General features: G+C 42.9%; 1 protein-coding gene and 2 pseudogenes across 5 annotated transcripts; 2 read left to right on the top strand and 1 right to left on the bottom strand.

Annotated features, from left to right (window-relative positions):
• The first annotated feature begins 10471 nt into the window (after positions 1-10471).
• DNMBP (dynamin binding protein) lies at positions 10472-107174 on the top strand. 5 transcript variants are annotated; one of them, XM_023641046.2, is made up of 17 exons: positions 10472-10614; positions 39849-40003; positions 41777-41899; positions 48921-50912; positions 82221-82414; positions 83255-83354; positions 88424-88571; positions 89151-89168; positions 89519-89718; positions 91469-91599; positions 92840-92944; positions 97538-97666; positions 98821-99153; positions 99529-99708; positions 101251-101449; positions 103491-104038; positions 105557-107174. In XM_023641046.2, exons 2-17 carry the CDS (start codon positions 39859-39861, stop codon positions 105740-105742), a joined length of 4731 nt encoding a protein of 1576 aa, XP_023496814.2. In that variant the 5' UTR covers positions 10472-10614; positions 39849-39858; the 3' UTR covers positions 105743-107174. The 5 variants fall into 5 exon arrangements, with proteins under 5 accessions (XP_023496814.2, XP_070079089.1, XP_023496820.2 ...); XM_070222988.1 differs by lacking the exon at positions 10472-10614 and adding an exon at positions 10722-11031; XM_023641052.2 differs by lacking the exons at positions 10472-10614; positions 39849-40003; positions 41777-41899; positions 48921-50912 and adding an exon at positions 59750-65347.
• Positions 54984-55478, bottom strand: LOC138915743 (large ribosomal subunit protein uL23 pseudogene; annotated as a pseudogene).
• Positions 107175-109447: 2273 nt separating the features above from the next.
• Positions 109448-111358, top strand: LOC111769654 (calponin-3-like; annotated as a pseudogene).
• Positions 111359-111658: the final 300 nt, after the last annotated feature.

A 111658-nucleotide genomic window follows, 5' to 3' on the forward strand; every position in this document is an offset into this window, starting at 1 on the left:
TCATAGTTACTCACTTTGAGTTTGTGGGAATTAAAGGTGATACTGGTAAATCAGTAAGGAGGGGAAGGCAGCTCGAGCCCCACACCCTCCTCAGAGGATTATCACTGTCAGGCTGGCCCATCCTAAGCCAGTGAACTTAACAGGAACAGCAAGGACTGAAGGGTGCCCAGGGGAATTCAGAAGTGAGGCAGCTTCCTGATGGACTGCACCAAGCCCATCATGACTTTTTTTTTTTATTTAATTTCATGTGCCTTATTCTTCCTGGCACTTTTCCTTACAAATTGAAGATTTCGTGTCACAGGAAGTTCTCCTAGGAAAATTTCCAATTTTCAGACAACATGATACCTAATGACTTTTGGATGGAATACTGTTTCCTGCAAAGGTTTCTGTTCCTGAGTTTCTGCTCCGAGAAGCTGTGACCACCCTGTCTTTTCATTTTAGTACACCCAGCACTCAGAACAGCACCTGGCTTCTACAGACTCATCATACACACCTGCTGAGTGAATGACGTACAAGATTATCTTCACATTTTTCCTCCTTCTCTCCTCTTTCACCATTTTTCTTCTTTTGATCTCATTTAACCTTCACAACAACCCAGTAAGGTAGACATAAGTATCCCCATTTGTGGCTGAGGAAACTGAAACAGAGAAGGTAAGGAGCTTGCCCAGTGTCACACAGCGAGTAGGGGTGAGAGCCACCATTTGAACCTCCCTTGGGCTTCCAGGGCTGCCTTCTCAGCCACTGTGTTACAGGGCCTCAGCCTGAGCTGACAACCTGTGTTCATAACCCCTTTTATTAGCACAAGGATCAGGGTAAAGAGTTCTTTAGATCCTTTGCAAAGGCCTCTGAAATTTCCAGGTAGTCCCCTTGCCTCTCCTGGTCCCTCCACTGCCATCTCCTGCACGTTATCAACTACTTCTATTTGCAGAAGCAAGAAGCAAAGAGTAACTCTTCTGGGGCAGCCTGTTGCCTGGTCCCACTTTCCCAACCAACGCCTCCTCTGTCCCTTTTTCCTGGTTATACCCTGCTCCTCATCTGCCCTAAAATCAAATGGCTGTTAGGCAGCTGCACACATAAATCTTGCATATAGCCCAGTCTATTCAATGCCAAATTCAAACCACTGCCCACCCTCTTGAGTGACATACGCTGCTTCAAAGATTTTACCTCCTTTGTCATATGGGCTTCAAATAGATTAACATAACTCATCATTATGTCAAATATAACTCAGAGGGGAAAAAATCCACCTTTTAATACAATTCTCAGATACAGTAACAAGTAAGAATCCATTTATTGGTTACAGTAGTGTCTCTCTCTCTTCCCGTCCTAAAGCAGAGACCCATCCGGCTGGGGGAAGGATCCAGCCAGCCCGTGCCCAGATTCCTGACCAATAGAAACCACGAGATACACATTTGTGCCGTTTTAAGCCTCTCAATTTGTGCTGATCTGTTACACAGCAATAGAAAACTAATATAAACTATCTCAAAATTTTTTGTAAATTAGGATAAAAATAAATAAAACACAAAAAACCAATTGTGATCACTGTACTGAGTGGCAGAGCTGGCATGCTCCTACCCCAAGTGAATGTATGTAAAACAGCCCAGGAAAAAAACCAAAAACGTATCAACTCTGTACATAAGAGGCCTGGTGTAGCCAACTTTACTCAGTAGGCAACTGGGACAACATTTTTTTCTCTAAAGAGCACGTGTCTGACAGCAGAGACATCAGGCTTCAACTAACTGTAGTATCTTGCCTCAAATAGCGCCCATTATTTGTATCAAATTCCTTGTTCCTGGGTTGTGGACATGCACCATTGGCACAAATGCTAAAACCAGAGCAAATGTAAAGCGTATCCAGACTCTGTAGACATAATGGTTCTTCAAATGGGGGCTCCTCTGCCTTTCCCAAAGAAGCAAAATCAATGAACAAAGTGTAACATCCCGACCTCTTCTGTCCATCTTCAGGACAAAGTGAAGGAAAAGTGGGAGTCGAAGCTCTCTTCACTAGCCAAACGGAGTTTCCCACAGTTTGAAATTTTATTCTAAACAATAAGATCCCAATATAATGGTGTCAAGTTTTTATCTGTTAAAGATCCAAGATATAAATTCAGAGGAGTTAATTTATTGATTTGTTCATCTGACAAATAGTTATGTCCTGTTTATGAGTCAGACACTGTGCTTGGAGTGGGGGAGACAGGGGTAAACCAGAGACATGGTTCCTATCTTTTTGGAGTTGGAGGGTTTTGGAGGAAGAGACAAAGAATGAAACAAGCTAATAAACAAATACATAAAAAGAACTAGTATCTGAGAAGCGGTACTGACAGAGGAAATGCCAGGGGGTGGATTTGAGATAGGAGGGTTAGGAAAGACTTCTCTGAAGAGGAGACGTTTGGGCTGAGTCATATAGAATAAGAAAAAGGAAGGCTTACAAAGAATAGGAACAGAAGTTCCAGGCAGAAGGAATAGCCAGCCAAAGACCCTCTGGCAGGAAAGAGCCTGGCTGGTTCTAGCAGCTGCATCTCTTGGGTCTAAGGATGCATGTGTGTGCGTGTGTGCATGCTTAGTTTCCTGATCTAACACGCTAGAAGCCTAACCCAGCTTAGGTCCAAGACACAGCATAGCATCCAAACCACACTGAGTCTAGTCATAAGTGAGCCGATAAGATTCACTTTTTCCATGGACACAGAAAACACCCCTGACCCAACCAGCCATCTCAAAACAAGGATCAAGAAAGTGGGACAGCATGGCTTGGGACAAATCTGCCACCAGAACAGGAGAAGTCAAAGTTCACTTGTCCAGAGCGTCATCTTCACATATGTTGTACCATGACTTGTCTAATTACAGACATTTCCAACACAAGCTCTGCACCGACGCTCCCTCATGCCTACCTCCTGCCCGGAATATTACTTCATTTCTACTTCAACACTAGCTTCATTCTGGCTACTAAACCATGAGTAAACATTCCCCCTGGGCAAAAGCCTAAGAAAATACCAATTCTCTCCCTCCTCCCAAAAGTTAAATTCCACTATTTGTAAAGGCTTTTTTCCTCCCACTTTCTCTTAGTCCTCCCCTCACCACGTGATGTTCCTCTGCACATCCCTTCCCCTCATGGATCTTTCCTTCTCCTACCTTCATTCTCTTCTCTTCCCACACGCTCCCTGCATGCCTTCGCCCTCACCCCATCAAGGCCCTGCTGCACGAGGGAGGTGGCCTCGCTAGAAGCAGGGGACCCGCGGCTGTTACCAGATAGATGGCCAGCAGCTGAGAAGCCCTCGAGGGCAGTGCTTGTTTCTGCTGGCATACTGCTTCCTATTGCACAGTCCCACGGAGAAGGCAGAGCAAATCATTGATTGGATCCATGTCTACCCCACGGGAGAGGGGAGGAAAGGCCTCTTTGACTTCCTTTTAGACAGTCCCATGTGAGGCCTTTGGAATGAAGAGTCCATCCTGGGCATTAGATCAAAGGAGTGGAGTGAATTTCCTTAAATCCTTTCTGGAATCAGATGAAGTATAAATAAACTAAGAAATAAAAAGATCACAAATTTGCAGTATTTTACACACACTGTAATTTATAGCAGACTTATTTCACAGACTGTTAAGAAATTTTTTTTTTGAGGAAGATTAGCCCTGAGATAACTGCTGCCAATTCTCCTCTTTTTGCTGAGGAAGACTGGCCCTGAGCTAATATCTATGCCCATCTTCCTCTACTTTCTATGTGGGACGCCTACCACAGCATGGCTTGCCAAGCGGTGACATGTCCACACCCGGGATCCGAACAAGTGAACCCCGGGCCTCCAAAGCAGAACGTGCGCACGTAACTGCTGCACCACCTGGCCGGCCCCAGAAATTCTTTTATATAAAGAGTGATATGGACTGAATTCTTTTGTCCCCCCAAAATTCATATCTTGAAGCCCTAATGGGATGGTATTTAGAGGTGGAGGCTTTGGCAGGTAATTAGGTGATCAGTGGGGATCCCCCATGATGGCATTAGGGTCCTTATAAGAAGATGAAGAGAGCAGCCCTTTCTCTCTGCCATTCAAGGCTACAACCAGAAGACCACTATCGACAAGGCAGGGAGCAGGTCCTCACCAGAACCTGACCATGCTGGCATCCTGGCATCTCAGATCTCCCAGTCTCCAGAACTGTGAAAAATAAGTGTTTATTGTTTAAGCCGCCCAGTCTATGGTAATTTGTTACAGCAGCAGAAGCAGACTAAGACAGTAGGATAGATATAGGGCCCGCTAAGTTTCTATTTTGGATTAACTTCTAATTTCTTATTAGGGACAATTAGAAAAATACAATTGCTATCTACGATCACGATCAATTCATAAATCTTTAATGCCAAAAGTTAGGAAAGATATAATCTTAGAATAACGTCTTATAAGTTAAATTATTTTTCTCATTTTGTTAGCGAACAGTAAAGGTTTCATCTCAGATTGGCATTTGTGAGCCTGTAGTTTAAAGATGGGACCTTTAGTGGCTCAAAGAACGAAACATTTATGAGATGCGTTTTCAGACACAGCTGGATTCAGACACCCCAGTTACGTGGTCTGGAATCTCGCTCCACTTCTTGATTTCATCGTCTTCGGTGGTGACATCAGTCTCACACAGGCTCCCCCCATGAAGCGACTAGATGACCAACAGCAGCTTCAAGCCTGTATTCCACCAGCCTAGCAACAAACGACTGATTCTTGGGCCTGACTCTCAATGGCACACATTGGGTTATGCGCCTGTCCTAATACTATCATAGTGACTGACTGGTCAGTCTGGGCTCATCTGTCCACTCCTGGAAGGCAGAGGGCGGGTATGGGACACTGATAGTGTAGGAGAGTTGGTTCCCATTTTTTAAGAAAACAAACACTGTTACCAAATAAAGAAGAATGGTTGGTCATGGATAAAAACAACGAAAGAGACAACTTTATTGAATTCAAGCACCCTTTTCATTTTACTGTGACTCTTAAGTGAACTCAATCATTCAACAAACACTGATAGGCACCCCTATGTGCCAGGCGGTTTGCTAGGCAATAGGGACACAAAGATATATTTCCTAGTCCCCGGCTTCAATGAACTCACCATCTGGGAGGAGAGCAAGAGGTAGATAAGTTTCTATCATAGCGTGTGAAGTGACTGAGATCAGCCTGCCAAAGACCCAAGAATCCGAGTCATCGTTCAGCTCCCTACTTTGCTTGGCTAATGTAGATGTGAGTTAGCACAGTATGAAGTCAGACAACTCATTGCTCCGAAACACTGTACATTAATTTCAGACAGATAATTTTCATAGAGGGGATGGAGGAGGGACATGAACTTGACCACAGTTCAACAAAAGACGGCAATGCGGCCCAGCTGCTTAAACAGGTAATGCATTCCCAGTGTGTGCTAGAGAAACACGGCGTCACATCAAAGAGTACAGTCCCACCAGGCTCCACGGGAGTCAGGCTTCCTCTGGACTGTGATGGATGGTTCCTGGCACATTTTCTGGAAGGACATGGAAGGTTACGATATCACTAAACCTTGTGGACGCACCAGGATAAAATACTGCCAAGGGAAGACAAACATGGCCAATTCAGAGCAAAGTTTTGAAACTAGCCGAGTGGGGAGCCCACATTACATAACGGAAAGACTTCGAAGTTGGAAGATGATGGTTTGAATCCTTGTGTCGTCCTTTACAAGCTCTATTAACTTGGGCAAATCAGGTATTTCCCAAAATACGGGTGAAGAATCACAAGCAGTACCCACGGCGTTCTTCAGGACAATTCAGGCGGTGCAGAAGCCAACGCCGGCTGATGCTCCGCCCAGGCAATGCATTGCTGAGGGAAAAAGTTATTCTCCGATCAATTTCCTCAGATCCTTCTCAATACATCAGGGACAAAGTTTCTATTTGGTCCTAACTTTCTAACACTGGCTAGTTTCATATTTTAACAAATGGAGAGTAGGCTTCAAGCTCAGAATTAGAGTTTAATAACACTTTTATTTCCACTGTATTTATTTCAAAGATCACCTCCTGTGAATTGCAATCTATACTGGTTTTGCATTTATGGGAGGGGTACAAAATTTCCCTTAAAAACCAAAGTGAGTAAACTTAAATAAAAATATTAAACAAAAAAATAGAAAGGTGGTATGCCATTTAGTGAAGAAACATATTGGTTTTCTGAGAGTGCAAGATCAGGGCAAAAAGTGGTCCAGGAATGACTCAAGAGCGGAAAGTATGGGAAGCACTCGGCCCACTACTTAACCCTGCGGAGCCTCAGTTCTTCATTTATGGGCTAAGGAAAACAATGACTTGCCAGGTTGTTGTCATGATATGCGCTAAGAAAAAACAATCAGTATTATTTGGAGATGGAAAAGATGAGCTTGATTATCTTTTTCATTAATGCAGACAACCAGGAAAAGAGCATAAAAATGATCTAGAAATTATTTTTTTAAATTATTGATTCTGTTCAAATGGGGGAACCCTTGTTCTGTTTCTTGCGGCAATAAATATTTTTCTGACTAATAAAAAAAAAAAGATAATATATGGTAAGCTCTTAACCTAAGGCCAGGTCTCGACAAACATTTACTATAAAATTATCTCCAATATTTTAGCTTCCCCTTTCTTTCCTTCCCCTATCTCCTCCCAGATTCCCAAATACCTTCTCTCTTTCTTGTCTCCTCGTGGAAATAGGAAGAGGTCTGGTAGTCCTACTTAGATATATTTTGACAGATACACAAGAGAGTGAGTTTTTTCCAAAATATTACCTCAACTATGCATTTACATTATGAGGTAGATTTGTGTATTTAGTTTGCCTGTTTGATTTTTACTTCTAATTACGAAATAAGTTCCTGTTCCTCATTAAACCAATTTCAAGCTTCTGCAAGTAAATAGGGAGAGAAGGAGCCTATAGGAAACACTCTATCAATATATAAGAACAACCCTTAAGATAAACATGGATACAGCTCTTTTTTTTTTTTAGAACTCAGACAGCTTCGTTACAGGGTCCTTCCTCTTCTGGAAAGAACAAACAGGAATTGGCTTCTCTCTTGCCAACTGGAGCCTATTCCTAAATGGAACCAAATGGCCTCTGCTGTCTTCTTCTAGGAGTTGGCTTTGTCCCATCACAAGTCACACTAAGAGATGCCTCCCTCCCAAATCGTCCTGGAATGCTCCCTTCCCCAAGAGAGCACGAGATCCCCCCACCCTGCCCTCCTCCCTCCAGCTTGAATCCTCTCTGCCCCAGTATATTCTGGCACCATTTTGTTGAATTGTTAATAGTATTTCCAGGTGACGTCTCTTCCTACCCTGACATCTTAGAATGCAAACCTATGCCCTCTATATTCTACGGCTAAGTTGTTGCACTGCATCTTTAACGATAGAAATAAGAATATATTATTATTTTATCTGCGCTCCTCCCTTTTCTAGAGCTGGACCCCTAGCAGTCCCAGGATTCACAGCTAGGTGATTTGTACATGCGCAAAGCCAGTTTAGATTACTTTCAGCAGCTTGCTACTCTCCTCAGCTTGCCATTGCTAACGACAGCTTAGGGCTGTAACGTGATACATTCCAGAAGGAAGCCATGGGGAGCTGGCTTTGATTTGGGGCCAAGCCATGCCAAGGTGTTCTTGATGCAGTCCACCGTAACAGTGACCGGCACTGTAGATGCAGCACAGCCTGACAGGTTGGGTTTAGGTTGAGACGTGAGATCAAAGGATGACACACCCAAATAGTTTTGATCTATGAAATTAATCAAAATGCACAGGAATTGGACCATCCTGTGTTTTGTTTTATTGAGGATTATCCAGGACAAAAAAACCAATCAAACTTTTTGTTTTAATATTACACATGTGGATATTATCATTACTGCTAACAAAGTTCCACACACATGTATCTCTTTTGATCCTTTTCATTTCAGTCCCTTAAACTGAGGATATTTTATAATGTATCAATACATAGACTTAAAATGATATTCAAACTCCTTACCATGGCCCACTAGGCCCAGGATGATCTTCACCCCTGTTTGTTTTACAATTTCATCTCATAATGTTGCTTTCTTGCTCACACTGGCTTCTTTCCTGTTTCTGAAATTTAGCAAGTTGTTTTCTACTTTGGTGGCTTTGCACCTTCAGTTTCTCCTACCTGGAAGGCTCTTCCTCAGCTCTTTACACAGCTGGTTCTGTCTCATCAGTTAGGTCTCAAGTAAATGTTACATCCCCAGAGACTTCCCTGACCTTCACTATATCTAAAGATGGTTCCCACCCCTGACTTTGGCCCTTATCAGACCAGATCCTGTCTATACCACAGAACACAGAAAATGTTTTCAGCGATTACTGTCTGAATTCTCCCAAGGACTGTTTATAACTTGTACCATAGGAGAGAAGTTAATCCATTACATGCAAATAAATGCCTAGAGCATTAGAGTTTAATTCTCTACGATCTAATCTATCATAGCAACTGGCTTATTTCCTTTACAGCACTCACCACACTCTGTAATTATTTGGTTTATCATTTGCTTATTTATTTACTGTCTATCACCCCACTCTAGAATGTGCACTCCACGAGAGCAGGGAGCTTGTTGTCTGTCTTGGTCAGGCTGAGTCCCAGATGTCTAGCACAATGCCTGTTGCATTGTAAATGTATGGGAAATCTTTGTTGATGAGTGAAAGCACGTTATCTTGCCCTTGATGATTTAGAATCTTTGCAATGCCCTAGGGCAGCAGTTCTTAAATGTTAGTGTACTCACTGAAGAACCATTCTCCAAAGATTCAGATTCAGTATCAGATCATTCTACAATTGACTCTTTTAAGTAAAAGAAAAATGTTGAGGTTGGGTTGGGTGTATGTTAAGACATCCAAAGTTGTCTTCCTTTTAAAATGAAATGCTTGATTTTATTTCATCTTTATTTTATGTGGCATACTTGACTCTATCCAAAAAACATTAGATACTTACATCAGCAGAACACAATATTGTGGTTAACCGAATAGCGACAATATCTTCAAAAATAAAGACAATAGATTTGCAAGGTTAATTACTTGTTCTTGAGGGGAAAAAAAGTCATTGTTTTACAGGCCAATGAAGTATTTGCTAACAATTTTGCCAAAACCCAGAACACTTACATTTTACTAGAAAGTTTTCTGCCCACAATGTTCACATGAATCAAAAAGCAAAGGAGGAAAACAGTAAGGCAGTTCCTCAAAAAATGAAACATACAATTACCACGTGATCCAGCCATTCCATTTCTAGGCATATACACAAAAGAACTGAAAGCAGGGATTCAAACAGTTATTTGCACACCCATGTTCACAGCAGCATTATTCATAGGAGCCAAAAAGTGGAAGCAAATGTTGGATGGAAAAAATTCACTGACAGATGAATTGATAAACAAAATGCGGTATATACATACAACAGAATATTACTCCACCTTAAAAAGGAAGGAAATTCTCACACATGCTACAATATGGATGGACCTGGAGGAGATTATGCTAAATGAAATAAACCAGTCACAAAAGGACAAATACTGTTTGAGTCCACTTACATGAGGTACCCGGAGTAGTCAAATTCAGACAGAAAGTAGCATGGTGGTTGCTGGGCTAGCGGGAGAGAGGAACGAGGAGTCACCGTTTAACAACATGGTTTCAGTTTGGGAAGATGAAAAAGTTCTGGAGACGGATGGTGGTGATGATTGCACAACAATGTGGATGTACTTAATGCCACAGGACTGGACACTTGAAAATGGTTAAAATGAAAAATTTTATGTTACGTATATTTTACCACACACACACACACACGCAAAGGCAAAAGAAAGGAGAAACGATGTCTTGATGAAGATTTTGAAATAGAGGTTTCTCTCTGCTATGCATACATAGTGACGGACTTGTTGCATTCCTCAGAATCTCCTAGGTAGATCCCAGAAACTAAAGGCACAGAAATTCGCGCGACATACCAAGCAGTGTGACTTTGCGGCCGTGAACGCACAAAGGGAATCCTGCGAGGATTCACGAACGAGTTAAAAGCGTCCTCTCAGCCCTGCCCAGCTCTTGCATTCTGTTATTCTTCGCTTTTAAATTCTCAAAGACGTCCTGAGCAAGACACTCCTCAAGAAAAGAATGGGACAGACAGAAGCGATAGCTAAGTGCTGTGTGACTTGATAGAGGAAACTGCCTCAGGGCAGCAAAGAGGACGGCACCACCGACAGGAATCGAATTGGCCTCCTCTAAATGAAATTTTCACTTTCTTCTAGGTTGGAGGGCGGTGCGGGGGGGTGAGGGCGCAGCAAGGGACGAAAGGAATTTGCTGGTGGCCGGCTGTGCACGCAGGACCGAACGCCCCGCGAGCAGCGGAGGGTGCCTCAGTTTCCCCGGGAAGAGGTCCTCGGAGCGCCGCCCGCTCTGACGTCGCGGGGCGGGCCGCCAGGGGGCGCGAGCGCGGGGCCGGCCCGGGAGGGGCGCGCGGGACCGCGCGTGGCGCCCCCGGCCGCACGGGCCGCGCAGGCGGAAGCCCGGGCGGGAGGCGGGAGGCGGGGCGGCCGCGCTGAGTCACACCGGATCGACCCGCCCGCCGCTTCCAGGGGCGGAGGTGACAGCGGGCCCGGGCCGGGCGGCCGCCGCTGCCCGCCGCGCCGAGGGACCGCCGGGCGGCGGAGAGCAGGTCAGGGGCCGGCCGGGCGGGGCGGGCCGGGACGCTGCCCGGGGGCGGCGGGCGGAGGGGACCCGCGGCCGGAGGGACGCGCCGCGCGGCCGGGCCTGCGCCGCCCCTTCCCGCTGCCGGCCGGAGCCCCCGGGGGGCGGCGGGGCCCTCCTCGGAGTCCTCCGGTCCACGCCGCGGTCGGGCCCTGTGAGGTCCCGGGGACTCGGAGAGGCGGGTGGCCCGCCGTCCCAGGGATGCGGACGTGGGCTTTTTAAACGGTGTCAAGCCCGGGGCTCTTGCCCTGCGCCGCCCTGCCGCTCCGGCGAGGAGGCAGAACGTGAGGGCTGGAAAAGAATTCAGCGTGAGCCCAGCCCTCTTACTTTCCCGATGAAGAAATTCTCGCTTGCTCAAAGTCACATCCACTCGGTGTAGGAGTCCGTGAGTCTGGGTCAGGGAGGCACGGAGGGATGGTTTCCGAAGCAAGATAAGACCCGTTTGGCTAGAGATGCAGGTTTGGTCGTTTTGGAGTTTTGCGGTTACCCACGGATACCTGCATTCCTGCCGCCGGTGCTGATATCCGCCAGGCAACAGTTTCTCAAAGCGCTTAACCTTGGAAAGGGTGGCGATGCTGTTCGGTTGAGTAGAGGAATACTGGAGTTGAGCAAAGAGGCCAGGTCTGCTGCAGGTTAGGGGCTGTGGCGAACGCTTGGGCTATAGAGTTAAATTTTAAATGGAAAAAAAAAAAAAACCCCACCCACTTTAAATGCAATCTCATTATCCTTTATTGTTTGGTTCATTTATACGACAATCAAGGGTACCGAACATTATTCTGTAATATTGGTGCAGGTCACTGCCTTTAGTTATATTTTACAGTAATCCTTTTACAGTAATAGGAGCATCTTGTGTTGAAACACTTTCTTTTCATAATTCATGATGCTGTGGTATGTGGCAAGCCAGTTGTAGCATGAATATTAAGGGTTTGAGCATAGTTGAGCTCCACTTGTTTGCATAGCTGAGTTACAGGGGGTGAGGATGACTGATTAATCCCTAGTTGTATTTTGCAAGAGTGCCGCACCTGACAGCATACTGGCGTGGTTTCTCAGAATTAGTGCTGCATTTATTATTCTCACAGCATGAATAGATTCCAGGGTCGGTGAGCAAGTTAGTTTATCCCTCGGCACCCACTTTTCTCTAAATTATTAAAGGATGTCTAAGACCTTCTTCCGTCTCTCAAGTTCCCTGATTTTGCATGTTAATTTGAAACTATGTCCCTTACTGTGACGACAAAAAGTTTCAAGAAAACAAGGGTAAAAAAATTCTGCATGATGCATAGCAAATCTTCACATTTGTTATTTGCAACTGCTTGGTCACTTTTCAGTGTTGGGCTCGTGTAAGTGAAAAGTGATTTTTCAAGTTACAGATACTTCAGTGTCGAATTCACTTAAATTCAGAGACTGGAATGGAGTGCTTTGTGCGTGGTGGAGAATAGCTAAAATCGGACCTGGAAATGGGGTCTGTGTAGCGCGCAGATAACTTTTGCAATAAGCCGAGAACATTCTGCCTCAGAAAATGTGATAAGATGTCTTTTATACAGTGTTCATATTGTGTGTATTTTCAGCTGAGATAAATAATAATAATCTTTATAGACATTCTGTCCAAGTTACTTGTTTGGTCTTGCATCCCCAAAGCAGAGCCTTTCCCACCTGTCGTTTCTTCCTTCCTGGCTCCTTTCTCCTGAGCACCCCTCTTACCTGCAGACCCTTTCACATTCCTCTTTCGTCCGCATTGCAATTCAGAGCCTCCTTCAAGCATTGGTTGAACTTACTCTACTTTTCCTCCTCTTAAAGAATACGGTGAATCATCATTCTTGAGTCACCATTTAAGAGCTAAAAACTAAGGGTAGGCATCCATTTTTAGAGCATAACGCAAGATTCCACCAGGCTCTGGTTCTGAAAAAGGGTTGAGTGGACCGTGCTTAGATTTTTATCTTCTCTGTGCTTGCAGACTGCAGTCTAGGAAGCCTCCAGAGCCAGTCAGCTCATTTATCTCTGCCTCAGAAGGAAACCGTTTCTGCATGGTGAATCTTCACAGGCGTTGTCATTCTCAGCCTTCCCAGTCACTGTATCAGTGTTGGGCTGAAATAAGCAAGAAGTGATTTTTCAGATTTCAGATACTTCAGTGATTTTTCAAAGTACGGGTAGTTTTGAAATTGGGGGAATTTTAAAAAAATAATAAAAACAATTAGAATAGAATGCAAAATAGGCTTTCCTACCTATTCCCAAGTATAAGGCTTGAATTATTTTCCAGGCTCATTATTCTGTTTCTGGAGTCAATTTGTGTGTTACCGACAACATAGCATTGTTGCAAGATTGTGTGGTCTGAAATTCTCAAGTGTGCTTGGTCTTCAGCTAACACATCCTTAAAATTCATTCAGAATACTTATGAAAAGTTTCAAACATCAGTTTAATTAATGTTAGTTTCTTACTTTGCTCACCTTAGGAAAACATCTGCACGAACTAATTTTTGCGATTGGATAACTTAGTCTGTTGGTCAGGCGTTAATTATGAGATATTATAGCAGTTTCTTGCCTGGAAAGGAAGAAAGGTCTAAAGCAGCAGCCATAAAACCAGATCACAGAACAGCTCAGTAATCAAAGAGCCGTTAAACAAACCAAGGTGTTAACTTTTGGTTGGGCACTTTATCCTTGATGCTGTAAGAGTCAGCCATAGGAGGTAAAATAGACAGAGAGCAGCTAAAGTGTATTATTTCATTTTTAGATTTGTAGGGTGTTCTAATTTGAAGGATGTGACCACCAAGAAGTGAGGCAGCACAGTGGAGCAAATAGAGCGTGTGCTGGGAGTCTGAAGTCTAAAGACAGGAGTTTTGGTCCTGACTTGTTCATTCATTCACCAAGTATTCATTGACCACCTGTATGAACCAGACACTGCTCTGGGTGCTGAGGATACAGCTGTGAACAAAACAGGCAAAGCCCTTCCCTCATGCACTAGACGTTCTAGTGGGCTGGAGGCAGATAGTAAATGAATATGTGACTGATAGATGGTCATGTGATCATAAGTGCTGTGGACAACTTTATTTATTTTTTAAGATATTCTTTTTCTTTTTTTGGTGAGGAAGATTGGCCCTGAGCTATCATCTGTTGCCAATCTTCCTCTTTTTTTTTTTCCTCCCTAAAGCCCCAGTACGTAGTTGTATATCCTAGTTGTAAGTCATTCTAGTTCTGCTGTGTGGGATGCCACCACAGCATGGCTTGATGAGCGATGCTAGGTCTGTGCCCGGGATCTGAACCGGCAAACCCCAGGGCTGCCGAAGGGGAGCGCACGAACTTAACCACTCGGCCACTGGGCTGGCCCCTGTGAGAACTTTAAAGAGGTGTTGGCAGGAAAGAGTACATGTGTGCTGGGGGATTTACTTTAGACACAGTGGTCAGAGAAGGCCTCTACCAGGATCACTTTTGATCTAAGACTTGAAGGAATTGAGGGAGTGAGTGGGTAGCGGAGGGAAGAGCAAGTTCTAGGTCCTGTTGCAGGAGTGTGTTTGGCATGTGGCAGGGATGGCAGATCACCTGGCCAGGCAGTGCCAGTGTGGGCGAGGGGAAAGCGGCAGCAGACGAGAGGCGGTGGGCATGGGAGGGGCATGCCAGAGCAGACCCTTGTGAGGATTTGGGCCTTTTCTGAGTGAGGGGGAGGCAGCCGTGAGAGGATTTTGAACAGAGAAGCTCATGATGACTTATGTTTTAACAGGGTTGCTCTGGCTGCTGGGTGAGACAGAAGGGGGACAAAGGCAGAGTCAGAGAGGCCTTCCCTTTCATACTAGCTGTGTGACCCTAAGCCATAACCCTTCTCTGGGCCTTTGTTTCCTCATCTGTAGAATAACCAGGTCCCCTCTGCTTCTAGAACTTTAGGATTCTAAGTAGTGTGGAATATTTCAATTGGGAGGCCAGAGGATTGCACACAAAGGGATTCTAAAAGAAAGTAGCATCAAATGACCTGAAAAGTTGTCACTGACCCGCTGTTAGCTGAATCACTCAAATCAAGAGGTAATCAGGTCTTTTCAGTCAGGTTGTCAGGTCATGAGAACAGAAACCCTGCTTCGTGAATATTCTCTGCTGATCCCTTTAGTACTGTGCTGATCCCTGAATTTTCCCTTCCTGCTTGAAAAAGGATGAAAAGCTGTTACTCATCAACAGAGCTGGCAACCAAAGTAGTTTTTGTTGTTAGGAAATTTGGAAACTTTGGGGAAGGAAACAATTGTAATTTTATATTTATCATAGGTCATTTGAATTCTTCTTTCTTAACATGCAAGGAGTCCAAAAGATTTCTTTTGTTTTTGGTTCCCTTGTCCCCTTCCCATTTACCTTATGCCTCATAGGTACTCATTCTATGCATTTAATGTGTTTCCTTTTGTCTGTATGGGATCTTTGCAAAGTGGGAATGTTTGTTTTATATGTATGTATTTTAAGTTCTAGTGCTATATCTCATTTTGCTTCTTTTTTCTCTAAGTTCTGTTTTTAAGATCCACCCATGTTTCCATGTGTACATCTCATTCTTGGTTTCTGAATGCAGCATTATACTCCAAGCTGTGTCCGTGAGCCAGTTGTACTTATCTGCTCTCCATGTGATGGGTACTCAGGTTGTCCCTACTGCCTAACACCACAGAGTTGGCTGCAATGAGCATCCTTATAAAGCTGTATAATATATTTGTGGGATATATACTTAGATGAGAACTGCTGGAATACAGGCTTGCGTGTACTGAATTTGATTAAATGGTGCCAAATTCCTGTCCACAATGGCTGCACCAGCCCTCTCCTGCCAGAAGCGTTTGAGGGTTCCTATATCCTTGTGTCCTGCCAACGCTTGGCTTTATCCAGATCTCTACCTTTTCTAATCTCATAGGTGCAGAGTGATGTCTTGTCATTTTGATTTGTATTTCTTTGTGAATGATTTTGAGCATCTTTTATACTTATAGCTTCTTCTGTAAATTACTTATTCCTATCTTTTCCCATTTTCTATTAGAGTTGCTGTCTCCACTGCTGCTGTTGACTTGTGGAAGTCATTAGATAGTACAGATATTCGCTCATTGTCACCTTTAGACTTTGCAGATATCTTCTCATTTGGTCATCTGTTAATTTTGTTTTTGTTGTCCTTTGATCAAGAAAAGTTCTTAATTTCAATGTAATCAAACAAATTCTTTGACTTGTATTTTATGCTTTTGGAGTTTTGTTTAAGAAGCCCCTCCCAATCTCTAGCTCACAGCTATTTCTTTAATTCATCCAAAGCCCCCATTGCACGTGGTGTTTTAGATAGGGATCCAGCCCCATTATTCTCCATTTAACTAGCCATTTTCGCCAGGGACATCTCCAACAAGATCCATCCTTTCCTCCGTTGAATCGGGGCACCCTGTTTCCCCCGTATGGTTTCCATGGATACACTGGTCCATCTCTAAGCCTCTCTCCTGTTCTGTTAGTCTGTCAGTTCTTGCTCCATTTTTTATTGCTCTGTTCTTATTATAGTGATTTTATAATGTGTCCTCATGATCGGCACAGCAAGTGCCCCATCTCTGTTTTTCATTTTTAAGTTTACTTAGCTACTCCTGGACCATTATTTTTCCCTGTACAATTTGGGATGAGTTTATCAAGTTCCTCAAAAATTATATATTTGGAGGAATTTTTATTGGGGTTTCATTGAATTTATAAGTTATTCGGGAGAAACTTGACATCTTTTTGATATTAACTCATTTCCTCCAAGAGCATGTAATGTGTCTCTCCATTTATCCAGCTCATTTTTATTTTAGGAGTTTTGTTTCATTTGGAACTAATTTAAAACTAACAGGAGACTTGTAGGATTTGTACAGAGGGCTCCTGTATATCCCTCACCTGGTTCACTCATGTGAGCGTTTTGTCGTATTTGCTTTATGACTCCCTCTCTGCATGTCTGTGCATGTTTTTTTCCTGATCCGTTTGAGTTCATTGCAGACGGCATGCCCCTTTATCCCTAAATACTTCATCAGCTCATTTTTAAGTCTTAAAAACTTAAAATTTTCTCCATAAAGGTCTAAGAGGATATTCTTAGTTAAATTAATTTCTAACTACTTCAGAGTTTTGTTGCTGTTGTGAATGTCTCTTTTTACTATTATTAGTTTCTAGTTGGTTATAGGTAGTTTACGAGAAATGGTATTGATTGTTGTAAGCTGATCTTGTGTTTCACAGCCTTGCTTTACTATTTTATTCAAATAGGACGATATCAATCCAGTTGCTATGCTAGTAGAAATCTTTGTCTTGTTCTCAATCATAAGGAGAATGAGTCTGAGGTTTTCCTGTTTTATATAATGTTTGTTTTAGGTTTTAGATGGACTTTTGTCAAGTTAGGGCGTTCTCTATTCCTACTTGACTGAGCATTTTCATCATAAATGGATATTAAGCCTTATCAAAAAATACTTCTTCAGGATTTGTCTCTAAAGAAATAAGATGACATCAGGCAGGCTGCAAACCAAAATCCTAAGCCTGTGCTATGGTTAAGTTTCAAGCAAAAGGAGATTAATGAGGGTCTTCAGTATTTCTGAACCCTATGTAGATAAATTTATGCTAAATGTCTCATGATTCCAATATAAGTTTATTTCACCATTAGGTCAGCTTTTTCCTCCTGCTGTTACGAGTCAGAATTTAAATAGCTGGTGTGCAGAGTGAGAGAAAAAGCCATATCAGCATCCTAACTGTAGTCATCAGCATGGTTGTAAATATAAGATATGTAAAATTATAGTTCCCTTACTCTGGGGATCAGGCTCTACTCTGGGTATAAATCTTACCTAAGTATATTTCACAAGATATTGAGATAGTTCAGCAGGTAGCTCCTCATTAACCGTAACTGCTAGGGTGTTGGCCAATTAATTCTCACGGCCATCTCTTTTGGTATATGGTTGGTTTTTTTAAACTAACTATTTTTTCCTAGTCATAAAAATGATACCTCTTCATTGTAGAAAATTTGCAAAATATAGAAAAACAAATCTTTAATCTTGCCTTTTAGCACCAACTAAACATTCACACTCCTGTTAAAATGTTGGTTATTTATCTTTCTGTGATCTTTGCGGGGGGCGGTGAAGGGGAGCATGTTTGTGGGGGAGAATGCACTTAAAATTGGGCTATATAATTTTGTATCGCCCCTCCTTTTTCAGAGTTAGGCCCTCAGCTCTTGTTTGTCTTGCTTTGATTGATCCTCTGGAAAAAACCTGGATTAAGATTAGTTTGTAGGGGTGGGGTAGGAGCTTGCTGATTACTTAGAAATTCCCAATCGGCTGTGCCTGACAGAGCCACTGTACACAGACAGCCGGCCTCGTTATCAGACTATGGAGCAGTCATAGTCCAAATGCCAACAGACCACAGACTAGCTTGGGGGAGGGGAAGTCTATTTGATGTCACGTTGCTTCAGTGCATTTAGCACCTTCCTTCTTTAGACCACGTTTGCTTTCATCTTTCAGAAAATGAAAAGTACGGAGAGTATAGTTATAATTTATTTACTTTTGACTCTGCCATAAACCCAACACAGTGTCTTGTTTCCCTAATCACCTTTTGCTAGCGTGATGAGTGGTGAGGGAGTGTGGTAAATTTATTGCTACAGGAAGTGACAGACTTCTTCGTAAGTTAACATTCCTAAATGCTGGATATTTAACATCCACCTGCCCTTGCTTCCTCCCTCCCCATCCCTTTACCCTGCTCTGTATTTTTCATTTTGCTGTAACATCTGTCACCTCCTAAAATGCTCTTATCTGCTTTCCCCATCCTTCAAGGGGGAAGTTCCTCACAGGCAGGAATCTGTTCACTGATAAATCCCAGGCACCTCGAGCATGCCTGGCACATAGTGTGCCCTCAACAAATGGAATCCAGGGAGTGAATCAATCTGTAAAGAGGCAGCTCTGTGATGCACAGAAGAGAAATCTAATGGAGGGATGAGGAAAGAAAGTTCTCTTAGCCTCGTTTAAATGCATGGGTTCAGTGAACTAGTAGAATCCCCATTTCCTCCTTGACCTTGTCCGTGTAACCGGCAGCCTAGTCACAGAGCTCATTTCTCTACACCTGGTTTAGCTGCTCCTGCCGAGTCTATGGTTTCTGAAAGGGGCGTGTGAGTGTCTGTGTTGCTGACAAGCACATGGTGGGAGAAGGGCCCTGAAGAGAATAGTCAATGCTGACGCTCTGGCGATGGGTTGTGGGCCCAGCACACACTCTGCATTGTTTCCCTGAGCGACTCTCTCGGGATAAACGATCTGCCCCATCAGCAGGAAAAGATGCAGCGGCTGTGCCGCGTTGTGCTGAACTCCCCACCTCACGCCGTGTCCTCCCCTTTCCAGTTTGTTCTTTCCTCCCATCCCCAGCAGTGTGGAAACCTTTTGGCTTTTCTGTCATTTCTGGATCTGGTTCACAATTGTCATGAGGAACAGTTGTGCCGGGTATACCTGGTCACTTTGTTATAAAGCAAGGCCTCAAATCATATTAATAGCACTATATAAGGTGCTAAAAAAAAATACAGTTGCCACAAATACACCATCATGCTGTCCTGGAGGCCAATGCCACAGATCCCGTCTATCCGTGTAGACCATTGTTGGACCCATTGTCCTGAAATGCTGCTTTCGTTTATTATTCTACTGCTCGACACTTGTCATGACCCACCGCTTCCCCCAACAGATCTTAATCTCTGCTGCCCGGCTCTCAGGTCTGATCCAAGTCAACCTAAATGCTAATTTACTTTCATGTCCCCACTTTCTGCTCTAGTCAGACGTGTCTCTCTTTCTTTTGTACAACAATAATGATAGCGTAAGTATATTATTAATTATAATTATGAATATTTCTTCTTTCCATTTTACTGGGTTTTACTAACACTCTGAATTCAAATAAAAGGAAAGGAATATAAAACAACAGCAACAGGGGCCAGCCCCGTGGCTGAGTGGCTAAGATCGTGTGCTCTGCTTCGGCGGCCCAGGGTTTCGCAGGTTCGGATCCTAGGTGCAGACATGGCACCGCTCGTCAAGCCATGCTGAGGCTGCATCCCACATAGCAGAGCCAGAAGGACCTACAACCAGAATATACAATTGTGTACTAGGGGGCCTTGGGGAGAAGAAGAAGAAGAAGAAAAGAAGATGGGCAACAGATGTTAGCTCAAGAGCTAATCTTTAAAAAAAAAAAAAAAAGGCAACAATAATATAATAATGGCAGCTAATATTTTAGCCAGTCATCATCCTAAATGCATTCTCATTTAATCGTCAGAATGATTTTATGAGGAGGGGGATGTCGTAATCCTCGTTTTACGTGTGGAGAAACTAAGGTACAAGTTGGTTGGGAAACCTGCCCTAAAGTTATACTGCTGTTAAGTGGTAGAACTAGAATTCAGACTCACGTCTGTTTATCTCCAAAGCCCATGCTCTGAACCAGCGTGCTGTAGTGGGCCTCAGGTAGGCAGGCAACTGGAAATAAGGAGTGACTGATGCCTGTTGCATGGTTCTGGAGGACTGTCCGTTTGCCTATGTGCCGCAGTGCTCTCCAGCGCTCTGTGAGTTGAGAGGAGGGGAGGGTTTGCCGGGAGCCGGCACTGCTCCGAGTCCTCTCCAGATCCAGCGGTGACTGCCACAGACGCTCAGAGACGGGAGGCACCTCAAAGAGGGAAGGGCTCTGATGCTGTGCTTCCAGGAGTGTTCTTTGGCTTTTCAACCTTTCTCCTAATGAAGTGTGTAAGATTTGCAAAAATGAATAAAGAATAATACAGCAAACATCCATGGAACCAACACTCAATTTGAGATCTGTGAAGCTGACTTGATTTCTATATGCCACCTGCCTTTGCCCTTCTGTAGACCCTCTGGTTCTAATGACTTAAAAAAAATTCCCTTTTGTTTACATATGACAATACCATTATAGTCATCTGAAAAAGGCAGTGATTCCTTAATATAATCAAGATGCTAGTTAATGATGAAAATTTTCCCATTTGTCTCATTTTTTAAAACAATTGGTTTGTTTGAATCAGGATCCAAGAAACAGGCACACATTGCATTTAAGTTAATGTGTTTCTTAAGTGGCTTTTTTTTTTTTTTTTTGAGGAAGATTAGCCCTGAGCTAACTACTGCCAGTCCTCCTCTTTTTGCTGAGGAAGCCTGGCCCTGAGCTAACATCCGTGCCCATCTTCCTCTGCTTTATACTGGGATGCCTACCACAGCATGGGTTTTGCCAAGCGGTGCCATGTCTGCACCGGGATCTGAACTGGCGAACCCCGGGCCGCCGAGAAGCAGAACCTGTGAACTTAACTGCTGTGCCACTGGCTGGCCCCTTAAGTGGCTTTTAATTGATAAATTCCCCTTCCTTCCTTTTTCATTTTAATTTTTGATCACAGCTTATTTTGTTAAAGAAACTGGGCTTTGTCCTGTAGTTTCCCACATTCTGGATTTTTTAAATGGCTTTTGACGTAACTGTACTGACCTATTGTGAGTTAACTTACCCTTTTAATCTGTCAGTCACTACAGGAGGTTCCAATTACTCAGCCTCCATAAATAGAAAGGATTCCCTGGCCGCATATAGTTGATCTGGCCCGGAGGTCATTTCTGAGGAGTCTTCCAAAATGTCCCAGGTGACAGGGAATGACATTATCAACAGCAGACCATCTCTATTTAAACCATTTTGCCTTAGAAGGAATTTTATGACTTCTATTTGGCAAGGCATTGTCATGTTCCCTAGAGTTAGGGGAGAGAACGGAGAAGCGAGCGAGCAGTCTGCTTTTCTTCCTTTAGACAGTGTTTGTTGCTTTAAGGATTTCTAGGGCTCAGTGCCAGAACCTCCTTGGGATATTCTTGTCTTACAGTTAGATCTGCTTATCAGGAAAGAGAATCCCTGGAGGGTCAGGTAAGAGGAGAATGAGTTTACATTAAACCAGACTTTTGTTAGTGTCTGTTGGGGTCCTGTATTCTTGAGCAGCTAGCTGGACTGTGGAGCATAATACGATGTACATGATGTTTTCAAACCCGCAGTTTTCATCACCTGTTCTTTTTGCTGCCACTGTCTAAGATGTTGTTCGGTAATTATAATAATATCTGGACTGTAGACATGAAGAAGTCCAATTTTGTTTTATTTCTTTATTTTTAGTCTTGCTGCCTTGACCTGCTAGTCAGTTGTGATAGTTCTGCAGGGTAGTGTGTCAGTATTGAAGGAAAAAGATTGAAAATTGTTGAAATGTGAAGCTATGTTTGGATTTATTTATTTAGTGATTTGAAGGTTTTAAGAATAAAGTTTCTCAATCTTAATATTTTCATTTAGTTTTAAACCCAAATGGTTAATAAGCCAAGGCTAAAAATCTAACCTAAAATGAGAAAGACATTTAATAAATTTACTGCAACCCTATTTATACTTTTATTATGAGGCTACTTGGTTATTTTAAGTAAAAGCTTTTCTTTAGTTAAAGGCATTGATAACAGTAAACTAATGAAAATCTTCATGGTGAATTTACAAGTATGTCCATTCTTAGAGTCCATAAGTGGGAGTCAGCCTTGGCCAATATTCTCTTCTGGTGACTCCAAATGCTTAAAAATTAAAGTATTATTATTATTCACAATAAAAGTGTTAATCAGAGGTGATTTGCTAGTTTATTCTTCCTTACAGTGATCAGTTAACAATAAAAATAAGCATTTCGTATTCACACCTGTTCACAGTAGCAGGAACACACACGAGATGATGTGTTTGAAAGGCAGTCTGTAGAAGTAATTGTATCGTATTGTAAAGCTGTAGGGCTCTGCAGAGAACTGCCAGTATTTTGGTGAGGCTAGAGCTTAGGGTGTATGGCTAGAGCTTAGGGTGAGGCTGAACTTGGGCAGGACCAGGTCACGATGAACTTTGTATGATCTGCAAAAGAGTTTTAGATCCTTCCTACAAGTGATGGATGGGAAGCCCTTGTGGAACTTCACTTGCAGTAGAGAATTAGGAGATTTTGTATATAAAAAGATAATCCTAGTTGCAGTGTGGAAAACAGAAGAGAGGCAGATGAGGCTGGTGGGTAACCATTTAGGAAGCTATTGCAGTAGTCCCAAAGAAAACATGGTGACACTCTAATGGTGGCAATCTCAAATTCGTAAATTTCAAGCCCCAAAGAACAATTTTTAGGAGGGTGATATGTTTGAAGGATTTAACTGTCGTGCCAACGGTTTTCCTAGAAGTGCACGATAATTTTTAGAAGAGTAAATAAATTAATTTTGTATCCCTCTTCTATCCTTGGAAGGCATTTGGCAAAGGTTTTCTTGGACCCATATACAGGAATTTCATTTCTAAACTGCTGCCAAATCTTTGTGGGTCTGTTATGAATACCCAGTTCATTTAGAGCTTAGAGTAGAGGGGGATGTCAATTGCTTTGTCCTTGTGACCAGTAACCACAGAGTCACATTACTCCCCCTTCCTCTCAAGAAGACAGTAGCAGTTTTGAGTAGTGAGCCCCGCCCAGAAGTTGCTGCCTCATCCGTATTATTTATGTTACAATTGGTCTGGGTGGTGATGACTCTTCTCCTCCTCCTCCTGCATTATCATCATCACCATTCTCATAGTTGACATTTACAAAACATATGGATGCTTACTATTTGCCGGGAAGTGTATTAAATGTTTTGCCTACATGATCGAACTTAATCCTCATAACACCCTCTGAGGTAAATGACTGTTATTATCTTCAGTTTACGGATGAGGAAACTAAGGTTCAGAGGGGTCTAAGTAACTTGCACCAAGTCACATAGCTTGACAAGTGGCAGCCAGAAATTGAACCTAATTCTCTCTGACTTAGAGTCTGGGCTCTTAACTGTTATGAGTGTTGTTATTACTTAATACAATTTAGTAGCAATTATGATTTCTCTCTCTTTTTTTTTTTTTAAAGATTTTATTTTTTTCCTTTTTCTCCCCAAAGCCCCCCGGTACGTAGTTGTGTATTCTTCGTTGTGGGTTCTTCTAGTTGTGGCATGTGGGACGCTGCCTCAGCGTGGTCTGATGAGCAGTGCCATGTCCGCGCCCAGGATTCGAACCAACGAATCACTGGGCCGCCTGCTGCGGAGTGCGCGAACTTAACCACTCGGCCACGGGGCCAGCCCCTATGATTTCTCTTTTTAAATTTGCTCTTTTCTGTAGACCTGCCCAGAGAAAGGCCATGTAATCAAACACTGTATGACCTACCCTCCATCTGCAGCTCAGATCAGGTGAAAAACACAAGTATGGACCATTTTTAAAGCATGAAGTGCAGGAAAAACTTTGGAGGAGGAGGGACAGAATGGGGAGGCTATTTAAATTTCTAGTTTTTTTCTAGGTAGAATATTCGTGTATGCTTTTACTAGTTTGCCTGAAGTATAGCAATTTCTGAAATAGAAGAGACGCTCATTTTAAAAAATTGAGATATAGTTCACACAGCATAGAATTCACCCTTTTAAAGCGTACCATTGAGTGGTGTTTTTTTTTTAAGCATATTCACAGAGTTTGCAACCATTACCACTATCTAATGCCAGAACATTTGCATTGCCCTAAAAAGAAACTCATACTCATTAGCAGTCATTTCTCATTTCTCCTTTCTGAGACACTCGTTTTCAAACCTGTTAAATACCAAAACACATTCCAAAGCTATGAAAAAGATTTTGAGAATATCTATCCGCAATCTCCCTCTCTTTAATGCAGATAATAATAGCTAACACCTGTGTAGTGTTTGCTATATGTAAGGTGTTATTCTAAGTGCTTTGCATATATTTACTCATTTAAGTTTTACTGTGACCCTATAAAGCAGGTTCTATTATTAAAATCATTTTACAGATGAGGAAATTAAGGCACAGAGAAGTTAAGTAGCTTGCCTCAAATCATCTAACTCTAATATGGGATGGACTGGGATATAAATCTGGACAGTCTGGCTTTGTAGTCTGTGCTCTTAATTATTACATATGATTTAAGCTGATCATATTTATATTTGAAAAACAATATGAAGACCTTAAAACATTATGCTAAGTGAAAGAAGCCAGTCACAAAAGACCACATATTATATGGTTCTGTTTATTTATTTATTTATGTATTTATTTTTGAGGAAGACTAGCCCTGAGCTAACTCCTGGCAATCCTCCTCTTTTTGCTGAGGAATACTGGCCCTGAGCTAACATCCGTGCCCATCTTCCTCTACTTTATATGTGGGATGCTGCCTCAGCATGGCTTGCCAAGTGGTGCCATGTCTGCACCCAGGATTCGAACTGGTGAACCCCGGGCCGCTGAAGTGGAACGTGTACACTTAACCACTGTGCCACTGGGCCGGCCCCTATGTGGTTCTATTTATATGAAGTGTCCAGAAAAGACAAATCTATAGAGACAAAAAGTAGATTAGTGGGTTGCCTACGGCTGGAGGTGGGGTGGAGTGGATGGGGATTTACCTCAGGTCTTTGGCCATGGTCTGGGTTGGTCATGCACAGGGCAAGACTCTGTGAGGCCTGACACAGAGTGTCTGCTGTACTGAGAGACAAACAAAGAGACCTGAGGGTGCACAGTGCTCAGAAATATTGGAATTCTAGTCTTAGCCAGAGTAGAGAGACCTTGATAAGCACTTACGGAATTCATTTGAGGCTCCAGATCAGACAACTTTAGGAATGAAAACAACACCCTAGTGTACAGGGCATACCTTAAGACTAAGGACAAAACCAAAATAGATCCACTCTATGTGGTATAAAACCAAGCCTACCAGGATAAAGAGGATCCAGTAATTTAACTGCTTGTCAAACCAAAATTCAACACTCATTAAAGGAAGATAACATAATCTGGACCATCTACAATATATTATCCACAATGTTTAGCATACAATAAAAATTATTAGAATAGAAAGAAGTGAAAATCTCACAAGCAAAAATGTGACCCATACTATAGAGAAAAAGAAACAAGACATCAAGTGATGACCCAGATAATGGATTTAACACATGATGAATTTAAAACAGCTGATGTTGAGATATTTAAAAGCAGAGATGGACATAATGAATGAAGAGATGGGAACATCAGCAGAGAAATGGAAGTAGTGAAGAGAACCAGTTGGAAATTCTAGAGCTGGAAAAAATATTAACTGGACTTAAGAAAGCATGAGGGACACTGCAGAAGAAAGGGGCCAGTGAACTAAAAGACAGATAAATAGAAGTTATCCAAACTGACAAGCAGAGAGAAAAAAGATTTGGGACAGGGGAGAACAAAGCTGTAGTGATGGTGAGATAATATCAAGTGGTTTAACATATGTCTAATTGGAGCCCCATAAAGAGAAGAGGAAAGATGAGGAAGAAATATTTGAAGAAATAATGACCCAAATTTAGTGAAAAACATCAGTCCACAGATCCAAAAAGGTATATGAAGAAAACTATACCTAAGCACATTGTAGTCATCTGCTGAAAATCAAAAACAAAGAAAAAATTCTTAAAAATAGCCAGACAAAAAAGATGTATCATGTATGTACAAGGGAACAAAGAGAAGAGTGATAGCTGACTTCCCATCTGACATAGGCACAAGAAATGGAACAACATCTCTAATGTTTGAAAGAAGAAAAATAAAACTGTCAATTCAAAAATACTATATTAAGCAAAAATATCCTTCAGAAATGAGAGTGAAATAAAAATATTTGCAGATAAACTAAAGCTGAGGGAATTTGTTGCCAACAGACTTACAATGTCAGAAATACTAAAGGATGTTTTTAGGCTGAAGGGAAATGGTGCCAGAAGGAAACGCAGATCTATAGAAAGGAATGAAGAAGACCAGCAATGGTAATTGTGTAGGCAAATGTGAAAGACTGTTTTTCTTAATTTACTTAAAGAACAACTGATTGTTTATAACAAAAATGGCATTGTCTTATGGGGTTTATAATATATTATATTAATTATCTATTACTGTATATCAAATTATCTCCAAAATTAATGGCTTGAAATAATGAACATTTATTATCTTACAGTTTCTGTGGATTGGGAATTCAGGAGTGGCTTAGCTGGGTGCTTTTGGCTCCGATCTGTCATGAGTTGCCATCAGCATGTTGGCTGGGGCTGCATTCATCTGAAGTCTTGACTGGGGCTCCAGGATTTCTGTCCAAGATGCTGACTCTCATGGCTGTTTGCAAGAGGCCTCAGTTTTTCACCATGTAGGCCTCTCCATAAGGCTGCTTGAGTGTCCATACAACCTAGTCTTGGAAATCACACACTGTCATTACCACCACATTTTGTACGTTGGAAATGAGTAAATAGTATAGCCCAGCCTCAAGAGGAGAGGAATTCAGCTTCTCTCTTTGAAGGGAGCAGTATCAAAAAATTTGTGGAGGTACTTTAAAGCTACCACAAATATGTAGAAGTAATATATATGACAACAATAACACAAAGGACAGGATGAGGTGGCGAATGGAATTATACTGTTGTATAGTTCATACATTTTATGTAAAGTGGTATAATATTAATTTTAAGTAGACTGTTATAAGTTGATAATGCATATTATAATCCCTGGAACAGCTACCTGAACAATCCAGAGGTACAGCTCAAAAGCCAGGAGAGGAAATGAAATTGAATACTAAAAAATATTTGATTAGCCCAAAAGAAGGCAGGAAAGAAGGAACAAACAAATGGAACAAATGGAAAACAAATGTCATAAATGGTCTAAATATTTTAATTCAAAGTCTACATGATCAGACTTAATTAACTTTCTAAAGGAGATGCACTTTAGAAACGTCAGACAGAGAAAGACAGACACTGTGTGATCTCACTTATGTGTGGAATTTGAAAAAAAGCCAAACTGGGAGGAACAGAGAGCAGAATGGTGGTTGCCAGGGGCTGGGGAAATAGGGTGATGTTGGTCAAAGAGTACAAACTGCCAGTTATAAAGTGAGTAAGTCCTGGGGATCTAAAATACAGCAAGATGACTATAGTCAACAATATTGTATTATATACTTGAAAACTGCTAAGAGAATAGATTTTAAATGTTCTCACAGCAAAATGAACAAACGAAAAACTGTAATTATGTGAGATGATGGATGTCTTAACTAACCTTATTGTGGTAATCATTTCACAATATATACATGCCAAATCATCACATTGTATACCTTAAACTTACTCAATGTTATATGTCAATTATATCTCCCTAAAGCTGGGGAAAAAAAGAGATGTATTTTAAACATTAGGCATAGATACGTTGAAATTTAAAAAAAAAAGAAAAAAGAAAAAGATATACCATGTACACAGTAAGCATAAAAAGCTGACATGGCTATATTAATGTCAGAGAAAGTAGACTTCAGGGTAAAGAATATTGCCAGAGATAAAGAGGGACATTATTTTATTTATTTATTTATTTATTTGAGGAAGATTAGCCCTGGGCTAACATCTGCTGCCAATCTTCCTCTTTTTGCTGAGGAAGACTGGCCCTGAGCTAACATCCCTGCCCATCTTCCTCTACTTTATACATGGGACGCCTACCACAGCATGGCTTGCCAAGTGGTGCCATGTCCGCACCCGGGATCTGAACCAGCGAACCCCGGGCTGCTGAAGTGGAATGTGCTCACTTAACCACTGCGCCACCAGGCTGGCCCCCAAGAGGGATATTTTATTATGATAAAAGGGTTAGTTCATCAGGATGACAGAAAAGTTCTACATGTGCATTAACCTAATAATGGAATTTCAAAATACCTGAAGCAGAACTGACAGAATTAAAGAGAAAAATTAAAAAATCCCAGTAAGAGTTAGTGATTTAACACCCCTTTCTCAGTATTAATAGAGCAAGTAGATAAAAAGTCAGCAAGGATATATATGATCTGAATGATGCCATCAATCACCTTAACCTAACTGACATTTATAGAGTGCTGGTCTCAACAACTGAAGGATATACATTCTTTTCAGGTGCACTAACGTAGACTATATGCTTGGCCATAAAACATCTCAATGCATTTAAAATAATTAATACAGAGTATGTTTTCAGACCACAGCAGAATTAAACTGGAAATTAATAACAGAAAGATCTTTGGCTATTTGGAATATTTGGAAAGTAAATAACGCATTTCTAAATAATCCATAGTTAAAAGAAGAACTCATGGAAAATGAGAAAATATTTTTAGTTGGAATGAATGGAAGTGAAAGCATTATATCAGAATATGCGGGAGGCAGCTAAAGCAGTGTTTAGAGGGAAGTTCATAGCTTTAGGTGCTTTTATTAGAAAAGAAAGGTTTAAAATCTGTTATCTAAGTTTTCATAGGAATGAGAGAAAAAGGAAAACAAATTAAACCTAAAGTTAAAGGAGGAAAATAGCAAAGATCATGGAAGAAGAAATCAGTGAAATAGAAAAGAGGCAACAATAGAGACATTTAACAAAGCCAAATGTTGGTTCTTTTTGTTGAAAAGATCAACAAAATTGATAGCCCCTAACAAGATTCAGAAAAAAAAGAGAGAAAACACAAATTTCCGATGTCCTTATAGATCATACAGATATTAAAGAGTTAAGGAATATTTTTAATACCTTTATGTCAGCAAATTTGACAGCTTGCATTAAATGGACAAGTTTCTTGAAAAACACAGCTTACCAAAACTGAGACAAGAAGAAATGGAAAATTTGGATAGCCCTATATCTGATAAAAGGTATTGAATTTTTTATTAAAAACCTGTCCTTGAAGTTCTCCAGGTGCAGATTATTTTGCTGATAAATTCTATCAAGTATTTTTTTTTTTTGAGGAAGATTATCCCTGAGCTAACTACTGCCAATCCTCTTTTTGCTGAGGAAGCCTGGCCCTGAGCGAACATCCATGCCCGTCTTCCTCTACTTTATAGGTGGCTTTTTGCCAAGCAGTGCCATGTTTGCACCCCGGATCCGAACCAGTGAACCCTGGGCCACCAACAAGTGGAATGTGCGAACTTAACCACTGCACCACCGGGCCAGCCCCCATCAAGTATTTAAGAATGAAATAATACTAATCTCACACAGATTTTTTCAGAAAACAGAGAAGGAAGGAACACTTCCCAATTCTTTATGTGGCTAGCCTAACCCTTATAGGCAAATCTGATAAGGACTTTTAAAGAAAAGAAGGTTACAGACTAATATCCCTTGGGGACATAGGTGTAAAATCTTCAACAAAATAGTAACAAATCGTAATTTGCACTATATACAGAGCATAGTACATTATAAGAAGTAGTAAACCCTATCCCAGGAATGCAAGGTTGATTTAACATTTGAAAATATATGTAATTTGCCACATTAATAGAGTAGAGGAAAAAACATGATGATCTCAGTAGATGCAGAAAAAGTATTTGGTAAAATTCAACACCTCTTCGTGATTTAAAAATATAAAAAGGCAAAACAAAGCAGTAGGCAGAACTGGAGCAGAGTCCTGAACTGTGCCCTCCCCCCTTCTCTGCAGGAATCACTATGATCAGACGTGCTAGCTGCTCACATGGCCCAGCAAGACTCTGTGCCGTCTTTAGGACATAGTTGATTAATTGGCTTGTGCTTGCATGCACTTGCTGTTTGCTAGGAAATTAGTATTCCAACTTACATCAACCACCAGATACTGCTGTTAGTGTCTGTAGCAATTTTGTAATCTTATTATTAAAACATCATCTCTGTTCTCTGTCATGGCCGTCTGTAATATAAATGTCCCACCTGTTTTCTTTCTCCCTTTCTCTCGTCCCAGCTACTATTCATGTTTCGCTCCAATTTACAGGTTTCCATATAGATACATTATTTTCTTCACGTCATACTCTTGCCCCTTCTTCTGTCGGAGATCTCTTTTAAATCAGACGAACCTTTCCATTGTTGAATTTTAGGTTTGAACATCCCAATTTAGGATATTAAGTCCTTCTCATTAACACCATCTTGAGAATCAGCCGTTCAGTGGGTTTGCTGTGTCTTGACATAACTCTCCGGTTCGTCTTGAAAGGAAACTACCAGAAGATTCCATAAATGCATTTTCCTTTCAAGTCTAGTGACTGTAGTTTCTATAAATGGCAAGCGTTAGTTTTTGTTATTTGTATAAAGCTGCTTGTCCCTGTTTTCCATGGTCGCGGAGGCTGGTGCTTCTTAAAATGATCATCACCTACCGAGAATGGTCTTAGTTGTTTTTAACTCTAATTGCACAATTTCTTTCCTCCCTATTTTTCTTCTTCAGAATCTTTGTTTTTTTCTGTATTCCTCTCTTAAGTCTTTCTTCCAAAATATCAAGAACATTAAAGATAGGCCGAAGGGTAGAAAAACTCCTCCTGCCTTTTTTAATCTTCTTTAGCAGAAAAACTAGCTTGTACTTGAAACAGATAAAGAAAAGAAACAAGACGCCTACCTTTCAGATTCTGTAACATTTATCCTCATAGCTTGGAACACTGGGTTAATAAAGTTTTTGGCCTATCCTGGAAACTGTCCTAAAAACTGCCTGTTTTCACATGTTTGTTGTGCTCCCTGTTATCTGCAGCCTCACCCTAAAATTTCATTTTATGTTTCCCCTTAATCTGCACTTCTGCAACTGCTATCGTGTGTGTTATCTGGGCATTTGTTACAAACACAGCGTAGTGGAGCTGTTAATTTTAATGTGTCGCTAAGCTGCTTAGCTCAGACATGTCCGATGTATTTACTTATGAGTCAGTGATTCTTAAACTTCCACCCATAATTGAGATTGATGCATGATATAATGTGAGCCCGAGAGAGTACTTAAGGAGCACTTAGGTTGACCCATTTGAAAATGTATAATTAATGTAAATTTCCTCAAACTTGGTAAATCCTGAAATATTAATCTTGGGACCTTCCTCCGCTAGTGCAATTTTGTCAAAAAGACAAAATTGATGTGATTTATAAGCATTTTTTTAAAGTAGCTTAAAAAGGAGGAAAACATCAGCTTAACGTTGGGGTGGGAGGTGAAGGTGGAATCCTTAAGTTAGTTAAGACAGCTATACCATAAGAGTCAATCCTGAAACTAACTTAATTTAAATTCTGTTTTTTGTAAAACAAAAAATTATAGAGGTATTAGGGTGTGTTAGATGAGAGTTTTTTGGTTTAAATCCCGAAAAGGACTAAAGGGCCCTTCCTTCATTGGCTGAAACTCTGATAAGCATCCTGCTCCATCTGCTGAGGTTGTTATCTTGCAACTTGGGATAACGTTTGAAAGAAGGACAGTTTATGATAGCAGATTCCTTTCCTTTTCTACCCTCCTTTCTCTGATCATCTCACCCAAGTCAGAACAGGCTTTTCATTTTCTCTTACAGTCCAACATTCCGTAACCTGTTTAACCAAAGTACACATCGTGAGTCAGTGCTGCTGTCGTCTGTGGGCGGGGAGGTGGGGGCGGGGTGTGGTTCGCGCGAAGATGCTGGTGAAAGAGGACACATTGGCCCGGGCCGTGCTGCTCGGCCTCATGGGGGCGCCGTGATCAAGATGGGCTCTACTTTTCCTCTTCATCCGTTCCTAGTTCTCTGAGTGGTCACCTGGCGGTGACTGCTAACTTTCTGTCCAAAATGAACTCCAGTGACATAAACCAGAGGAGGAAATGTTGTTTTCCTAGCTTCTCCCATTTCCTTCCTGAAACAGATTTAGACTTCAATTTCTGACACCTCTTATCCTTCCACACAAAGGAAAGAGACTTATTTTAAGCCTATATTGTCAAGAATAAGAGAACCTTGCAATTGCTTTTGAGATTAAGTATTGCTTCTTACTGCTAGGAGTTCAAATTTTTTAAATGGATTCCCATTCCCAGAAGGTAATGTTTTCTGGAGAGTTCAAAACATAAGGAAATTTCCAGATGCTCATGAAAGCATTTTTCTTTGAAGGAACCTGTACTGGAGAGTCCCTACAAGGGGGGACTTCCCCAGCTCTTCTCAGATAGGCAGAGATGTACCTGCTGGTCCAGCGCTCCCCTTTCGTAGGAGCAAATGAGAAAGGAGAAACTGCAGTCTATCCTCTTTAAGTTAAGGAAACTCCTTCAGGAATTTTGTTTCTGGGATCCCAGAATTTAGACTTATACTATGAATTGGGAAACATTAGGAGGAATGTAGAAGGTGTCACCAAGTGCTTTTTGAAAACAATATATTTCCAGAACTCTTGCACATTGTGTCCTACTTTCTTGGTAGTAAAATAGATTGCTTAGAATTTCAAAACAAGAATTTGGAGTCTGGATCCTATGCACCAAATCCATCAAAAGTGGGGCTAATTTTTTGGTAGGGGAATCCCGGCATCCATATTTTTCTACATGTTTTTTAAAGCCTTCAAAATTTATATCTCTAGTTCATATCTCTCACCTGGATTTAGAATGGTAGATTTAGGAAGCTAATTTTATAGTTTTCTATATTCTCTGTTCCCATTTTTTTCATGCATAGTTCTCATAAATCCTAAAAATCCTTTTGGGCATGTATCCATTAGGGGCCCAGCAGAATATAGAAGGCACGCTCAAATTGGGTAATTTGAGGAGCTCCTACTTAGAATGGAGTAGACAGGTTTAGGGAAAATAACAAAGAATTGTACTGTACCCCAGGGCTAGCAGGAGAGCTCCACAGGCCTGAAGGGGCGGAGAAGTGGGTGGTTACATGAATCAAGAGAATGAGCTGTCTTAAGGGGACCTTCTGACAGTAGCTGTGCCGTTTAGTAGAACAGCACAGCCAACTCACAGCCCAGGAGGGAAGGAGCCAGGGGAATAAATACCCCAGCCTGACTGCCGCTCTGCCTTCAGATCTCCTGCTGGTGCCACCCATTGGCTGAACCCAACTGGAGGCCAGAGGCAAGAGCGCCTTGACGCAGTTCTTGTGAGTAGAGCGGAGAAGGATGGGAGACAGACCTAGGAGGAGAAATGGAAGACACCAGCACGTGCTGATTGTCCAGTGTCCTCACTCTGTACCAGGTTCAGATCTTCTCTCAAAAGGCTGCCTTGCAAACTACTCATTAAGCTGTAAAAGTTTATAGTGTGTGAGGTCAGGAGATTTTTTAGTAAAATATGTCCAGACTTGTAGTTATGTTGCTTATTAGAAGTTACTAAAGTTTCCCAGGCTGCCTTTCACATTCTCTCACATTTTAGGACACACATTTGAAAAAATCTTTTTTATTGCGGTAAATATATATAACATAGAATTTACCATTTTAACCATTTTTAAGTGTGGCATTAAGTACATTCACATTGTTATGCAATCATCGCCACCATCCATCTTCAGAACTTCCTCATCTTCCCAAACTGAAACTCTGTACCCATCGCCCCCTCCCCTTAGCCCCTGGCAACTACCATTCTTCTTTCTGTTTCTATAAATGTGACTGTTCTTGATATATCATTTGAGTGAAATCACACAGTATTTGTTTTTTTGTGACTTAGCATAATTTCCTCAAGGTTCATCCGTGTTGTAGCATGTGTCAGAATGTCCTTCCTTTTTAAGGTTGAATAATATACCATGTGTACGTGTATACCACGTTCTGTTTATCCATTCATCTGTGGATGGATGCTTGGGTTGTGTGATATACATTTTAAAATGTTATTTTATTTCTGAATGTTTGTTTTCATGAATACATTCACTCTTGTGGCTGTAACTTTTGCATGTTCAGTCTGATGTTTCAGAATCTACAAGATGATATCAGAGCAAGGGCTCTAGAAGCTGAGACATGAAAGGTGGAGGTGGGCTTGAGCAGGAGAGGCATCATTTGGAGGAAGCAGAGAGTGGGGAGTCTTTAAATATCTTGAAAGACAGGGGGACCCACCATGCGTGAAAGAAACAGCATGTAAACAAGGAACACATTCTGGACAGCAAGTGCTTTGTGGGAGCAGGGAGTACTTTGCTCAGATACGACTGCACTGAAGACCATTTATGAATAAGTGCGCTGAGATGAGGTTAAAAGAAAACTAAAGTTTGACTTGAAGAAAGTGTACTGTGGCCAGACAAGTTTCGAAAAGTTGGACTATAAGGGTTCTTGGCTGGATTGTCTTGGTCTTTAATATATTAGTGTTTTTTGTGACCCTCTAAGAGGGAAATATCGTCTGTAGCCTTCCCCAAGTTTAGAAGGACCGTGGAGCTCTCTTATTTTGGAGCTCGTTAGTGTCCTCAGAACATGTTTTGGGGAGATGGTGGGGACTAAGCTAAACTTCTTGGGGGCAGAAACAATAGCTTATCCCCCACACGTCTTGAATGTTCAAGTAACATTCAAGTAAAACTGGATTAAGAGGTAGCTGCCAAGGGCGTTAGCCCGTAGAAAGAATTAAAATATTCTTGGAACACTAAAAAAAAAAAATCACTGCAGATTTAAGACTCAGTCTCTCTCGCTCTTTCATTGAAAGTTAAGCCTGAGTATCTCCTCCTGAGATTAGTGGTCAGGTTGTCTGCAGGGTTTTATTTTTCCTCAGTAGGGTAGATACTTTGGCATAGGGTAGAGTTGCTTAGGACAATAGAGGAAAATTTAATGTTCCTGTCAGTCACCAACAGGATTAGAGAATAAATATTTAAAGAATATTGGGTTAAAGGGTCATCAATGGTTAGCCTACCCAGTAGAGCCAAAGTTTTAGCCTGCGTGGGAATTTGATTGACTCCATTAGATTTGATGAATATTTGGTGAATATGTGCATGAATTATAGAAAATAGGAGGACCTTGTAGATTCTTAAGCAACTGAGTAATATGTAAAAATCGACAGTTTAAAAGATTAACCAGTTTTGCTGACAGAGAAAAGAATTGTGTCTTTGGCCAAGAAAAGAGGAAAATGGTACTTCCAGAAAAAGAAAGAACTGTAAACAAATAATGAACTCTAGTTAAGGTATAGATGCCAGAATACTAGGGGAAATATCTCTCATTTATTTTGAAGTGCATAAAAAATAAAATAAACAATAAGTATTTGCAGTGTATCAAAAAGTAATATGGGAGCCAGCCCAGTGGCATAGTGGTTAAGTTCCTGCGCTCCACTTCAGCAGCCTGGGGGTTCACCAGTTCAGATCCTGGGCGCAGACCTACAGTCAGCTCATCAAGCCATGCTGTGGTGGCATCCCACATACAAGAAGCAGAAGGACTTGCAACTAGGATATACAACTATGTACTTGGGCTTTGGGGAGAAAAAACGAGGAAGATTGGCAACAGATGTTAGCTCAGGGCCAAGCTCCCACCAACCTTCCTCCCCACAAAAAGGCTGCAGAGATTAAAAAATAAATAAATCAGCATGGATTGATAAATGGATAAAGAGATGGATGATATGTGGTCAAGTCACTGCAGTAAGATGTTAATGATGGCGTGTAGGTGGTGGATGGAAAATTCTTTCAGCTTTGCTTTTTGGTAAAATTTTCGTAATAAAATGTTGGAGAACCAAAGAGGAAAATGGAAGTCTAGAAAATTTTGAAGGAAGAACCAGTGAGATTTAAGAGAAGTGATGTTTATGGTAAAAAGAACGTGAGTGTTGGAGTCCATCAGCCCTAAATTCTGGTTCTGCCTTATCTGCTTGTGCACTCGAGCGTTTACAGACGTTGCTTGGCGGTGGCGCTGGGGTTTGAACCCATGCACCCTGGTTCTAGAGCCTTGCTGTCTACCTTGCTGTGCGCTATGATTCAAGCTGCTAGCTCAGTGTCTGGTTCATGATGGATTTTCAAATCATAGCTGTCGCTTTTAGTGAACTGTGGGTTGTAGAGTTCAAAGAAGTCCGAGATAATGTTTGATCTGGATTTATATGACACTGTTACACAAGCTGGAAGGTAAAACTGTGGAACAGAGGTGGTTAATTTTCTTTTAGATAAGTGGAAGTAGAGATTTTGATATGAACCATTTCCTGTATTTTCCTAAAGTTCAGGAACTCATTTGCTCACTAAAAATGTGAGAGCATTTTATGTGCTGAGGGCTACTCCACACCAGCAAACAAAACAGACAAAAATCTCCTCCCTCGCAGGGTTATAGTTCCAAAAGGGTTTGAAGGATTAATGACCCTTGTATCGCAAATGCAGAATGACTCTTCACGGGTGGCACCGCAGCCGTTCACCAGCAAGAGCAGAAGGTGGTGTGTTCACAGCCCTTTCCCGAGGTCCCTGACGTCGTGCCGCATAGGCAGTGGTTCCTCTGCTTTCTCTCAGGCCCATCTGTGTTCTCGTTTCCTCTGCAGTTCTTTTGACTTCCATCTGGAGTTGGTGGAATGGCTTATATAAGCCATTTATGATTAAGTTTCAAAATAGATGTCCAGGCCTCTAAAATGGCCCAGACAGCAACAAGAATAGTTGCTTTTCCTAGTGTATACAGAGCAGAGAAGACTAGGCTGAAATTCATGCTATTCCATGTAAAACAGAGACCACTAAGATCTCCTTTCTGGGCTCACACGTCAATCCTGTAATTTAGCCAGACTCTGACTTCAGCACCCTTGCAGGGTGTGTATTCCTCAGCGATGACACTCATTCCAGTAGGGCTGGAGGTCAGTCACTGAAAGTCTTACCGAGCCAGACCCTCCTCTGCTTCTGAGTCATTTTCTGGTAGAGCAAAAAGGTTGTCAGGGAGAAAGTTTAACTCCTTCAGATCACAAAGCTCACTCCTCAGAGTAATAGGGTGGCTCTCTTAAGTCATCCTAGGGGGATTTTGGTAATTCTTTACTTGATATTTTAGATAATGAGTCCTATATTGCGTCTGATAGTAAAATGGAATTTGAGAAAATGTAGTGTATGAAGAAAAATAATATCCTACCTTGGCCCAACCTTGAGGAGTTGTTTTAATAACGTATAGATGGCTAAGAGATTTGCAAAATGTTGTTTGTTTTAGGAAAAAGAAAATGTTTATGACACCACCCCTTTGCGGAAATCTGACATCTGGCAACTTCAGCCCTCTGGCAGACGGCCAGAAAATAAGAAAGAGGCCTCAGAACACATAAAAAAGAACTGTTGAAAAACTCCAGCACTTATGCTGTACTTTACCACCACGGAAGAGTTTTGTTAGCCTCTCATTTAGGGCTTGTTCCCTTTTTATTTCTCAGGGAACTTTGAATAATTTTGGTGGTGTATTATAAACACAGATTCTAAACAACAGTCTAGAAAGAGGGTAGAAAAGGTGACAGAAGAGATAACTGATAGCAGAGGGAAGGCTGACGTCAGAAGAGAAAGACCTAAAAGGTGTATAGTAGTGATATTGTGTGTTCCAACACGGTACAGCACTGGGTCATCTTAATAATGAACTTGGGTCCATCAGCCAAAGAGTAAATCATGTCCGGTGTCTTCTACTGAAGGAGGCAGGCGGGTATATATGTGTCTATTTTTAAACATGGTCAGAATTAATGAAGTTTTGGCGTGTTGAAATGGTACGCTGTGTAGTGTTTATATACTTGAAATAGCACATTCTCTGGTGATGCTGCATCGATGACGCAGATTTGAGCTTGTAGCTATGGGAATGATGTTTTATAAGAGCTGCTAACGTTTGTTGAGCACCTGCCGTAGCAGCCCTGTTCTAGGTGCTTTCACACGATTAGCAGTCTGGTTAAGGCTTTGGAGACAGACAGATCTGGGTTCCCATTCCATCTCTGACTTACTGTGTGACCTTGGACAGATTATATCACCTCTCTGAGCCTGTGTCCTAACCTCCAAAATAGGAACAATAATGTGCGATAGGGTTGTTGTGAGGACTCAATGAAGGAAGGGCATAGTATAATGCATGGCACATGGTAAGTGCTCAATAAATATTAGGCATTATTATTATTTTTATCATTATCCTCATCCTTTTGATGGTCAATATGATAGTATTATTACCTCCATTGTTCTGAACAAGGAAACTGAAGCCCAGAGAGTTTAAGGAATACATCCAAGGTGAAATAGCTAATAAACAGTGGGGCTGGGATTCGAACCCTAGTCTCTCTGACTTTAGTAGTCTAGTGTGTTGTATGCACAGTGTGCTGCCCTAATTGTAGTGATTCCTACAGTTAGGTTCTTTTTAATACTTAAATATGTGGTCAGAGAGGGCAGAAGATGTAGGGAATATTACTGGCCACTCCTCTTTTCCACTGTGGACTGAAGTCATCTCATTATAGAAAAAAAGTTCAGTAACATAAAGATCAGCTTCTTTTAGTCAGTAGTACAAATTAAGTATGTAAAGTTTGTGTTGCCTGATTCATTGCAGTCTTATAGGTACTCCACAGTAATATACTGAACTATTTACTGTATGCCTGATGTGTTTATCCACATCATTGTTTTCTTAGATTATAAACTTGACAGAGCTTTAACTATCTCTTTTTTGTAATTAGGCACTTAGGGCTTTTTGATGTGATTATGGTCATGTGTGAGATGAAAGTTAGGATCCTCATGTCTACCAACACCAAACGAGTCCTTGAGGTAAATAAAGAATAGACTCGGGGCCTGGAGAGCTTCAGCTGCTCCTTGTAAAAGACTAGGGTGAAATGGAGCGCGTCATGGCTGATGGTTGACAGGTGGGCATATGCCCTCCATTCGTTTCCTCCCTTTCCGTTGCTCAAACACGTGCTTAGGCTCCCTGGCCACACATGTCAAGATAACGGACACATCATCTTATGACAGCACAGACACTGCAGCAGCACAAGGATACCTTGCCAGGGAGGGCCATAGGCTTCTTTGAACCGAAACCACGTACTTGATGTGGTATAGCATACTAAATCTTGTCTGGAGGCGCCATCTACGTAGCCTTTTCTTGTGCTTTTTGTGGAGTTTTACCTTCCAGTACGTTTTAAATCTCAGCCATTGGGCCTGGTCCTACTGCTGTTTTTCAGGTCAAGTTACACTTTTTTGCACACCCAATCTCAGGACATAGGAGCCTGAATGCCCGCAGTCGAATCCTGGCCCTGCTGCTGTGAACTCTGTGATCTTGGACAAATTGTTTTCTAACTTGCTGAGCCTCAGTATCTTAATCTTTAAGGTGGTTGTAGGGAATAAATGAAATGCCATATTTAAAATCCCTACTTTTAAAATACCATATTTTAAAAGTACCGTGTTGCCTGGTTCTTTAAAAATGTTAATATCCTTATTGCCCTCTGCAGGCATATTGAAAAGTCTGCATTTCCCAACTTGCATCTTTTCTATCACTCACAGGTATAGGTCACTTTTCTTTTTTTTCAGTTCTGGAATGACTTTGAGAATCAAATGAAAGATGTATGAAGAAATTATTATTTTTAAAGAAATCAATGAAATAGTACTTTGATTTTTTTTTTTAAGTGTAAAGTACAAACTTCTTATTCACTTAGCCTTGACTTGATTATAAGTATCTTTGGATCTTAAGTTTTACTGTTCTCAAGATATAGACCTATATTACAACGTCTTAACTGTTTGTGCTTTCCTGTTTCTTTTGACCTTCCTTTCTAGGCTGTAGAGCATGGAGGCTGGCTCGGTGGTCCGAGCCGTCTTTGACTTCTGCCCGAGCGTATCAGAAGAGCTGCCGCTCTTTGTGGGAGACATTATTGAAGTGTTGGCGGTGGTGGATGAATTTTGGCTGCTAGGAAAGAAAGAGGATGTGACAGGTGAGAGTCTCATAATTCCTCATGTATATAACGGACCCTCCCTTCTTTCCATATTAAAAATAAAGGTTGAGTGGGAAGCCCAAGTCAACAAACTTCAGAAGCCTTCTGTATTTTCCATATGTACTCAGACTGGGGTCTCCGTCAGTGAGGAGAGAATGTCTGTTACCATTCCATCTCTCTTCTTGGTTCCTTCAGGAGGCTGAAATGGTGTGATACCAGCTGCCCCCAGCCTGGTTTTCTATTCTTGTGCTTCCCTTCCATTCCCAGGTCTTTATCCTTTGTAATCAACCCTGCTATTTCTCTTCTGAAAATATGCATTACTCCTCTTTTCAGAACCCCTGTTGTTTACGATTGCTTTTCGCTACCAGTTTTTATCTCTGATTTATGGGACATAAGTCACTCTCCACCTTGTTTTCTCTGGCTGTCTTTTAGCATTTTCCACCCTTTCATTTTTCAAGGGAGCGCAGTACATCCTGTGCACTCGTTCCTGGATCCATGGTCGGCCCAAATTTATTGAAGCTGCCCTCTGCCCTGGATGCACCTGCTTCCCACTTTCCGTGCATCTGGTTTCCTTCCTTCTATTCTTTAAAATATACATTACCACCAGTTTTTTCATTAGTTAGCTTAGTGGAGGGTGGAAGTTTTTCCCCCATACTATGTACCTATGTTAAATCCAACCCTTAACTTAGATGTATTTCTATAAGACATAACTTACATAACTTAGATATATTTATGTAAGTCTGGGCTGGAGTATGTTATACAATCCTTAGAACAGACTCTGTTGACACTTAACTCACATTTGGGAAATAATAGATTATTTCCCAGTAGAAATGATATCTCAGCTGAGAAAAAAAATGATGCGTAGGAGTTAGCAAAGCAAAGAAGATAGGCTTGCTCAAAGGCCCTGGAGTGAGAGAAAAAGAACATGGAAGGATGGAGAAAAGTTCAGTATGGCATGGATGGTTGAGGAGGGGGAGACAGTGCTGGGGAGACGAGTAGAAGCTGGATCACAGAGGACAGAGTATGTCATGGTAAGGAGTTGAGGAAATGGAAAACCATAAAGGTGCTTTAAGCACGAACAGGTTTGCATTTTAGAAAGCTCACTGCTGTGGATCGAAGGCTGATAGGAAGGGGCCAAACTGAAGGCAGGAAGGCGGGATGGGAGGCCGTTGCAGTAATCCAGGTGAGAGTTGCTGATAGCTTGGACCAAGGCGGTGGGTCTGCAGATAAGTGGACAGGTATGAGAGGTATTTAGAAGGTGGAATCGATCAAACTTCCTTATGCTTTCCAACTGGCAGACCCTGTCTATCTACTACTACCTAATAAAACCGTTACCCATCTTGAGAATCAAAAGCAACCTTTTTCATTCTTCCTGAGCCATTCTCTATCTTTGCTGAACTTCCATAGCAATTTGTGTACCTATATTGTGACACTTGATTTCAGAGTTGAGTTATTGCTTATGTCGGAATTAGATTTTATGTCTGAACTAGACTTTAAGATCTCTGAGCTCCGAGACTGTCTTACTCCTTTTCTCCCTGCAGTGCGCCCTGTCTAGAGTAGTACCCAGTAAATGCTTATTGGGTTGAATTGCATTCTCTGTGCATCTGATTTTGTGCACTGCCCTTTTTCTACAATAGATTCTCTAACCCTGAGTATGTACTCAGTGAGTTTTCAATTCAGGGTCTAGAAATGGGCTCGGAAAAAAGTTTTTTGTCCTGGTGCACAGACAGAAAAAGAAATTTCAACATTGGAAATGTTTGCTTTTATTTTCAGGACAGTTTCCCAGCAGTTTTGTGGAAATCGTGACCATTCCCAGTCTAAAAGAAGGAGAGAGGCTGTTTGTCTGTATCTGTGAATTTACATCCCAAGAATTGAACAGTCTTCCCCTTCATCGAGGTATGTTGATGATCCAAAAGTAGACTGTTTAAAATAAGATTGGCGGAGTCCGCCAATTTTGACAGGTGGATCTCTTTGAATTTTTGTAAGTGGCTAACCTCTAGAGAGCCTTCAGCATTACCAAGATAGTGCTGACAACATAATGCCTTATATTTTAGTGGCGTTTTAGAATTCTACAGTATTTTCTCACAAATACATTCTCATTTGATCCTCAACAGACCTGGAGGCAGCCAAGTGAGTATTATTAAGCACATTTTATAAATAATGAAAATGAGATTCAAAGAATATTACCTGCAGATAAGTTTTAGCCTCAGAATGTGGACTTGTATCACCTGATTCTATGTCTTGTCTTCTCTTTCCACTGCCCCATGCTGGAGCCACTCTTCAGACTCTGTTTATCTTTTTTTCCCATAAAAACTGATTTGGTTTTGCTAACAACATTACTATTTATTAATGTGTAATATTAGAGCTGGAATTGTGGCATGGAAGTTAAGAGACAGATGCGAAACAGCCCTATTTTACTACTGTACCATTAGATATTGTTAAAGTGTTCATCAGACCCAGTTTAAAAGGAAGCCGTTTGAGATGGATGGCCCTAGCCAAATCTCAGCGACACTCTGGGTCTCTCTCACTTCTTGCCCTCTGACAGACATACGAACTTCAAAAGATGGACTGTAAACCATTTCTACAAGTTTACTTGACTAAGTCCATACATTTCTGCACAAGCACAGAAACCAGTAGTGTTCCACAAACTGAGGCTTATGATCAGTCTAAATTTTGTGATGACTCAGCAGTCAGCAAAATGGTAGAACTTATTAGACATGTTGTTAATATTATTATGTGCTCCTTTGATGATGGCACTCAAAGGGTAGGCTTAATTTCTTAAACCAAGTACACATATGAGAGAGAGAGACAGCAGAGCAGGGGAGAGGGAAAAACCTAGCAAACTTCCCTAACCCAAAAAGAAAGGAATATTTTGACCTTAATCCTCAGAATCTATTTTGTGAGTTTCTTGCACTTCACTTTGCACTCAGCCTCTGTTCTGTATACCTCCTTGTTAGTCAGTGTTGGGAAGGCAGACAGAACTAGATCAAGATGTTACAGCAGGGAACCTTATCTGTCCCTACGCCCAGCTCTCCCATTGGAGGTCTGTAGTCCATGTCAGGCCAGCCGGAGAGAGTGGAGAAAGGACCGGGGCACAGTGGCTTCCACCAGTGTGCTGTGCAGAGGATGTGGACGGCAGGGACTTGTCCTTTCCTATACCTGGTTCCTGGAGCCAATAGCGGGTGTAAGAATATACTCTGTGGAAATATGCAGTGTGTCTACAGCATTTGAGGAATTTGAAGATGTGGCTTCTGGAATTAGCTTTTTCTGCGTAGTCAAGCCTTAGGTGCAAAAAAGAGATTTTCTGCTGTATCCCTTTCTTGGGAAGGCTGGTCTAATGTATTCTAAACTTGCTTTAAATTTAAAATCCATGTCAGAAATCCAAGGGCCACCTAAGAGATTCGATGCTAGTGGACCTTTCAGTCGTGTCACTTGTACCAAGACTGACTCAAGGTGAGGCTGGGTCCTGGAATCTGTAGATCTTATCTTGACTAGCTTTTAACCAGTTAAATCTAAGAAGCTTAAAGATGAAAGTGGAGCCCAAAGGAAGAGGATGCAGGGCAGGGGCCGTACATAGGAAAAGAGACTAGAAAGAGATGTTCTAATTATCAGTGGTTTTGTCTTGTTCTCTTCTCTGACGCTCTACTGCCATTAAACAAAATGACTATCCAGCTCTCTGTCCTTCTATGCTTTTCACGTCTCTTTTAGCTCATACGTCTTCCGACATGAAACCACAAGCCTCTGAGGGTGGGGAAGTTAGGTGTCCCTATGCAATTTGGCTTTTTCTGGGAAGTTTAGCATGAGACACGGACATGATTTTAATTCCTTTTGTTTTCTATACATGACAATCCACATTAACAGGTTTTAATTGTACTAGTTGGAAACAGAATCACTAAAAAACGAAAGTATTGTTTTATGCCACATATAGTTTATAAGACTCGAGTCTAGGCTTCCAGATTTTCAAGTCTGGTGCTTGGAATGGCGCTTCTGCTTCTTGGACTAAAATTGTTTTTTTCCGTTACATCAGTGTCTCAGCTCACGAGTGCTACATTTCCTTTATCCCTGTCCTCTAGCACTGGTAACCCTGTTCCTTGTCCTTTCTTTATTTTTCCTTAGTACCTTCACTGTGGGGTGAAGCCTCTCCCGTTCTGTGTAAATAAAACTTGGGTGGTTTAATATTTGTCAGGAGGGGGTTTGGAAACCTTAAGAGCATGTGGGTCAATGTTTGAGATCTGTTTTGTCTTACCGTGCTGCCTTCAGTTAACTGTTGTTTACTTACCTTTCAGAAATATCATTGTGATTAGTAAGAGAAAAGTGTGTATTTTTAATTAGAAAAGTATGTTAGAGTAGGCAGTGTAGCTTAGGGAAATTCCGACAGCCCTAGATTTAGATCTAACTGCAGGCTCGATAGTGGTGACTTGGGCTGGTCACTTAAGTTCTCTCAGCCTCAGTTTCCTTATCTACGAAATGAGGATAATAATGCCTGCCTCAGGGTAGTTGTGAGGATTACATGAGGGTATATATCTAAGGCATCTGGTACAAGGTAAACACTCCGTAAAGACTAGTTATTTTTATTATTCTTAACCTGGGATTCCTGGAGTGCGTACATGAGCTTCAGGCACCTTGTTTCCTGATAATTACATGAAGTTTCGTGTGTATGTCAGTTTTTCCAGGGAGATTCCATCTGAATCGGAACCACCAGTGGTTCTTCCAGCAGGTGTCACCCTTTCTCCTTTTCCTGAAGCTATCCAGTTGTTTTGGACTGTTCCCTATATTTTGAATTATGTTTGAGCTCAGACACATGGTTATCTCTTAGAAGGATCAATTCAGGTGGCCAGGGCCACTGACTGTCCTGAAAAAATTAAAGGGAAAAAAAGAAAGAGAAAAAAGCAAAAGATAAAACCAAAACAAGAGTATGACAAGGAAAAGACAGAATGAAGAAAGAAAAAAGTTAATGGGAGTTATGAAATGTCACTAACGATTGCCTTATTTAACACAGAATGCACATCCCTTGCCTGTAAACTTGTGTTTCTAGGCCACCTCCCCGCCCCAAAAAAAGACCAATGAAAAATAAATTGATAAATGAGATTTATCGGTCAAAGCACTTGTGTCATAAATTGGTGATGTCATGTGTGAGATATCAGGATTAAGGTTCTAACATGGCTCATATGGAAACCTAAGAACAATATGCAGTCGGTCTGCATAACACACATAGTCCCCTGGTCATTAGGATGCAGTGAAGGACCTAATACTGCAGAGTCAGACTCCTTATATTCAGTTCTAAGAAGACTTGCATTCGTTCTTAAAATCTTATTGCTAATGCATTTCTTGTTGAATAAAAAAGTCCAACCAGAAAAAACAAGCAGCATGGCGGCAGGGATTAATTGTGCGTGAGCGGAAGGCTTGGGCTGACCCTAAGTGTCCCCACGCTTCCTATTTCTCTCTTCTCAAAATCTGGTCACTCTGTTCTGGGAGTTCCTCATACTGTTGTCTCAGAAGTCTGGAAATGACCAGTAGGTAGCCTCCATTCCTAAGGAATCCCCTAGGATGCCAGGGGAATGATGAAAATGAGAGACTCATGCAAAACACTCAGTAACAGGGCAATAAAATAAGGGTGTGAACCAAAATTATCTCTGAAGTGCTTTTCAGGGTCTAACTTGTGATCTTTAAAAAATTCACCTTATTATATAGAAATAACCAGCAGAATGACAGTCTGCCAGGTAATAAAGCTTATCAACATAGTCATCTGGCTGAAAATTGATAGAAAAACAAGCCCCATTATAAGGGTTTTGTGGAAATCGGCAAAACAAGGAAAATATTGTAATTCTGCAGCTTTAAGAAAGCCAGTTCATTTCAAAGCCAGTAGAGTGGGCGTTATGGCACGCTTTTATCCTTCGTATTCACTAAAAGGCCTATTGTGTCTGAACAGTAGCCATGTCTCTGCTGAGTTCCCTCTGTGGCCCTGATGGACTGGCCTTAGAGCTAGTGGGAAAAAGTCACTCCTAAGTCTCAGGACTCCAAGCTCTGACCAATGGATATTGAATCATAAATTAAAGAAATACAGAAATATAGGACCAAGACCCTATTTTTCAGGAACATCTAAGCAAAACAGTATCAAATTAGTGAAAATGTACCAAGTGCCTACCACCAAGTGCAGAGTCTTACGTTAGGTGCTGTGTAGTTAGTATATAACAATACCAGTGTCAAAATTAGTGATATAAGCGATCATTTCTTTAGTAGGCTACAGATGACCAGGGTGAATGTGGGCTTCTAAGGTTTTTAGAGAAGCATGCCAAGGTTTCAGATGGAGAGGCTTGTATAGGAGCCAGTGTAAGCCCCTTTGTGTGGAATATGGTCTCATAGGTGAGATCATATTGGACAGCAGGGGTTGGACGCAGGGGGCCCTTACGGCTGGATATGAATGCCAGGTTGCATTGGGGTGAGAACATGAGAATAGCCTTTTGGTAGCTTAGTAACTAAACCTCTTTAGAAAGTATCCAGAGCAAAATTTTCTACATATTTCAGGTAACGGGAATAGGATTCTCAGACAAGAAGCCTTTGGCAGTAGAACGACACCTCATGCCTTGTGGTAAAAGTTTGAGCATGGGAGGGATATGATAAAAGTGGTACATTTATCTTCCTAGTTTGGTGTGAATCATTTGGTAGACTGGAAGAGACGGTGTCAGGGGCAGGGTTTAAAGGACTGAGATGATGGGAGTTGGACTAGGGTGGTAACAAAGAGCAAGTAATGAATGGAATAACTATTTTGAAAGAAGTAATTAGAGGAAAAAAGGAAGTTAGCAGTGTGGAGCTAGTTTGGGAGGGAGGATATAATTAATTAGTTTGGGAGTGGGAGTTGAAGACTCATCATCATTAGCAAATGGACACTGGGTGCTTGCTATGGGAAAGGCATTGTACCAAACTCTTAAAATACAAAAGAGAAGTGGTACTTGACGTGACAGAATCTATACTTCACTAAGTCAGGTAGGGCAGGTTTAATTTCTTTTAAACATCAAGAGTATATAAGTTGAGACCCTGAAAGATAATCTAGTTTGGTGTTGTTGGGTTTTTTTTGGTGAGGAAGATTAGCCCCAAGCTAACATCTGTTGCCAATATTCCTCTTTTTGCTTGAGGAAGATTGTCATTGAGCTAACATCTGTGCCAGTCTTCCTCTGTTTTATATGAGATGCCTCCACAGTGTGGCTTTGTGGCTTGACCGGCAGTGCTAGGTGTGCACCTGGGATCCACACCTGCAAACCCAGGGCTGCCAGAGCACAGAGTGCTGAACTTAGCCACTACACCACTGGGCTGGCCCCAATAATCCAGTTTTCAAATATTCATGCTATAAAACGACATATTATTTTGCTAGTTACTGTGCTATCCTGGTCTTATTTTACGTGGGCCAGGTGCATCACATTTCTTGATCTCTGCTCCTGAAGGGAAAGTTGACTTAGGTGTTGAGTAAGAGAAAAATTAAAAAAAAGATTTAAACTGATAATCCACGAAATGCATAGTTCATAGTCAGATAATTAAGAGTTTGTTATAAAACAATTACAAAACTGTAGAGTAATTTTTTAACTGGGGCAAATCCTATAAGACTGAATTTTAATTTCATTTTTTCCAGAAACAGTGTGCCCCTATCCTTTCTTTACCTCAGCTTCTTCAACAGTGAGACAGATGCTAACTATTCAGCTTCTATTTTGTGAAGATAAGCTGAAACACCAGGATTGGAACTATTGGTTATTTTCAAAAGCAAAAGCGCTGACTGTTAGAAGATTCTTTTTAAGATTTGATTATGTTGTATTTTCAGGGTAAGGATAGTTCAAGAAGGCCTCTGGAGAAAATAAATGAAGAGCTTATTGCCCACACCCTGTACCTCCAACAAAGAGCCCATTCCTGAAGACTTCTTTCTTTGTTCCATATTTGATATTGAATAAAATTTAGTGTGAGAAATTAGATCCATCTATTCAAAGGACCATAGTGGTCATGAATATATTCTTTATCATTTATAAACCAATCCAGTGGTACAGACTTGAAAAACGTTGTTTATAGTAGCATTTCTTAAACTTTTTGATCTTAGAATCCCTTTAAACTCTTAAAAGTTATTGAGGGGCCAGCCCGGTGGTGTAGTGGTTAAGTTCATCCGCCCAGGTTCATGGGTTCGGATCCTGAGTGCAGACCTACATGCTGCGTGTCAAGCCACGCTGTGGTGGTGTCCCACATATAAAGTGAGGAAGATTGGCACAGATGTTAGCTCAGGGGCAATCTTCCTCACCAAAAAAAAAAAGAGAGGGAAAAAAAGTTACTGAGATCCTAAAGAGCTCTTGCTTATGTGGGTCTATTGATATTTACTGTATTAGCTACTAAAACTGAGAAATTTAAAAAATACTTATCAATTCATTTTTTAAAACTCATTAAATATTAACATAAGTAACATATTTCTGTGAAAAATAACTAGTTTTCTAAATAAAAAAATTAGTGGTAAGGGAAACGTTGATTTACATTTTTGCAAATCTCTTTAGTATTTGGTTTAATAGAAGAGAGCTAAATTCTCATATTTGTGTCTATATTCAGTCTGCAGTGATATGTAGTTTTGGCAGAAGTATATGAAGAAAATATGATAGTTTTGACCTCGAAGACCCTCTGAAAAAGATCTTGGGTACCCAGCCCCAGGGTTCCACAGAACACACTTTGAAAACCATTGGTTTACAGGAATGTTCACTATGTTTTCACTAAATTGTCAAAATTCGCTAGATTGTCCCTAAATTCACTAAATTGTCAAGAGTGTTTGTGCCCTTAAAACTCCAGGTGTGTATTTCCTTGAATTTGACAGATGTTTAAAATGATGAGTTCCACTGTTAGTAATTTTCTGCTGGGGTGATGCCTGAGGTCATTATCTTTGCTTCTCTTTCTTTAGGTGACCTCGTGATTCTCGATGGTGCTCTTACGGGTGGCTGGCTGCAGGGCCGAAGCTGCTGGGGTGCCCGGGGCTTCTTCCCATCCTCATGTGTCCGCGAGCTTTGCCTGTCCTCACAAAGCCAGCAGTGGCACTCGCAGAGCGCCCTGCTCCAGATTCCTGAATATTCCATGGGACAAGCCCGGGCGCTGATGGGGCTTTCTGCGCAGCTGGATGAGGAGCTGGACTTCAGAGAAGGGGATGTGATTACCATTATTGGAGTTCCTGAACCGGGCTGGTTTGAAGGGGAGTTAGAGGGTCGAAGAGGCATTTTTCCAGAAGGTTTCGTAGAACTTTTGGGGCCCTTGAGGACTGTGGATGAGTCAGTAAGTTCTGAAAATCACGATGACTGCATTATTAACGGTGAAGTAGATACCCCGACAGGAGAAGAAGAGGGCGCGCCAGAAGAGGACGACGAGCAGCCAGGCACCTATGGAATTGCCCTCTACAGATTCCAAGCCCTGGAGCCGAATGAGCTGGATTTTGACGTAGGCGATAAAATCCGAATTCTGGCGACCCTGGAAGATGGCTGGCTAGAAGGATCCCTGAAGGGCAGGACAGGCGTCTTTCCCTATCGGTTTGTGAAGTTATGTCCTGAAACAAGAGTGGAGGAAACCATGGACCTACCACAGGAAAGCAGCCTTTCTAAGATCCCCGAAACTTCCTTGGATTGTTCAGAGGACTCTTTTGCGGAGGAGGAAAAAGAACATGAATCTCACGAGGAGGAAGCAGAGGAGTCCAACTGTGTTATTTCGGAAACATCCGCTTCTCCCCCGGATCATCTGACTTTGGAATGTGAAGTCCAGGAAGACTCTTCCTGGGATGAGGGCCCCTCAGCAGGGCCCCAGAGAAGCCCAGGTGTGGGGCACGAAGAGCTCCTTGCCAAAGATTCTTCCGTGAAGGATCCTTCAGAGGTAGTCAATGGTGTTTCCTCGCAACCTCAGGGACCTTTTCATCCCAGATTGCAGAAAAATCAGTATTATTCTACAGCAGGAGGGAGCCACGCCGGCTCGGAGCGGTCCTCTGACCTTGTTCCTCCAGAAGCAAGGACTAGAGACTACTCCAGCCTCCCTCCCAGACGAACGTACTCCCAGCCAAAAACCTTTCAGAAGCCGGTCCCGCCTCTTCACGGCAGCTCTTCTGTTCCAGCTTCGAGGGTAGTCAGACCCAACCAGTTGAGGCCTCAGCTCCATGGTGTGGCAAGGTGTGCTAAAAAGCACCACACAGCCAGAGGAAACGCTTCCGGCTTTTGCTCTGCGGCAGAGAGAGCAGAGATGAAGCCTGGTCCACAAGACAGGGCATCCGCTGTGGAAGCGATGGCACTTTTACAGGGAGATGGCAACAGTGACCTGGACTCGAAATTGACCCAACAGCTGATAGAGTTTGAGAAGAGCTTGTCAGGGCCCGGCACAGAAGCAGATAAAATTTTGCGCCACTTTTCAATCATGGACTTTAACTCCGAGAAGGATATTGTCCGAGGTTCCTCAAAGCTCATCACGCAGCAGGAGCTGCCCACGAGGAGAAAGGCCCTAAGGCCACCGCCACCCCGTCCCTCTACTCCAGCATCCCCTTCTCCCCATTTGCTGGTGGACCAGAACCTGAAACCTGAACCACCCTTGGCAGTGCGACCCTCTCGCCCAGCTCCCCTGCCTCCGTCAGCACAGCAGAGAATGAACGCAGCACCCCGAAAGCTCCTGAGGTGTAACACCCTAGAGAAGGAGGGTCCTGGGAATCTGGAGCAAACTTTGGACCAGACTTCCCAGTGTCCTTTAGTATTGGTGAGGATTCAGGAAATGGAACAGGACTTGGATATGTATAGCAGGGCTCAGGAAGAGCTAACCCGAATGCTGGAGGAGAAGCAAGAGGAGTCATTGAGGGCAGAGACCCTTGAGAATCTGGAGTTCTACGAGAGTAACATCGAAAGTTTGAATATGGAACTCCAGCAACTTAGAGGTAAGTGATGGGGAAATGATATCTACTTGTTTCTTGACACCCTCAAGTCCAAACAACGGCTGACCCATGTTTGTTAGGGATATGTTACTATCTGTGATCAACAATTAAAAAATGGGGCCAGCCCAGTGGCGCAGCGGTTAAGTTCGCACAGTCCGCTTCTCGGCAGCCCGGGGTTCGCCAGTTCGGATCCCGGGTGTGGACATGGCACCGCTTGGCGCGCCATGCTGTGGTAGGTGTCCCACATATAAAGTAGAGGAAGATGGGCTGGGCACGATGTTAGCTCAGGGCCAGGCTTCCTCAGCAAAAAGAGAAGGATTGGCAGTAGTTAGCTCAGGGCTAATCTTCCTCAAAAAAAATAAAAATAAAAAATGGTCTGCTTTCTCATTACCTAATTTCTTATTCTGTCTCCACAATGAAACTGCTCTGTCTCAGTGTAGCCACAGTGTAGCCTCCTGACTTCGTTTGCTGCTCAGATAAAGCAGCTCAGACCTCATTGCCATCCACATCTCTGCGCTGCTGTGCCATCCACAGCAGTCATGCAGATGGGAAATCCTTAAACATTACTTTCCTTAACCAGGCTCTGCTAAGGACTAAAGACTTCCAGGCTAAGACTCATGAGAAAGTTGCATCTTGTATCTTTGTGGTCCAGGGACTAGGTTTCAATAATAATGATTATTATAATAGCTGATATTTGTTAACTTACTGATAGGCATTTGTTACCATTTGCTCACACACAGAATCTTCACAGCCGCCCTGAAGGTACTGGGATAATTCACATGGCCACTTCATAGATGAGGAAACTAACACTTGCAGAGATTAAGTAACTTGCCAAGGAAGCTGGAATTTGAGCTCATGTTGTTTTTTTATTTTGCTGGGAAAGATTCGCCCTGAGCTAACATCTGTTGCCAATCTTCCTCTTTTTTCTTTTCCTCCCCAAAGCCCCAGTGTGAAGTTGTATATCCTAGTTTTAAGTCCTTCTAGTCCTTCTGTGTGAGCTGCCACCACAGCACGGTGCTGACAGACAAGCGGTGTGCGTCCGTGCCTGGGAGCCGAAACCGGGTCCCCTAAGCGGAGTGCACCAAACTTTAACCACTAGGCCATCGGGGCTGGCTCTGAGCTCGTGTCTTTAACTGCTACAGTTTACTGCTTCCCACCTTGCACATTCAAAAATTCACATCCTGTCACTTGACTTGAGGTGACCAGCCTCTGGAGACTTCATTCATACTCACCAGACTCACAGGGGAAATCCCTTATAAAGTAGGAAGAGGAAGAGAGTGAGGCAACAGCCATTGTCTAGGACTCAAGGAGAACGTGACTATGTGTCACCTTTGGCGTGTGTGCCGGGGAGCTCTGAACCTGCATGTCATCTGGAAGGTGAATAATAAAAAGTAGTGTTTGGATCTAGCAATGGCAGGACACTAATAAAAGCAGGAGAATGGTGGCCCAGAGACTGGATCAAGATGGCAGACTAAGTACACATATCTACCTCCCCCTCTACTTTAGATCTCTAAAAGTGAACCAAAAAAATATAACAAAAAATTCCAACAAGAAAGAGTATTATAAGAAGGCCGGAAATTGAGTAATTTTCTGAAAGATGGAAAGCAGATGGTGTTACAGAAAGAGAGGAAACCTCTAAAATATGCTCAGGAGAGGACTGCTGTGCAGGTGGGCACAGTTCTGAGGGAACTCCCACCTCAGAAGCACGGCAGGAGGAGGAGGTCTTGGAGCAAATCCAGTGTGATTAACTAGGGAACAGTGAAGCCGCTGGGCCCCTGGGTCACCTGCTCTGAACAGGGATAGCAGCAACATTTGCACGAGGACGAGCGCTTAGACACGTCTTCAGAAAAGCGTTCATTTAACACGAGTATCTGAACTTTTGGGGATTGCCAGGTACTGTGATGACTTCAGAGTGCCTGAGAAGGAGCTCTAAGGGAAGCTTGGCTCGGCACTCCATTCCCAAAGCCCTAGCAAGCTCCAGGGTCCCCCATCGCCTGCCACACCTACAAGGCTCGAGAGATGCTTGTAAGCTGTTCCTGCATTAGATATACAGGTGGCAGGAGAAAAGTCTCCCAAATTCCAGGTAGCAGGAACTTCTCAATAATGATACTTTTTAGAATTAGTAGTGTTCCACCAAAATGTGATGTCTTCTATGCTTAAAAACACTGTGCAGTGTTTTTAAATGGATGTATGGATTAAGCAGCTGGTACTAAGTGATGACATTGGGAATCTTTCTTATTCAACTGACCTTCTTTTTCAAGACTAATTTAATAATTCAGCCAGTGTTCTTATGTTCTTACTGTGGTTTTTTTTAACTGCTAGAAGTTTAACACTGTGAAAGACCTACAGCAGGTAAGGAGAGTCTTAGGAAGACTTTGTTTATTTGAATTCATGAAGTACAGCATTGGCTATGTTAATGTTGACTTGCCTGATTTTCAGTACGTGTATTGTTTATATCTATTGCTGATATGAGGAAGTTACTTATTTCTTACAATCACTGACACTGCCTCTTAAGGTCATCTTTTTCTGTCATCATAAAGAGTATGTCCAACAATCGAAGCAGTCCCTCAAAAGAGGAGGAAATCAATCAGTTTGAGCACTCGGCTTTACTTCTCCAATCCAGTCTTGTACAATCTCTAATTTTGAAATTTAAGGCTTAAGATTTAAAGAACTGTTGAGACAGAATTTATCTAATTCTGATTAATATTATATTTAGTTGTTTATATGCCTCACAACGAGAATTTTGACCTAGTGAGAAGCCACTCTGTCTTAATCAGTGTGTCATTTCCCACACACCTGCTATCGCGTTCTACAGGTAGTATAGATCATTAAATACTTGACGAACTGAATTTAGTTTAACTGAGTGAAATTGAGTTGAAGTTGCCAGCTCTACCTCCCAGAGCTTTCACAGATCTCTTGTCTCTGTTGTTACTTTGAACTTGGACGACCGGGGAGCTGGGGACCATCAGAGCAGAGATGCCAGTCCCCCTGTCAGACACAGTTAATGGGCAGCAAAATAGCCCAGTGCTGTGCCAGACCCAAAATGAAGTTCTTTATTATAGCTACTGCTCCTTCTTAAAACTCTGGGATTGTGAAGTCATGGGGATTCATTTTCCAGAAGCTCTTTTTTTTTTTCCAAGTCTGATATATGTTACCTATTATGGTTTCCTGTTTCATGAAGGTATCTTTCAGCTTTTTATTTTCTTACATATGGTATGCATAGTTGTTTTATAGTCTGTGTATGATAATTCTAAGATATTAAGTCTTAGTGGGACTCTCTGATGTCACATTGTTCTCCTCCGTGTGGTCTAGACCCTTGTGTGTCTGGTTATATTTTACTATGTGCTAGTCATAGTACTTGGAAAATTCTCAGACCTGAGATGAAGGCACCTGACTCCAGAGAGGATTTGCATTCGTGGTCAGCTGATGTTTCCAAATTCCTGAAGAGTAGTAGTCTTTAGGAACAAGAAATTAGAACTTCTGGTGATTCCTTAAAATTATAAATTATTCTATATTTTTAAAAAACTCTTCATTTATGTGTTCTTAAATAATAATAGTAGTGATCATAATAATCAACAATGAATAATTTTCCTGTGTTAGGATTATACTAAAAAGTTTCAGAGATTGTATATATGTGTGTTTATATATATTATTATATATACACATATATACATATATATGAAATAAATGCATGGTTTCTTATTTTGTGAACCACAATATTTTGACAAAATTATATATTTTAATGACACTAAAACTTCTCTACCTGTTAAAAGACTTTCTAAAGCATTTTTTACTTCATATTTTAAAATAATTTAGATTTATAGAAAAGTTACGAAAATAGTACAGAGTTCCCATATACCCTTCACTCAGCTTCCTCTGCCTTAACAGCTTAGATTATTATAGAATATTTATGAAATTTAACATAGTAAACATTTGATAATATAAAACATTAAAAGAAGGAAACTAACACAAAGTAAATGTTAAATAAAAGCCATTCAAAATTTGTAAAATAATACCCCCAATGTTTAGTATTTAAAAATTATTCTTTTTATAGTGAAAAAAACTTGTGTTTAGAGATAGCTGGCTGGACTCAGTTTAGTTATTCCCAGTTTTGTTGGCAACATCCAAAGCATCATAGTCAGGAGCCCGCAGATCATATGCCTTCTTCTCTCCATCAGGCCTGATCAGGGTGTTGACCTTGACCACATCAGTGTCACAGAGCTTCTTCACAGCCTGGTTGATCTGGTGCTTGTTGACCTTGACATCCTCAATGAACACAAGTGTGTGTTGTCTTCTGTCTTTGTGGCTGATTCGGTGGTCAGGGCAACTTGACGGTGGCATGGTGGTCAAGTTGTTTCTCCTGGGGGCGCTCTTCCCAGGATGTCTGGGCTGCCTTCCGAGCCACAGTGTCTTGGGCTGTTGGAAGGTGGGTGGTGTGCGTGCACACCTTCTTTTTTGTGTGGCTGTGGACGCCTTTTTAGCTCTGCTTTCTTGGCCTTCAAAGCCTTTGCTTTGGCTTGGGCTCTGGGAGGGGCAGGGGCTTCCAGAATTCTTCACCTTTGGTGCCATCTTCATGAAAAAAGCTAAAAGTTATTCTCAAAACACAATTTTAAATACACAAAGTATTAGTTGCTCTATCTGATGGTCCTGATCTTTGTTTTGTGACTAACATTCCAGACATAGAAAAAAGTTTCCATTTTGCATTGACGTGGGTTGGATCGTTAAGAGTGTATGCAAAAGCATGTTCAGGTGGGGCCATTGGGGTGCATGTTGCTTCATATAAGCTCATTTTCTTTTTTAACAATGAAAGTGTTTTGTCGTTTGCTCTGATTTTGGCTTTGCCATTGGAATTGATATTGTTTTTACTAATTCAAATTTTAGACAATAAATTTGTGACAAGATTCACATCTCTCTTTGCATTTCTTCTGTTAAAATATTTACAAAGAACTATAGTCTGTAGCAAACATTAAACATTGGGCAACCATTTTTGGATAGCATTCAAATAGTGGAACATTTGCCTGTCTAAGCAAGATTTCACAAAACTACACAGAATCATCTGTCAGAATTGCCAATTTTAAGGGCTTATTTTGCTTCTAAAACTTGATATTTCTTGGACCATCACTTATAAGATTTCTGTAAAATATACTGTGAAAATAAGCGTATTAATATTTATTTTATATGCGAGAATGACTTACTGTTAGCAGCACACAAGGCCATGAACACACACACTTATAAACACACTCATAACATAGCAACGGCTCCAAGCAAAAGCAGCTGATTAGATCCTGACCACCTCTCTCCTCCGCACTCTGGTACCTAGTCAACCTGAATCTGTTACTCTGTGTGTCAGTATTTTCTGCTCTTGCTTTCAGCTTGACATCAGTGGATTCCTTCAAAACAGTTAACACCTCTATATTTATTGTTAAGCTTTATTTTCACAGGAAAATTATAGTATTTTCTCCTGTTTTCCAGATTTCTCAGCTGTTTTCCAGATTTCTTAGAAGTTAGAAAGACATAAATTTTCCAAGAAATATTAAGAGGGAATTCCTACATGGAAACACGAGTCATTCTTAGTCCAGTTCCATGTTAGGCTCATTTCAAGGCTTACAGTACCCTGGACGACCAAGGCATTAGGACCACAGATGTAATTTTGCAGGAGCGCTGGTCAAATTCCAACTCACCCCTCCGGAGTCCTTTGGAATCTTAGCTTATTATAGGAAGAGTTTCCTTTTAGACTCTTCACCTTGCAGTAGCTCTGGGCTTTAAGTTTTTGACTCCTTCTCCCCAGAGGGCCATTGAAACAAAAGTACACTTTTCCGGAACTGGCAAACGCACTGGGGCTAGAGTTTCTGTAGTTTTTTCCCTCTCTGGATTCCAGTTTTCCCTTTGGTTTTGGCTACTACATTGCCATCTTGTCACTGTGTTGGTAGTTTTAAGATTTTTAAAAATATATTTCCCCTAACTTTTTAGCTTTTTTTCTGTGAGAGGGTTGGTCCAAATGACCTAGACTTCAGTTATTGGAAATAGCCAATATTGGCTCTGACTGAGACTTGCAAAGGGCAGGGTATACAGTAATAAACAGATGTGCTCTGTGCTCTCAGGGAGCTTCTGGTTAAATGAGTTGCTAATTAATATGTTAGTTCCATATCTGAAACACAGTACCTTCAAATCTGATGAATAGTTTGGCTTCTGAAGCAGTATTAACATTCAAGGTTAGTCCACAGATTTTCAGATTGGCCAGCAGTGTTACTTTTAGAAGCCCTGATTAGGACTACATACTGTTGCCCTGAGAGGATCTCGTTTTAGCATATGCTAGTCCTTTTCTATCTTGAGGAGGGGTTCACATGCCTGAATTTGACAAATGGTCAGGGTTGTGCATTCGTTTCTTTACTCAGCAAATATTTCTTGAGCACATACTATGAGCCAGGCACTGGCTACACATTGATTAATAAAAAGGACGTAGTCATAGTATCATTCATATTTGTGTATCTTTGAAACTCTAGTGATTATACTGATATTAACCTCCATATTTACTCACACTGTCTGTCTTGCTGCCTTTGAATCCTGGCCGTAGTTCCTTTCACTGTGGGCAGGTCCCCATCGTTCTAAGTCGGTGCAGTGGACGGTCAGCTGCGGAGTGAGTCAGCCTCTTCCACACCAGGAACCTTGCCTCTAAACCTCTCTCCTCTCTTTAAGGTAATGCCAAGAGGAAGGTTGACCAGAGACTCTCAGGGTAATTTGTGGTTTTAATTTGAAATGACAATTGCAAATCAAAGCAGAGTATGTTTTTCAGGAAAGTAACATTTTCAGCAAGATATTGGATGGGATCTAAGATCCACTAAAGAGAGCCGTTAGATTAATAAATTGGGGAATTACTGATATGGAACAATAACATCTTTATACTAAAGTGATACATAATATTCCAGACAGATTTTTTAAATTTGAAACTATAGTTTTTCTATGACAGAAGCAATTTGTTATTCTGAATCTTCCTTGGAATGCTTCGGGTATAAGAATTCTTTCTCAAACTAGTAAAAGATGATAGAGTTAAATAGCCAGAAAGTTTTGTGGTCTTTCGAGATGATAAAAGTTTGTATAAACGAAATAATAATTTAGGGGCCGGCCTGGTGGTGCAGAGGTTAAGTGCGCACATTCCGCTTCGGCAGCCTGGGGTTTGCCGGTTTGGATCCCGGGTGTGGACATGGCACCGCTTGGCACGCCATGCTGTGGTAGGCATCCCACATAGAAAGTAGAGGAAGACGGGCAGGGATGTTACCTCAGGGCCAGTCTTCCTCAGCAAAAAGAGGAGGATTGGCAGCAGTTAGCTCAGGGCTAATCTTCCTTAAAAAACAAGTTTGTATAAACGAAATAATAATCTTTCTTTGTAGTTTGTCAGTACGTAAGAAAAAAGCAGGTATCCTTGACTTGTGTAACATCTGGTTCAAGGTGTTGGCTCAGTAAAAATTAGCTCAGTTACTTCTAATGGATTTTATCTCGGTATACAGCAGCAACCGTAGTCAGAGCCTATATCAACAGTCTGTTAATTCAGTGCAGAAACGAGTTTACTTTTAGGATACATAGTTTAATGTATGTCAAGAAACGTAGCTTGGAAGGGTTAACTTAGTTATAATTAACTTGTGAATCACTGTTCTTTGCAGTTTATAGTATGGCTCGGAGAACATTTCCTCACCCTCAGCTCCAGGCAGTAAAGTGGAGAAGCTGGAATAGATCCAGGGACTTCAAGTATCGGTTTCAGATTTCACTGAGGATTCGGTACATGTCTCCTGCTAGCATGGGACCCTCCGGCACAAGCATTCATGTCACCACACCCCTACCTGAGTGGCTTCCTCCTTCTACCAGTCGCCTTACCAGATGTAGTGAGACCAAAAAGACTAGAAACCCTGGGGCATTTATTCAGCATGTATAATTGAGCTCCTGCTATATTCCAGCCAGTGTTCTGGAGTCATAGTTGCAATCTCTGCCCCCGGGGGGAGAGAGAAACAGTACATAAGTAAAAATATGAATATGTGATGAATATGTGTTGGAAGGCAAAAGAATCTATGGAATCAGAGAAGTGTGAGTGAATATCTGAATGACCGTTAGGGAGGCAGCCAAGCCATTTTGCGGGAGGGGGAATTGTTCCAGGCAGATAGGACAGCAAGTAGAAGAGTGTGCCTCGTGTTTGAGGAACAGCAAGGAGGCCACTTCAGCTAGAGCAGAGGCATGGGCTTTGTGGTTCATCATTCAGAGTAAGACGAGAAGCTACGGGAGGGCTTTGAGCAGGGGAGTGATATGATCTGATTAACAACTTTACAGAGTCACTGACTTCAGTGTTGAGAACAAGCAGAAGAGATACAAAGGCAGAGGCACAGAGACAAGTTGCGAAGCTACTGCAGTGATCCAGGAGAGAGATGATACAGCTTGGACCAGGATGTAGAGTGGAGGTGATGAGGAGTGCTCAGTTCTGGGCATGCTTTGAGTTAGAGCCAGGAGAACTTGCTGGTGGATGGGATGTGGGGTGTAAGAGAATGAGAAAAGTCAAGGGTGACCTTGAGGTACACCAATTGGAAGGACTGGAGTTGCCAGTAATTTCTCGATGAATGGTAAAGACTGCAGGAGACGCTGGTTGTTGGAGAAAGTAGGACAAGGCAGAGGTCAAGAGCTTGGTTTTGGTTTTGCTGAGTTGCCCGTAAGACATCCAGGGAGAAGTATTGATTAGGCAGTTTGATGTAGATAGGCCCTGGGTTCAGGGGAGACGTTAGGGTGGAGACGTAAATTTGGGACAAATAAATGTTGACAGCATATAGACGTTATTTAAATCCGTGACATTTAATGCAATTACTTTAAAAAAAAAAAAAAAAGTATAGATAGAGAAAAAGAGAAGAGGCCCAGGGACAGAGCCTCACCATGCACCATCTGGAAGACAGGAACTGAAAGAGTAAGGTGGGACCTGAAAGAGTGAGAAAGTATAATTCATCGAGTGTTTATTACTTGTCAAACAGTGTGCTATGTGCTTTAATACACTTTTTCTAATCCCCCAAATCATCCACATTTGACGGATGAGAAAACCCAGGTTTGCCCAAATTCTGACAATTAGTAAGTGGTAGGGCTGGGATTCAATTCAGGTCCGTTTCATTGCACGGCCTTAGGTACTTTTCCACTGGGCCGCTGTGTAATGTCAGTGTGTCTCGACTTGAGGAGTTGCTTGATCTCTGCGACTGGGTGGTAGGAAGCAACACTTGAAAAACACAGATAGATCTACAGGTGTTCAAGGAGGAGGGATCCTAGCTGACTTGCCAGTTTACTTCCAAAATAATTTATGCCAGTCATAACATTTCTTAGCACTCTCTTCTGTTGAAAACGATTTGCTAGATTGCGTATACCCGTGGATTTAGGAGCGTATATATATGTATGGATGTCATTTAAACAAATGTTTAGTCCTTCCTCACAGGTGTTCTTTTGACTGCTAGCGTATGATAAAGTTACTCAAGTTTCCAAACTGTTTACCCTTTCCTGCTAGTAACATCCCCAAGCTGCTTGCAGTTCCAGTTGCTCTATTTGAACCCTCACCTGTCTCATATTATAAGCCTTTAAGTTCGTCATAAGGTTCAAACTCTAAAACAGCTTTAATACTTCTCACAGCCCTGCCCCACTTAGAATGTTTATACCCTCGAGAATATATCAGATTTGCCCCCAAACATCTCTTATTTTCCTGTGTTTCAGTCTTTATTTCCTTTTACAGATTCTTTTCTCTGTGTGTCTGCTTTTCTTCTTCTCAGTCACTCATCTCTTTTCATTAGTGCTTGGTCTTTTCCTCCATTGGGGAACTTACCTTTAGATCTTTGGTGTCTTTCTTCTTCCTGCTCATTTCCAGACCCTCTTTCCACACAACCAGAGGCTGTAGCAGCATTGACATCCTGTGAGAAACTTTAGCCACAATGATGGGTCTTCTTTACAACTCCTCCTAATTAGTCCTTAGGCTGAGCGGCAGCTGCACTGAATGAGTGGAAACTGCATTCCTAATCATGTCAATACTTCTTGAATTCCTACTGTGCGCTAGGTAATTGGGTGTTTAGGAGAAGTCCTGGGGCACACCAGTGTTTAGGAGTGTGGATGACCAGGGAGATGAAGTAGCCGAGGAGAAGGAGCAGCCAGTTGAGTAGAAGGAAAGTCAAGTGAAGGAAGAGTTTCAAGACAGAGAAAGTCACTGTCAAAAAGCCGCTGAGAGGCCAAGTAAGAGGAAGTCTCAGAAATGATCGTTGGATTTGGTGACCTTGTCAAGAGTAGTTTCAGTAAAATGATGATGAAGGGACAAAAGTCTTATTGGAGTGGATTAAAGATAGAGGGAGAGGTAAGGAAACAGAGGCATTGAGCACTTGGCTTGCTCAAGTCTTTCACAGGATTTTGCTATAAAGGAAAGCAAAGAAATGAGGTAGTAGCTGGAGGGGACCTTGGGTTGAGGGGCCACCAGAAGTGCTTTGTAAGATGGGAAACGTTACCACATGTTCATGGGCTCATGAGACTGATCCACTAGAGCAGACACATTGAAGAAGCAGGAGAGGGAGAGCTTAATGGCTGGAACGAAGTCTTTGAGGGGTAAGGAGGGCGTGGGAGCCAGTGAACCCACAGAGAGATTGGCCTATTATCAGAGCAGAGACAATTCCTCCATTTTAACTGGAGAGAAGGCAGAGTGTATGGGTACAGATGCAGATAGGATGGTAGATTTGATACTGAAAAGATGAAGAAACAGGCTTAGAGAGCTTAGGGAACTTCCCCAAGATTATACAGCTAGTGAGTGGCAAGGTCAGGATTCAAACGCAGGGCTACAAAGCCTGTGCTCTTAACCTCTAAGCTGTACTGCCTTCTGCCCAGCATCTAGCAAGTGCCCATAAATGCTGCAAGTGTCAACTCATTTAACATGTAAGTACCTACTGTGTACCCCATGGACAGAGCTGTGTTGCAGACTAGAAGGTAAGTTAGACATGGTCTTTGCCCTCAGGGAACTTTCAGTGTGATGCGATCCTGCTGCCCCATCTTCTCTTCTAGCGTGATGCACAGCAGTATTCTGTCCACCGTGGGGGGCACACAGATCGTCATGCTAGCGGGTTACCATCCTCTGGTAACAAATAACAGACATCGGGGTGAAGTGCTGCTTAGGGCTTTTGAAAAGAGCCAGTGGAATGTGACTGTTGTGTCATGAAAGGGAGAGCCGCAGAGAGGGGTGACTGCTTACAAGGTTGTAGTCCACCCGTGATGCTAGGATTGAGAAAAGTACAAAATTATTCTCTCCTTTCCCTTGGGCCACATTTCTTTGCACATGGATTTATCACATGAAAATAGCAACCCATTCACAGCTTTTGATTAGTTCTGGGTCATAGTCATGGAGGCAGTTCACGTCTTTATGCAGACTATATGTTTAATGTCCTAAAGGTAATGGGACTTAGAAAAGGAGGGTGGGGAGTGGGGAGCCCCATGTTAATAACCAGCTGTTCGCTCTCCACTTATCCAAAGATTGCTTCTTTGAGCTTCAGGGAACATCTTCTCCCGGATCATTTTCTAACTAGTACCCTTCTTACCTCTAATTTGTCCTCTCTTTTATCTCTTCTCTTGGTTGATTGATGAGGTATGTTTCTTATCATGCCAGCTTAATCAAAGATATTAAGTTGCTAAAGGGAACTTTGTTTTCCATAACAGTTAGGAAAAGGTTAATCATTACTTATAATCTCTACTTAGAAATAAGTAAGATCATAGAATTTTAGATTTAAAATGGCGGAGAAAGCATTAACTTCCCATTTCACTCATAAGAAAATTGACTGCCAGAGAAGTTAAGCATAGCTACAAACCAGTGACTAGCAGAAATTGAACTTCTAGGTGCTAGATGTCCTAATTCCTTGTCTCATGGACAAGGACTGTCGCTCTGTATGAGCATGTGGCTCACCTGCTCAAACCTTCAGCGACTCTTCATTATCCATTGAATAAAATAAATAGCATTCGGGTCCCAGGGGATCTGCCCCAACCTCTCCCTCCCGGTCCTGCCTTATCTCCTATTACTTTTTCCACATATCACGTCCTTCAAACTGTTCCCCGTTTCTTAGTTCTCCATATATAGAAAGTCTATGGAAATCCTGCGTATGCTTGCAGGCACTGTTCGAATGTCACCACTTCCATGAAGCCTCTAGTTGCCCCACCAGGGACTTTGCTTTGTTGCCATTGCTGTGTGTTTGTTAAGCACTTAGCACATTTGATCTTACTTTAGAGTGTATTTGCTCCTCATTGTAAGAGTCAGGGACCAACTTGTTCATCTTTTTCTCTTCCACAGGCTTCATATATAATAGGTATCTATCTAATATTTGATTAATTCAAAATGGTATTTTTATACCTACCTTTCTGATTTCTAGCCTCCTTTTCCAGTTCCTACATATGCTCTATGAATTAGGTGGGAAAGAGATTTAGGAAGTGAATGCTTTTGATGCTTCTCTGGCATGCCATGTATTAAGGAAAGTGTGAAAACATACATAACTGTATTCTTCCGGGGAAGAGTTTTTACACTATAAAATTACCAGGACACCAGATCAGAGTAAAAGGAAGTACTTTTTCCTCCTTCCTTGGGATGTGCAAAGTGTCTGCAGGCAGGAGCTTGACCTGCTTGTGATTTGTGTGCACACTGACTAGTAACCTGAATCCCGTAAAATCAGAGCTCTCAAAGGAGGAAGAGTTCTGCCTCTAGGTACAGGGAAGGGAGTCCCGAAGAGCTTCTGATGCCCAAGGCTTAGAACGCTGGACTTGCAGGGCGGGGAATGGAGGTCCAGTCTGAGCTGCGCGTGGGAGCATTTATTTATACCCCTGGTTGACTACTAAAGGTTAAAGAGGCAGCTAAGACTGATATATGATCTTACCTCTGCTTTTAAAGGGGGCTGTTTCTCTTTCACATACTGCTTCTGCAAAACCTTCAGCACATAAAGCAGCCAAGCCAGTTTGACCAGCTTGAGGGAAACACCAAACAAAGCTCCAATCACATGAACACTAGTTACTAATTATCTTCTGGGCTCTGTGGGGAAAGATATAGCAGCTCACTGATTGGATCCTGAGGTTGAAATAACTCCACATCTCTCCGCGCTCCAACTGCAGCAGCAAGACGAGTGACTTGAGTGCTTGGGAGACATTTTAAGAAGGACAGATAGAGCCTTAGGTTAAACTGTACCTGTCCACATTTCAGCCCAACCCAGGCCCATGGAAGAGCGCAGTAAGACTTGTGTCTTTAAGAATGCTCAATATGTGTGAAACCCAAGAGATTAGAAAAGAAAGAGAAGCAGAGAAGAATGGGCACTGGGGCTCCAGCTGGGAGTATGAAGACTGCGGGAGTCTACGGAAGGCGGACCCTACAATGCTGGACGGAGTTTACAGAGAAGGTGACTTGCGTTCCAGATACCGGACCACGGGGCGGATCCGGCCCTACAGAAAAAGGCATTGTGGATATTGGGATTTTGAGCAGAGTGAACCAAGCTACACGGACTATGAGGAAGCGAAGGAAAGTGGAAAGGACTATTTGTACCATGGAAGTGTGATTCATGGAAGAGAGGGTTATAGGAATTCAGAAAATATAGATGATGGGAACCTGAGCCCTGGGACTGAGAATAATTCGCTTAAAGGAAGCCCAGATGTAACCTGGAAAGGTGGAGGATACAGGGAGGTGAACGGCTCCATAGATCCTAAGAATCTGAATTATAGTCCTGAGGACTCGGAAGGAACTGAAGAGTGGACTGGCTGCAGGAATCTGGATGATTCTTTGGGGAATTTTGGTCAACCTCAAAACTGGCACATGTACCACAGGAATTTTAATGATAATCTTGAAGATTGTAAAGAAACTAATTTTTCTTCTAGAGACTTCAACGATTTATATGATATTCCTGAGAATTATACTAATGGTCACTCTGTGGACTTCCCAGATTTGAAGGGTGTCAGTGAAGGTAAGGAATTTGTCAAAAACTATGAAGATGACAGGAATGTTTATCAAAATGATAAAGTCTATCCCAAATCAAAGACTCATGCCATGGATCAAAGTAACTTTGAGACAGAAAATAAAGGCAATGATACTCTATTTGCAAACTGTGAGTATAAATTTCAGAATTACAGAGGCACAGGTTCTCTCCGTCCGATGAAGAATGTGGAGTATAATGGCCTTGACAGACCGGGGATGATGGCACTTGGGGGCAGAGGGATCCCCCTGGATGGTCTGCAGAATCCCCGGACTAGGGGGGACCAAGGAGAACGTTGTGGCATTCCTCAGGGCCCTTCATTAGAGAAGAGCACCTGGCATTTAGAGAAAGAGAGAAAATTCAATCGCCCAGAGACTTGGAAAAGGAATAGTTGCCTTCGCCGCACAGCACCCAGCACCCTGAGACGCTCAGAATTTGTGCAAAACAGGAAGAGAACTCAAGGTACGGACTCAGCCAGCCTTCTTAGAAGGATAAGTCATGAGTAGAGATTAAAGGGGTGGTTATACCAGGTACCAGAAACATTTGCGTACTTAAGGAACCTGGCCCCCAAAGTTCTTGTTAAGTGTCCCTTGAGTGAGAACAACCTTAGAGACTTAATTCTGTGGGGAGGCACTTTACAGAGCAAGAGCAGGTACGGTGCGTAAATTGTAACATGGCTTTCAGAATCAGACAGCGTTCTCATGGGAACTTTCCTCGACCTTTCTTGGTTTTATCAGGGGCCTCTAATCCCAAATATCTTTCCATCCTTACTTTAATATTTTTATTTGTCTTATGGGGATGGCAAGTTCATTGTCAGGGCACCAAGCAAAAATTTATTTTCCTGGCTTGTTCTTTCTCTCAATCCCTATGCTTTAGACATTAGAGGAAAAGAAGACGTAACTTGTTTTATGGAGGGTTCCTTCCTTGACATTCAGAAATCTTAAGTGAATCTTGTGGGATTCTGAAGATTATTTACATTCTTCGTGGTGCTTCATGCATGTCAGGTATTCAGATTACTTCATCTCACTGAACCTTAATAAGTTATCTGTAAAATGGGGATATTAAGTGTCTTTTATCATGTGGAGGTTATTTCTCTCTTGCCAGTTTGTCTTCTCCAGCTCTCTGAAATGAACTGTTTATTTTTTCTGTGCTTGTTTTTATGATTCCTGAACTCCCTGTTAAACCTCTATTCTTATTCTATCTTACTCTCGTACCAAGTAGACTTTCTGGTTTGGGCCAATTTGGGGGAGTCCATGGGTTAGCGTCAGAAAATGTGAACAATATGGAAAAATTCATCTCATATCCTTCTCCTCCTAAGTGGAAAGTTTCTTGTCTAGTCTCCTTCTAGTCTGCCCAATGGTCAGATTTGTGGTGGGGGCCACCAAAGACTGAAAAGATAATTCCCTGGGTGATCCTGGAAGTGCCGGTGGTTTATTCCGGGGTCTTCCAACACAGGCTTGACTTGACTTCAATTTCCAGGGCACCATTTGGACAAAGCAGGCTTTCTACCCGCATTTATAAAGATAGAAATGAAACCAAACCCAGCTGTAGTTGGGAGGCTGAGCAGAGAGCCATTTTTTCCAGGTGCCTTTTTGCTCTGAAATGATAGGGATTGCATGACTTCTAAATTCTTTCCAGCTCAAAAAACAGTCTGATTCTGTGATTCCTTGTGTTGGTTTTTGCATTGTTCCCATTCCCTCCCCGCGCATCTGTGCCTTAGATGAACTTTGTTTCCCATCCTTAGTTCCTCATTGTATTAAGCTTCCTAACTGTGATCAGTGTGTTTATTCTGTTTGACTTACCAGGAGTCAAACCCTTCTCTCTGGAGTGTTGTAATATGCCCTATGATCTCTCTGAAACCAGCTCAGTTCACCTGCTGTCGTTTCCATTTTTACAGCTCTCTTTCTTTGTATTTGAGGACTTGACAGTACATTCATAATGTGGCTCAATTGCGACCCCTTTTATACCTCTGCTATCCTTGTTGGTCTGTAACAAAATCTTAGTCTATACTAGAAATCTTTTTTCTTTCTAACATTCTTTGTTGGCTGTCTCCCAGGACATGTGTCAGTGCCTTCCTGAACGTGACAGTCACAGCATGTAATTACAGAACAGAAACAAGCCTTGGAGCCCGTCCTCTGCCTCGAGCTCACATCTCAGCCCCACCATTTACTAACAGTGTAACTTTAGACAGGTTGCTTAACTTCTCTGAGCTTTTGCTTCCTTATTTGTAAAATGAAGATAATACCTGTCTCCTAGTGAGCGAATATAAATAAAACACTTAAGCACATGTCTGGAACATAGTAGGTCTCATAAATTATGATTTCTTTGCCTTTTATCCACCTGCCCCCCCCCCCCCAGACTGTCACTGCATGGTCCCCTCTCTCCTGAGATTCAGACTGACCCCTCATTGGACATCTGCCCTCAGTCCCTGTTTTGCCAGGTGTGATTATCCAGGTGGAAGGCCCCTTCCCTTCCTCCTCTCCCGCTCTTCCTCCCCCTCCCCCACTGCATCCAAGCTAGACCCAGTCATTCTTCCAGGATTTGCCCTTTCCCTCACCAGTGGAGGCCTCCATCATACATGTTGTTAGGGCAGGTCTGTCATAGTTTTGCCCTTAGTCCTCGGGTGTGGCCCCTAGTCCTGGCAGGTGGGCCTTACTCCTAAGGTGTGGCTCTTCTGAGATTTCAGGGGAAAACTGGAAGTGTTTATTGGACCTCCTAACTTGGAGGGACTCAAATTTCAAAGTCTGTCTTCCTAGCCCCAGACCGCTGCCAGGCTCTTTGGCCTCCAGCTGTTACTGCTTTCTGCTGAGTTCCAGAGTCTCGTCGCCCGCGGCACAGTTCAAGGATTTCAGGGGAATTTGTACACAGATTTTGGGGCTGTCTTCTCTATGGCTTCCTCTCTTCCAGGATTTCCCCCTTAGTATCTAACTACTTCAGAGCCCCGTTGACTCTTCTAGCCCAATAAGATTGCCAGTTGGTGGCTTTCCGTGTTCGTGTTATTCCCTGCATGCTGAAAGACTAGGAATTGCCTTCAGGGGAAAAACCAGATAAATATGGATCTTTCATAGTTTGCCTCCCTCTTTTTGAGTCATATCCCTTTCAGTTTCTGCCTGCTTTTGGTTGCTTTCCAATGCCTTCATATAGTTATTTTGAAAAGTATCTTGTTCAGAGTTGCTAAGTTATCAATAGGGAGGACGGCGTAAGCTGCTCTCCCATTACTGTTCTGAAAGTCGGCTCTAAGGTTTCGCACTTGCTGATAACAGTGGTTCTGATGGGAAGGGGGCCTGGTGTTTCAAACTCCACGTTAACTGGGTTAATTTCAGTGATATTAAGACATCTAAATGAAGAACTCTTATGGAGAGAAATATGACAGTGGAATTCAGGTGAGAGTGAAGGCTAAAGGTTCCGGTTGAAGGCAACCACACAGAATCCTCTTACTTTATTACTAGAGGGAACCTCACATATCAACGAGTCCAGTGTTTTATTCATAGTGGGTAACACCCATGATTGAGTCTTGAAGTCTTTTTAGTGGGTTACAACTAGCAGTTTTGAAAAATAAAATAGAAGTGAATGGAAAATTTCATAGCACATCTCATGTAGTAAAAGCATGTAATACTTTTGTGTGTGTGTGTATACACATATTATGTAAATGTATGTATCTATCTACTGAGTCACAGTGTAAAGTGTGGGTCACAGTAAAAAATGTTTGGAAAACAAATCCAACCCACTCATTTTATAAATAAATAGAGAGAAAGCTCAGGGAAATCAAAATGTGTGTCCAAAGAAACGAACTGCTCAATCCTTAGATCAGGAATACACTCTGGGTCTCGTGGTGCCCAGACCAGTGCTGCTCCCACATCCCCACAGCTGAAGCCGGAAGCACAGCTATAGGTTCATTCTGTGTAAATGAACTTAGTAGAACGGAAAAGTATTGTGTCGGGGGAGCCAGAGGAGGGGCTTCAAACGGAGGGGGCGCAACGGTGTTACACGCAGCTGAGATATAAGAGAGGACACAGACTGAGGAATGACCTTTGCATTTGGTAGGTGGGGTGAGCGAGAGGAGCAACAGAGGCACATGGCATTCTACAGGGAGTTTAGGAGGGAAGTGGTGATAAGGACGTAAGGGCAATTCCTTAAAAGTGTGGACTTTAATTGCGGTGGAGCAGCAGAAACCAGGAATATCTTCTGTCCTGTTTTTCTCCCAGGATAAGAAAAACCTGCATAGATTTTTGCCAGTGTTACACAGAGTTCAACGTTTTTAGGATTCTGATCACTGAGCTTTCTTCTTCTTGCAAGCATGTGAACATAATAACTCTGTAGTTGCAGTCTGTATTCAAGCTACTGGAATCAAATATCTGCCGGTCAGTCCAAGACATTAGCTTTTCATCCTGGTTGATGTCATATGCTGACTACCAGCCACAGGTATAGCAGAAGCCGGGAGATCTCTGGCTCTCTAGAGACAGGGGTGCTCATAGGAGCTGACTGGTCAGGAACAAACGGCCAGCAAGTGAACAGTGGGGTTTCCTCATCAGTAGTGGTAGCAGTGGTACCACTTCAGCTCACATGCTTTACAGTTTTCAGAGCACTTTTTGCAGCTCTTATCTAATTTCATTCTGTTATAGTAAACACGAGCCATTCATGTATTTTTATCTGACAGAAATGTGTTGAGTACCAAACACCGTGTTACGTTCTAGTGAGACAAAGATTCCCTTGAGATCCTGAGGAGGGATGAGGCTGTTGTCCCAGTACATGTGGGCTGAAACCAGGTGTCCTGGGGACTAGCTGTCCACTTTCTCTGTCTCTCTCTTTCAGGGCCAGCTTCCTCATGACGTTTTAGCTTTTCTCTGAACTGCTTTGGTCTCCTCTCACTTTAGACCAACACTTTCCATTTACTCATAGTTTCTACCCACTCTTTTCCCCATAGTTGTCCCAACACAGCCTTGGGGCATTCTTGCAGCTTCTGCTTCTATGTGATTTGCCCAGTACTTCTTAATTCAGATTCCCAGGAGAGTGAGTATAATTGACTCAGCTTGAATTTTTTAGTTAGGCCTCATCATATGAATTAACCATCCATTGACTAGGTAACATCCATGGTCCAGTGGCCATGGAGAAGGCTAGGATGGCAGTCACCTAGTTTAAATCATAGCTGTGGGGACTACTGATGGTGCCGATTACTGGTATGCAGTGCATTCTGGGGCTTGGCCAGCCCAGACTAGCCCCGGCATTTGGAAGTGGTATAGATACCTTTTGGGTGTCGCAATGGCAGGGTGCAGACAACTACTCACGTTTAGAAGGCAAGGACCAGGGACACTAAATATCTTCAGTGTGTAGGACCATCCTACACATGGAGAATTGTCCTGCTCCGAATACCAGTTGTATCTCCATTGAGACAATGGAGAAGATGAGTAAGACTTGTGCCTGCCTTTAGGAATGCATAGAATTTGAACTTGAACAGAATATAAATATGTAAAACATATAAACAAATAATATAAACATAAATGTATAATTCAAAAATAATTTTATAAGTGCTATAAGGAGAATTATTAGATACCTTCCCCCACCTTGGCCCTACTACCTGTATAAATTATTTAATCTCTCTATGCCACAGTTTCCTCATCAGTAAAACCAGATAATGTATCTACATGATAGTATTAGGAGGATTAAGTGAGTTTATAGACATATAAGCACTTGGAATAGTGCTTTAGAGCCTGGCTCATAGTAAATGCTAAGTAACCATGAACTGCTATCAGCATCAGTCATCATAGCAGCACATAGATCCTACATCCCCTTGAATGCAGTTCAACACGTATTTATTAACTAGTGTTTGTACTTAGCACCATACCAAGCATTGGGGTTATCCAGAGAAGGATGCCTCCCACACACACATAGGAGTTTACAGGTCAGTTGAAGAGACAAAATGTAAAACTATGAATAATTAAATCAAAGTACATAGCATAGACTGTAAATACTGCGGACAATCAGAAGGGGGAAAGCTCAGTGTTTACTTGAGTAATTGTAAAAGGCTTTTGGAAGATGTTTGAACTTGAGCTAAAGCTTAAAGTAGTAATAGGGTTGAGACAGGCAGAGAGAAGCAGGGAGAACATTCTTGATTGGAGAAACTATATGAGCAATTATATAGAGTTGTGGTGGCAAAGAGGAACACAGTGTGGGGAAGAAATATTGAAATCTTAGAAACCAGATGGGAGTTTGGACCAAAGCATGAGGAAGAAGTCAGGGTTGGACTTGTACATGATGAGTCATCCCCTTAGACATAATCACTGAAACTGCGAGTGGATGACTTCTCCAAGGAAGGGAACAACAGGGAAAAGGACAGGCATCTGAGAACTGAGCCTAGGAGATGCCCACAGCCTGGGGGCAGGAGGAGGAGGAGGAAGGCCAGTGAGAGGGATGGAGCCAGAACATTTGAAGAGGTCAGAAGAAAACCGGAGACTTTAAGAGTATGGTGAACACTTTCAGATGCCACAGGAAAATTAAGGATAATGCCATTGGATTTGCTGAGGAGGTTACTGGGTGACTCAAAAGACAATATTACTAGAATAGTGATGATACAGAATTAATTGCAAAGGATTTAGAGAGGGGATGAGGTCATAGAGGGAGGGCATAAAGACCACTCTTTCAAGAACTTTTGAGAAACGAATCAGAGATGTGACGATAGCTGAGGGAAGCACAGAGTTGAACAAAGTTTTCATGTGTTTACTTTTTAAAGTCAGGGTGTCGATGTTTGAAGATAGATGGGTGGGTAGGACGCAAAGGAGAGGGAAAGAATGAATATGTGGAGGCAAAAGAAAATAAATGTAGGGCCATATTTCAAGAGTTGGGAGATAATTGAAGCATTAGATAAAATAAAGCACTCTTCTGAGATTAGAGTGATCCCATCTGGCAGGCTGCATCCAACTCAAAGACCTTGCCTCTTGGGATCGTGAGTCATATTCTCAAGAAACTAGGCTGTTTTTTCCACAAGCCATTACCTAAATTATTTTCATATAAAATTTCATCAACAATAAGGGAATGTTGGTCTGGGGACATTCCAGTTCTCTGTGAAAGCAGAAAGATATCAAGGAAAGGCAAGAAATTGAGGTAGGATAGGAAGAGGCAGGCAGTCTTCTAGGGCGTCGTCTCTCGTATGGACCTGAGGCGGTTAAAGGAGGCGGAGGGAGGAGGGATGGATCACAGCCCCTAGCCTGCAGTACCGCCGGAGGCCTCGCCTTCAGTGGAAAGTCAAGGCGAGGGCGCGGAAACTTGACACACCCACCGTGATACCACAGTGTTCGAATTCGATATTTCTTGAGAAACCAGGAAGTGTCCTCACTATGCACAAACATCAGGCTGTCAAGTTACAGGGGTGTCACAGTGCCAATGCACAGTCATTTCTGGTAGGAAGGTACCTGTCTGTACACATGGCTCCAGAGCAGGAGGCAGGGCTACGTCCTAGCTGGGGGACCCCGTTCCCAGGTCCCAAGAAGCTCCTTTCTTGTAATCATCAGCTGAGAGGACACAATCAGATGAAATAAATGGAATCTCATTGACTCTCAAACACCATCCATTTTAAGACACTGAAGAATTTATTTACCGTTAGAAAGAAAGAAGACTTCTAATTAAACTAAAAGACTTTAATTAACATGCTATTAATTGGAAAACACATCTTGCTTTCCAACATGTTAAAATATGAAAAAATGTGCCTCTTAGCATCTACTGAGATGTGGAGAGGCTTCCACTCACTGCTGACCTCACAGCAATACTTCGACAAAAAATATTGCAGGATTCCTCTAGTTCTCTCCTCAGTGATTTGGAGATAGGGAATTCGGTTTCCTCTGCTCTCCAGCCCCCGCCCCCGTCAGAGGAAGATTGAAACCTGATTTGCCCCAGGGGCTGAGGTCCTAAATTCTAAGTAGGTGTGCCAGCTAAGTAGCTAAGGCAAACAAAATTTAGGATATTTAATGATTTTTTAAAATCTTTGTGTAGTGTTTCCATCACACCATAGCAGAGCAGTGCTTAGGGCACCCTAATAATAATTGCTGCTGTTTATTAAGTACGGGTCTCTGTGCTAATTACTGTAGGTTAGGTACACGTTAGGTGTGCAGAAAAGTCCAGTAGAGTCGGAGCTCCATGGTGGCGGAAGGATGGTGTTTCCAGACACTTACATGGTACTTGGCGTATAATAGGTGCTCAATGAATATTTGTTGTCAAATGAAATATCCTATTTGAGGGCACAGAACACTTACATCAAAAGATAAATAGTAAGTATTCTTTTGTATTGTTATTTGACAAGTGAAATTTAGAGAAAAGAGTAATCTAGCGACTAGAGAAGCCTTCACTTAGCTGGCTTTAAGGACAGTGGGTGAGCAGGAAGGCGCAGACACAAATGGGCTTGTCGTGTTCAAGGAATAAGGAGGAAACAAATACTTCAAGTACGTCGGGCTGGGTTCTGTAACAGCAGCAGGTGCCCCGTCCCCTGGGTTCGCTGAGAGGAAGTGACTGACTGCCTGGGTGAGTCCAACCAGGCCTCACACACTGAGTGACACCCCTTGTGGAACTAGAGGCCCATGTGGTTGTACCGAATAGAGAGGAGTAAGTGAAGTAAGAGAGTAGGAAATTACACAAGATTTTAGAGCTTGGAAATGACCAAAGAGGCCCAACCCCTTTGTTGTGCATACGTGGAAACAGTGTCCAGAGAGCTGAAGTAATGTGTCCAAGATCACCCAGGTAGGAGGGGAGGAGGGCTGGATCGCAGGTCTTTTGACTTGTAGCCTGAGTGCTTTATTCACACCTGCCGCCCTCTCAAGCTCTAGAAGCAGCTCCCCACATGCCCCTAAAACGGAAGCCCCTAGAACGGAAGCCGGGGAGGCACGGGGAACAGAGCGACCACTGGGGCCGACGGCTCCTCTAAGCCTGTGTAGCATGGACGACTGGAGTCCTAGGGAAAACCCCATTTATGTTCCCTCAAATCGAGGTTTGATTTCTTTCCATGTTTCAGCTAGCAAATAAGATAATACTGATCTATATCCTAAGTTTAATCAGATTTTACCATCAAAATATTGGATCACACTTGGAAATAATCTCTATTTTGAGAGACCAGGTTCACTCTCTTAAATAAATATAACCGAAACACTTAAGGCTTAAGTTCCTTCTATGTCATATTGTTCTTTGGTTTCATGAATTTATGTTTTGCCTGTTTAACTAGATTCATTAATTCAAATGGAAATAACTTTAAAGACCGTCTAGTTTAACCCCACTCGATTTGCTGTTCCTGAACACTAGACGGGTGACATGACTACCCTGGATGAGGAAAGCTCTGGAGGGCATCCAGTCTTCTACCCCTGTGCCCCCTCTTCTAGCAGTCTGCTTGGTAGCTCTCTAGTCTCTATTCACACATTTTTGTAATTAGAACTTTGAACAGGGTTGTCATTCAGATCAACTGATTTTTAGGGGGTACACAGTTATAAAAGATATCTAAAATGTTATGAGGACAAGTGGAAGGAACAGAAGTAAAGTATCTCACAGAAGCTGAAGAAAGTCCGGTTTTATGAAGTCGGATAGAAAAATAGCCAGAGGGTCATGTAAATGAGCAAATTTCCAAACATCACTGTTGTGTTATTATTAAAAATGGAAATAGAACACAGGAAAGGGCCACACTCATATCGAAAAGACATAGAAGCCAGAACAGGCCATGACGTTTAGTGGAAACACTGGCGTGGGAGGCTGGGTTTGAATATGCATCGTCATTAGCTCTGTGGTCTCAGGCAAGTCATTTCATTCCTTTGTGCCCATTTCCTCATTTGTAAAGTGGGAGCCATGGTGCCTTCCCTCAAGAGACTTAGTAATATAACATCAGAGGTGTGTGTGTTTAGAAAATAAAGCTTTTTCAGGTAAAGTTTTGTTGGCTGACTATAATAAAAATTTGCTTATTAGTGATAATTTATTTCTAATTATTTTATGAAAACTATCTTTGGCCTCTTGATTATTTCACTTCTGCCTAAAGATTAAATAAGAAGAAGAACCTCAGCGTTTTCAGCACACCGAGGGCGTCCCACTCTAGGATTTGCGTGTATTTGGTGAGGATTCAGGAACGGTGTTTCAGTGGATTGTAGCATGAAACTCGCTATCCTGGCAGCATCAGAAGCTGCCGAATCTTGGACTTTGGGCGCTTGACTCGTTTGCTCTTCTCCTGACGGCCTGGAAAAGGAAGGGGGAATGGGGAGCTGGAAGCTAGGTTTGCCAAGGGTGGAAACCCTCCCAGCCGGCATTGGGCTGGAGGCTACCAGCCAAAATAGGCGGGGCAGTTACTGAGCAAAAGCCCCAGGGAAAGTGTTTTCAGTTGCTGCTGAGATTTGAGACCTAAATGTAATAGATTCCTCCGGCTGATCCTGGAAGAGTCTGCTGTGAGCCCTGCAGAAACGCGAGGGACCACCGTGCAGAAAGTTTCACAGAGCAAGATAAACTTTCCCCAAACAGAAGTAGTGTAGGGGACCAGAAGTGGTGGGGGCTGGGCCGGCTGGCGGGAGTGATGTGGTAACAGGGAAAACCAGGATTATGGTTCCTCCGGCTGGGCCTGGGGAGAAGACGCACGTATTTGCAAGGATGCTCCCTCAGAATTTTCTAGACAGATTGCTAAACAGGTGGTTGTGGTTTTGCTTTTCTTATTAGACTAGAAATCATTATTTCCACAGTGTTCTATTACCCATTTTCTTTAATTTAGAGGGATTAGGTCAGGAAAGAAACCTCAGATTATTAAAAAGTGAAGAAAGAATTTGAAATAGACTAACAGGGTAATTGAGAGTGAGTAGTACAGTATTCTTACTTTATAGCAAATGTTCTGTTTTCCACTTTATTGTTCTTTGTCATTTAACCAGGCCCCTTTTGGTAGAAATTTTGCTTGTTTCTGTTTAGGTCATTTCCAGATTTTCTTCATGCATTAGTGAACATCCCTACATGTACATCTTTGTGCACTTGTCCAATTATTTACATAGAATAAATCCCTAAATGTAGATTCCTGGGTTAAAATATTTGCCCTTTGTTTTTTAAGAAGTGGAGAAAGCGTTCAAGGTTTTTACCTACTGCCCTCTCCTTCTGCCTGCCAAGTTTCTCAGGGCCACCAGGAAGGAGCTGAGGTTTCACGAAGGGGGCTCCCCCACCTCAGTAAGACGACCAATGTGTAAGTCATAAAGGTCCACCAAGGGACAGGACGAAATGGGCCTTTCCCTTCGTTTCACATAACTTCTGCCATAAATTCTCTGGACTACTATTGAATATTTACTTTGTATGACACTACTAGATTTCATTCTGTCTGAGATTATTTACATTGTGCTGAGTGGGGTTTTGTAGCTAGAATCCTATGAACATACGCATTTGTGCTTAAATGCATGATTGTTCGCAGCCTTCGTGGTGGGTGAACTGTGGCGCTACAGAGGTCAAGTTGTGCTGTAGAATCACACTGTTTGTCATTGGCTACCAGGGGAGCCACCAAGACCCGCATGTCGAGTTCCAGATCCCCACTCCCCTGATTTACCTGCCTGGGAGAAGGACTGGAGGCAGAAGAGCCAGCGGTCAAGAGCACAGACTGTGGAGCCAGTGTGGGCCCACAGCCCAGGCTTCCACAGACCGGGCCCGGCACTCAATTTCTCTTCATTCCTCATCAGCCAAATGGGGACCACAGGAGGGTCCTTGTGATGAGTAAATAAGCTAATATTTGTAAAGTATGTAGAACAGTGCTTGACACACATAGTAAATACTATATAAATATTCGTGAAAGTAGAATTTAAAGCTGAAAGAGCTCCACCACATGGTGGGGGGAGGCAACAGCGCCCGAACTCGCCAGCAGTGAAGCCCCATGAGGGAGCCCGCTACTTTAGAAGCAGCGGGCAGGGCTCTTTACCAAAAGTACTTGTCTCTCCGATCATTTAAAATTTCCCCGAGAGAGATGTGTCTTCGTTAGCAGGACAGTTCATCTTAAATTACTGGCAATACGTTAATATGTTCTTGTGAGGTTAAAAAGTGGTGATTCAGCTCAAATACCCAATGAGCCTCTCCTCGAAATCCCAGTTCCCTCCCTGAGGCAAACTCTAATCGGTTTGTTCTCCTTCCACACCTTTGTCTGTGCACTTACATATTATGTGTATAGATAGAAATATGTAGCGGCTTTTGCAGGGGTCTTTTTCTTTTTTCTTTCTCTTTTTTTTTTTAAACAAAAATGGCATATTTTTGTTTCTTTTAAAAACAGTTTCTTTTAAAGTGTAAATATGAGGTGGGAGCAGGGCCCCCAAGCCCCTGTGAAGTCCTCCGTGCTGTTTTGCTGCCCCGGGAGCAGCCAGCCGAGATCTGCACTCTGAGGGCTGCAGGGTGAGGTCCGTAAAGTAGGAAGTCCAGCTGGCAAAGCTCCAGGGAAAGTGAAGGCTGAGCCTGTGGCCCTGGGGCAGACAGACAAATGCTGCCGCTCTACAGCTTTGACTCTTATCCTAAGAGATGGATGGGCCTTCCGAATTCTTCTTTAAAAAGAGCATCTCAGAAAAAAACGCTTAGCAGGGGATAGGAAAAGTAAGAGAGAATACTCGTGGATTAAAAACTCCTGAACTAAAATTGTGACTGTTTTAGGAGCAGGAGAAGAAGGCTGATGGGGAAGGGTGTTGAGCTTGAGCGAAGCCAATCGGCTCTTCTACATGTCAGTCCAGTGAGCGGAGGAGTCCAGTCCATCCTTTAGAACTGACCCTGCAGTGATAGCCTGGGGGACTCGGGGCGATTCATATGTAAATATGGCAAAGCCTGGGGGGAAATGCCGACCCTTTTCAAAGGATTTTTGGGGGTTGCGGAGCATTCCAAAGCCCTGGGAAGATTCCACGCTGCCTGCTTGCCCTTCGACGCAGGCAGACACCCGCACCAGAGTTTTGGGGCTGCAGGTACCTCCCGGGGCCGCTGGAGCTGCTGCAGTGCAGCTTGGGACCAAGCCGGGAATTCAAAGATTTTTCCCCACCAAAGACAGCGCCAACCTTCAGAGGCAAGGGAAAAAGTGAGTGGCCTTTCTCTTTAAAGTATGGTGTTAGAGTTGTGGGAAGTTCTGGGTTAACTGGATCTCTTCCTTAGCACACGAAGCAATGAGCCTGTGGTAAACGCACTAACCTGAGCCGGGGGGATACCCGAGAGGCGTGGAATCGGGACTGGGGCGGAAGGTGGCATGTGAAGGGGAGTAAAAGAAAGAACAACCCACCACTGGTGGTTTTATCACGGAAAGGAAATTGGTGCAGTCAGGCCCAGCTCCCTCATGCCTCCAGGGCCGTCCCGGGGAGCAAGTGGGAGCTGGGCTGAGCATTTTATTGATGGGCTGGTACTCGGCTCCGGCTTCCTCTTCCCCAGATGTTTTTGTTTTCTAGAAAAGTAGAATTGTGTGATAACAGAGCATTTTCTACTTGGTGCGTTTTACCTTAACCTGGCGCCCACGACGTTTTCTGGCCCCTCGTGGGAAAAGGACTAACTTGTGTTATAACTTTAATTCTGTCAGAAACTCTGCAAAGCAGGAATTATTATCCTCATTTTACAGATGAGGAAATTGAGCCCACGAGGTAAAAATGGACTTTCCCCGGGGCTCGCCAGCTAAAGAGTGGGGGATCCGAGGCCCCTCCCTCTGTCTCCGGGGCGGCTGGCTGAGGGTGGGGGCTGCCTGCTCTCACTGAGTTGTCCCGGACACTGAAATCTTAGATGAGACTTTCTTTGTTGGACTGTATTTGGAATAATGGAAAAACAGTTTTACGCTTGGTGTCATTACAGCCAGATATTTCTAGTTTGACTTAATCTCTGAGTATTAATTAATTTGTGCATGAGCCTGAAGGTCACCTGCATTTTCAGAAATTCCTAGGATTTTGTTAAAATTGCAGATACCTGGGTGTTACCCAGATTTGCTGAATCAGAATCTCAGGGGTGGTGCCCAGGAAACTGCAAGTTAGTGAAAACACCCCGCAGGGGTTTTTAATCACGCTCTACTGTTTTGTTTTTGTTTTTTTAAGTTAATAAAGATTATAAATCCACTGTAGAAAAAAGGCATGCTGATAGTTATTTCTTTTTCTCTCTTCTAATATAACTAAAAGTCCAATTGAATCTCTTAATGTAGGTTGCTGGCTTCTGATTGATGAGCGTTTGGTGGTATTTTATGATCTTAACTATTATAATTAATAGAACTTTGATTCCCAGGAGAGAACCATTTCCAGGAAGTTTTTAAGATTTGAAGCAGATAAGCCCCTGATGTTTTCTGGTTGAGATTCCAGGCCAGGGAGGCACATGGTGCAGGATTCAGCGCATGGACTTGGGGCTAAGTGCACTTAGATTCAAGTTCCAGAACTGCCATTTACTCTCTACATGACCTGGGACAAGTTGGGCAGCCTCTCAAAGCCTAGGTTTTATTATCTATTAAGTGGGAGTAATAATACTACTTCAGAGTTTCGGTGTGAATATTAAATGAGTTCAGGGACATAATACGTAGTGCCTGGCGCGTGGTAGGAATTCGGTAAATGTTCTCCCTTTCCAGAGCTTTTTAGTCCTGTATGAAAAATGAGTTTCTCTTCTCAACTTGCCACTTATGAAACCATGTTTGGAACTGAGATTTGATGGCTTTGCAATGGCAGAGAAAATTTAAAACAAGGCCGTTGAAAATAAATCTTACATATCCTACAGTTAATTTAGAATCATAATTTAACACTGATGAAATAAAAGTTATGCTTGAAATTTTGTGATTCATTCTATGAAAAAAAGTTCAAGAAAGATATTTTTCCCTTATGTCTTTTTAATTTTTATTTTGAATAATATCACATTTACAGGAAATTGCCATTGTACAAAGATCCTCCTGTATATCCTGTATTCAAGTGCACCAGTATTTAACTTCTTGCCGTGTTTTTGTTTGCATTCTCTCTCTGTATGTGTATGCACGTAGACACACACGCGGTTGTTACTTTCTGAACTATTCAAGAGCAGTTTGCATGTGGCATGCCCCTCAGTAAGCTTCAGGGTGTATTTTATATTGAACATGGATATTCTCATACATGGCCACAATAGATTTGCCATTTCAGGACATTTTAAATTGATTTAATCGTTTATCTAACGTATAGTCTATATTCCAGTTTCATCAGTTGTAGTAGTAGTGGCCTTTGGAGCAATTCTTTTCGCCAGGTCAGGTTCCAGTTCAGACTCACACATTGCATTTTTTTGTCATCTCTTCAGTTATCTTTACTTAGGAACTGTCCCTCAGGCTCCCTTTGTCTTTCATGACATGACACTTTGTAGGATCCAAATCCTCAATTTAGGTTTGTCTCATATTCCTCAAGATTCATTACAGATGGTTCATTTTGACTAGGATTCTGCATAAGGCATATTGTGTTGTTCCAGACATGGTGTTTGGAAGCACGTGATGTCTGTTTGGCCCTTATTGGTGATGTTAATTTTGATTAGTCGGTCATGGTATTTTCTATTTCTCCACTACATAGTCACTTTTCTATTTTTGTAATTAATAAGTAATTCAAATCTATGCAGATATTCTGATCATCATCAGACCCCACCACCACCACCAGAATCATCCATTGATTGATTGTGGCTGAACCAAATTTTATTCTGATGATTGCAAAATATTGATGTTCTGATTCCATTTTTTTGTAATATTTATTAGTTGACATTCTATTATAAGAAAGAGCTTTCTCCTCTTCCCCATTTATTTATGGACTTAGATATTATCAACATGAGCTCATGGATTCTCATTTTATTCAGTGGATTAGAATCCATTGCTGTGCTTATTTATTTTGATACTCAGATTGCAGCAGATTTGGCCAATGCAAGCCCCTTCAGGCCTGCTCCGTGCCATTTTACATGGCCCGTCGTTTTCTTGAGCACTTCCTTTCTGCCGTAAGATGTTTCAGGCTCATCCATACCTTCCCTGCCCCAGGCCTAGAATTAGCCATTTCTCCAAAGAACTCTAATTCCTTTTAGTGGAGAATGGTTTTTAGCAACCAGAATCTGAGTTGCACTTTTTAAATACTGCAATTCCTAAATTCTAGAAGGGTCAGCGGGGAGATTTTTGGAGACTAAAATCTGCTGTGAAAGCTCTACTTTTCCTTAAGTCGTTTGAACACTTGTGTTTTTGCTTCTTAGATCTGGGTAAAAATATTCTTGTAATCATACTCGGACTTACTAGTATATTTACTCACCACATATGTAGTTTTCTTAAAGTGGATCTTAAGGAATTGGAAATAAACAGCAGAGAGCCAGCCCTGATCGCCTAGTGGTTAAGTTCCATGTGCTCTGCTTTGGTGGCCGGGATTCGGTTCCCGGGCGTGGAACCTCACCACTCAGCTGTCAGAAGTCACGCTGTGGCAGCGGTTCACACAGAAGAACCAGAAGAACTTACAACTGCACAACTATGTACTGGGACCTTGGGGGCGAAAAAGCAGAAAAAAGGAGGGAGATTGGCAACAGATGTTAGCTTAGGGTGCATCTTTCCTTGCAAAAAGAAAAGAATGAAATAGAAGAGATTGCCTCACTCTTGAAATTTTTTCAGTTGTTTATTTTCATATTTAATATTCATTGTAAATGAACAAATCCCATGCCATCTTTATAAATAAGTCTCAGCAAATGAGTCTAAGTAACAGGTAATTGTAAAAGCTGATCACAAGATACATATTTGTTTTTGTTCATAGTTCATTTCTATCTACTAGGACATCTGAAGTAACAAAACCTGCTTGTGAGTCTTTATGTTTTGATAGGGAGAATCTAAACAATTTTTACATGATTCACTATATACTAATATTAATCCACCGTCACAGACTGGACTGTGGTGGGCCCTAAAGTCACCCAGGTTGCAGACAGATGATTCCTACCTAATATTGTCTTCCCTTGTCTTAGCACTGTTGTGTTCCCCATAATATTCTTTTTCCTCTGCGGCATCAGTGTTGTTAACTTCCACCTTGCTATTTCTGCTGCGGAGATCATGGAATGGGTTTTGTACCTGATTAAGTGTAAGCAAATCTGTATAAGACCAGCACCTCTTTCAACCTCGTTCACAAGGAGCTTGTGGACGCTGATTTGTCCCCAGAGAACGGGCCAGCGACTCCTTTTTGGGACAAATTCTGAGAAATGGTGTCGCACGGGTGAGAGCTCTCTCTGAGGGATGGCTTTCTAATCTCCCTTTCTGTTTGTGATTAGAGCTGATGGGGGGGGGTCAGGTTTCCTGATGGTTGACAACAGTGAGACCTTTGGTTCTCAAGGAATGTGTTCTTTTCAGCTCAAACTGTTGAAGAGTCCTGCTTTCACACCCGGCACTGCTGACCACTTCTCTTTTCCCTTCTAGAAATGACGCTCCTCTCCTCCCAGTCTTCATCGCCGGTGGCCCCTTCTGGGTCTGTGTCCACTGAAAACCCCGAGCAGAGGATGCTGGAGAAGAGAGCCAAGGTGGCAGAAGAACTTCTTCAGACGGAGAGGGACTACATTCGGGATCTGGAGATGTGTATTGAGCGCGTCATGGTGCCCCTGCAGCAGGCCCAGGTCGGAGCCGTGGGGGAACCTTAGCTTTACCTTGAATGCGGTCCTCTAAGCCTGAAGTGTCAGGAAACGGGAGCGTTTACCACAAAGATTCATTGGGTTTGAAATAAAGGCAGTGACTGCTGCTCTTAATTCAAGGGTGTCATCACCTTAAGCCTTCAGCATCCTGTCACTTGGCAACTCCACTGATAACTCGCCAGACTTACTGCAATAACTCCCAGGATGTCGCCTGTTTCTGTGGCTCCTGAAAACCGTTCCAGGGAATCTGGATTGTCACTTTACTGGGAAGTCTGTGCAATAATATAATGAAGTCTGGGGATCACGGGTTACCTGGCTCTAGAACCTTATTATGCTGTTTTTTGGGAAACCCTTACTAACATGTGTGTGTCCTCTTCTACACATGTGTATGGAACATGGTATTTTTCTAGATGCTGGAGACAAGAAAAAAGGTTAACAGTATCTGGAGATTTGCAGTCCTTATTGCTTGTTACTTGACCTCCTGGGCTGGGCTTGGAGCGGTCACTCCCAAGAACCGCAGTAGGAAGTGGACGGTGCCAACGGAATTGGGGTACTGGGTGGGAATTGTATCCCAGTATAATTGTAGACCAAACTGGTCCCACAGTCATGTCACTCAGGTAGTCGGGGAGCAGAGAGTAGTTGCATCCAGGTCAAAGGGTGGCACTAAAGAAAATGTAGAACGTTTCTGTTCTGGAAGTTTTGTGAGAGTGAGAGAAGATGACTTTGAGCGATTATGGTACCATCCTTGAAGAGATGTTGGGAATATGAATGATATGCCGTCAATTTCGTTTCCATCCATCTTTATGTTTTGTTTCCCTTTCTCAGGTACCAAACGTTGATTTCGAAGGACTTTTTGGAAATATGCAGATGGTGATTAAAGTCTCAAAGCAGTTACTGTCCGATCTGGAAGTCAGCGATGCTGTAGGTATGAGCTCTAGCCATTGTTTCAGAAGCAGCTCTCTCTCTCTTTTTTTTTTTTTAACTTCATGGGAGGGGGCAGGGGCAGAAGGGCTTGCTGGTACTGAGTATTTATGCCAGGAAAATGAAGTTTTAGTTACCTGGTTCAGAGGTCATTTGGCCCCCCACCTCTCCTTTTGTCTACAGCCTACTTTGAGGCAATAGAGGATGTTAGCAATAGAAGAAATTTTAGATGACATGTAGTACAATGTTTTTCAGGCTGACAGTTGCAGCCCATTAGAGGGTCATGAGATCCGTTTAATGGGTCGCATCTAGTATATATTTTTTCAATAAAACAGAAAAAACCAGAATGTACTGTAAATAATAACTACAGTTTTTTTAAACTTTTCTTTCAATTCTCAGTACAGTCATGTGCCACATAAGGATGTTTTAGTCAGTGACACGCTGCATATATGATGGTGGTCCCATAAGATTAGAACCGTATATATAGCCTAGGTATGTAATGGGCTGTACCATCTAGGTTTGTGTTAGTGCACTCTATGATGTCTGCACAATGACAAAATTGCCTAACTGTACGTTTTTCAGAACGTATCCCTGTCATTAAGTGACACGTGACTATATATATATATACTGAGTCATGATTTAAAATGTATTTGTTGGGGCCGGCCCCGTGGCCGAGTGGTTGAAGTTCTGTGCACTCCACTTTGGTGGCCTCGGTTTGCGGGTTCAGGTCCTGGGTGCGGACCTCCTCCACTCATCAGCCATGCTGTGGAGGCATCTCATGTACAAAGTAGAGGAAGATCGGCACAGATGATAGCTCAGGGCTAATCTTACACAAGCACACACACACACACACAGATGTATTCATGTGGGTCATTGTCAAAAATATTTGAACAACAATCATCCATTTCTTATAAACAAGGGAACTGTGTTATCTATTGCTATGTAACAAATTTTACGAAAACAGTATCTTAAAACAAGAAACATGTATTATATCACAGTTTCTGTGACTCAGGAGTCTGGGAGTGGCTTAGCTAGGTGATTCTGGCTCAGGGTCTCATGAGATTAGAGTCAAGCTGTGGTCTGGGCTGCCGTCCTCTGAGGCTCAAGGACCCACTTCAGAAAACTCACTCAGTTCTTCAGGCTCCAGCTCCTTGCTGTGTGAGCTTCCCTATGGGGTGTCCCCATGATATGGCATCTGGCTTTCCCCAGAGAGAGTGATCCAAGAGAGAGAAAGCTCAAGATGGGAGCCTTGTCTTCTATAACCTGATCTTGGATGTGACATACCATCACTTCTGCCATATTCTGTTGGTCGTACAGACCAACTCTGGTACCATGTGGGAGGAGACATCCTATCATTTTGCTATTATAATGGGATCCTAGTCACAAGATGCTACCACAGTTCTAGCCATCCCACTACACACATGAAAACATCCAGCAGAAGGAAAAGTGACCCTGTGTCATTTAAATGTGAGCAAACCTTTTCCAGTGCTCCCCCAGTAGATTTCTCTTTATTTCTCATGGGACCAGAACTGGGTCATGTGCAGACACTTGAACTGATCACTAGAAATGGGAATGGGATCATGCTATTGGCTTAGACCAGGCAGTATTTACCTGCCTCACCTGGGAGAGAAATGGACACAGGAACAGAATCGGGCTCTGCTCTCCTGAAGGAAGGGGGCTTTGGGGTGTTGGCTGAAAGTGCAACATGCTGATGTTTCTTGAGTGTTTCTTATACACCACACACCCTTTCAAATTGTGTCCAGCTTGATCTCAGTTGTTCCTCCTACAACCGTATGACGTTTTGGTGCTATTAATCTTACTTTACAGATGAGAAAACTGAGACTTACAGGGGGAAAGTAATTTGCCCAGCGGTCACAAGGCTAGTGATTGATAGGACTGACAGTCAGACTCAGGTCTCTCTGTCGTCTGTGTTCATGCTGTTAACCTCTATACAGAACAGCTGTCTGTCTCGCACTTGATGGGATGGTACGAGAAGCCGAAGCCTGGGTCCTGCTCTCAGTTTGACTGGGGAGGTCCAAGGTCGGGGAGATGGAGGGAGGCCAAGCACACATTGATTGACTACAAGGAAGCCATGGTGGCCCTATTTTAATAGAATGATAAAGCATAAAAGCCAATTTATAAGATTTTATGAGGCATTCAAAACAAGTATCTGTAGGTCATGTATTTGAATTATGAAAAACTTGAGAGAAATTGGTTGGTATCTGAAAGGGATTAATTATTAAACAATTAGTCATTTTTTCTTTCAATTTTTTTTATTACCTGCATATTATGGCAATAAAATAGGAAATTTAAAATATCCATAACTTCACCCCCACGAGATATCAGCTGTTTATTTTTTCTTTGTCCCTTCCACTTCTTGTCCCAAGACAAAGAAGGAATTAAGTAGCAGCTTGAGATGTGTTGCGGGTGCGCAGAGGAGAGGTCTAGGAGCCGGAAGGCTCAGGACCTAGGCAGGAGGACTAGCTTTACGAAGGAGGGACAACACGCAGTGGCCGTGATGTGCGTGACATGAAGCCGAGATTGGGTGAGAGCCCTTTGCTGGGGCAGCTTCTGTCCTGGTCACCCAGGAGGCAAGAGAGTGCCTTTAATGGGGAATTGAAAGAGGGGAGATTTTGGACATCTGATAAGGGAAGGTTCTGAGAGGGCAGGGAAGGCAGATTAAAGCTTTGTTGAGCTACCAGCAGAGGGCTGATGGACGTGAATTGCATATGCAGTTATTTATTTTGGTTAAGTTTAGTTTGTTTTAAATTTAACTTATTTTTAATACATTCACATGGTACACATTTAGGTGCAAAACTGTCCAGTGGAAAATCTCCTACCTGTTATCTAGCCACCCTGCTCTTTTCAACCAGAAGCAACCAATGTTACTAGTTTTTTTATATCTCCTTTCAGAGAGTTTATCATACATTAGTAATTACGTATATATTTTCTCTACTGTGCTGTCCCACCCCCATTTTTTTAATCACACAAATGGCATAATTCCAACTGCACTAAGCATTTTTTCCCTCTCAACAGTGTGCCTTCCAAGCAGTGTCTGTGACCCAGGAATAGAAATGGAAAAAGTGTCCAGTGACGAGGATAACTCAGCAAAACTCAGAGTAATCTAGAGTTCTGGAGAAAGCAGCATTGAATTAACTAGTCCTTCTGGAGAAGGATTCTAGTACAGCCAGGACGGGTCTGGTGGGGAAGGAAAGAATGGTAGGTGTTAGAGCTTGAGTGAGTTAGAGATGAGGTTGAGATGAGAAAGACGTACAAGGAGACTGTGGATATGTAGTGATGTATAAGGACTGGCTTTTAAATTATTTTAAACATGTCCCACAGAAAGAAAAATATTTTACCTAATGACCCAGATACGTATGTGTGTATGTCTCTGCTTACTTTTACTATGTCCAATGTTTTCTGATGTTTTCTTTTCTGTTCCATTTTATTTACTCAAAAAAGTGCTGATCATGACCCGTGAAGTAGATTTCCTGACCCGTTTCTGGGTTGTGACCCACAGTTTGAAAGACGCTGGAAATGAGGTGTAGCTGTGCTAGTTTGTAGTTTCTGCGGGATAGTCACCGTCAGGGAGGTTGAAGGGCAGGGAATGGAGGAATGTGAACAGTCATCATTGTGTTAGCGCAGGTCCTAGGAATGCTGGCGGGGAGTGGGATGCCAAGGAATAAAGTACGAGAAGAAGGCAGGCAAACATCGGATGGTGAAACTAGATAAAGACCTTGGTGGCTCAGGGATTCCAGAGTAGCTCTGAAAGTCAAGGAGGAAGCCAGCCCTGCTGCCACCGCTGTGCCTGCCGGGTGGCAGGAGGAGACAAAAGTGAGCCCGCCAGTGAGACAGGGCAGCACGGGCGTGTGATGTTTATGAAAAAATCAAGTTTCTCTTACGAAAGGAGCTATAATTAAGGAAATACATTTAAGTAGAAACTGATCTGCACGAGCACGGAATTCCACAGGACACAAGGCAGAGGGAGCAGAAGTGACATTGTGGAGAAGAGGATGGGGCTCCGTGAGGGAAGGGACGTCTGCCCAGAGCCGCTGGTGGAAGTAGTTCCAGGGGAAGCAGTAAGGAGGGCCGCCTCAAGAGAGGAGCACACGGGCGAGAGGAGGTGTTCGGTGGAGCAGGACAAGCTGAGGGAAGGAGGGAAGGCCACGGGAAGAGGAGTTTCAACAAGCCGGGAGTCGGCACAACCAGGCAGTGGCTCAAAGTGAAATCGTTCTGTGGAAGTTTGCTGAGGGCTGTTCCTCTGCCTTTCTGGCCGTAGACCAGGGGTCTGGGTAGGTTTCATGGAGTCTGTGAATTTGCATAGAAATTTATTTTCATTAATTTCTAAGTGAAATTTAGCATTTATTTAAGGTATGGTTGTAGGGAAGAAAGCACACAGTGTTAGCAGCACCTGTGATGTTACTGACTGAAGTCACACGCTCGTGTCACATTAGGTTGTTGCAGATGTCTTGACATTTCAGGGACAACGTTACCAGTTTCATATGTCACTCATCATACTGTGTAATTATGGTGATTATTAGATTTATTGTTACGTTTTGCTATTTAGTGCTTTATAAAGAAGTACATATATCACAAATTTGGGGGTTTTATATTATAGATATTTTAATATAACTTCCTTTATAGTCCTATGTATTTGATTTATGCATAAAGGTTGGAAACTGCTGCTGTAGGAGGCTCTCCTCATCCTCGTGGAGATTTTCCTGGGGCTTAGAGAATCGGGGGTCCTTACGGGTTGTGAATGCGAAGTGCTTACAAACACCTTACCTGCCTGACTGGAAAGGGATTAGAGGCTGTTTCAGGGATGTGTGTGTGTCTGTATGTATGTGTGTTTTCTGAAAAAGAAATACATGCATGACATGGTTCTCTTAAATTTTGCTTTAAATAAGTACAATTGTAAGCTATTACATGGAAATTTCTTATTAATTTGATGGGTAGTCTTATCATTTCTTGTGACAGTTTTTAACTGATATTAAACTTTGGTTATATACCTTACATTTAGGATACTGAGAAGAAAGTCACTAAAGACACTATATGTTTGTGCATATTTCAAAGGACCTGTGTTTCTTGATCACCGGGATGAGCTTGAGGGAACGTACAAGGTTTACTGCCAGAATCACGATGAGGCCATTTCACTGCTGGAAATCTACGAGAAGGACGAGAAGATCCAGAAGCATCTTCAAGAGTCCTTGGCAGATCTTAAGTAGGAGATTTGAGCACTTTACCTCCATCATAGCTCTTTAGTTCTGCCTTTTACAAGTCACTCCCATGTATATGTCTAGACTTCTTATGACATCTGTTTATCTTATTTTAAACATAAGTGATGTTTTATTATAGGCCCTGTTATGTAACTTGCCTTTTCCCCATTATATATCTTGAAAATCTTAAGTGGCTTCCTGCTTGTACTTTTATCTATAGATGGGAAGTATGAAATTAGCATGTTCAGGTAAGAAGCAGCCAGGAAGATAGTTTGGTCCAAATAAAGAAGAGTATAGGTGAGATTCATTCAGCTATTGTTGACCATCAGGCGAGACTCTCCTGGTGTCAGGGAGGCAGGTTATCAGGCTGTAATATGTGTCTAAGTAGATCGAAGTGAAGGTAGGGGCTTCCTAACTTTTTTTAATAGACTAGATATTCATAGACATTCATAATTTCCCTTTTATCCCATGGGACTTTTGTCTGCCCGACTAATAGGCGTTAGTTGAACTATGTTCTGAGAGGAATGTGAACATCAGCATGTCTCTAATCAGCTGTCCCTTCTTTCCCGCCCGCTGCGCTGTAGGAGCCTGTACAATGAATGGTAAGTTCCCGTGCCACTTGATGCACGAACTCATTTCTCTATTTTCCTTCTCTGTAGACAGAACCTACAAGTACACCTTCCTTGCCATGTTTTTCTCCATAGCACTTACCACAGAGAGGGCACCTGGTCTATTTTTGTTTATCTCCTGTCTCCTTCCCCCAGGGCAGCTCACTACTAAGCCCCCAGCACCTAGAACAGTGCCTGGCATTAGATACCCGGGAAGTATTTGTTGAAGGAGTGAAACTGGAAATAGGGTGAAAGAACAGAGCTGTATTTAGGAATGACAGATGCTCCCTATAGGCCCCGTATTCTTAATAGTTGACGAAAGGCTGTTTTTCCTTCTCTTATAGGGGATGTACAAATTATATTAACCTGGGCTCCTTCCTCATCAAACCAGTGCAGAGAGTAATGCGTTACCCACTGCTGCTGATGGAGTTGCTGAATTCCACCCCAGAATCCCACCCAGATAAAGTGCCTTTAACCAGTGCAGTCATTGCTGTCAAGGAAATCAATGTTAACATTAACGAGTATAAACGTCGAAAGGACCTGGGTAAGAAACGCGTGCTTGCTGAGAGGGAGGTATGCGCTTGGAAATGAGCTCCTTCAAAGAACTGGTTACTTCCCCAGAGTGGACAAGGCAGAGGGTAGGTAGAGGGCTGGGATGAAGAAACGGTAGTAGAATCGGGGAAATGTGACATGAAAAAGCAAAGCAGTAGTGATAATAAAAGCACAGCCATGGAGTATTGGAAATTAGGTGTCTGTGGTAAGGCTTAGAGCAATGAGTCCTTCGCAAGAGCCGTGAAGCCTGACTAGTGACTGGCTGTTCCTGATTGCTCCTTCAAGCATGGGTGGTTGCCTTCCCACCTCACTGCAGGCAGTCCTTTTCAGTCCGTGCTGAGATTTGTTTTCTCCACACATCTAGTTAGAGGTTTTACTGTCTCCACTTAAGACTTTTTGTCTTCTTTCAGAAAAGCCAATTTGCCCACATCTCTGGGTCCCCTCGGTCCTGCCCACGCCCAGTGACCTGCCTCTGGTCTGAGCTCCTCTCTCGCCCTCCCGACACTACAGTCAGTTGCCAGACCACCTTGTCTTTGTTTATAATGTAGAACAAACTGAACCATTTCTTGTCCCTTTCATCAATTGCCTCGTCGAGGCTCCAATTTGAGCACTCAGTGAGGTAGCAGGGTGCCTGTGCTAAATTGCTTTATTATTCATCTCCTGTAGATGAGAACCTGTAATACAGCATAACCTCTTTGCCTGTCTCCACGCTTTATCTAAAATCATTTTCTCGGCTTTCGCTTCCACCATGCACCCACGTTGAATGTAGCCTTGACTGTGGCTGTTAACTCTCCCTGCCATCCAGCCTGTTGTCTTGGTTCACGTCTCGTAATGTAACGTTGTCTTCATCTCCCACAACAATCAGGTGTGCCTTTTTGCTGCGGCATAACTGTCCCCTTGCTATCCTTCTACTGTTATCTCCAGACTTCTGCAGATTGTTCCTAAAGTATGACACGGTGTTTAATCAGATAACTCCTATATAGCATTTCACCGTATGACACAATTGGATACAAATATCTCATTTGTATGTGAGACCATTTAAGATGGTCTTATAAGGCAAGTACTGTTACCTTATACATTTTATTGGAGAGGAAAATGAGGCTCAGAGAAGTTAAGTGACGTGTTTAAGGCCTCACGTGGGTGAAATGACAGACCCAGGCATTGAACTCAGAGGTTTCCTTGACGTCAAATCTGAGGCTCTTTTTTTTTTTTTTCTTTTTTTTAAAGGTATGCTTTTTGGTGAGGAAGATTGACCCTGAACTAACAACTATTGACAATCTTCCTCTTTTTTTTTTTCCTCCCCAAAGTCCCAGTGCATAGTTGTATATCCTACTTGTAAGCCCTTCTAGTTCTTCCATGTGGGACGCTGGCACAGCATGGCGTGCTGAATGGTGCCATGTCCACGCCCAGGATCTGAACTGGTGAGCCCCAGGCTGCCGAAGCAGAGCGTGCAGACTTAACCACTCAGCCAGGGGGCCGGCCCCCTGAGGCTCTTTTCCTCACACCTCTGCTGCTTTTCCTCCTTGTCGGTAACCTTCTCCAGTCTGCGCAGTTCTCTCTCTGCCGTTCTTTGGGTGTTCTGTCTGTCCAGAAATGGTGATTTAGATGGATATTTTGTCTCTACTGTTACAAGCTCATTGGAAACGAGCACTACCTCTGGTCTCGGTTGTTAGCCTCATTTTCGTAGCTCGTTTTGTCATCTATCCATGCTCAGAAAAGTGCTTACTTGACTCTCTCCCTAGTCCTCAAGTACCGAAAAGGTGATGAAGATAGCCTCATGGAGAAGATTTCCAAGCTGAACATCCACTCCATCATCAAGAAGTCCACCCGGGTCAGCAGTCACCTGAAGCACCTCACTGGCTTTGCCCCGCAGGTGAGGCTCCTGCGCTGCGGGCCCGGCGCGGCCGTGGCGTCCTTCAGGCTCCCCGGGGCAGCCGGCGGGGTGGGGCTGGCATGGTTCCCCTCTCAGTGGCTCCTCGTGTTGCCAGCTGGTGGGTACAGGACCTGCAGCTCCTGTTTATGTGAATCTACCCACCCAGCCCTCCATCCGGGTTGGTGAGCTGCTTACAGTGTGGACAAGGCAAACCAGGAGGCCAGATCGGTCACTACATGATAGCCATTGTGGTTTTAGGTATCCATACGGAGCTTATGATCTATGTGGGGAGACAAAATTAAAACTGTAGACCTACTAAGCTAGAAGGGATTGAAGAGATTACTGGAGTTCAACACCATCTGTCACAAATACAGAAATGTGATGTGTAAGAAGTTGAAATGTGATGTGTAAGAAGTTGAGTGATTTGAAAAGTGGTTTATCGACAGTGCTGAGAGTAGATCTGAGGTCTCCAGACTTCATTCCACTATGTCACGTCTACACAGTACGATTAGTGGAGAGTACCAGCTAAAAAAAGAACCAGTCTGTAGGTTTTGGCGTTTTTTCTCTGAACGCTGTAGCCTTAAGAAAACGGACTCAGTGAGAGTGAGCTTTGTGTCGGTGAGAGATTGAATCTGAGCCTTAAAGAGGCAGGTTTGGCACAGGGAGAGGGGAGGGCATACCAGGCCAAGTAACAGGATGAGCGAAGGCACCGGGATCAACAACAGTGCGGGCACTGGGAACAGTGAAGGGGGCAGCCTGGCCAGAGCACAGGGTTTCCATCAGGAGCAGAGGCAGTAAGGTGTGAAGGCGGGAGGGCATGTATGTATTTTGCTGATCTTTCAAAGCCACACAGGGCTGTTTAAATTCAATTCAGTATGATTCAGGGACGTAGCAAAGGTTAAAATTTAAACAAAAGGGGGCCGGGCCTAGTGGCATAGTGGTTAAGTTTGCACACTCCACTTTGGCACCCCAGGATTCAAGGCTTCTGATCTCAGGCTCGGAGCTGCACACCACTCGTCAGTCCACACTGTGGCGGTGTCCCACGTATAGAGCAGAAGAAGATTGGCACAGATGTTAGCTCAGGGGCAATCTTCCTCAGCAAAAAATGAAAATTTGAACAAAAGATATTTTTAAGAAAAGTACTTTTGCCCATAAGATAGATTGAGGGAGAGTTCAAATCTACTAACAGCACTTGTTTATTTTGTTAGATATAAACAACTTTTTTGTTTCTTTTGACCAGATAAAAGATGAAGCATTTGAAGAAACAGAAAAGAACTTCCGGATGCAAGAAAGATTGATCAAATCTTTTATCCGAGACCTGTCTCTCTACCTCCAGCATATCCGGGTGAGCAAAGATGTCGCTCTAGTTGAGTCACACGGGGTAATTCTGTCCGCTTTCTGGTTCATCCAGCATATAGTTAATGAGTGTTGAATAATCCAGACTCAGATGACCATTATGCCATGACGTTCTTTTTATTGGGATTCCTACAGGTTATTTAAAAGTTAAATAACATTTAGAAGATCAGGACTGTTATATTAATTTTAAAGTGGCCTCGCTCTTTCCTCCCTCTCTTTTAATCTTCATCACTCTTTTTTTCCCTGCCACCTTATTTTTTGCTGTCCGCTCTATCCAATAATATAAGAAGCACTTGTCACAGGTCATTTTGTCAAAATCATTTTTTTTTTTGTGAGGAAGATTGGCCCTGAGCAATATCTGTGCCAATCGTCCTCCACATTGTATGTGAGACTCTGCCTCTGCACAGCTTGATGAGTGGTATGCGGCCTGCGCCCAGGATCAGAACCCACGAACCCCAGGCTGCTGAAGCGGAGAGCATGAACTTAACCACTACTCTACCGGACCAGCCCCTGTCAAAATCATTTTGAAGATCAAATCATAAGAGAGTGGTTCCTGTGGTGGAGTGCTTTCTAATAAGAATATTATTTCCAACTCAGTTAGTTGCTATCCACAAGGCCTCTAAGGACAGTGAACAAGTCAGGAGAGCTGGAGGAGTTCAGGAGACAGGGTGGGCCCAGGTCTTCGCTGCCCCGGGCCGTGTTTCCTTCATGAAGTCACAACCAGGACTGATCTCCTTCCTGGTCATGTCTATGATTTCTCTCTTGAGTGATAGGAGGGGGTTTAAGATTACCTCACACATCATGATCTCATCCTATGAAACAAAAAATAATTTCTTTAGAAGAGATCCTTTGCTTTTTAAAAAATCATTTATTTTTATTGTTATTTTTTTTATCTAAGTAAAATGGTACAAAATTCAAAAGGTAGCAAAGGGATAAGTAAAAATAATTGTTCCTCTTACTCCTGTCTCCTGGTCATCTGAAGAAGCAGTCACCATTGATCAGAATCTTCTCTCCTATCGGGGGGCGGGGTGTGTGTGTGTGAGAGAGAGAGAGTGTGTGAGATACACTGCTGAGCATCTTGGGTTTTGCACTTAGTAGCATTTTGGAAGTCATTCCTTACGTGCACGCACACAGCTGCCATGTTCTTTTTTACAACTGCACAGTATTTAACTGTATGGATGCGCCATAATATATCTAATTCCCTGTTGATGGACATTTGATTGTTTATAGTTGCAAAAGATTAGAAACATTGGCACAAGGAATATCCATGTAGATACGTCATTTTCTCATCTATGTGAGGATATCTGAAAGCCAGAGTACTGGATTTTCTGAACCAAATCATGTGAAAGTGTAAATTTTGATAGATGTTAAATTTCATAGATGTCCTACTGGTGAAAACTCCCATGAGCAGCGTATGGAGTGAGTTCCCTGTCCCTTGCTCACACAGTGTTATCAAAATCAAGATGTCTTATCTTTGTCTGCAAGATAGGTAAAAAATGCTCTTTAGTATGGTTTAAATTTGCGTTTCTTATATTATGAAGGAAGTTGAGGATATTTTCATGTGTTTAAGTCATTACATTTCTTTTTCTGTGAGTTTTCTATATTTTGGGCACTTATTTATTGATTCGTTGGTCTTTTTCTTATTGATTTGTGGTACCTCTGTAACTGTTGGAGACAATAGCCCTTTGTCTGAGATGAAGGTTTACAAATATCCCACTCACCCACCCCTAGTTTGTTGACTTTTGAGTTTGCTTAAAATTTTTTTTCATGTAGAAAAGTTTTATTTTTTTTTTTTAAGATTTTATTTTTTCCTTTTTCTCCCCAAAGCCCCCCGGTACATAGCTGTATATTCTTCAATGTGGGTCCTTCTAGTTGTGGCATGTGGGACGCTGCCTCAGCGTGGTTTGATGAGCAGTGTCATGTCCGCGCCCAGGATTCGAACTAATGGAACACTGGGCCGCCTGCAGCAGAGCGCGCGAACTTAACCGCTCGGCCACGGGGCCAGCCCCCAGAAAAGTTTTATTTTTGTGTAGTCTAATTGAACTTTTCTTTTATAGCTTCTTAGTTCTGTGTCATACTTTAAAAGGTCTTATCTATTCCAAGATAATAAAATAAATATCTCCCATGTTTCAATACATTTTTTTTTAAAGATTTTATTTTTCCTTTTTCTCCCCAAAGCCCCCCGGTACATAGTTGTATATTCTTCATTGTGGGTCCTTCTAGTTGTGGCATGTGGGATGCCGCCTCAGCGTGGCTTGACGAGTGGTGCCATGTCCGTGCCCAGGACCTGAACCAGTGAAACCCTGGGCTGCTGCAGCAGAGCACGTGAACTTAACCACTTGGCCACGGGGCTGGCCTCTCAATATTTTTATAATTTCAGTTTTTTTAATGTTAAAGTTGTTGATCTAGGTGGAATTTACTTTAATATATAAAGTTTGAGGTGTGGATCCAACTTTTTTTTTCCCCCAAGCAGTTATCCAGTTGTCATCATCATCTATTGAGTAATCCCCACTAATTTGAATTGCCCCCTACATTTCTTTTAAATAGCAAACTCTCTCCTTTGTGTTTTAAAAATGCTTTTCAGTAAAAATTAGGGTTTACAAAACTTTTCAGGAGCACACTGGCTTAAAGTGAGAGATTTAACAAAAACAATATTGAGACAACTCCCAAGTATGTTCCCTTGTTTTAGGTCTTTCCCCTACAATTCCTTTAATCTTGATACCTCCCTGTTGGCTGTTTTCTCCCCATGTTTTCAGGTGTAGCAAGTATACACCTGAGCCCCCAGCTGTTACAAGGCTCATCTCCATAGCAGTGGGTGATAGCGTTTTAAGGTGGGACATATGTAGCATTGACAGCCTTTTGACGGGCAGGTCAGTTTTGTTCTGATGCTAACAGTGGAAATTAAGAAAGAAAATGTTGAACGGTTTCATCACTGACATAAAAAATGAAAAACCCTGCCAAATAATAGAATTAGGTAGATGGACTGGTAGAGAGAGGGTCAGCAAGAATACAGCTGAGGGACGCTGACTGCCTCAATTGGTATCCATGTTGGCGTGTGGACTGACATCTGGGACTTTACAGCATTTCTTTAACAGAGTACAAGAGGACATCATGTTTCACATTAGTTCTCCCACTTGGGAGGAATCAGGAAGATTCCCCAATTTGTCCTTCCAACTGGCTTTATCTCTATGTACAGATATGGGACTTAAAGGCAACAGGTCTAAAAATGTCATAAAATCAAATCTCAAACCGATGTATGAGGCACTGATGTTTTGGGCTTAGCGACTTTGTTTAACCTTGAAATAATATTAATGGAGTTTTTAGCACCTTTAGATTTTGTTTGGGCTAATATCAAAATAATAGGCATTCCCTAAACTTAAACTAAAGACAACGAAAACCCAGCATTGTTCCAAGTAGCCAAAGAAAACCAGCCTGGGATTTAAAAACTGTCAGGGATCCGGCCCCGTGGCTGAGTGGTTAAAATTCCACATGCTCCACTTCAGCTTCATTGGTTCAAATCCCAGGCACAGACCTACTCCACTCACTGGCCATGCCACGGTGGTGACCCACACACAAAATAGAGGAGGATTGACACAGACGTTAGCTCAGGGCTGGTCTTCCTCAAGCGAAAAAAAAAGAGGAGGGTTGGCAACAAATATTATTAATGCTCAGGGCAAATCTTCCTCAGCAAAAAATTTTAAAAAACCATCGGGATCAGTCAGGAGGAGTTTCCTCTGCATTCCGTTATTTTTTTCAGCAAATGGTAAGTGAGTCAGTGAACAAAACAGACAAAAATCACTGCCTTCACGGAGCTTACATTTTATTGTGGGCATAGGAGACAATAAACCATAAATTATATTGTCTGTTAGAAGGTATGTTTTGCAGTGACAGAGGAAGAAGCAGGTCAGCCGTCAGGAGTGCCAGATTCGGGCTGCAGGAAGCAGGGCTGTACTACGCACAGGGCAGTGGGCAGCTGTCTTTGAGAAGGTGCCAGCATAAGCCAAGACCTGGAGAAGGAGAGGTCATTGTTCGTTGTCCTCATCCTGTAGGAATCATCTTGGCTCTAGTTTGATAATTTACTTTTTTTTTTTAAAGATTTTTTTTTTCCTTTTTCTCCCCAAAGCCCCCCAGTACATAGTTGTATATTCTTTGTTGTGGGTCCTTCTAGTTGTGGCATGTGGGACGCTGCCTCAGCGTGGTTTGATGAGCAATGCCATGTCCGCGCCCAGGATTCGAATCAACGAAACACTGGGCCGCCTGCAGCGGAGTGCGCAAACTTAACCACTCGGCCACGGGGCCAGCCCCTGATCATTTACTTTTTGATGAATTAAGGGACATAGGAAAATACTAAAGAGAGGATAAAAGGCCCCACCAGTTTTCCAATAATTAAAAGTCTTAGACTTTTCTCTGCACCCCATGAATGATAGTGTATGAGAATATACTTGTTTCAAAGCTGAAATACACTAGAGAGAAGATTTTAATTATGGGACCTTTTGTTCCAGACTGCTTTCTCAGCTGAAGGGTGAAGGCTAGGAAGTTCTCTTGGAGCTTACTTACCATGTTTGTTTCTAACTGGCTCCAGGAATCGGCATGTGTGAAAGTGGTGGCTGCAGTGAGCATGTGGGACGTGTGCATGGAGAAGGGACACAAAGACCTGGAACAGTTCGAGAAGGTGCATCGCTACATCAGCGACCAGCTCTTCACAAACTTCGTAAGTCACCTTTCTTGAACCTGCTTTTCATGGGTCGGCCCTCTTCCCGGCCTTCTCTCTCACATCCAGCTCATGGAAGGGTTAGTTCCACAGAGACGTGCTCCCTGGCCGGAGTCCTGCTCGTCCTCCAACTAGATTCGTATCAGGGTCTTATGTTCAGAATGTGACTTTGAGTCAGTCAAAAGGACAGGTGCAACCTGTGTCTATTCAAACAGATTTTTTACAGCTTCTGATCAGCCTTGTTTCGGGGGACAGTGTAAAACTAGGAAATTTAATCTGCCATCACTCCGATCGAATAACTCTGATCAAAAGAAAACAACTATAGGAGTAATAACTTAAAAAGGAAAATTTAGGAATAGTTAGGTTAGTAAATAGATCTGTGAGATGGTACAAACCACCTTATAAAGAAAGCACTAAAGGCCCAATTGATTGGGAAATTCTGGTTAGATGTGTATGAGATTGCTTGATGCCGGGAGAACTGGGTGGGGTTTGACAGTCTCGGGAGATCCCTGGATGGCCTGAGGCTGAAGGAAACATGCACCCTTAGGGAATTGTAGTAGGATCTTATTAAAAATAATTTACCGAGTACCGATGTATGTCCTTTATGTGTCAATACCGTGCCCTCCATGTCTATCCCCCTAGAAAGAATTAAAGAGAAAAATCCTTTGAAAAGTGAAAACAGATATTAGCAAGTAGTTATGATTGAAAGAGGTATGATGGACGTGCAGAAGTTTCACTACCCTAGATTTATGTAACAACCAAATCTTAAGTGAAATTCAAGCTATATATAGACACATACACATAAGAAGTGATACTGACAGTGTCACATCTGGGTTATAATGAAAACACATTAATGTGTGTAATTGAGCATTTGTTTTCAACTATGGAGCTAAGGTGGGATTAGCGTATTTTGCAAACTCTTTGGTGTGTGCAGATTTGTTGAGTGAAAAGTTGCGAATGGAGAAGTTTTGTGGAATATGTACATACACTGGTGATGGATAAGGACAACGCTGTTGGCTCTGCATGGGGTTAGCTTGTGCACTAGGAGCAAAGCAGGTGGTAGAGAACACAAAAAATCACTCTGAAGACTATTTTGAGAGTAACAAATATGGGAAACTGACCAACTGAGCAACGTGCCTTTCTCGTCCCTACAGAAGGAGAGGACAGAGCGGCTTGTCATCTCTCCCCTCACCCAGTTGCTGAGCATGTTTACAGGGCCCCACAAGCTGGTGCAGAAACGCTTCGACAAGCTGCTGGACTTCTATAATTGCACGGAGCGGGCAGAGAAGTTGAAGGACAGGAAGACTCTGGAGGAGCTGCAGTCGGCCCGGAACAACTACGAGGCCCTGAACGCCCAGCTGCTGGACGAGCTGCCCAAGTTCCACCAGTTCGCCCAGGGCCTCTTCACCAACTGCATCCACGGCTACGCGGAGGCCCACTGCGACTTCGTGCGCCAGGCTCTGGAGCAGTTAAAGCCGCTGCTTTCAGTGAGTCCCGTAGGCCCTGTGGAGAAGTCGTCTCTGAAGTTCTGGTATTTTTCTGGGAATGCACAGTAGGGTCATTCGAGAAATTGTTCAAACCAGAGAGATGAAATGTCATTAGGTCAAGCCTGTCAGGAATTGGAATTCCTGATCCCTTGGGTGGTGCTGTGACCCCTGGGGCTTTTAAACTTAGGTCCTCCCCCTGCTGAGCGGTCCCCAGAAGAGCCGCCCCTCGGGGAGCTTTGTCCCTGGCGTCAGGCTGAGGTGTTGGGCACTCACGGAGTGAACTGCAGCTTCTGGTGGTTGTAACGAGACTGTCGGTCCCGGCATCCCATGCGAGCTCTCTTCTTTCCCCTCTCTCTGCTCTTCCCCGGGCTCCAGTTACTTAAAGCCGCCGGCAGGGAGGGCAACCTCATCGCCATCTTCCATGAAGAGCACAGCAGAGTCCTGCAGCAGCTCCAGGTTTTCACCTTCTTCCCAGAGTCCCTTCCGGCCACCAAGAGGCCGTTTGAGAGGAAAACTGTGGACCGCCAGTCTGCCCGAAAGCTGCTCCTGGGCATGGTGAGTAGAGGACGAGAGTAGGTCGTACGGCCTCGGGGTTAAGACTGAACTCTGCTGCTAGATGGCCTGGGTTGAGATCCCGGTTCTGGCACTTCTCACTGTGTGTCCTTGAGAAAGTCACTTCCCCTCTGTGCCTTGTTTTCCTCATCTTTAAAACACGTAATAGGTATATCCACATCATGGAGTTATTGTGAGGTTTAAATGAGTTAATCAGTGTAAAGCACTTGGAAATTGCCTGGCACATAGTAAGCAGTATTCAAGTAAGCTATCAACATCATTGATATTATTATTAATATTGACAGACCCAGCTCTGTCTCTACAGATTAGCAATTTAATAGGAGCTTAAGTATTTTATAATAGAGAATAAAGGTTATTGAGTTCTCATCTGTCATGGGCTCACTCATTCATTCACCGAGCATTAGTATGCCTACTGGTACTGGATAGTGACTGCCTCTAGTTTTCCCACACTTGATATGTACTTCAAAATGCCCTTTGAGGGGCCAGCCTGGTGGCGCAGCGGTTAAGTTCACACGTTCCGCTTCTCGGCGGCCCAGCGTTCGCTGGTTCAGATCCTGGGTGCAGACGTGGCACCGCTTGGCAAAAGCCATGCTGTGGTAGGCATCCCACGTATAAAGTAGAGGAAGATGGGCATGGATGTTAGCTCAGGGCCAGTCTTCCTCAGCAAAAAGAGGAGGATTGGCAGTAGTTAGCTCAGGGCTAATCTTCCTCAAAAAAAAAATTTTTTTAAATGCCCTCTGAAAAGCATTCTTGGATCTTAGTCTATACAGTGAAAGGAGTTAGTAAAGGATTAATATTAATACTTTGATCAATTAAGGGAGCTGATTTGAGAGTATACTAAAGTCCTATTTTTGATCATGCATTAGGAAAGATAATTGTCTGCTTACACTGCCGAACAGTTCATGGCTGACTGCTTTTTTACCTGGAGTTACATTTTTCTTTAACTCAATTCCTCCATATTTTGAAAAGTAGAGTAAGATACACCAGATTATATGGGGTCGTAATCTAAAAGGCTGCTGACTCGTCTTTGCTTACAATATTTTGCCTCTTATAATCGTATGTTTGTTAATATATATTACTTTGAAAGAGAATCAAATTCATTATTACTTGTACTTTTTCTTATTTTTATGAATATTGTTTGTTTTTATAAACTGGGAAGTCAAGGTAAGGAAAATCGCAGTTGTTGAGGTTCGTATAGCGAGATAGCAGAAGACCTGGTAATGATACTTACATATTTTGATGCTTTAGGTGGCACTTGAATTACATTTTTTTGTCACAGGATAACTAGGTGTTTGTTAAATTTTGTTAATAGCTACAAAGCCACCAAAACATGACCTAAGAGATGAGGATTTTCACCCAGCCACGTGGACTGACTCAGGCACAGAAACACCTATTGGGAGGAGCCAGCGGCTGGCTGGCGTTGCCCCCATTTCTGGGGCTCTGGCTGTGTCGGGACAGAGTATGGCTGCTGGGATAATGGCCAGGGAGGTTCTTGCTGACTGTCTCTCTCCTGTTGCCTTTCAGCCAAGTTACATGCTGCAGTCGGAGGAGCTCCGTGCCTCCCTCCTGGCGAGGTATCCCCCTGAGAAACTCTACCAGGCGGAACGGAACTTCAACGCTGCTCAGGAGTTGGACGTCTCACTTCTGGAGGGCGACCTGGTGGGCGTGATCAAAAAGAAGGACCCCATGGGCAGTCAGAGCCGCTGGCTCATCGACAATGGAGGTCAGACTGTTAGCCGTCAGATTACTGTAACTCTAAAGGAGGGAAAAGTGCCTGCATCCTATCTAGGCCAGAAAAAAATACGAGAGTCTTTGATTAAAGGGAAAAATAACCTTAAAAGTTCCATCCATCTCTAGAGACTGTCATTACTGAGATAAAACCTGTGTTTGGTTTTGTTTTTGTTTTTACAAATTCCAGAGGAGATTCCATTGCTTCTCTTGCAAGATTTCGCCGTGTTTTTCAGCTGTGCAGGCAGGGGGCCGCCTCGTGGGTCCCGTGCCCTGTCAGCCTATCCTGAGAGAACCACAAGCCAGTTGCCCTCTTCTAGCTGCTGTAGATGGGTTTTGTGAGTGTGGGAATGTAAAATCTGTAAGAAAGGGTTTTTTGTTTGCTATTTAGGGAACGACTTCAAAAATGCTCCAATTTTTTTTTTTCCTGGCAGTGGAGGGAGGGGCACAGAATTGAAAGGGAAGCACAGAGAATAATACTGATCCATAATCCGTTTTCCACAATTCCAACATTCGAAAAGCTCTGGAAAACAAAGGTTTTGTTTCGAAACTCCTTTGCCAAACCTGCCCTCATCTGAATTGATTTGGTGGCAAAATGAGCAAAGTAATGGGAGACTATTTCTGCTCATCCCTCATCCTCTGGTGTGAATGGCCAGAGGTTTTGCTACAGACGCATTAGTGGGTTTGACTCTGGGCTGTTGACCCACACCCTGCTGCGATGTTATGAAATATATAGTGCGTGTACTTGCTTACCTTTCCAAAGTACAAAAAAATCTGAATTCCAAAACGCATCTGGCCCTCCGTGTTTTAGATAGGATGACAGGCCTGTACAATAAACATCTATGTTCACACCGCCCAAAACTGAAAATTTTAACATTTCTCCATTTCTTTAAAAGTATTTTCTGGGTGTTTCTCTCCTCCCCTTACTTCTGGTTACCCAAAATAATAAAGATTGGAAGTGGGAAAGGAAGGAGAAGGATGGAGCCTCCCAGGGTGATGGGCAGGTGAGAGGTGCTGACGGGTTCCTCGAGGACCTCCTGCAGAGTCCAGGCTGCTCAAGAGCTCTTCCGCCCTGGGGTCTTTCTCTCCCCATCCTGACAAGTAGCGTGGTAGCAAGAAGCCCACAGTATTAGGATCAGCTGGTAGACCCTCACCCCTCGTCATCTGCCCAGGGGACCCCTCCCCATCAGCAGCAGATATAACAAATGCAGGCCAGCATTTTTTTAGGTACAGGAAATACATCGAAGATCAAGACAGAGATGGCGCTTGCCTGCATGGAGATCGTTAACATTCTCTGGGTCCCTCCCTTGACAGATATTTCTTTCTTAATATTATAAAAAATATTGCTGTGCATTAGGGCTCTCAATCCCTAATGTAAGGTTATGTAAAGTTTTGGCCGGGGGCCCTCTCTGTCATCATCTTAGGCAGTTTATTAAAGTGAACGCACGATGCCCTGTGTTACGGTGTATGTTCTAACTGATACAAGCAGCTTCCCACTTTAGACGATCCTCATAGTATTTCCACCGCATTCCTAAACTACAGGCGGAGATTGGAGTGTTACGGGAGGGGAAGGGGACAGGGAGGTGTGTCTGAGCCGCTGTGGCGCGATGAGGACGGTTTAAAGCCCCCTTTACCCACCTGGCGTGTTTGCACACATCCTGAGTGAAGTCTTCCCTTGTCCTTGGGTTCCATGGTCTAGATTTCCCATTGCGTTTTCTTCATGTGCTCCTTCTCCAGCATGTGGTCATTTTAATTCCCGTCCTCTGGATTCACCACAAGGCCTCCTTATCGCTTATCTCCTCTGAGGTGGTAACGAGAATGAGCCAGCACGTAGCCACAGTGTTTCCTCTCTGCCCACCCACGTCGTGTCCTGGGAGTGAATGTTTAATCTGCTCTGTCACTAGCATTTCACTTTGCGTCTCTCACTATCGACTTTCTTTTAAACCATCGTTTCTTCTCTGTAGATTCCCTCCTCCCTCCCTCCCTCCCTCCTCCCCCCACTGAAGGCTCTTCCTGTCTGTGCTTCCTTCCCGCAGTTACCAAAGGCTTCGTGTACAGCTCCTTCCTGAAGCCCTACAACGCCCGCCGCAGCCACTCCGACGTCTCCGTGGGCAGCCACTCCTCCACCGAGTCAGAGCACAGCGGCTCCTCCCCCAGGTCCCCACGGCAGAACAGCAACAGCACCTTGACCTTCAACCCCAGCGGCATGGCTGTGTCCTTTACCTCAGGGCCTTGCCAGAAACAGCCTCAAGACACATCTTCACTGAAGGAATTTGACCAAGGAGCTCTCAGTGCCTCCTTACACCTGGGTAGTTCAGAGAGCAGTCCTTGCAGATGCCCTTCAGACCCAGACTTCCCCGCCCAGCTGAGGCCCTGGGACTCTGCGGATGGGGCCCGTGACGTAAGCCAGCCCGCCCCCACCCTGAGGAGCTGCCGAAACTCCAGGCCCCCAGAAATGGTCGGTTACTCCACGCCAGGGCGAAACGGGCAGGGTAAGGACCCCGTAAAAGGATGTGCAAGGACAGCTCAGTCTCTGGAAAACAAAAACGAAGAGCTGGAAAGCAGTGAGGCGGAAGGGAACCAGGTGAGTGCTGCCTGGTCACCCTGAGGAACAGGTGGCCAGTGTGTTGTGGGTCGGATGATGCTCCTCTTGGAGGGGACGAGTCAGAGGCTTGCCTGGGGCTTGGGGGCCCTGGAGAGGAGCTCACAGACAAATTTTGTAAAGCACACCTGGAAACTCAGTGCCATAAGAGCGAGCAGCTCAGCACCTGAGCGCCCTCCGTGGCCGACTCTTCACTGGCTCTTTCTGGGCCCCTTCTGCTGCGTCCTGGCGCATTGACAACGTGTTATAATGAAAACTTTTTCCTGTATTCCACTTCACTAATTCCTCAGTTGTATGAAGTCTGCTGTTTAACCCATTATTTAGTTTTTTATTCAAAAACCATATTTTTATTTCTAGAATTTAGAAATAAAATTCTGGCTCTGTTTTGGTATCTCCTATTCTTTTTGTAATGGCTTGTTCTTGTCTTGGGAACCTGAAATAGCCTTTGTATCCTGAACATTTGAAACCTCCATGTGTTAAAGCCACTTTCCAATGCACAGCTGAGAAACACCTCGCTCACCGCTTGGGGCCTTTGCTTGCCTGCAGCTGTGAGCGTCCGTGTGCTTTGTAACCTTCGTCTGTGAGCTCATCTTCACCAGGGGTGGCCTTTGTTGAGAGACTCAGTCATGTCCTGGGTTGTGGAGGTGTTTGCCTCTGCCAAGCTCCAGATTCTGAAAGACCAGTTTTCACACAAGTTTCTCAGCCCAGACCTTCCGATACCACATTCCTCAGGGCTGCTGATGAGCGTGGTGTGTGCCTGTTTCTCTCTGGTGAATCTGTTACTACCCACTGCCCAGCACAGACATCCCCAGTCCAGACATTCTGGACCCCCCAGTGGACAGTTTTTCTCGACGTGTTGAGGGAGGAAATGGCCCTTTCTTAGAGTCTGACTGTGCAGAAAGCTCAGTTCTGGCCTCATTAACTCCTGCCCCTGACCAGGTCCTAAAACCCCGGCCCTCGGGTGTGTGTTCATCCTCGTGCCCCCTGGCCCTCATGGCTTCCTCTGATCATGGAGCACCATCCTTGCTTTGCGTTATATCTTAGGATAATCTCTAGGTGCCAATAACTTTCTTGCTTTGAGGTTAGTTGTATATTTTTTTAAGTTTTTGAAATTCAGAATTTCTGTGTTTGGAGTATGGAAGGATATCCTTGTATCTCATCTACCGTCCATATTGACTGAAGCTTCCTTCTTCCACTCCTTAAGGCAACTCTGAAAGAGTAAAAAGATGTAAATTTTGGTTTTCTTTGAATCTGCCCTATCCATTATGGTAGCACCAGCCATATCTGGCTATTTAAGTTAGTTAAAATTAAATAAAATGAAAATTAAGTTCCTCTGTCTCACTAGCCACTTTTCAAGTGCTCAATAGCCACGTGTGGCTGGGGGCTGCCATATTGGATGATGCAGATAGAGACCATCCCCATCCTCTCAAGAAGTTCTGTTGGACAGTTCTCCTGCTCGAGCAGTTTCCCATTTCCTAATTCATTGTCTCTCTCACACAGGTCTATTTTGCTGTCTATTCCTTCAAGGCACGGAACCCAAATGAGCTGAGTGTGTCAGCCAATCAGAGACTCAAGATCCTGGAGTTTAAAGATGTTATGGGAAATACGGAGTGGTGGTTAGCTGAAGTTAATGGGAAGAAGGGCTATGTTCCATCCAATTATATCCGCAAAGCTGAGTACACCTGAACCTGTCCTGCCTCCCCCTCAACCTTGCTGCCTTCACTTCCTTCTGCTGAAGGGTTCTGGTGGTCCACCGAGAGGGCACCTGCCCCAGAGACATAGGTCCTGTCAGTGTTGCTTAACCATGCCACAGCGGGGCACAAGGTGTCTTGTTCTCCTCCGTTGGGTTGTCAACCTTGATGCTCACTAGAATTTTTAGAATTTGAAATGGATCCTTTGGCTTGCAAATGATTCAGTGACCATGAGAAGAGGGGCCAAGTCTGGGGTCAGCCTTTGGAAATGTGAAATTTCCAATCAGAAGAACAGTATCTTATATAAGCTCGAAGCTGTGCTATAGTGTTAGAAGATGTTGGCGTTGGTTGTCCAGCACCGAGTTTGGGGTGGCCCCATGCTCCACAGTCAGCTGACCAGAAACTGACTTGGTTGAAGAGAATCCTCTGGGAGCCCTTTAGGCTGTGCCTGTGCGTGTGGCAAGGAGTTTGTTGAGACTGTACCAAATCTGGTGTTTCACATTGAAGCTTCAGTGTCCAGCAAACATACACACACACCCATCCCTAATTTCTAAAAGCCCCTAAAGCACTGCCATCTGTAATCTTTTTCTTATTTCACTGCATTTCCAGATTGGTTACACAAAATTCAACTGCTTTCTCTCTCCTTTTAGAAAGCATTTATGGTCTTTATTTTCCTTCAACCTTCATCTGACTCTTCCCTGTTAGGTGCAGCCATCTCCACCACCCTGACAGTCTGGGCATCCTCCTGTCTCCTGGCCCTCTCTCCTGCAGCTCAGTGACTGACCGATTTTCCTAGAACAGGATCAGAGCTCCAGCCATTCCATTAAAAGGATTCGTTCAGCAAAGAGCTGAAACCAGTGCAGCCTGATGGAGGACCGGATGCCTCTCCCCTTTTCCAAGCACACTGCCATCCACAGATGCAGAAATTTGAGTGAGGGTGAGCAGTCCCAGAAGTCGCTGATCCCAGACTTGGAAATAAGCATTTTCTGTTTCACACCAAGCTCCATGCTTCTGAGACAGAGCGTAGTCGAAGCCAAACAGATTCTAAAGTGCCTGACCGTACCTCCCTCCGGCCTCAGGGGGATACCTGCTCATCCTCACACTAAGAATCTCCCCCTGCAGGTTCTACCTGAGCAGGGCTTTCATTCTTAAGGTCTGCCCCAGATAGGAAGCCTACCTTGGAGCAGGAAACTATGAATTTTGTCTGAAGAAAGGGAATTAAGAACAACCTTACAGCTCCTGCTCCTCCAGCTGCACCTTCAGCCTTAAAATCCTGATGAATCAGGAGACACCTGTGGACTCCTGAACCCCTGTGTGTCTGCGCGTCGGTCAGAAGGCAGCAATGCAAGTCTCTTGTGAATAGTGTTTATAATTAGAGATGTTTATATTTAAGTAGTTATTTTATAAATAAAAGCATTTCTAAGGGCCATGAGTATGTTTTCTTAACTTACCTCCACGTTTAGCCTGAACCTCCTTCTCCTGTTTCTGGGGGTACCTTCTTGACAATTCAGTGATGCCCAGATTCTGGGAGATGGGAGAAGCTAACTGAATAAATTCAGGTCAGAATTCATTTTGTCAAATATAATTTCAGCAGAATTACTGTATTTTCAAAAGATGTGCCTGCTGCAGGCCTCTTCATTTTGAGCCATTTCGTATTACAAAATTGTAGCAGAACAGCAGAGCTGGAATGTCTGAGCTGGAATCCCTAAGAGGTAAGTATTTTCCTGCTGTTCCAGATGTGGAAACTGATGCACTAGCGATTAACTAACAAGGTCACACGGTAGCAGTTGGCCAAGGTCGGGGGTGGGAGGGGGAGAAGCAGCAGGAGCACTGGCCGAGGTGGCACTGAGGACACTGTGGGCAACAGTGAAACAAGCACCTGATATGAAGAAATAGAAACTGTGAGTGAATAGACTGTTCACTCTGGGAAAGAAACAGGTCAGCTAGGCACCAGATCTTTCATTTAATGGACAAGAAAATGGGGTCCAGTGACTTGCCCAAGTCATACATCAAGTTTTTGATGGATCCTGAATTTAAACTCAAGCCTCGGGCTCTCTAGCCAAGTCTTTCCACCTTGTTCTGGATCCAGACCCTTAAGAGCTTTGTGACCTTGGCAACTTAACTAACCTGGGTTTAGCTTCAGCTTCCTCATCTACAGTAGAGATGGCAGCACTCTCCACCTCATGGCTTGCTGTAAGGATTGAATGAGTTAATACGTGGAGAGTGCTAGGACATTGCCTGACAGAGTAAACAAATTGGAGGGCCTTGAGGTCCAAGTCAAGGAATTTGGATGTGATGAGTTAGGTAGAAAGGAGCTCCTGTAGGTCCTGAACTGGACTGCTTGTTTGAGGAAGGTTAAATGGTAACAGGATGGTTTGGAGGAAGGACAGATCAAAGGCAAGAAAATTACTGGAAAAGAGTTAACTGATTTGGGCATAAGATTACTCGAGAATGGAAAAAAGCCAACAGCATCCTATAAATAATATGAAATTGAAGAAATGCTGGAATCACTGGCGAAAGGGATTTCATGGGGATGGGAGCGAGTTTAGGAAAAGAAGGCAAGTTTTGTTTTAAACACTAGACGTCTGCTGGGTCTTGCTGCTTCAAATGTGGTCTCCAGACCAGCGGCATCGCCCTCCTTGTAACCTGGGAGCTTGCTGGACATGCAGGCCCCACCCCAGGCCGACTGACTCAAGGTCCCAGCTGATTTGTGTGCACATGAAAGTTTGAGGAGCATCTGTACAGGCAGGTTTTTATGATGGAACTTTCTACCATCAGGAGTTAGAAAAACCAAGGAAGGAAAAGGGTGTCAGATGTTTCAGACACAACAGGAGGAAATGTTATTGAAGAATTTTCCAAATCCGGCTTTCCTGGTTGCTTCCTCTCATGAGTTTTCTCCCTTTCCTGTCTGGAAGTAGCTCTTTGGTTGTGCCTTCCTCCAAGAGTCCTAGGAGAACAGGAGGGCTGGGAATCTGTCGTCATCTATGAAGTGTAGATTTCTGGCTAATTCAGGATTATTGTGAGAAATAAGATGATGCCTGCAAATTTTGTGCACTGTGAGCTCTAGAAGTACGTGGTTTTAATAAAGGTTGAATTTGGCGTCACCCTGTTTTAATTGTGAGGTTGAGACTGTGTGGGTTTTGTTTCAGGGTCAGCAATAAACAGGCCCTAGACGAACGCAGTTGTGCTCTGAATTGTGTTTCACTTGCAGAACCGTAGGCTTGAGGACCAAGAAACCTCGAGATTTATATACGTCATTGTAAATCCTCTGTCTGGTCACCAAACACCACTTCAGGATTTTAAACTCTGCCACGTATTAGTGCATCATATTGCTGAAGTTTTCTCTATTTCTCCTTTGCTGGGTGCGGCAGACGGTGCCTCAGAGCAGGGATGGTCTCCAATCTGAGCTCCTGCTTTATTCCACCCAGCCCACTGGAAGTTTCTTGCACTTGTTAGTGAAGATCAACATTAGTGTTTTGCATGTATGAAGAAGGGAATTTTCCACAAGAAATTGCAGACTTTGCAAGCTATGTAGGGTTATCCATTCCTTACCACCCCTCAGAGGTGACCCTCAAGGAGAAAGGAGCAGACAGCGCTTTCCCAGAGGTAAGTTGTGGTGGAGCGGTGGTGAGAGGGAGGGAGCACTCTGGGTAGGGCAGCAGCAATGTGTTCGTTCATTTAGGAAACGTTTACGGGGAGCATGCAGGCACAGGGGACCCGCAGCAGACCAGAGGGTCTGCAGACTCAGCAGGACCATGTCACAGGCACTGTCTGTGCACCGCCATGCCTAGGCATCTTCTGGGACACCAAGGGGAGTCAAGCTCTAAGCCTTTCCCGTGGCAGCCACTCCTCAGGTCCAGGATCGGGGAAGCTGAGAGTGAGAGACTCCTCATCTGTCACGGCCTCCCCTTCTGGTTGGAGTCACCATGACTCGCTTTAACCAGGGACCTTCCTACAGCCTCTCAGCTGAGATCAAGAATAGATTTCCTCCAAATATGATCAAGCTGAATAACATCTTTGCAATTTGATAGAAGAGGTGACAGGCATGAGCACTGAAAGCCACTTTTAGCTGGGCTTAAAAGATGCCATGATCCTCCATGGGTTCAACTAGAGTGAGATTCATTGAAGATCAATGAATTGTCGTTAAACTGACTTCAGTTGGAGAATATTGGCAATTTGATCAGAGCTAGTTGGGCTTACAGTATTGTATTAGTTTCCTTTTGCTCCTGTAACAAATTACCACAAATCTATGGCCTAAAACAACACAAGTTTATTGTCTTACAGTTCTGGCGGTCAGAAGTTCAAAGCATTTCACTGGGCTAAAGTCAAGTTGTCAGTATCACTGGTTCCTTTGGAAACTCGGGGAGAATCTGTTTCCTTGCCTTTTCCAGCTTCTAGAAGCTGCCTGATTCCTTGGCTTGTGGCCCCTTCCTCTGTCTTCTGAATCAGCAGCATGGTGTCTTCACATGTCTTTGTTTCCATCACTCCATGGTCTTCATGCTAACTCTGACCCTCGTGACAAGGATTCTTGTGATTACATTGGGCCCACCTGGATAATCGCTCCATCTCAATATCCTTAATCACATCTGCAAAGTCCCTTTTGCTATGTAAAGTAAATCCTCACAGGTTTTGAGGACCAAACGTGGACATCTTTGGGGACCATTATTCTATCTACCACAGGTGTGAATACACATGATGTTTTTGAGGCAAATTGTCTTTTTGAGAATGGAAACGATCCAGTCCGCTACGCTGGTGATTCCAGAGCAGGGGTCAGCAAAACTTTTCTGTAAACGGCCAGATAGTACATATTTTAGGCTTTGCAAGCCATACAGTCTGTCCCAACTCCTCAACTCCGTCATTGTAACACAAAAGCAGGCAAAAATAATACAGAAATAAGTGAGCATGACTGTGTTGCAACAAAACTTTTATTTACAAAAACAGATGGCAGGCCGGATTTGGCCCTTCAGCCATACACTGCTCTAGGTCTGGCTAAAACAGGAGGATTCTGGTCAACCATTAACACTGAAGTCAAGTATGCAGAAAAACTAGACCTTTTGATGAAGGAAAATGAAAAGCTAGCCAAAAGGTAATTGGCTTCCAGATCGGAACTAATAACTGTATGAGCCAGGCAAGTATTTATGGGACTAGGAGCTGTCTTCATGATGCCAGAATACAGATCCTCACAAACCAGATCACTCTTTCCCAGCAGATTGGTGCCCACTAACTGGAGAGCCAGCAGCGAGGGTGTTAGCACCAGGTGTGGGGAGAGACATCCATGTCCAGAGGTAAACCAGTGGACAACTCGACAGTCTCTGGATGGATACCAACAAAGTCGTTTCTTAGAGAGGAACGGGTGGCTATGGGCTTAAGCAGCACGTAAATGTCCCAGATTGCTCCTCTGGTAGAGCCTGTCATTCACAGTGGAAGCCAAGGAACAGGACAAGTGGATCTGAAATCAGTGACAGTAGTTATCTGGCAGAATAGCCAGATAGCTGTCATGGTGAGAATGAAGGGGACTATCCAACAGATTACCGATATGGGGCCAAGGCCTTGATTGTTAGAGTTGAAGAAAGGAGCTCTGTATTAGCCCATTTTTGAAATTCAGTAAGAACCAAACTAGTCTTAAGTAATTTTTCTTTCCTTCCTGAAACTCTATGCCCATTTTACCTAATAGAACTACTGCTTTTTTTCCTACTTCTCTAAGGAGTTGCTTTTTACACTGTAATAGTTAAATTCTACAGTGTAATTACTTGCACTCTCCAATTACTTGAAGTAAAAAGGAATACTATGAAAATGGAGTGCTTCTTACAGCCATTCTTTTATACATTTTTAAAATCTTTTATTTAGTATCTTCAAACTATATGAAGCTTTTTTAAAAACAGTTTAGTGTCAAGGCCGGCTTGGTGCTGTG

The sequence above is a fragment of the Equus caballus genome, chromosome 1 (genome assembly GCF_041296265.1).
Source record: "Equus caballus isolate H_3958 breed thoroughbred chromosome 1, TB-T2T, whole genome shotgun sequence".
NCBI lineage: Eukaryota > Metazoa > Chordata > Mammalia > Perissodactyla > Equidae > Equus > Equus caballus.

What these genes read in the sequence shown, in the direction of transcription:
- DNMBP (XM_023641046.2), top strand. Translation starts at nt 39,859, where the DNA reads ATGGAGGCTGGCTCGGTGGTCCGAGCCGTCTTTGACTTCTGCCCGAGC. An exon ending in AAAGAAAGAGGATGTGACAG is followed by an intron (nt 40,004 to 41,776) that starts GTGAGAGTCTCA and finishes TTTTATTTTCAG; the next exon opens with GACAGTTTCCCAGCAGTTTT. An exon ending in GGAACTCCAGCAACTTAGAG is followed by an intron (nt 50,913 to 82,220) that starts GTAAGTGATGGG and finishes TTTCCCTTCTAG; the next exon opens with AAATGACGCTCCTCTCCTCC.